General features: G+C 36.0%; 1 protein-coding gene across 8 annotated transcripts; it reads left to right on the forward strand.

Moving 5' to 3' along the window:
* The first annotated feature begins 681 nt into the window (after positions 1-681).
* ERBIN (erbb2 interacting protein) lies at positions 682-110,464 on the forward strand. 8 transcript variants are annotated; one of them, XM_082650641.1, is made up of 27 exons: positions 682-1,119; positions 34,791-34,838; positions 40,554-40,751; positions 43,812-43,929; positions 58,527-58,605; positions 60,081-60,170; positions 62,246-62,302; positions 66,211-66,274; positions 68,251-68,325; positions 70,588-70,732; positions 72,041-72,113; positions 72,415-72,544; positions 72,861-72,976; positions 74,473-74,542; positions 79,516-79,615; positions 82,871-82,992; positions 84,006-84,179; positions 85,004-85,189; positions 89,273-89,387; positions 91,092-91,275; positions 93,061-94,609; positions 98,611-98,754; positions 101,308-101,427; positions 103,793-104,002; positions 105,103-105,195; positions 105,683-105,757; positions 106,565-110,464. In XM_082650641.1, the coding sequence occupies exons 3-27, from the start codon at positions 40,563-40,565 to the stop codon at positions 106,670-106,672; spliced, it is 4,386 nt and encodes a 1,461-aa protein (XP_082506767.1). In that variant the 5' UTR covers positions 682-1,119; positions 34,791-34,838; positions 40,554-40,562; the 3' UTR covers positions 106,673-110,464. The 8 variants fall into 8 exon arrangements, with proteins under 8 accessions (XP_082506767.1, XP_082506769.1, XP_082506770.1 ...); XM_082650643.1 differs by having other exon boundaries at positions 103,874-104,002; XM_082650644.1 differs by having other exon boundaries at positions 85,004-85,102.
* The last annotated feature ends 33,648 nt before the right edge of the window (positions 110,465-144,112 follow it).

Raw genomic sequence — 144,112 nt, forward strand, 5'->3', positions numbered from 1 at the left:
CGAAGCCCGCGGGAGGCCGCCCCGCCCTCGCCCCCGCCCCCGCCGCGGAGCCGCCGCCGCGCGCAGTCTCTTCCCCCGTCGCCACCGGGGCGGTGTTGCTGTTGCCGCCGCGGCCTGTGAGGCAGTAACTCCCCTCCGCCCCAGCCCCCTTCCTCCTCCTTTCTCTCCTCTCCCTCCCTCCCCTCCCCGCCCCTCGCACTCTCTCGCTCGAGTGAATGTGGCGCGGTGGCGCGGGACGCAGCCTCGGCCCCTGCCGCGGCCCCGCGAGCTCGTGAGGAGACGAAGCTGCCGCCTGCCCCCACCCCCTGCGCTTCCCGGGGGAGCCGCCGCCGCCGGGGAAGAAGAACGAGGAGGGGAGCGAGGGGACGGCGGCGGGGAAACGGGAGAGGGAGGAGAAGAGGGCTCGAGGGCGAGAAGGGAAAGCGGGGAGGGACGGACGGAAGGACGGACGGCCCGACGGACGGCCCGGGGAGGGGGCCGCCATCGAGCCTGTCCGGCCCCTCGGCTGTAGCTCGGGGCGGCCGCGGCAGCGGCGCAGGCGAAGGGCGCGGCAGGCGCTATCGAGACAATAACCCCGCCGCCCGGCTCCGGGGGCGGCGGCGAGAAGGAGGTGGCGGCCTAGCGCGGCCGAGGCTCGCCCAGCGCACCGGCGGCGTCTTCGCCCCCCGCCGGCCAGGTTCTGCCGCCGTCGGGTGTCGGGGCGCGCGGGTCGCCCGGAGTCCCAGGTTCGCAGCTGACGTCCCCTGCCCTCCCCCTCCCCGGCGCGCGTGGAGCTGGTTTTCCGGGTTCCTCTGGACCGAGTTGGATCCTGCTGCTCGCCACGGCAGGAAGTGAGTTTCGCACGGTAATTCCGGGCGGTGTCACGAGTGAAAAGTTTTTGTTTTTCGGCGGAGATCCTAGTTGGGTCTGGGAAACTCCTGCAGAACTCGAGACCAGGAAACCAGTCCGCGTCCCAGCCCCCACCAAAGCCACCTACTCTTCCTACTGCGGGAGGCCACTTCACATCCGCTCTCACCAGAGAGAGAAATTCGGCTGGATCCGAAGTGACTAATGAAGGGAAGGAAATCATGTCAGGCGAAGCCTTGAAAAAGCGGCCCTGAGACACTGCCCGACCGAAAGGTAATTTTCACAAGTGTCTACGAGTCACAAAGCTCCCGGGCCAGGAAAGTGAGGGAACTTTAGCGTTTTTCACTTTTTCTGAAGTTCACCTAGATTCTCCCTTTCTGATGTCGAACTGGATAGTGTTTTGGGTGCTGAATAGTAGAACTGATTTTATTCCTTCTTCTACCATCTGGACTCTGGTTATTTTAGAAGAGGTTGTAAGAGTGCGGTGGGTCGAAAAGTTTTCAGCAATCCGAGGAAGGAGTGCCTTTGTTCGGCACAAGGTCCAGAAGTTTTAGTTTCCCGGAACATATACGATGTATATTTCTGATTTATTAAGTTGCTGAATCCGGCAACTTATTGTTTTGGAAGAAAGTTAGGTCACTGCGGGGAGGGATTTGCTGCTGCTGAGATGGCTGCCACATTTGTTTATACTGTTACCGATTACTTGGCTTTTGTGTTTAATTGTATATAGAGATTTTTTTAGTACCAACCTTTATGGGTATATTTCATTTGGATCTTATAAGCCAAAAACTTTGCCATTCTTAGTCGTTTTCCTAGGTAGGTAATACATTTCTTCAATAACTTGTTCCTTTCAGACATTTAGAACTTGATAATACTTGTTGGGTTAATTAATTGAAAGCAACTGTCGTCTAGGTTTTTCTTGTTACTGACTTAGTAGAAAGAAAAAGGAGGGAGTAAGTATTATGGACAAAGAGAGAGTTATAATTAAAAAACAAACGTGAACACCTGTAAGTGGTTTGGCTTGTTAGGACTTCTGTGCAGTTCAGAACAGAAGATACAGGAAGGCAAGTAAAACGCTTAAAACAATTTTCATGGGCATCATCACGTTGATTGTGATAAACAGCTGTGCTTTTTGAATAGTACAGTATTTACATTTTTGTGTTGGCCCAAGTGTTTTGGCCGGTTCTGCCGCCCAGAAAGTGATGAGTATCTGCCTTGGGGGCAGGGATTAGTGAAGCAGGGGGGACATTCCACCAGTCAGTTATAGATGTAAACACTTCTGAACCAGTCCGTAGTCTGTATAGATGAAACTAGTTTTGGTCGCAGCAAACACAAACGGTTTCTTCAGTGGTGTTTTAATGTGTGTCTTTTTAAGGTTGTTTTTTCCCCCAGTACTTTTGTGGTAAAGGGAGGTGAAAGATAGTACTGTGCTTTTAAATAAATATTAAATAAATATGGTATTTTGTTGGTAGGTGTATCTTAAATATAAACTGATGTTTATTTGCCCATGCTACCTCAAGGAAAAATAGGTGGCTTTCTTTAGTTCAAAGACGAGAAAAGGTAGGTCTTAAAGGACAGGATCAAATTATTTCACAAGTATATTTCAGAATGGGAATCTTTTAAGTCTTACCCTGTACTGTTTTGAATTTTTCCGTAGAGCTTAGTCTCTGGAGCTCCTTTTTAAAATTTTTTTAATTTTTTAAATTGTTGGTAAGATTTGTCACCCATCAGGTAATTCCTGTTAGGTCAAAGTGGCTTTATCCAGAAATTTAAAGCGTATAACTAATCTACTTTATGATTTTGGGACGTATCATTAGGCAACAAAAGAGGTTATTATTCTTGGGCATCTGAAAGAGGGGAACAAAATAAATGGCATTGAACTTTGGTTTCCTTATATGGTTTATACTTGGCTTCCGAGCAGCAAAACCTTAATAGAGCAAGTCTTTTATAGAGAATTATCACTTTGTGAAAATGTTTCTCTGCATTAGTGAATTTTACTTATAAAAAGTATTATAGCCCTCGAAAATACCTACTTAAATAAATCCCTGTTTTTAAATATAGCTCTTGATTTTTTTTTTTTCCTTGAGGGAGCAATAGTATGTTTAAATGCAGACAACACATTTTTAAAAGTGAGATGTTCACCTTTGTAGTTGCCTTTGAGTCCTTTTTTTCCCCTTAACAAGGCAAAATTTACTTTTAAGTTTACTTAGAATTTTATTAGGTTAGCACTGAATTAACGTAATGAATTTTAGGTTTTATACTATTGTCAAACTATAAATATTTTTCAAAGTCTCGTTTAAAATGTGACAGTGAAAAGAGGTTTAAAAAAGATGATAATTAAAATATTTTAAAATGGCTTCAAATTTTGGATACTGTTAACATTGTGTGGGTTTTCTTAGATTAAATTGGCAAATCTAGAGTATGTCCAAGGTGTTTGCGCAAAATGCTCTCTTAATGGCACTGTTTATTGAAGGTACTTAAGAGTATTCCATAGTGCTAAACTTAATCTTTCAACTAATTAATTCAAATATTATGTTATGAAGTCTGCCTGCTGTTTGAGAACAAACTATTACAAACTTCATGTATAAAAAGCTTACAGAGGTTCAAATATGGAAAGCAAATTTTTATTGCATTTTTTTATTAATGAAGTGATAATTATAGTTAGAGACATTTTGCATGTATCATTGGTAAATCTCTAAAATTCAGGTATTTTAGGAATATTGGTATTGAGCTCTTGGTAGTAAATGATACCTTTAAGAAACACATGAAAATTTCAGAAAATTAGGTGCATATTTGGGAATTTATTTTAAATAATTGCTTATAGATGACATGGTTTAGAGTGTAAGCTGTTTTTCGCTTAGAAATAGATTATGGCAGTGTTTACAAAGTATTTGGGATTATGCAGATTTTAGTGATGTTGGATAGGAAAGTAATCTTTTTTTGTAATTGCTGCTTACCTAGATTCTCTTTAAACAGACTTTGTTGCTTACGTTTTTTTCCGTTGCTCATCCATTTCTCTGTCACATGTCTTGTTTTTATTCTGGGAACACCTGTGTTATAAAGTCCTAAAGATGCCTTTCTGTTTTCCTTTTAACATATATTGTACCCGTGTTTAGCTGTTAATAATAGATTATTCAGTTTTTTTTTTTTAATTAATTAGTTTATTTTTTGGCTGCGGTAGGTCTTCGTTGCTGCACACGCGCTTTCTCTAGTTGCCGTGGCTTCTCTTGTTGCGGAGCACGGGCTCTGGGCGCGTGGGCTTCAGTAGTTGTGGCGCACAGGCTCAGTAGTTTTGGCTCGCGGGCTCTAGAGCGCAGGCTTAGTTGTGGCTCGTGGGCTTAGTTGCTGCACGGCATGTGGGATCTTCCTGGACCAGGGCTCGAACCCGTGTCCCATGCGGATTCTTTTTTTAAAATTATTTTATTTATTTTTTATTTTTGGCTGCGTTGGGTCTTTGTTGCTCTGCGCGAGCTTTCTCTGGTTGCGGCGAGCAGGAGCTACTCTTCATTGTGGTGCGCGGGCTTCTCATTGCAGGGGCTTCTCTTGTCGCGGAGCTTGGGCTCTAGGCGAACGGGCTCAGTAGTTGTGGCGCATGGGCTTGGTTGCTCTGTGGCATGTGGGATCTTCCCGGGCCAGGGCTCGAACCCGTGTCCCCTGCATTGGCAGGTGGATTCTTAACTACTGTGCCACCAGGGAAGTCCCGATTATTCAGTTTTTAAATGCACACTGTTTGCCATGAAAAATGTGTATGTGGATTATGCTCGATAATATCTACTTTTGAATTGTCTAAGGAAATAAGCTCAGCACTAATGCCTTCTACTTTTCTGTGATTTACTCCCTATTATTTTTTGTTTATTTCTTGGTGCCTATCATCACTTGAAATGTACTACATCATTTTTCATATTTAACTTTTTCTGTCTTTATAAAAAAAGAAATCTAGCTGTTATTCAGCTTTCTCTAATTCCTTTATCTTCCTATTTTTATAGTTAGCTTCATTTACTTCCCCTATTTTCTCCATGTTCAGTTCTTGCTTTTTAATTATATTTTGCCCTTCTCCTCTTTTTGAACTTTACTAGTCTATGCTTATCACTTAAAAAGTTGTTTAAAACAGTAGAAAATATTTATTTGCCCAGCTCCATTGAACTCTGAATATCCCTTTTCATTCCAACTCAGTTTACATGTCAGTATTAACCTAATACTCATCAGTGTATTTGTTTTTATTTATGTTTTGTTTCAATTCTTTTTTTTCTCTTTAATATCACCAGATTTACCTGTTAAGATAATATCATGGTGTTATATATTCTTATATTAATTAACCCTCCCCCCAATACCTCCTTGCTTTATTATGCTTTCAGCCTCTTAAAACACACAAGCTTATACCTCTATACCTCCCTTCTCTATTTGTTGCTTTCCTTCCTGTCCTACCTCTCAAATTAGGTGTCTTCTCTGTCAGTGTCCCTAAATTTTTGAAATTGCCTTCTTTTATCTGTTTTTATGAAAGAAACAGAGTGGAATTCTATCACTCACTTTATTCTTTTCACTTCAGATTTTGTTCCAGGTACCATTGGATTAAGGCCACGCCAGGCTTTATAATTGATAGTATGTGAGACAATAGGAAAGAATATCTAAAAATTAAGTTAATAAAAGAAGATTCTACTTATCTGGAGGTTATTTATCTACCTATGACTTTAGGTATATAGAGTGTGGTAGAAGAACTAGAAAATAATAAAAGAGACATTTAAGTAATCAAAATAGATGTAATAAAATCTGGGGACTTCATTCATAGGGACATCCTTATTCAGAGCCCATTTTTTTTGTTTTGTTTTTTTGGTTTTTTTGCGGTGCGCGGGCCTCTCACTGCCGCGGCCTCTCCCATTGCGGAGCACAGGCTCCGGACACACAGGCTCAGCGGCCATGGCTCACGGGCCCAGCCGTTCTGTGACATGTGGGATCTTACCGGACTGGGGCACGAACCCGTGTCCCCTGCATCGGCAGGCGGACTCGCAACCACTGCGCCACCAGAGAAGCCCGCCCATTTGTTTTTGATCATACTGAGCTGTTTCCTGCCTTTTTGATGTACTAGAAGAGGTGAGGAAGCACACTGACAGCATCATGAAGCTAGAGCCTATGATATTGGGTGGGCCAAAATGTTCATTCAGGTTTTTCATAAGATGTTGCAGAAAAACCCAAACAAACTTCTTGGCCAACCCAATACAATGAGGGAATAGAAGAGTGGAAAAGAAGACTGAGTAACTTAGAAAACAGAGTAGTCTCACAACACGGGAAATATAGCCCATATTTTGTAATAAGTATAAATGGAAAGTAACCTTTAAAAATTGTATACAAATAAAAAGTTAAAAAAAAATAGAGTAGTCTCAGACAACCTGCTTTGCGGATGAGTGCCTTATACATTTTATTTGTCCTTAGGAGGATTCACTCTATTATAGCATAGTATAATTACAAGTAATAGTAACTAGCCCTAAGGCAGCTGTTCTCAAACTTTTTGGTCTTAGGATCCCTTTACTCTCTTAAAATTTACTAAGAACCCCACAGAGCTTTAGTTTATGTGGGTTATATTTATTATATTTCCTGTATTACAAAATTTTAAAAATTAATTAAAAAATAATAAACCATTGCCTGTTAGTGTAACCCTCTTTTAATACAAATTTTTTTAAAAATTAAATTAGGTTTTTTTAAAAAAACCTGTTTTCCAAAACAAATCTTTAGCAAAGAGTGGCATTGTTATATGTATTTGGAAGTCTCTTGTGTTTGGTTGAATAGAGAACAGCTTGATTCTCATATCTGCTTCTGCATTCAATCTTGCAATATATTGTGTTGGTTGAAGTATATGAAGAAATCTTGTATTATACAGACACATGGTTGGAAAAGGAAGAGGTATTTTAGCCAACATTTGACAAGTGGTAGTTTTTTAAAGGAGAGCTGCAGTGTTGAATCTGAAACCATATCACTGAATTTTCCATTTCTTGTTATCTGAAAATCCGTGGTGTATCTTGCACTTTGAATGAATCTTTCACCTGTTTATGATTTCGTAACACCGTGTATTGGTTGTTTGGGAAATACAGGTTCATTGAGTTACACATTTTTTCTCCAAAGTTGACACATTTCATTATGCAGTAACAAAACCAAAAAAGTTGTTAATGTCACCAGTAATCTCATCAGAAGTCCTTAATACGAAGCTGTAAAGCTCAGGGTGGCAGATATAAGTTTTCCACAATTCTAAATTTTCACTTGGAAGCTCGAATATTAATCATTAGTAACAAATACTGTCAGTGTTTTTCCCTTGAAGTTACAGGCTTACTCGGTTTATTTTTGAGAAAATGTCTGCCGAATTCCTAAGTCTATATGACCATAATTTCTCATTCTCTCTTTAAGGTCAAAATGTTGTTCCATTAAAAAAAGGCTAATTTAGTTCACAACTCAAAGTAATTTACACAAGTGCTCTTCCTCAAGGTTGCTATTTCTCCACATAGAATATGAAGAAGACATGTATCGAAGAGTTGAGACTTAATAAAATTATTATTTTGGGAGGGGGATTCTCTGGCGGTCCAGTGGTTAGGACTCACTGCAGAGGGCCGGGGTTCGATCCCTGGTCAGGGAACTAGGATCTCGCAAGTCACGCGGCACGGCCAAATTAAAAAAAAAAATTTTTTTTTTTATTGCTTCATTAAAGATATACTTGCGCTTCCCTGGTGGCACAGTGGTTGAGAGTCCGCCTGCCGATGCAGGGGACATGGGTTTGTGCCCCGGTCTGGGAAGATCCCACATGCCGCGGAGCGGCTAGGCCCGTGAGCCATGGCTGCTGAGCCTGCGCATCCGGAGCCTGTGCTCCGCGATGGGAGAGGCCACAACAGTGAGAGGCCTGCGTACCGCAAAAAAAAAAAAAAAAGATATACTTAAGTGAAAGTGGCATTTGAAAAGAAATCTGGGAATATGTAATGGTGCTAGTCGAGCTTGATGTCACTGTGTGCTAAGATGCTAGTGATTTTACCCACCGTTGCTGTCAGTATAGTGGGAAAGGGCAAATGATGTTTTAATATTATGATGAAAATAGTATTGACCTTGAAAAGTCCTTGAAAGTCTCCCAGGACTTCCAGGGCCCATTGACCACACTTTGAGAACTTAGCTGGATATTGGTATTTGTGGAGCTTTTGTTACTTGCTTTGATTTTTTTTTTTTTCTTTTCATTCTGGGAGAATCCTGAGGCTTGATTGTTTAGCTCATTAATTTGGTCTTCATTTCTTTTCAATTATTTCATTACTTTTTTGGGAAGGAAAATAGAATTTCTAAGAACTCTTGCTTTGCATTTTCATAGGAGTTGATTTTTATTTTTTGGTTGTATTTTTGGTCCACACATAAGCTCTTGAATCTCTGAGATATATATTACTTTTACATTGACTTCTGTTTGCTCTGTTAAAAATACAGGAAGTTTGTTCTTGTGCTTGGTATGTCCATCATGCTTTTGGTTTTTCCTCAAATGTTAGATTTTTCATTGTAAAGTTTTATATGATGGTCCAGACTGTACTGTATTGGTCATTTAAGTGTATTTCCCCAGCCCAAGTGAATCCCAGTTTTTCTGTCTTTGGTATATTTAGCTAATGGGTTTCTCCTTAGGGTAGCTTGTCCTCTTACACATATTTCTTGTCCCTCAGGAGACAATATTCCCCTGTTTCACAGTTATACTGTCCAAATGTCAGATCTCCCACAGTATTGAGAGCTGTGCTGGAGGCCTTAGCCATGCAGCTGTTCTACTATGATTTTATTACCTGGCTGACTGCCCGGGACACATACTTCTTCCAATGGTTCTTGCTAAGAAAACTTATCCTTTTTGGAGATCCTACTTTATACTTGTCTTGTGTATCTGGTTCTTCAGATGTGTTTTGTTGTCATCTGCCCTCTCCACCACCACCCCCACCCCGCCCCAATCCACTTTTTATTCTCTACAAATTCCTTTCTGTTCTTATATGTAGATGTACCCCTCCTAGGTTTTTTAGTGCCACTATAGTTTTTTTTTTGTAATTTTTTTTTTCATATTTTAAAGTTTGGAACAATGACAGATACACAGGAAAGTTAGTAGCATAGTACAAAGAATTTTTTTTGTTCCTGAACCATTTGATAGTAAGCTGTCCACCTCTGATGCCTCATCACCCCCAGATACTTTAATGTTTATTTCCTACAAACAAGGGCATTCTCCTACATAATAACATCATAACTATTAAATTAGGAAGTTAACAAGAATACATTACTAACATCTGAATCTGACAAATCGTCCCAATGTCTTTTAGATTAAAAGTAGTTTAGAATCATGTATTGCATTTAGTCGTCATGTCTCTTTAGTCTTCTTTAATCTGGAACAGTTTTTATCTTTACTTTCAGGGGACTGACTTGATACTTTGAAGATTATAGCTCTAGCTATTTTGTAGAATAACCCTTAATTTGCATTTCTCTGACATTTTAATTAGATTTTCATTATTAGATCTTTGGCAGGATTATCATGGAAGTGGTGTTGCATTCTTCTCCTGTATCTTATCAGGTGCCAGGCAATTTCAGTTGTCCCATTATTGATAGGAATTGGTTATGTGATTAAGGTTGTAAGTGCCAGACATTACCTATGTCAAGGTACTCCTTTCTCATTTGTAATTAATATTTTTGGGGTAGGTGTTGAAACTATGTAAATATTTTGTTCCTCATCAGATTTTTAATGTATTCCTTTATTTACATCTCTGTCTATTCATGATTACCTATTATATTCACTGAGTTATAATCTACTATCATTTATTTTGGTACTCAAATTGTTGTTGATTAGGCTAGTGGGAACCCCTTCCATCTGGTTTATTTTCTTTTTGACATACCTCTTCCTTCTTTGAGCACTTTTTTGTATCTAGCACAATATGCTGTTCCAGACTTACCTACAAACTTGCGCCAGTTATTTTTAGTGGAAAATGGTACTTAGAAGCCGGGATCGGGGCACTTCTTGTGCTCATTGCTCTTGGAGCGTTGCTGCACCTGGCCTTCTTAGTATGTAGAGGTAGGGGATATTTTTATGTGTGCACACGTACACATTCACATTTACATCTATATTTCTATAAATATAGAATGATTTTGCAGTGGTACTTCTGGTTCTAATCCAGCACCACAGAGTTCATTCTAGTGTTTTCCCTTTCCATATTTGTAACTTTTTTCTGATAGTGAGAACTAGTTTTGTTTCTGTACTTTTTTTTTTTTTTTGGTGAGGGAGATGAGTTAAACATTTGATGAGACATTTTCAACCAGAAGTCCCTGTAGTCCAGTTAATTTTTGACGTATTTCTAAAGGGATAAAATTCTAAAATGTAGCACGTGGTAAAATATACTTAGGTGAAATATTTCATTCCTTAGTAATTCCAGGTTACTATATGAAAGGTGGATGGAATGAATCAGTACGTTTATGGTCTATGTTGGATAGGTTCCTTATGGAGATAATGTTGGGGCTCTATTTTAGTATGAATGCAGTGATTTTGGTGCAATTGTATTTTTCCATATGAAGGCTTTATTGTTTATATAATCCCAAAGTTTGGAGCATGTATCTTATTTTCTTGATAATTGTGTCCTTGGAATTTCAAACCTTAGACCAATTCTAGAATGCTGTGGGCTGGGGTAAGAGAAAGTTGTGTCATTTGTATTAGGGCCGACACAAGAAACGTGTAATCCAAAAATGAATCTCCTTGCCGAGGCTATCACCCAGTCTAGAATAAGTTGGTTTGACTTCCCCCATCCCTGGAGATTTTGGAAGTGATTTTAGAGGCATATTGGGATATCTTTTTGTGGCTAGAATAGATTTACTCTCAGTCTTTTAGGAAAAGATAAGGATCCTGGTGGCAACAAACGGATTCTTTGGGTGCCCTGTTAATCTCTGGGTACTTGAAAAGATTTAGTTAATTGTCCTGGGGCTAGCTGAAGAATATCAGAGACTTTGTATAGTAGATGCAGTTCGATGGGTCAGAGATACCTGATAGCAACATAATGTCCTGTATGCTCTTTCTTTTGAAAATTGTTCCCAAGCTAGAAACCCTGAGAGTCTATCTTCTTTATCTTTTTTGAACTTGGTTATTGAAATCAGTACCATTTCTATCAATTCTGTCTTTTAGGTATCTATAGAGTGACATACTTTAGGGTAGGCTTGGAGGGCTGGGCAAGGTACAAGCACTGAGAGGCTTTTTTTAGGCAAAGGGCTAAAACAATTACCTTAATTTTTTTTTTTTTACTCGTTGTACAAATTCAAATACAGAAATTTATAATATAGAAGATGAAAATTCCCTATAATTCCACTTCCCAGAGATCCTCAGTGTGTTTTTTATTCTTCTGAAGACTTCTGTATGTATTCAAACATGTAAGTGTGCATGTGTGTACATGTGTAAGTATCTTTAAACAAAAATGGAAGATATATTTCATTTATATTTAAGGGGATATAGTAGGTATGTATATGTGTTAATTAGCATTAGAATTGTTTCTAGGTTGTTATACATGTTGATGAAAAATTAATCAGTCCATCTAAGAATTGGAAAATTATATTTGAGCCAAATTTGAGGATTATAACCTGGGAAGAGCATCTCAGAAAGCTCTGAGAACTATTCCACCTATTAGAAGTCAACACATAGTATATAAGTTTTTTTTGAGACAGAGGGCTGTACGATAAATTATTGACAGTTTATATAATCCAGATATAAGTGCCATTGTGGTGGGTCATGTGACCCTTTACAGGGTCAAGAAGGAATGGTATCCTTTGAGTCGTCGTGTTGATGCTGGCAGAATGTTGCTGTTTATGGTTGAGCAGGTATTCCTGCTGGTGGGGGAGGTTTGGTCAATGCATAATGTGGATACACAATGTACAGTGTGAGGGGAAGGCAGAGAAAAATTTTACATTTAAATTTCTCTTGTCTTGCCATAAATATGAATTTTGTTTCATATACATGACAGTGCTGTACAGAATATAGGTTTATTCTTGTATTCTTTGCATGTAAATTTTTACACTTGTATGAATTTTTTCTGGTGGATAAATACCTAAAGTGCATTTGCTATGTGTGTAGTTGAAATTGATAGAATCAAATTCCCTCAGAAGAGTTTGTATCCATTTATACTTCCACCAATTATATATGAGAGTACCTCTTTATGAGCATTCTTGAACAAATTGGATATTAGCTAAAGTACTTGTGCAAATCTGAGACAGGCAGCATAGTAGTATATATATAACATAGGCTTTGGAGTCAGATTGCAACTTACTAACTGTGATGTTGGCAAGTTAAATGTAAAAATTCTTTTAGGAATATTACATATTTGTATGCCTTTTGTGTTCTACATGGATTTAGTTGACTTGTTACTTATATGCTTTGGTTATGGTGTTTGCCATTTAGAAGTTTAAATTTTAATGTAGTCATATTTGTCAGTCTGTGCATTTTTGGGCTTAAGGGTATTCTTAGAAAGGATTAATGCCAAGATTATAAAAATAATAACCTAAGTTTTCTTACTTTGGCTTAGGGAGTGAAATAATTATCTAGATTGATTCTCTCCAAATTTCTAACCAGTTGTTGTAACACCATTTATTGAATAAATCACCTTTTTTACTTCTAAAATTCTATCTTTATCAATAGAAAATTCCCAAATATACTTAATCTATATGAAAGTCTTCTTTTTTATTTATTGTGTTTTTGTTATGCTATCTTCATTTTCCCTCCTCTCCTCATTATAGTATGCTTAATATCTGGAAGTGTCACTTTATTACTCTACTTTTGAAAAAATTTTCCAGGTGGACTTGAATCATTAAGTTCTAAAAATACTACTTGTTGGTATGTTGATTGAGAGTGCTTGAATTTATAGATAGTTTAAGAAGTAATTGATACCTTTACAATAGCATATCTCTTTCTAGGAAAGTAAATTTTCCATTTATTTAATACTTTATGCCCTTCAGTGGATTTTATGATTTTCTTCTTGTCATATCCATGTTTCTTATTAGTATGCATATTTTTTGTTATTGTTAAGAATTATGTATATTTTTTCATTAAGCTTATTTCCAAAAAACTTAATGGAGGGAAGGTGAGAGCTGCTGCTGTTATGAATGGGGCTATTTCTTTCATTGTATTTTTATCTGGATACTTAAATGGAGGGAGGAGATTGATTTTTCATATTTATTACCTACTGCATTCTACTGAGGACTTTTTAAAAATTGCTAATAGATTTTTAGATGGTGTGGTATATCTTCTAGGTATATAATTATAGATGAACGAGTAACAGCACCTTTGTGAAAATTGAATTATAAATATACTAAATTGTATAGTCTCATGTATTATAATTTAATATGCATCCTGACAAGTACTTAGTAACCTATCTTTTCAACTGTAAAATTCTTCCCTCATATCCTTTTTCTTTTAATACAGCAGGTTCTTACTAGTTATCTATTTTACCCATATTAGTGTATATATGTCAATCCCAATCTCCCAATTCATCCCACCATCACCACCCCCTGCCCGCTTTTGCCCCTTGGTGTCCATACATTTGTTCTCTACATCTGTGTCTCTATTTCTGCATTGCAAACCGGTTCATCTGTACCATTTTTCTAGATTGTACATATATGCGTTAATATACAATATTTGTTTTTCTCTTTCTGATTTACTTCACTCTGTATGACAGTCTCTAGGTCCATCCACGTCTCTACAAATGACCCAATTTCATTCCTTTTCGTGGCTGAGTAATATTCCATTGTATGTATATGTACTGCATCCTCTTTATCCATTCATCTGTCGATGGGCATTTAGGTTGCTTCCATGACCTGGCTGTTGTAAATAGTGCTGCAGTGATCATGGGGGTTCATGTGTCTTTTTGAATTATGGTTTTCTCAGGGTATATGCCCAGTAGTGGGATTGCTGGGTCATACGGTAATTGTATTTTTAGTTTTTTAAGGAACCTCCATACTGTTCTCCATAGTGGCTGTATCAATTTACATTCCCACAAGCAGTGCAACAGGGTTCCCTTTTCTCCACACCCTCTCCAGCATTTGTTGTTTGTAGATTTTCTGATGATGGCCATTCTGACCGGTGTGAGGTGATACCTCATTGTCGTTTTGATTTGCATTTCTCTAATAATTAGTGATGTTGAGCAGCTTTTCATGTGCCTCTTGGTCATCTGTGTGTCTTCTTTGGAGAAATGTCTGTTTCCTCATTTCCTTTTGTTGCTTGAGATCATCCTCCGACATTAGGATAGCAGTCTGATTAATTTAGTCTTCAACGAGGGGATTTTTATTGTTGCCTAGGAGTTTTCATTTAATCATACTATCTTTCTCTAGCATTGTCTGGCTGGGGGAATTGGAAATGGAACAAGAAAACTTGCTAAATTCTGAGCTTGATTTAAGTAGAAGTTGGTTCCTTCTATCACTATTCTGCCCCGTAACTGTCTCTCGAAGGTGACTTCAGTGGTATGAGAATGGCTTCTTGAACCTTGTTCCTTCACTGCTTTTTGATTTATTTCTGAGAAAAATGCTACTACTTACAAACATTTTCCTTCAACTCTTAGTATTTAGTGTGACGCACAGTAGTATTATGTATATCTTTTTTTTTTTTTTTTGCGGTACGCGGGCCTCTCACTGTTGTGGCGTCTTCCGTTGCGGAGCACAGGCTCCGGATGCGCAGGCTCAGCGGCCATGGCTCACGGGCCCAGCCGCTCCGTGGCATGTGGAATCCTCCCGGACCGGGGCATGAACCCGTGTCCCCTGCATTGGCAGGCGGACTCTCAACCACTGCGCCACCAGCGAAGACCCAAACATATTTATTTTTTTATTTTTTTGCGGTACGCAGGCCTCTCACTGTTGTGGCCTCTGCCGTTGCAGAGCACAGGCTCCGGCCGCGCAGGCTCAGCGGCCATGGCTCACGGGCCCAGCCGCTCCGCGGCATGTGGGATCTTCCCGGACCGGGGCACGAACCCGTGTCCCCTGCATCGGCAGGCGGACTCTCAACCACTGTGCCACCAGGGAAGCCCCTGTATATCTTTTAATGATAGTTATTTTGGTCCTTTATTTGATCATAATAGTAAACTCTTCTAGCTATGTAGTTCATACACATAGTAAATATTTCCCAAGAGATCTTTGCCACTGCTTACACCCTAGTTTATTTTTGTCAATTTACATGTTTCACTGACCTTGATCATATCCTTCCTTTTAATATATTTAATAGATAATTTGGTATAAATGAAAGACGTTCCCCAGAACTGATATTTTCCTCATATTCAGTGGATTTTATCACTGAAAGCGACTTAGAAACAGTCTAGTCTAAGTAACCACTCTTTTCTTTTCAGTTAACAGAAGGGGAAACTTTTGGCCCAGAGGGAGAGGTGAAATCCTAGAGGTCACTTAGTTTATTAGTGACATAAGTGAGATTCAAAAAATAAATCCAGGGAGTTCCCTGGTGGTCCAGTGGTTAAGACTTGGCTCTTTCATTGCCATGGCCCTGGGTTTGATCCCTGGTTGAGGAACCAATATCCCACAAGCTGCGTGGCACGGCCAAAAAAAAAAAATCTCGGTTTCCTGACTCTGGCTTCTTTTTCCCTTATACCAGAATTTTACTTGGTATGTTCTGAAGTGGATAGTTTCTGTAGAATAGCACTATTTTTTTAAAAATTTGCTAAATGTTTATTTTGTGCCTCCTTTCAATTCTCATCTTCCCTACCCCTCCCCCAGCTTTATTGAGATACAGTTGACATGTAACATTGTGTAAGTTTAAGGTGTATAATGGGTTGATTTGATACACATGTATTGCCATATGATTACTACCTTTGGGGTAGCTAACACTTCCATCACCTCACATACCTTTTCCTTTTTGTGGTGAGAGCATTTAAGATCTACTCACTTAGCAACTTTCAAGTATATAATACTTGTTAACTATAGTCAATCATAATGCTGTGCATTAGATCCCTAAATCTAAATCCTTCTTTCCTTTGTTTCTCGTCACCCCCCTCCCCAGAACTATACTTCTAACTGTAGCTAGAACAGCACTATTTTCCAAATATTTTTAATAGGTGTTATAGAAAAAAAGTTCTGGGTTCATGTAAGTGAGGACACCTTGAGTTAATACACCTTTTCTTTTTCCTTTGGCACATTCTAGTTTGTCATAGATGATTGTTTTTAATTTTAGAAATAACTGGAATACAGCTCAGTTTACAAAAAAAAAAAGCATCAATATTTGAGCCAAGAAGTTTCATGGAAAGAGTTATACTAAAGCAGCATGCAATTTGTAATCTCACATTTTAAAAAATATACTTTTTTTTTTTGCCTCTTTCTACTCATCCATCCAGCCCAACCCCATTGTTTCCACTGAAGCTTCCCCAAATATTTGAGAAGTTTTCCCTTCTTTGGATTTATAACTTAAATTTTTTTTTAGATTATGATAAAAGTTCACATAACATAAAATTTACTGTCTTAACCATTTTTAAGTGTACAGTTTAGTGGTATTAAGTACATATTGTTGTGCATCAGTCACGACCATCCATCTCCAGAACTCTTCATCTTGCAAAATTGCAATTCTGCGCATTAAACGATAACTCCCTGTTCCATTCCTCCTCCTCCCCGCTGCTGGCAGCCACCATTCTACTTAATTTTCTCTATGATTTTCACTACTTTAAGTGCCTCATAAAAATAGAATCGTATAATATTTGTCCTTTTGCTTCCAGCATATTTCACTTAGCATAATGTCCTCAAAGTTCATTTGTGTTGTAGCATATGTCAGGATTTCCTTTTTAAGGCTGAATATTCCTTTGTATGTAACTGCATTTTGCTTCACTATTCATCTGTCATGGACATTTGGGTTGCTTCCATGTTTTAGCTATTGTGAATAATGCTGCCATAAATATGGGTGTACAGATACTACTCTTCAAGACCCTGCTTTCAATTCTTTTGGGTATATACGCAGAAATGGAATTGCTGGAACATATGATAATTTCATTTTTAGTTTTTTGATGAACTGCCATATTGTTTTCCACAGTTGCCTGTACTATTTTATTTTACATTTCCACCAACAGAGCCCAAGTGGTCTAATGAGAGGTCTAATTTCAGTACATCCTTGCCAACACTCCCTTTCTGTTTAGTTTTGTTTTTTGGATAGTAGCTATCCTGATGCCTGTGAAGGTGGTATCCCATCATTTTGATTTACATTTCTTAATGACGAGTGATTTTGAACATCTTTTTGTATGCTTGTTTATATGTTTTCTTTGGAGAGATGTCTTCGCCCATTTTTGAATCTGGTTGTTCTGTTGTTGTTGAGCTTTAGGAGTTCTCTGTATTCTGGATGTTAATCCCTTACCCAGATATATGATTTGCAAATATTTTCTCCCATTTTGTGGGTTACCTTTTTCTCTGTTGATAGTGGCTTGAGGCACAAAATTTTTTTAATGTTGATGAAATCCAGTTGTCTAATTTTTCTTTTGTTGCCTCTGCTTTTTGTGTCATAGCCAGGAACTCACTGCCAAATCCAGTGTCATGAAGTTTTTCCCTATGTTTTCTTCTAAGAGTTTAGTTTGGATTGTAACGTTTAAAAAGTGCTTAGCTATTTAATTTAAAACTTAAATATATAAACTCTTTTAATTATTTTTGGATATTTTGGTTAGCTTAACTAAATTTTTTCTTTTTTAAATAAAAGTAAAAATGCTAGCATTTTTCTCTCTTCCCCTAGTTTATTAATGTTGCATTTCGGGCTTCTCTTTGGAGCTAAGCCTTTTATTTTGAGATAATTGTAGATTCACATGCAGTTTTAAGAAATAATATAGTGAGATTTTTCCCCTTGAGGGAACATCTTGAAGAATTATAGTACAGTATCACAACCAGGATATTGAAATTGATAGTCAGGATACAAAATAGTTCCATCATCACAAGAATCCCTGTTGTTGCCCTTTTATTACTACAATAACATCTCCTTCCCATACTTCCCTCCCTCCCTTTTTGTCTTTTCAAAACTGTGTAAATGGAGTCATATAGTATATAACTTTTGGGATTGGCTAATTGCCTAATTCGCTGGAAATTCATCAAAGTTGTTGCTTATAGTAATAGCTCATTGACTTTTATTGCTGAGTGATATTCCACAGTATGGATGTACTACCAGTTTGTTTAACTCTTTCATGTTTAAGGACATCTAGGTTGTTTCCAGTTTTGGGCTATGAACATTCATGTACGGGTTTTTCTGTGGAGATAAGCTCTCATTTTTCTGGGATAAATGTCTGAGTGTAATGCTGTGTTGTGTAGTTTAATTTTATAAGAAGCTGTCAGAGTGCTTTCCAGAGTGGCCGTAGTAGTTTGCATTATTCTCACCAGCAGTGTATGAGAGATCCAGTTTTTCCACATCCTTGCCAGTATTTGATGGTGTTACTATTTCTTACTTTCTTACTACTTTTTATTTTAGCCGTTCTTTTTGGTACATAGTGGTATCTCATCATATTTTAATTTTCATTTCCCTGATGGTTAATGGTGGTGAATATCCTTTATATGATTATTCACCATCTGTATATCTCTTCACTGCAATGTCTGTTCTTGTTTTTCGTCCACTTTCTAGTTATATATATATATATGTATTTTACAGTTGCATTTTGAGAGTTCTTTATATATTCTAGATACTGATCCTTTCTTGATACGCGATTTGCAAATATTTTTTTAACAGGGTCTTTTGCAGAGCAAAAGTTTTTAGTTTCATGAGGTCCAATTTATCACTCTTTATGGTTGGTGCTTAATACTCTTTGCCTATCCCTGTATTCTGAAAATTTTCTGTGTGTTCTTCTGAAAGTTCTATCATTTTACATTTAAATCTGTAATCCATTTTGAGTCAGTTCTTGTATAAAGTGTGAGATTTAGGTCAAGGATATCTTTTTGGCCTCTGGGTATCCAGCTGCTCCAGCACCATTTCTTGAAAAGGCTGTATTCTTCCTCTATTGAATTGCTTTGCATCTTTGTTGAAAATCAGTTGGGAATATTTGTGTGTGTGGACATTTTTTTAACATAAGGAGAGGTTCAAAATAGAAAATAAAAATTACATGCAGTTCCACCTCTGAGATAATTACTATTATATTTTGTTGTGTTTCTAGTTTTTTCTTAAGCCTGTGTATATATGCATAAGATTACTTTTTGTTTAAAAAAATTGTTCTTTGTCCTCTTTTTAGTATGAGCAGTTATCCATTTCTGCATTAAAAGATAGCATTTTCATGGTTTTGTAATTTTATGTAGCTCTGCTGTAGTTTATTATTGATGGGATTTTATAGTGATTCCATCTGTTATTTTCATAGCATAGTACTTAACACATAATGAATAGATTCTCAGCATATACTTGACAAATTAATTTAGACCTACTCATCATACCTTAAAAAGACGAAACAAAGTTCTACTTTTAATCTACTATCTTCTGCCGTGCATTGGCGTATATACTAGTATTAGGCACTTTCTTCAGAGTAGAGTGTTTAGTTCTTTGAATTGTATACAAGGTGAAGAGGTTCCAGTGTATCAGTTTATGGAGTATAGTTTTTTCCTACACTACAGTGTCTCACCTATATAGTCTGCTTACCATGTAGGAGCAAGGATTTGAGGTAGATTTTTGGAGGATAATATAGAATCTAGATTCTGTTCTCTTCTAGCTTAGAAGTTAGATATAACAACGGCATTTAAGCACCTACCTTGTGCTAAGAACTGTTCTAGGCTCAAGTGAGGGCAAAGAATAAATATTTGAGGTCCTACTTTCCTAGTCTATAAGTAGCCCTACCTTTATTCTGATAAACGAATAAGCTGAGACACATAGGCATTCTTTTGCCAGGATCTATTGTGCCATTCAGCCTCTATACTTATGCAGTTAGTTTTCTGTGTAACTTTCTAGCACTTTGGGGGTCTATTTGGAGATATTTTCAAATGATAATTCAAGGGCAGCCTTAACAGTTTTTCTTTTATTTTTTTCACCATATGATAGAGTTATTTATTAAGATCCCTGTGTGTTCAGTTTGATTTTTTTTTTTAACTATTTCTTCTTAAAAATAAGATTCGAGGTGACTTTTAATAGGATGTGAATACTAGTTAATAGAAATACAAAATCAGATCCAAGGAAAGGAGTGAGGAAATGTATAACGTTAAAGTAATTTAGCTATGATAGAACATCAGATTTAGCTAAGCTTCCTGGGAGCCAAGGTTCTCATTACCCTGAATAAAGAAATACATATCAAGTTCTCCAAAGGATTCAAAGATTTTCCTTGCATTAATTTCTAAATGATTTCTAAAATGTAAATTCCCTTATATAAGAGCTGTTGAGTAATGAATGGACAGTATTGTTGACAATAATTTAACAACACATATTCCATGGCTCTCAGGCTCTTTTTTAATATATATGTATTTTAATAAAAATAGGATGATATAATATTCAAAAAACTCAGCAAAGATGGATCATACATGAGGGTAGGCTAATGTGTTTCAAAATATTATATATATTCATATATATCACACATATATGTATACACACACGCACACACACACACACACATATATATATATATATATTTTTTGGTACTCTTACTTGATCTAAGGGTAAAATAGACATGGATGGAGATAGTATTTTTTATTCTCCTCTAACCATCACTGTTCTAATTTGGAGTTTATCTAGCCGAGTAGCAGGCAGTTTCAGGATTTTGCTTTCTAATGAAAGAACGGCATATCAGAATTCTATTTTGCTTATTGATGCTCTGGAAATCAGTTGAGAGAATGGTATGTTTATTGTCACATTAAGAAAGTGATAAGTATTTATGTCTGACTAGCCAAGCATTCCTTCTCTGCAGGGGTACTTGCTATTATAAAGCTTGTAGTTTCCTCAGGAGGCAGGTTTAGAGCTGTTAATAGGCACCTAATGCAAATGCTTTACTGAGACCACTAAAATACCAAAGAATATGGTACAGATGATTCTGGCTTAACAGATTTTCAGGATTTCCAAGTGTATAACCAATCACATGTCTGCTATAAAAAAAATCCTCATAGTCCCAGGAAATGTCAAATTTTGGGCAGCATGGTGTCCCCAGTTTGCTTGATTGAGTTAGCTTAAAAAAATTTTTTTTTCAGATAGTTAAAAGAGGTGACTTTGAGGTATTATTTAAAACTAAGTGGTTGCATGTTGAAATATGAGTACCACTGACAGAGATTGTAAGTCTTCCAGTTCATATGCATCCATTCTTTTTTCATAATAAGTAAAATATCAGGACTAGTTCTTTTTTTAAAATATACTTTTTTTTTTTTTTTTCCAGAGCAGTTTTAGGTTCACAGCCAAATTGAGCCTAAGGTACAGAGATTTCTTATATACAACCTTGTTCCCACATATGCATAGCCTCTCCTATTATCATCATCCCCCACTAGAGTGGTACGTTTGTTGCAGTTAGTGAACCTACATTGACACATAACTATCACCCACAGTCCATAGTTTACATTTAGGTTCACTCTTGGTGTTGCACATTCTATGGATTTGGACAAATGTATAATGGCATGTATTCATCATTATAGTATCTTACAGAGTAGATTCACTGCCCTAAAAATCCTCCGTGTTCTGCCTGTTCATCCTCCTTCCACGCCCAACCCCTGGAAACCTCTGATCTATTCACTGTCTCCAGTTTTCCCTTTTCTGGAATATCATGTGGTTGGAATCACATATGTGTGTATGTTTTTTTCAGGCTTCTTCTTCTTTGCAGTATGCCTCTAAGGTTCCTCCATGGCTTGATAGCACATTTCTTCTTAATCTCTGAATATGTACCACAGTTTATTTATCCATTCACCTACTGAAGGACATCTTGATTGCTTTCAAGTAGTGGCAGTTATGAATAAAGCTGCTATAAGCATACCCCTGCAGGGTTTTTTTGTGGTCATAAGTTTCCAATTCCTTTGGATAAATACCAAAGAGCATGATTGCTGGATTGTATGGTAAGAGTACGTTAAGTTTTGTAAGAAACTGCCAAGCTGTCTTCCAAAATGGCTGTACCATTTTGCATTTCCACCAGCATTGAGTGAGAGTTTCACATCCTCACCAGCCTTTGGTGTTGTCAGTGTTCCAGATTTTGGCCATTCTAATAGGTTTACAGTGATATCTTGTTGTTTTAATTTGCATTTCCCTGATGACTTATGATGTGGAGCATCTTTTCATGTGCTTATTTGCCATCTGTATATCTTCTTTGGTGATGTGAGAGTGTTAGGATCTTTGCAATTTTTTAATTGGGTTGTTTGTTTTCTTGTTGGGTTTTCAGAGTTCTTTGTGTATTTTGGATAACAGTCCTTTATCAGATGTATCTTTTGCAAACACAGTGCTCCCACATATGGGGGAGGGGGCGGGATTGGTTCGAGGACCCTCCCTTGTCCCAGGATACCAAAACCTGATGATGCTCAAGTCCCTTATGTAAAATGGCATAGTATTTGCATGTAACCAAGGCATATCTTGCCTATATATTTTTTATTTTTTAAAATTTATTTAAAATTTTTGGCTGCGTTGGGTCTTCATTGCTGTGCGTAGGCTTCTCTCTAGTTGCAGCGAGCAGGGGCTACTCTTCGTTGCAGTGCCCGGGCTTCTCACTGCGGTGACTTGTCTTGTTGCAGAGCATGGGCACTAGGCATGCGGTCTTCAGTAGTTGTGGCATGCAGGCTCTAGAGCGCAGGCTCAGTAGTTGGTGGCGCACGGGCTTAGTTGCTCCATGGCATGTGGAATCTTCCCAGACCAGGGCTCGAACCCGTGTCCCCTGCATTGGCAGGTGGATTCTCAACCACTGCACCACCAGGGAAGCCTTCCCCATGTACTTTAAATCACCTTGGGTTACTTATAATACCTAATACAATGTAAATGCTTTGTAAATAGTTGTAAGTACGATGAAAATACTATGTAAATTGTTTCCAGCTTGTGGCAAATTCAAGTTTTGCTTTTTGAAACTTTCTGGGATTTTTTTCAAATATTTTTGATACGAGGTTGGTTGAATCTTAGGATGCAGAACCTGCAAATATGGAGGGCCGGTTATATTTTGTGCCAGTCTGTTGCCTGTCATTCTCTTTACATTGCAGAACAGGTTTATAGTTTTAACAAAGTCTAGTTTATTATCAATTATTTCTTTCATGGATTGTGCCTTGGGTGTTGTATCTAAAAAATCATCACCATACCCAAGGTCATCTAGGTTTTCTTCTATGTTGTCTTCTAGGAGTTTTATAGTTTCATGTTTTACATTTAGGCCTGTGATCAATTTTGAGTTAATTTTTGTGACAGGTATAAGTTCAGTGTCTAGCTTCATTCCTTTGAGTGTGATTGGTTGTTCTGGCACCATCTGTTGAAAAGACTGTGTTTAGTGCTGTTGTATTGCCTTAAGGGCTATATTTTTTAAAATTGCATTGACTGTAATATTTTTTGGATTTGCGGTCACCTTTTCTCAGAGAAAGGAAGGGTCATTGTGAACTGGGAAGTTATTCTAATGGTGTCTGTGTCATTTTTCCCTGTCATCCATTTTGGGATAGATAGAATATCTCTGTTGAAATTTTATAATTGTTTCCACCCATACGCCATGGGGTTTTATTGCGAGAGACTTCCAGATTCATACATATGCCTATAAATGTTTTCTCAACAGGAATATTGAAAGTGTAATTATTATCATGTTGGTTCTTGATGTTTTTGGACGTAAGGTGTCCTTTCATTCATTGAGAATCATTGATGATATGGAACACTATTATACTTGGAGCTTTAAGACTTGCCTCTTGTTTGTCCTGTGATCTTTGTTTATATTTAAATGTGTATATAATAGCTAATTTAGAGAGATGTCAGAGTTCAGTATGTGAATGAATTTGGCACAAAGCACCTGGCAGTTCTTAGCTGTTCTCACATTTTCCCACTTCCTTTTCTACAGAGAATTTTAAAGAAATTTGTTACTTAAAAAAAGTACTTTCAAAAGTAATGTTTGACAAATTAAGGCTAATTCCATACATTGTCTATTAGATAAGCACAAGAGGATTTAGGTATAGGTGGGACATTTAGAAGTAGAAGCAGCTTAAAATTTGGGTTTGCTTCTCTTCTCTACATATATGATGCTATTTTACTTAAAAAATAAATGTCTTCAGCCCTAAGGGATTTTTAGAATGAGTTAATAAAATTATAAATATACCTAAAATATTAATCTGAATCCTGGTAAAAGTGAAACTTTTTATACATAAGACTTTGATCAAGTGGTGGTATTTTTAAGCTTTTACTTATAAGTGTTAATTAAGCTTTTAAAATCCTTCTGTAACAAGGTGTTAAGATTGATCTGGTTTCCTTTGGAAGGTTTGTGGTGTTTATAATCATAATTAGGCTAAGTTAACCTCAAAACAAACACAGTAGCTGTACAGAAAAATGATGATTTCAAACCTGCCTCGTGTGTGTGTGTGTGTGTGTGTGTGTGTGTGTGTGCGTGCGTGCTCACATTTGCTGGTTTCTATCTTTTTCTGCTCTTTGCTCGTGGTTCCTTCTCTATAGCTCCTTTTCTCTTGAACTTAGGAAATACTGTAAGGAAATTTACCTTAAGAAATTAGGGCCTTGTCTTCACCAGGTGGATTTGCATTTTAATAGAGGTTGTTTGGAGAGTGTCCAAAATAAATAATGGTGGAATTTCAAGCACTAGGGCCCTTGTGTCCAGGATTTGCAAATCAGGTCATGCTCTTCAACAGGTTTGGCTCAGTTTCTAGGGCACTGTACATGCTGCATAAAAACATTTTATTGATAGACAGCTTCATTTAAAATGCCACTTAAAGAACAAAGAAGTAATTAGCATATTGAAGTGTTAGGTGGAAAGGAGGAGTCTGTGGTAAGGTAAAGGGCCTCACCTGAGCAAAGGATTTGGCTCAGTAAAGTTGTAAAACTTTAGTTGGGATTAGATTATGGGATTGGGTATAAGTAACTTATTTTAAGGTTTTAAAGGGAGAAGGAAGGTGGTAAAATAAATTGAAATGAAAAGTCAGGTGCTAACTGAATGGGATTAGGAAATCAGTTTGGAATCTTTTGTATTAATACATCATAGTGGCATTAACCAATGTCCTGATATTTTTTCTTTTTTTTAAGCTATTTTTCCATCGAGCTCTAATTCACATACAATAAATAAAGTTCACCTGTTTAAAGTGTACAATCCAGTAATTTTTAGTACATTTACAGGGCCCTGCAACCATCATCATCATCTGAGTCCAAAAAATCTCATCATTTCCCCAGACTCCATACCCATGAGCAGTCACTCCTGTTTCCCACTGCCCCATAACCCTGAACCACTAATCTTTCTGTTTCTATAAATTTGCCTGTTTGAGACATTTCATAAAAATGGAATCGTACAGTATATGGCCTTTCGTGTCTGGCTTCTTTACCATAGCATAAAGTTTCCAAGGTTCATCCATGTTATATCCTTTATCAGTAGTTCATCTCTTTATATAGCTGAATAATACGCATTTCATTGTATGGATATAAAACATCTTGTTTCTCCATTCATTAGTTGATAGATATTAGATTGTTTCTACTTTTTGGCCACTATGGATAATGCTGCTATGAACATTAGTTACAAGTTTTTCTGAAAGCAGGTGTTTTCAGTCCTCTTGGTTTTATACCTAGGAGTGGAATTGATGGGTCATATGGTAACTATGTTTAACTTTTTGGAGGAACTGCCAAATTGTTTTTCAGAAGTGACTACAACAATTTACATTTACATCAGCAATGTATGAGGGTTTCAATTTCTCCACATCTGTCTTGATACCTACCTTTTTTATTGTAGCCATCCCTAGTTGGTGTAAAGTTTTATCTCTTTGTGGTTTTCATTTATATTTCCCTAATGACTAATGATGTTGATCATCTTTTTATGTGCTTATTGGCCATTGGTATTTCTTTGGAGAAATGCCTCTTCAAATCCTTTGCCCATTGTTAAGTTTTGTTATTTGTCTTTTTAGTGAAAGTGAGCCCCAGTGATTTCTCTGCTGTGGGAGGCCATCTATACCAGAAAGCAAGCATGGGCTGGTGGTTTGGGAAAGTTAATGTCCATAGAAGCAGTCCTTAACTAGTGGGAGACAGGAGCAGATGGATAACAGCTTGCCTCTCATCCTATAGGCAGACAGTTCTGAGACCTCCTGTGCGCCTGTCTCAGGGAGTTTAAGTAGAATGAACCCCAGTTGTCTTTAGGGATGACTTTGATAATATACCATTTCTTATATTGGCTTTTCCTCCGTATCTCATTCTCTCACTGCTCCCTCAGGTCATTTCTTAGACAGACTATCTGCATTCAAGTCTTTACCTCAGCCTTTGTTTTTGAGAGAACCCAAACTAAGACAGGTGTCAGTAGAGTACTTAGTATTGAAAGAGTTGATAATATTTCAAGATTTGAAACTGGATGATCACCAAAGGTATGAGTATAGATAGAGAAGAGGGCCAACATCTGTATTCTCAGTCACTATAATGTGTTAAGAGGTTGACATAAAGTGGAGCAATTAGCAAAGGAGACTGAGGTCTGGCCAGTGGTGTAGGAACAAAATCAGGAGGATGTGGTGTCTTGGAAGCTAAGTGAAGAAAATGGGTAAAGTAGTGGGGAGTAATGCTACTACTAAGTCAAGTGAGAGATGAACTTAGAATTGTCTGTTGAATTGGGCAATAGGTAGGCCATTAATAATCTAGGAAGAACAGTTTCCATTGAAGTGATTGGGACAAAAGTGTGATTGGGGTGGGTTTGAGAACTGTTGATGAAAGAATTGAAGTCAGTGCATATAGACAACTTGTTTGGAATTTTGCTGTAAAAGGGAGCAGAGAAATGGGTTAGTAACTGGAGAGATATCCTCAGGAGAGGTCCTTTTTAAGGGAGGAAAAATAACACCTACTCCGTGTCTTGTATTTCTGCATATGATCAAAATCAGTTGTTCCTTAGAATATCTTAGAGAACTAGGGCTCTACTTGGTTTATTTGAGCATCTTGTTCTGTACCCATCAAGGCTTCCCAAATCATCTGTGATGAGTTCATGGAGGAAAAGAAGTTGTTATAAGTCATTAGCAGAAACTAAGAAGATTGGGATTTACTCTGGCATAGAGATGAATACTAGGAAGTAAAGAGAAATAAGGGAATACACACGAAGAAATTAGTCTTACTGCTGGATTGTGTTATGGGAATAGTTTAGAATCCGGGCAAGACTGTATGAGAAAGTATTTTTAAGTTTGAAATAATGCCAAGATTTAATTTCCTACCATGTTAAGCACAACATCATTGTGAATATATGTTTGTGATGCATATTGCCAACAAACGTCTCTTTGCACAGCTTTATTGACCTATTGTTGAAAATAACAGAAATAACTCTGTGTTAGAAGAAGTTGAAATTTACTCACAGACCTTCAGTATTCCTTTTTGGCACAGTTTCACCTTCTCTGAGTTTGGTTATGAGCCATACTGAGCTGCTTTCTTTCCTCATTCTCCCTCTGCTTCCTCCCTCTGATTATAGAATGATCTAATGTTAGGTTCTCAGAGTTAAATAAACCAATTCTAGCTTGGATGTTTGCATTTGTAGTCTTATTTCTAATTGTGGAATGAAAGATTTTTCTGTAAAAATAATTAGGCCCTCTTTTTGTCCCATAAATTGTCATTCCTTCTAAACGGAGATGGAGGAGAATTCTGAAGATTTGTCTTCTACCTTGACCAAGTTTGTTTCACAAAGGGGTGAGTCAGACTGGATATCTTCCATGGGAGTATCTTTTCTATATACAGAACTGTTTTATCTACACTGGCAATCTCCTAGTATTTCTTTTTGTTTGTTTGTTTGTTTTTTTCCCCAGAAATTTTATTGCCCTTTCTCCTAGTATTTCTGCTTCTAGTTAGCATATAGGAGGGCACAAAATTTTTTTGGTCCCCTGGTAAGAATAAGAAAAACCTGTAAAGAATAAAAATCACACTTAAAAAAAAAATAGAGCTAGCAAAAAATCAGTGGAATCAGGGAAGCCTTAGTGAACTGACTTCCGTAGATACATGAACCTCTCATAGGTGAGTCAAGAGTGTGGCAGTTTCGCAGCCAGATTTCAGTATAGGATGAAGCAGGACTTACCATAAATGGAAAGACTGAAGGGATGAATATAAATCATCCAGTCCTCAAGTGACAGTGTGGGCTTTTGCGAAGGGATTGGAATCTGACAGAGCCCCAAAGGCAAAATTAAATCATTAAACCTGATAATTTTATCCACCTTGAATTTTGCCGTAAAGAGGAGTAGAAGCTTAGTTGAAAAATACCTATAGAAATGTATAGTTCTGCAAATTCTAATGTTTCTTAAATTATGGGACACTGCTGGGATTGAATCTAAAGGTAAACCGAACCAAAAATATCTGGAATTGCAGCCCAAATTCTTCCTATCTCAGATTTTGACAAGATCAAAAAGATATGGCTGTGGTTGAAGATGGGAAGTTGGGGGTTGAATTGATCACAGAAGAATTCACTGTAATTAAAGCTGCAGCCAGTCCCAGCTCAAATTGGTTCTAATAGGAAACTGAATTATCAGTCACTCATCCTAACTGAGAGAAGAGCATAGACTCTCTGGGTAATAAGTGAAACTTAACAATATTACATTCAGTTCTCAACTGTTATTTTATAAAAAGCATCTAGAATACTGTGAAAAATTATGAAATATACAAAGAAAAAGGAAAATATGATTGTATAATTAAGAGAAAACAGTTAAGAAAACCAGACTTATTAGATGACCCAGAGTTAGAAGTCAATGAGTTAGGAGACAATGATTTTAAAACAATTTACAGGATAACATGTGAGGGGTTGAGTATTTCAGGAGAGTATTGGGAACTTTGTACCAACACCAGATGTTTTCTAGAACTGAAAAATGCAGTATCTTTTAAAAAAACTATTCAAATGGGCTTGATAGTAGTAAGAAATAGACTAAGAAATGGTGAATGTGTGAATAAATATGAAAGTCTTTTCTGGTTTTTAAATTTATATAAATGACAGTTGAATAGTGTAAAACAAAAAGAAATTGTGGGATTTATAATATGTAGAAGTAAAGTTTATGACAATAGCATGAAATATGAGCGAGAGTAGACGTAAATAAATTATGCTCTTACATTTGTTCATCATATATAAAATTACATAGTATAATTAGAATAGTACAATATTATTTAACGGTGGACTATGATGAATTAAGAATACATACTGTACATTCCTAGAGCAACCACAAAATATGTATAGCTTAAAGTCCATAAAATGAGATAATATAGGAAAAAATAACTATATTTGAAGGCAGGAAAAAAAGGAACAAAGAACAAATAAATAAATAGTAATGTAATAAACTTAAATTAAATCACACCAGTAATTATATTAAATATATATGGTCTACGCCTACCATCAAAACATAGAAATTGTCAGATTGGATAAAATAGTAAGACCCAACTATATGCTTCATATAAATAGGCAATTTAAAGACAAATTTGGTTAAAAGTAATAGTTGGAAAAATATACATTAACACTTACCAAAAGAAAGTTCCTATGGCTATAGTGATATCAGGCAAACTATACTTCAAGACAAGGATTATTAGCAGAGAGAAAGGACATTTTATATGATAAAAGGATCCATTCCTCAAGAAGGTACAAGAACCCTAAATGTGTATTTATTGATACTTTATAAGAGATTCAAAATACATGAAATAAAAATTGACAGAAATAAAACATATTTACACTTACGGTTAGAGATTGCAGTACTTTTCAGTAATTAGTAGAAAAAGAATCCCATAAATTAGTAAGGGTACAGAAGATTTGAACACCACTCTCAATCAGTTTAACCTGACATTTTTTGAACACTAAACCCAAGAGATGCAGAATGTGACATTTAAATATACATGAAACACTCACCTCAGTAGATCTCATGTGGGGCTGTCAAAACTTCAACATATTGTGAAGACTTGAAATCATAATATTATTTTTTCTGATTACAGTGGAATTAAATTAGAAATCAGTAACAAAATGAGGTTTAGTAGAGCCCTGAATTCTTTTTTTTTTGGCTGTACCACGCAGCTTGTGGGATCTTAGTTCTTCAACCAGGGATTGAACCCGGGGCCCTCGGCAGTGGGAGCTCCAAGTCCTAACAACTGGACTACCAGGGAATTCCCAATCCCTGAATGTTTTGAAATTAAGGTGATTCTGAATAACTCATGGGTAAAATAATAAATCAAATGGGAAATTAGCATTTTAAACAAATTCAGCAAAAAGACAACATACCAAATTTTATGAAGTGCATCTCAGAATTTATAGCTTTAAATCTTGAAGAATAAAGTATTAGAATCAATTACTTAATAAGCTTTACCCTAAGAGTCAGAAAAAGACAAATTCAAAATAAATAAAAGGCCGAAAAAATAGAGAAAAGTGAAATCAGGGAAATGGAAAATGTCCCATAAGTAAATGAACAAATTATGAAGTTTTCTCTTTGAAAAAATCAATACAGTTGGTAAACTTAAGCTTAAAACTACAGCAATTTATATAGCTCTTGAATTTGTGAATCAGCAAGTGGTCTTTTATCCTATAAAGAATTACAGCATCATGTCCTCAGGGCTGCATTCAAGGAAGGTAAAAGCAGAAGTTGTAAATCTTCTTGAGGCATAGGCACTGTTACTTGCCTAACTTCTGCCACATTGAGTTGGTATAAGTCACAGTTCAGCCCAAATTCAAAGAGTGGGGAAATAGACTCTGCATCTCTTGATCTCAGGTGGTATAAAACATTGTGGCCATGTTTCTTAATTTACTCTGGTTAAATCAGAAACAGTAAAGAGTCTGAGGTTTTACCCTACTTACAATCTAAAATGTTAACTTGCCAGAAAACACAAGACTTCTAGACCAGAAACAAAGGGTTTATTACTCCCTGAAAATCAGCAACCAGGGCAATATTTTGTGTCAGTTACCTGAGCCGAAATCTTCATAGGGCTTCACAGTGAGGGTCAGATGGTACCTGCACAGATAGTAGTGTGCATTACAGAAGGGGAACCCCAAATTAGAAAACTCTGATCTTTCATAGGACCACTTATGACCTGTCTGTCCTCTCCTCAGGAGAGTGGAAGATAGAAACCTTATTTTTACTCTGGAATTTAAACAAATTGTCTCTGGAGAGAGGACATTGAACTGTCTCAGTGTTGCTAAGTGTTATTATCTGGAATGTATCCTTGTATAAACATCTTAAATTGGCTGTAAATGACATTGCTCAGTGGACCCAGACCATGCAGAAATGTGAGATGTTCATGGAGAATTGTTTTCTAATATAGTATATCCTCTTGTACAATAATTCGCAATCCTCCCGTATACAAAATTTTGTCATTCTTTTCTACAAAAGTCTTTTCCCACTAGAGTGTCATGTAAGGCTTGAGTCCAGTATCTTATCATCTAACTGAGTTCCAAGTACAGATGAGGCTCTGCTATGCCATTTTGTAATTAGAGAAATGCAAAACACAAATACAGCGAGCTACTTGTCTGCACCTACTACATAGGTTAATGTTAAGAAAGATTGAGAATATCGAGTGTTGGTGAGGAATTGATTGGAACTCTGGGAGTGTTAAAACCACTTTGTAAAATGACTTGTTTGTTTATTCCTTTTTTTTAAAAAAATAAAATTAAACATGCTTATAGACTTTGATCTAGCAATTTCACTCCCATATTTACCCACAAGGACTGAAGCCTGCATTCTCCTAATACTTGTACACAAATGTCATAGCACTCTTATTTAGGATAGGTTGCCTTGGCCAGGGTGTTGACTGGAAATTAGCACATGGGAACTTTCTAGGGTGATAGAAAGATTTTATGTCTTGGTTGCTTTTGGTTATATGGATGTATGCATTTCCCAAACTTTACTCTAAAGGTCTTTTTTATTATGTTAAGTTATTTGTAAAAATATAAAGTGGAAGTTTCTGCAAATGTGGGAACTCCATATAACTTTAGTATGTATGTCAACTATTTTATTCCACATTAAGATTTTTTTTTTTGGCATATTTAGGCTAACCATGTTTTGATGTGAAAGTTTGATTAACAGTGCTGACATTGAAGAAGCTCTCAGCTTTCTGCTGAATTAGAATTAGACTAGCAGGGGTCAGACAGCAACATTGACCTTGTAAGTGTGAAATTTAGCTATTTCACCAGCCTCCTTTCCTCATTTCTTGCTGTATATGTTGTAGGCATAGCACATTTTATACATTCAGTTATTTTTGTCCTTCACAATCAAATGCTCTTATACAGTATTTGTTTTTTTCATTACATAGCTTTTTTTACGTTTTTATTTTTGCTCTTTTGCACATAACTATTTTCATTGTTTACTATTCATGTACTTACCGGTAATGGGTTAATAATGTCCATAAAATGCCTTAGAATTAAGCACAGGTTGTACCAAATACAGATTAACAAATACTGTGATAGCCATGATTAAACTAAAATGATCGTACACAACCACTAAATACCATCTAATGGCTATGGGCATGCCTGAGGAGCCTTTGTTGTGCATTTCAACTTCTGAACTCATTTAAAAAGATGGTTCCAACATAAGATTTCTCTTAAATCTAGCCAAGTATAACTTGTGATCTCTTCAGATCCATAGGGAAGTATAACATACTATATTTTAGAAAACCTTTATAGTGATTTCACTTTTCAGTTGGTACAGTAATCCGCCAAATGAGAGTTTATCAAAAAAGGATGGAAAGGGGAAAAGATGGTGGTTTGAGTATAGATGAAATAATATTGACTATGGATTGATTATTGTTGAAACTGTTAGAAAAAAGTATCACATCAGCATTTTGTGTATGATAAAGAATCTTGAGTTTTATATCTCATCTCCTAAATCAGAATCTCTAGGGAGAAGCTACGGTAATCTAGTAGTAATTTTAAAAATACCCTAAGTGAATATCGTTTAGCTAGTTGTACCATGGCACCCGAGGTTTCTTTTGTTTTGTTCTCCTCCTCATGAGCAGCTTTTTTTTTTGAAACTGATGGGAAACTTTGTTAGGATGGTCTATGAATGGTTTTCCAAATCTCTTTATAAAAATATACCTCTCTCTCTTGCTAGATTATTCGCATCTGCCTACAAATCCACTGCTGTGACTCTTGATTCACATTCTGCTCTCTCTACTGCTCTATTTTTCCAGTGTCTTTTTTAGCGAAACTACCTGAGTTGCCTGTATTTGCTATGTCAGATTATCCTCTTCCTATTTCTTGAATCCCCTCCAAACAGTGTTTTGTCTTACCACTGCCCAGTAAGATAATCAATGACCTTTACATTATTACACAGTGACAGTTAAAGTTCTTACTAAGATAGTTGATAACTTCCTCCTTGAAACATTTTTTTCCATTTAGCTTTTAGGATATCACACTTTGGGTGGGTGGTTGGGGGGTAGTTTCTCTTGACTCACTGACTGCTTCTCTTCAATGTTCTATTTCTGGTTCTATTTCTTCTTTATGACCTATTTTTATAATATCTCAGGGCTCAGTCATTGAATCTGTTTTCTTCCCTCCCTTCCTTCCTTCCCTTCTTCTTTTCTTTCTTTTTTGAACCTGTACTCTTCTGTCCACATTCATGCCCTTGATTCTTTCATCTAATTTCATTACTTTAAATATCATCTCTAAACAGATAACTTACAAATTTATATCCTCAGTTTGGATTTCTCCCCACATCTCTGAATACCCATATCCAACTGCCTATGTAGGATCGCAGTAGGAAAGCTTTCAGGTATTTCAAGCTAAAGTCTTGAAACACAAACTTCCTTCTCTCTTCTCTCTAACCTGCTCCTTCTGTAGCCTTATTCCATCTCAGTTCATTGGCAATGCCATTTTACCAGACAACTATGTATGTGGAAGTACCTTGAGTGACAGATTAAGTGGCCATCTTTGCTTGATATATGCAAAGGTATTTTTTGTGGCATGTACTATGGGTGGAATTTGTGGAGAAGGTTAAACAACTCAGCAGTCCTAAACAATTTAACATAGAGGCATATAGCCCAATATATTTAAAGTGACCCTGTAAATTCTGAAACACACTTATTAATATCTTTAAAAAAAGATTATTTATGATGTATATACATTAATGCTGTTATTTTGGGTTTTGGGCTGTCTTATTTTGGAATGGTTACAGGTACAGAAAACCTAGCAATGGTTTAAGCAAATAGGGGTTTAGTTTTCTTATAAACCAAGAAATCCAGATATTTCTGTAGTTCAGCTACTCAACTGTGCTATTAGAGACCCCCAGCTTGTTTTGTCTTTCTACTCTGTCAGCCTTTTTGGTAGGTTTTTAATCCTCATGCTTGTTGACTCATAGTCATAGGATAGAAGTAGACATGTTCACATCTGTCCCTGGATAAGGAAAGCAAATGTTTTTCCAGGGCCAACCCCCATCGCACCCCCAAATTAGACTTCTAAGTATATGTTGTTGATGTTAACTGTGTCATCCATTACCTGTTCACCCTTCTTGGAAAGCTCAAAAGTGGGTTTTTAGCTGGGTCTATTACCACCCTGAATAAGGAAAATTCTGGAAAGGGGGAAAAGACTGGTAAGCAATTAACAGTGTCTGCTGCATAGAACCATCAAAAATTACTAAATTTAAATTGGTGATTAGAGTTTATTTGCTTGGGAAAACTTTCTTATTTTTCAGTAAGGGCAAATAAATGGGGTTTTAATGGTAGATAGAGAGGTATTTATTATTTGATATAGATGAGGGCTCTCAATAGTTCACAAATGTGTGATGAACAGTAAATCCAGTGACTGGTTGAGAAGGTAGCCATGTATTTAGAAGTTAGCAAATTTGTGTGTGTCAGTTTATGGGGCTGAATTATTGAGAATTTTAATTTACATTTTGAGGTAAATAAGAAATTAGAAGAGATATTCCTTAAAGTCATAAAGATCTATTTTTATTGTTAATTTTGTTTCTTTTTATGGTTTCCATAGAATGTTGGCTCAATTAAGAAACATCAGGGAGATAAATTCAACCCAGTGGTAAGTAGTTTTAATTTCTTTTGTTAGAAAATGTTTGGGTTATTATGCCTTTTTTTTTGGTTGGCCTCTCTTCCTCCATTTGGTTAGAATGTTTTTGTGTCTGCCGTTTTAAGTCTGATTTCTAAGTGGCTCTTATATCACAACACTAAAATTCTAATTAGCGGTCCCCTGTTGATCACTTCCTGTTCCGATCAGGCCAGTCTTTCTCCCTTTGGTTTATTACTTCTTTGCAGTATTGTGTAAGGGAGGATCTCTTTGGGTCTTGTTATTCATTCCCTTTCATATGGTGCTTTCCTCTTGTGACCTCAATAATTAAGGTCCCCCTCCTTTCTTATCAATCAGAAGTTTTTAGTCTAAATTGGGATCCATTTTTGTATTGGTTCAGGCCCACTGAATTCTGAGGTCTAAGTTGCTCTTTCCACTGTCTCTGTCCACAGGAAGTTTTGTTTTCTTTTGTTTTTTGGGGGGGAAGTTTTCTTTTGTTTTTGTTTTTTTGAGGAAGTTTTCACTTGAGATGTAAACTCTTTGCAGTTTCCTAGAGCTGAGTGTCTAATCTTTTTCTGAATTCATGGTCTCTTCTGAGAAGTTCTGCAGTATGATTACCACTACAGAAAAGTCTTGGAAGTCTTTTTACCTTTATTAACAATTCTGCCTTGTAACTTGCCTCCTACCTCAAGTGCCCTGCACAGATGACTTAAATATAGTAAAATAAATACACTTTTTTTTTTTTGGCCACACTGTGCCGCATGCAAGATCTTAGTTCCCCGACCAGGGATTGAACCCGTGCCCCCTGCATTGGGAGTGCAGAGTCTTAACCACTGGACCACCAGGGAAGTCCCTACACTCTTAAACCATGTACATTTGGTAATAACATTTCATGTCCCTTATTCTCAGCTGGGAGTTATACTTCCAAATCCATTATGATTTCTGGAAAATGGATTTTTTAGGCCATATCTTACAAGTTATTGCATACTATCATATAAATATAAGCATACAGTAGTTATAATATGAACCAGAATAATAGTTTGAAATATTGTATTAGTGCTGCCTCCTAGAACTTTCTGCAGTGATAGAAATGTTCTGTATCTTCTGTTATTTAGTATGGTATCCATTAGCCACCTGTGGCTATTGAGCATTTAAAATATGGTCAGTGTGACTGAAACCAGATTTAAAATTTTGTCTGATTTAACTTGAATTTTCAGGTTAGTGGCTACCAGATTGGACAGAGCAGATAGAGTTTTTTTCCCGTTTTTCTTAAGTGTCCCCCTAACTCATTATCAGTTGAAGTCTTAGAATCTCTTGAAAAAGAAAGTGTATATTCATTTTTAGAATATTTTTTTATTATCTCATTAAACACAAGTATAAGCTAAATTCCCCTTTAGGGATTAAATTCTTATTATTAGATCAATAAGACTGCTTATTCTTATCAGTAAAATACACCTTCATATAAACATAGATTAAGCATATTCAGTAAACTTTATTGACAAAGTAATTTTTTGTTTTTCTTGAGGTAATAATTGACATATAACATTGTATTAGTTTCAAGTAATACAACGTAGCGATTCAGTATTTGTATATGTTGCAAAATGATCCTCACAATATGTCTAGTTAACATCCGTCACCATACATAGTAACAATTTTTTTTCTTGTGATGAGAGCTTTGGATCTACTCTCTTAGCAACTTTCAAATATACAGTACAGTATTATTAAGTATAGTCACCTTGCTGTACATTACATCCCCATGAGACAAAAATTTTAGATAGAGTCATTTGATGTTTGACATCATAGTGTAAAGGAGGAAAAATTTTTCCTTCACCCTCTTAGGGTTCCTGGCTGGGTGTGAAAATTAAACTGACAAAGACAGATTAAAAGGAGAAAAATATATACATTTATTTAATGTAAGTTTTAAGTGACACAGGGAGCCTTTGTAAGGAAAGGAAGACCCAAAGAAACAGTTAAACCTGAGTATTTTTATGCCGTGTTTGATGAAGTGGACAGTTGTGTAGAAATACTTTAGATCAAAGAGTATGAAGTAAGTGTAGTAAACTGGGGGAGATTTAACAAGTCCTGTTCATTAGAATTCTTCTTCCTTTGTCTTCAGAGATACCTCCTGGTATAGGGAGGGCACCTTTCACAGGAGGATTTTATTACCTGTTTCAGGGGAGAACGGCGTGGAAGGTCAGAGTGACCTTCCTGCTTCTGCTATTTTATCAAACTCCTTTAGCTTAAAATATTCAGTATGCCATATTTTGGGGTGCCATATTTTGGGGTGGTTTGTCCTGAACCCCATCGGTAGCTTGTTTTTGTAAACCCTAAAGGAGAAGTATGTAGTAAAGACTTACTGATGTTTGAATTATTTCACGAATCTGAGTTCAAGTATATCATTATATATTGAGAAGCAGTATAGTGCACTACAAGCACAGAATCAGTTTCTTTTTGGAAAAATAGGGATAATAATAATACATGCCTTAGAAAGATACACGAGGATGAAATGAGAATAAGCATATAGGTTTTTTTGTGTGTGTGTGTGGTACGCCGGCCTCTCACTGTTGTGGCCTCTCCCGTTGTGGAGCACAGGGTCCGGACACGCAGGCTCAGCGGCCATGGCTCATGGGCCCAGCCACTCTGTGGCATGTGGGATCTTCCCAGACCGGGGCACGAACCCGTGTCCCCTGCATCAGCAGGCGGACTCTCAACCACTGCACCACCAGGGAAGCCCATAGTTTTTTTTAAATATTTTATTTTATTTTATGTTTTGTTGAGGCACGAGGGCTCTCTAGTTGTGGCATGCGGGTTCAGTAGTTGCAGTGCGCAGGCTTATTTACCCCACGGCATGTGGGATCTTAATTTTCCCGACCAGGGATCAATCCATGTCTCCTGCATTGGAAGGCAGATTCTTAACCACTGGACCACCAGGAAAGTCCTGAAACATACAGTTTATATAAAGAATTTAGCACAGTGCCTGGCACACATGGTAAGAATAGTCAGATTTTTTTTTTTAATTGCAAGGGAAATACTTATCCTATTGTCAAACTCTTTAAGAATATGATATAATTAGAAGAGTTAGAAGCAGTGCCTTGCAGAGCCACATTGGAGCCTGAGGCAAAAGAAAAAAAATTAGTCATACTGATTCTGTCTTTATTTTTAAATTTACCATTTTGGTCATTAATGGATTATTTTTCAGTGATTTGGATTTTTTTAAAAGATATTGCATTAAAATATTGAATTTGATTACTGAGTTTGTGTGTGTGTGTGTGTGTGTGCGCGTGCCTGAGGCATTTGCTGCACTGGCTTCAACCTAGCCTTGGCTCTGGGTAGAAGTAATCTAATACTCTCATAGAGTCTTCTGCTTAGGGCAAGAATTTATTATTCTTTTACAAAGAATTGATAACATTAATTAGCAATCATTTATTGATGTAGGCGTTTCTTTGGTAGTATAATGTTAGCCTCCTAGTTGGAATTAATCTCTGTATGAACGTTGTGTTCTTAATAAAATTAGCCTTGAGAATTTTCACTAATTCAGAATTGAGCCTTTCCCCCCAATTAGATCGAAATAATGAAGTCTGCACTTTACTGGAGCAAATTTCTTCTCTATTGTGTAAACTTATACACATATAAGACCTATAAACTTTAGAAAAATTAAAAGAACAATATTAATTGAAACAAAATATACTTGGCTTAGATTGGAATTTTGATGTGGGAGAGTTACAGGAAAGTTAATGGCTGGTTAGAAGACCTGAAAATATCTTTGCACTCCCACTTTCTACTCAGAACTACATAGAGTCAAGTTCTTAATTGAGAAACAGCTCTTAGTCAGAAATTAAAGAAATATCTTTGTTGTATTAGGGTTTTTCTTGTTGAGGATGAGCAGACTAATAAAGCATGTTTCTTTTAAAAAAATTGTTTTTAAATTAGCTTATAATTGCTTTACAGTGTTGTGTTATTTTCTGCTGTACAACGAAGTGAATTAGCTATATGTATATGTATATCCCCTCCGTCCTGGACCTCCCTCCCACCACCCCCCATCCCACCTATCTAAGGACATCACAGAACACTGAGCTGAGCTTCCTGTGCTTTATAGCGTGTTCCCACTAGCTGTCTGTTTTACGCATGGTAGTGTATATATGTCAATCCTAATCTCCCAATTCATCCCACCCTCCCTTTCCCACCCCCATGTCCACATGTCCATTCTCTACGTCTTTGTCTCATTCCTGCCCTGTTAATAGGTTCATCTGTACCATTTTCTAGATTCCACATATATGTGTTAATGTACGATATTTGTTTTTCTCTTTCTGGCTTACTGCACTCTGTAAGACAGACTCTAGGTCCATCCACATCTCTACAAATGACCTAATTTCATTCTTTTTTATGGCTGAGTAATATTACATTGTATACATGTACCACATCTTCTTTATCCGTTCATCTGTCATTGGACATTTAGGTTGTTTCCATGTCCTGGCTATTGTAAATGGTGCTGCAGTGAACATTGGGGTACATGTGTCCTTTTGAATTATGGTTTTCTCAGGGTATATGCCTAGTAGTGGCATTGCTGGGTCATATGGTAGTTCTATTTTTAGTTTTTTAAGGAACCTCTATAGTGTTCTCCACAGTGGGGTTCCCTTTTCTCCACACCCTCTCCAGCATTTGTTGTTTATAGATTTTCTGATGATGGCCATTCTGACCAGTGTGAGGTGATAACCTCATTGTAGTTTTTTTTTTTTAAAATTAATTAATTAATTTTTGGCTACATTGGGTCTTTGTTGCTACACACAGGCTTTTTCTAGTTGTGGCAAGCGGGGGCTACTCTTTGTTGTGGTGCCCAGGCTTCTCATTGTGGTGGCTTCTCTTGTTGCGGAGTACAGACTCTAGGCCCGTGGGCTTCAGTAGTTGTGGCATGCGGGCTTCAGTAGTTGTGGCTCGCAGGCTGTAGAGCGCAGGCTCAGTAGTTATGGTGCACGGGCTTAGTTGCTCCACGGCATGTGGGATCTTCCCGCACCAGGGCTCGAACCTGTGTCCCCTGCATTGGCAGGCATATTCTTAACCACTGTGCCACCAGGGAAGTCCCACCTCATTGTAGTTTTGATTTGCATTTCTCTAATAATTAGTGATGTTGAGCATCCTTCACGTGCCCCTAGGCCATCTGTATGTCCTCCTTGGAGAGATGTTTATTTAGGTCTTCTGCCCATTTTTTGATTAGTTTGTGTTTTTGATATTGAGCTCCATGAGCTGTTTTGTATATTTTGGAGATTAATCCTTTGTCTTTTGCTTCGTTTGCAAATATTTTCTCCCATTCTGAGGGTTGTCTTTTCGATATGGTTTCCTTTGTTCTGCAAAAGCTTTTAAGTTTCATTAGGTCCCATTTGTTTATTTTTGTTTTTACTTTCATTACTCTGGGAGGTGGGCCTATATGCTTATAGAAGCATATAATTGGTTACTTAATGGATCATTTTGTGAAGTACAGAAGTGCTTGAGTTTAATTTGAACTTCACTAGATATAAAATTTGATAATAAAGCAATGTTAAATGCATTCTATTTAATGTGTTGGGGAGGAGATATCTGTGATATCTGTGATATGTAATATGTGATATGTAAATGTAAATATGTGATATGTAATATGGGATATGTAAACTGTGAGAATTGAATTGGAATAATTTGTTTTGAAAAATTGTTATAATACATGTTTTCACTAAATTTAATTTTGTTTGTATATTGCAGTGTCTAAAAATGACTACAAAACGAAGTTTGTTTGTGCGGTTGGTACCATGTCGTTGTCTACGAGGAGAAGAGGAGACCGTCACTACTCTTGATTATTCTCATTGCAGTTTGGAACAGGTTCCCAAAGAGATTTTTACTTTTGAAAAAACTCTGGAGGAGCTCTACTTAGATGCTAATCAGATTGAAGAGCTTCCAAAGGTATGTTAATCCAGTCTTTCAAGAATTGCCTTTGGGGCTTCCCTGGTGGCGCAGTGGTTGAGATCCCGCCTGCCGATGCAGGGGACACAGGTTCGTGCCCCGGTCCGGGAAGATCCCACATGCCGCAGAGCAGCTGGGCCCATGAGCCATGGCCGCTGGGCCTGCGTGTCCGGAGCCTGTGTTCCGCAACGGGAGAGGCCACAACAGTGAGAGGCCCATGTACCAAAAAAAAAAAAAAAAGAATTGCCTTTGCTTATTTTTATGCCTAGAAATATGATATTCCCAATGTTGCCATAATGCTGTATGTGTATATATATATATATGTGCATTGTTTCCCGTTTTTTTGGTTTAATTTCACCTTAGCGTGTGCAACATGACTCAAATTTTTTTAGATAGAATTTTTAACCTTTATCTCTTCAAGTTAATTGCTTAAATACTTGTGCAGATAATTTAAAATTTTGTATTTAATTCCAGTACCTTAGGCACTAAGGTAGACAATAAGACTGCACAATTTCTGCAGCCAATAGATTTAACTAGACAAAGAATTGAAATTAATGTTTTTCTGGTTTTCCTGAGACATTGATCTACATTATAGTTATTGAGGATAAATTGTCTTTTCGGTTATCACATCAGAATTTTGCTTTTTAACAGCTTTGTAGAGGTAGTATTCTGTTTTCCCCATTTTTGGAAAAGTTTTGGAGGACTTAACATTTCTGAAATGTAGGAGCAACTAGCAGGAGAAAATAGGTTTGTTGCCATGAAACATCATCTCACATTAACAACTTCTTTGCTAAAATTTTTTAGTGGTGGCTACTTTTTTTTCCTTAAATTCTAACCTGTCTTCATCCTCTACTCAGTTTCTTTTTTTTTTTTTTTTTGCGGTACGCGGGCCTCTCACTGTTGTGGCCTCTCCCGTTGCGGAGCGCAGGCCCAGTGGCCATGGCTCACGGGCCCAGCCGGTCCGCAGCATGTGGGATCTTCCCGGACCAGGGCACGAAACCGCGTCCCCTGCATTGGCAGGCGGACCCTCAACCACTGCGCCACCAGGGAAGCCCCTCAGTTTCTTATTGTTGCGCGGAAAGCTACCATAGTTTTGTCAGAGAGCTTTACCACCCACACAGCAGTGGTTTTCAAGCTGTGGGTGAAGACTCATTAGTGGCTCATAAAAATCAATTTAATATATGGGGCATTTCCAAATAATGAACTATTATTTGGACTGGAAGATTTAGAAAATAAAAAATACAGGATACCCAATTAAATTACACTTTTCAGATAAACAGTGAATAATTTCTTAGTATAAGTGTATCTCATGCAGTATATAGGACATACTTTCACTAAAAAATTATTGTTTATCTGAAATCCAAGTTTAATCAGGCATCTTGTATTTTATCTGGCAACCTTAACTGTCATAGAGTAGAAAATAAAGAGGGTTGCATGTATCTATTGTAACTTAAAGCATTTGTTTTAGATTTGTGTGTGTGTATATATACATACCGGATGGCAGCAGGTTTTTTTTGTTTTTTGGGGTTTTTTTTTTTTTTGCGGTATGCAGGCCTCTCACTGTTGTGGCCTCTCCCGTTGCGGAGCACAGGCTCCGGACGCGCAGGCTTAGCGGCCATGGCTCACGGGCCCAGCCGCTCCGCGGCATGTGGGATCTTCCCGGACCGGGGCACGAACCCGTGTCCCCTGCATCGGCAGGCAGACTCTCAACCACTGCGCCACCAGGGAAGCCCGGCAGCAGTGTTTTGAAAAAGGTTTTCTTTGGGTGGCCAGTAGTAAAATCATTTTGAAAGTAGTGCTATCCAAGATTGTCTTATAAAAAAAAATCTGTGTATAGATGTGGATAAAATATTAAAGGTTGTGGGTTGCATGTTCATGAATTTCTCCCCTAAGTTGTAATAGGGTGCTTTGTAATTGACTGTTCCCTTGTATATTGTTTTTCAGCAAGTAATTTATCTTCCTTAGCTAGTTCTCCTAGAGTAAATGGAAGACTAAAATTAGTCCCTTTTTCTAATCACCACCAGCAAGGTCTCAGTCTGGGGACTGTGTTGAAAAGAGAGGCTTGCTATGATAGTGAAAATAACTGAATCACTTATCATGCCTAGCAATTTTCCATTTTTGGAAGAATGCTCTTCTTAAATAGGACTTATTCAGTGCCATCCTGTGCATAGTTCTGTTTTTTTCTAAAGACTCTTCTTTTTTGGAATAATTCTAAATTCACAGCAAAATTAAGAGGAAGGTACAGAGATTTCCCAAATACATAGCCTGTCCCCACACATGGATGGCCTCCACCCTTATCAGCATCCCCCACCAGAGTGGTTAAACCACCAGAGTAGTGAAAACCGATGAACCTATGTTGAAAAATCATAATCACCCAAAGTTCATAGTTTACATTATGATTTGCTCTTGGTGTTGTGCATTCTGTGGGTTTGGACAAATATATAACGACATGTATTCATCATTATGCTGTCAAACAGAGTATTTTCAGTGCCCTAAAAATCCTCTATGCTCTGTACAGTTTTTTGGTATGGGGCTTAGAAGTAGCCCATTTACTTACTGCTTTTGGTTAAATATATTTTGATCACGTTTCATTATTGTGATTTTAGCATAACAGTATATTTACTCCCTTATTTATTTTGTGCTCCCAAATCAGAATTCTATATTTTAAGTCATTTAAAATCAGTTGTACATATTTGAATTTAATTTATATAAACTTTCATTTTGGAATAAGGATGCTTGGAATACAAGATCCAAAGTTTACCATATTTAACAGCCACTTATTTTTTATGACCTTAGCAGAAAATACACCATATGCTTATTTTCACTAAGTGCATTTCACCCAGGGCAGAAGTGTGAGGATATAAATCATTCTGAGTAGTCCAATTGTGTTCAGATCCATAATAGCATAAAATAATAAGAGATCTTCCCTGGTATTTGTGTAGGTATAACTCATTCAGTTTTAATGATATTAATAATATTTGTTTGTGTAAAGGTTAATAAATGAAATATTTAAGGAAACTTAAGGAATAATCAAAATACTTCTCTACCTTGTTTCAACAGCAACTTTTTAACTGTCAATCTCTACATAAACTGAGTTTACCAGATAATGATTTAACAACATTACCAGCATCTATTGCAAATCTCATTAATCTCAGGGAACTGGATGTCAGCAAGAATGGTAAGATTTTTTTTCCCCCTAACTTTTTGTACTTGGGAACATGTTATATTATTAAAATTTCTATTGTGTTTTAGCAAATAAAAAGAATTAAAAAGTCAGATTGTAATGTACTACCATAATTAACTTTCATATATATATAAATGATCTATGAGAATTTAAAGGCAGAGAGTAAGTATAAACAATTTTAAATGACTGTTTAATTAAAATGCTGTGGGTAAATGCATGTACATATTTATATATCCTTATATCTATTTTTTTATATATATTTACAGCCCTGTTTGTGATGGTGAGAAACTAGTAACAACTAACTCTAATGTCTGTTGTTGATTACATAATTTGATGCATCCATAAGAGTGGAGTGTAATGTAGCTCCATCAATACTGACATAAAATACAGTGTAGTGGTAAAGGTTAAAAAAAAAAGTTGTGCAACATAAACGAATTGAACATCAACAAATATTTATTGAGAGACCACTCTGTGCCAAATATTTTATTAGGAGTTGGATTACAATTAACGATGAAAAGTAAAAGGACATGGTCACTGTTCTCCTGGGCACACAGTCTTGGTTTTGTTTGTTTAGTTTGATAAACGTTGAAGAAAGTATGGAAGATATATTCCAAAATGTTAAGTGCTTACCTTGGAGAGAGAGAGAAGTAGACACTTGAAAATTTTAGAATGAGCATATATTCCAATATATTGGAATAATATTGGAATAAGCATTTCCCAAGAGCAAGGAAATCCTTATACATAACCACAATATCATTATCACGCTCAAGAAATTTGACATCACATTTTCCCTTTTTAGCTATTTGCTCACCTAATAATGCCCTTTTTAGCTATTTGCTCACCCTACCCCCACCTTCAAGTTAAAGATCACATATAGCATTCAGTTGTGTCTCTTTGATCTTTCAAAACCAAGAATACTTTGCCCATGTTTTTGTGACATTGTCATTTTTGTGGAGTTTGGGTCATTTGGTTTTTAATTTGTGTGAGTTTTCTTCTCATGATTTTATTTTAGGTTAAATAAATTTCCTCAGCTTGAAACTTCTCTTTAAGGGCAGTTTGAAATTTGTTTCCATTCCTTGTGCTTAATAGATTGGCAAGTATTGCTTGATAAATTCCAAAGTAAATGAACTTGATCCATTACATTGTGCTCTGCATATGCTGACAGTTAAGTAGCGTTATAGAACTTCGGAACTGTTGTGACATTAGAAGTCATCAAGTGTAACCTTCCACTCCAAAGGGGTATCTTTTCTACTTTTTGGTCTTTTAGAATGAGAGATGTTAAGGTGTAAGGAAAGAGACCTGAAATAATCTGGGTGTTATTGATAAAACTCTATGCACCTGGGAAAGGCTAGTAACCCACGTAACTAGTCTTCATGATATAAAACTATTACTTGGCTCAATAATGAACACGCTTACATATATCCTCCTGAAAATGCACTCATTCCAGACTTATTACTCTAAATTGAGAATGGTGCAGTTATGGCCCTGCAGCATCATTAAATTAATATCTTAGACTTCCATGCAACTTCTTGAAGAATAATGTGTTGGAGTTAAGACAACCTATTGAACTGTAGTGTTTCTTTTTTTCATTCTAGTTTCAGCAGTTCCTTCTTGCTTATATTGAAAACCTGCTTTGTACAACTGTGTCAGCTTGTGTTTTTGAGGAGTTGGAGATAATTTCTATGTGACCAAAAGATTTAGGATAAGCACTTAAATATTCTGCCCTGAAAGAGAATGGCTTTAATAATTGTTGCCAACAAAACCTTACAAGTTATTTTCATTGAAAATTAAGTTGATTTATCTGTTCTTCTCTTTCTGTGTGATCTCATCTGTTTTTTAAACGGCAGAATCAGTCCCTTGCCTTTTACTTGTTTCCTTGTTTTTTTTTTTTCTCTTTTTAGTCTTAAACTGATGTCTAAATGCAACGGCATTTCATTGATGGTGAAAAAAGCTAGTGAGGAGAGACAAGAAACTATGATAATGTCAGAACCATTACCTTGACTGATAAAAATTCTTGTATTCCTAATTCTTAATCTGATAGTCATCATTACAACTGATGTAATTAACCCACTTTACTTTTAGAGAGTTGAGATTATTTTAATTAACTTGTAATATGTAACCCTAAAGTGTATGTTTATACAAGTCTATGTTATTTATTTATTTATTGGCTGTGCCTTGTGGCTTGTGGGGTCTCAGTTCCCCGACCAGAGATTCAACCTGGGCCACAGCAGTGAAAGCCTAGAATTCTAACCTCTAGGCAACCAGGGAACTCCAGCTACGTTGCTGAAAACAAGAAAATAGCATGCATAGTATAGTTGATGTGGTTGGTTATGAGAAATTTGAGTTTTGCTAGTTGATTAACAACTTGCTTAAAAGAAAGGATAGCACACTAACTGAAAGTAGTGTTTATCAGATTTTGGAAGTATTAAAATTACATTTAGTATTAAGATGACCACTGTATTAGAGAAGGATGGGAGTTTCATCTTATATTCTGAATGAGAAAATTGAACTGTCCCTAAATTTTTTCTCTGTTACTACATCTCATCATGTTAAATCTTGCATAAGATGCTTTAATCTTGTATCCAAGCTCTACTATTTTTTCCTTTTAGGTGTTTTTATCAGTTCAATCTAATAATATTCTAGTTTATCTTAATATACCAGATGCTGTTTTCATATTTATTATCTACATGCCCTGCTTGGAAGGAGGCAGGAAACATTGTGGCATACTTTATTAGTGTTTCAGCAAGCTGTATTTATTTAAAAGCACTTGTTCTAGGATTTTTACTTTCACATTTTCTTAGTTTCTGATCTTTCACATATTTCTTCCAGTGTTTTTCAACTGGCAAGTAACATGGTTTAGTGATTAAAACATTTATTTAGGAAAAAGAAGAATTGTACTCTAATCGATGCTTCTCTGTTTATTTGCCCTGTTGTTATATTGGGGAATTAATCTCATTCTCGGTTAGACTATACATAATATTATCAATATTACCACTTCCTGTCTTGCCTCATGAGACTGGTGACCAAATTGTGGACTAGTCTATGTATAGGATGTATATAAATTTGAGGTATTAATATTTGTCTTCATTTTGTATGGAATTCTTTTTTTATCATTTATATTCTATGATAAAACTAGAGTGTTAATTTATGAGTCTTAATTTGCTCTTTCCTTTCATGTCTAAAGTTTTGATTTGTTGTTAGCTTTTTTTTTTTTTTTTTTTTTTTGCGTTATGTGGGCCTCTCACTGTCGTGGCCTCTCTCGTTGCGGAGCACAGGCTCCGGACGTGCTGGCCCAGCGGCCATGGCTCACGGGCCCAGCCGCTCCGCGGCATGTGGGATCTTCCCGGACCGGGGCACGAACCCGTGTCCCCTGCATCGGCAGGTGGACTCTCAACCACTGCGCCACCAGGGAAGCCCTTGTTAGCTTTTTAAAGAAATGAAAAGCTCACCAAGCTGCTATTCCAAGCCATTGCAGATAGCAACTGGTGTTAGAGAAATTATCATCCGTGGTGTTCAAATGGCCTGTCTTCTTGAGAAGACCAGTAGGGGATGATGATTAAAACAATTTGCCAAAGGGGTTGATAGAGAAAGCTGATGGAGAGGAGAGAAAAAAGAAATGAAGGCTATCTAGTTGTTAATTCTCTATATAAGCACACTGATTAAAAGTTAGGAATTGTAAGGCAAAGAAACCAGAAAGAGTAGCTCAGATCTTTCTGTCTGATATGGGAATGCTAGAGAGGTTAATTAGGCCTTTTTTAAAAATCGAGTCCAAAAGTCCAGAAAAAATGGGTTGAAAGTTTGTGGGTCAGTACAGAAAGCAGTTCCTTGAACCTGAGAAAATCTGATGATTGGGGACAAAATGTTGGAAAAGCCTCTTCACTTTAAGTTCAAAGAAGTTATATTGATTACAAGGGAAATTATAGATTGCTGGGGAAGTCACTATTTTTCTCTGTGTTTTAAAATTTCTAAAATTGCTAATTTGCTTAATAGTTAATGTTTAAGTTCAGCTGTTTTAATAAATCAGCTTATTTAAGATAATGAAAGAAGAAAAACCGTGTGTTAAACTGACATGGAACTTAAAAAATGTAGGCTGGTGATCACTGGTCACTGCTAAGTGTGTTGTTAATGAAGACTATAAGTGGGGTGTGCAGTCACTGTGCCTTGCCATAGGCCTTACCATTCACTGTGTTATAACTGATCCAAACCATACACCTGTTATCCCCTAGCCAATATAATCATCTCAGTTTGCAGTTCCTCCTTTAGCCTGTTTTGACTGGAACTCAGTGTTACATTCTGTACTATTTAATTACCTTAGCCTTTAAAATACATAAACCACTAAGTAAGGAGCCACTATTAACTTATATTGTACATTTAGGGCATTGGAGGAGTGTTGATGCCCTCCAAACAGAGATCACCAGGATTACATGTGATTGAGCCATGGGGGTGGAAGGGGAGTCTCAGGGGGTGCTAAAAGACTTATAGGATTTGGGCTTGTACTTGGTGATTGGAAGAAGGTTTAAGAATATGAGGGTTTGCTATGGATGGAATGCCATCAAGAAGTAGGAGTAATTCTGTGATTGAGAATATTAATAAATCTCATCTATAGGGAGGGCAGATTAGAGCAAGGCTAAAACTATAATCAGTAAAAAAGCAGCTGTCACTCATTAGGATAAGGGGTGGCTTGGACAAGGTTCATACTTTATCTTTGTCAAGACATGATTACAAATTTGCTTTTGTCTTGATCTGTCATGGTTAAAGAATGGCCTTGTCTAATATTGGTATTCAGTGAAATTGCTTAGTTCAACAGGAAAATGCCAAGGCCTCCCTTTGAATGCAGCTTGTTCATAGTAAGACAAGGACTAGCTGATAGTACAAGACCAGTTCCTAGATTTCAGGAGGTATTTTCTCTTTCTCAGCAGTATAGGGAGAATTCTTCTGTAACCAAAATAGATTAATATGAGAAGGATAGCCATGTTTTATAGTATCTTCATTTTACTGAGTTTTAGCAAGAGTCAAATTCTTATAAAAAGAGTATATGACAAAGAAGGAACACTACTGAAGTTAAGGGAGAATGAAAAAGGAACAGGTAGCTGAAATTGTCAGAGAATTAAGAAGTAACTCATGATAAAATTCAGGTTCTGCATACTTTATGTACAAGGATAAAAAGAGTTCTCTTTGGAGACAAGCCTACAAGCATTGAGGGTAGGCCTCATTGAGAAAGTGGCTTGAGCAAGGACTTGAGGAAGTGAGGAAGTTAGCCATGTAGATTTCTAAGGTAAGAATGTACCAGAAAGAAGAAACAGCCAGTGTAAAGTTTATAAGGTGTGAGTATCCATAGCATGTATGAGAAACAGAAGGCTATGGTAGCTAAAATATAGTGAGCAAGATGGGAGAGTGATAGGAGTAGAGGTCAGAAAGGTAGGGATATGGAGCAGCAGATAATGTAGATCCTGGTAGGCATTTGTACGTACTTTGACATTTATTCTCAGTGAAATGGAATCATTTGGAAGAGTTTCAGTCAGGTCATTCAGAGCATGAAATGACTTGCATTTTAAAGGTTTACTCTGGTTATGTGTAGAAACAGTATGGTACAAGGGTGAAAAGTAACCAGTTTAGGTGCTATTTCAGTCGCCTCTAGTGTTAGTGGTGGAAGTAGTGAGATGAAGACAGACTCTAGATACATTTGAAGGTTGAGTCAACAAGATTTCATGATGGTTTGGATGTGGGATGTGAGATAAGAGTCAAGAATGATCTCAGTGGTATTGGTCTGTGCATGTGGAAGGATAGAGTGCTGCCAGCTGAGATGGGGACATCTCTGGGACTCGTAATTTTTAGTGGAAAAAAATCAGGGGCTCATTTTTGGACATGTTACATTTAAAATAAGATATACAGATGTTCATAGGGGTTTGGAGTTCAGTCGAAAGGGAAATGTGCTAGCTATACATATTTGAGAATTGCCAGCATGTAGATGGTATATAGAGCCTGAGATTAGATACAGTCAACAAGGCCATGAATATGAAAGAGGACTAAAGAGTGAGCCCTGGTGGCAACCCAACATTAAGAGATCTGGAGGAAGGAGAGAAAGGTACAAAAGATACTGAGAAGGAACACTACTGAGGAAGGAAGGAAGCCAATAGAATGAAAATATTTGTTTTTCTTGCTACATTTTAGCTTTCAAGAAAAGGAACTATGTCTCAGTATCTGCAGTCCATAGCATGGGTACATATTTGCTGAATAATATAGAGAATAAATAATTTCAGTTCGAGACATGTTTTATTTAAGGTACCTAACCAGTACCTAAAGGGCATTTGAAAATTCTTATTTGGAGTTAAGGAGAGAGGGGGGAACTGGAGATACAGATTTGGAACCTGAACATATATATGGTAAGAATTGAAATCACAGTGAATACATTGCTAGCAATTTGTAAAAGCAGGAAACCAGTGAGTACTTCAAAACTACTTGCTTAGGAAAAAATTACTACGATGTATCTGAAATTAGAGTTACTATTTCATAGATACTGGTTGGTTAATTTTTATAAACCACATGCTATGAAATAAAGTACTTTAAAATTTGAAAAATATGAAGTATATGTATTTGTGGAAGATGTTATAACCATTACTGTCCATTAAAAATTTAAATTGCAGAAGTCTAACATAGAACTCTTTTTTTTTTTTAAATAAATTTATTTATTTATTTATTTTTGGCTGTGTTGGGTCTTCGTTGCTGCGCGTGGGCTTTTCTCTGGTTGTGGCGAGCGGGGGCTACTCTTCGTTGCGGTGCCCAGGCTTCTCACCTGCGGTGGCTTCTCTTGTTGCAGAACACGGGCTCCAGGCGCGCAGGCTTCAGTAGTTGTGGCACACGGGCTCAGTAATTGTGGCTCTCAGGCTCTAGAGCTCAGGCTCAGTAGTTGTGGTGCACAGGCTTAGTTGCTGCGCGGCATGTGGGATCTTCCCAGACCAGGGCTCGAACCCGTGTCCCCTGCATTGGCAGGCAGATTCTTAACCACTGTGCTACCAGGGAAGTCCTAGAACTCTTAAAATTATCTTTCTCCATATAAAATTTTAGGTCAGTAGAACATACTGTAGTCTTTGGTCTTTTTCTCCTTAGATAGACTTTATCATGTACTAAAAATATTATAGTTCTTGGAATAATGTCATTTACGTAGACTATTTCAAGATACATTATAGACTTTAATAAAAACCAATGAAATGATATGTAAAGCTGAGTATGAAAATGAAGTCAGGCTCTAATGAGGACAGTGTAGAATGTCCTCCCACCTTTCCTCTAGATGCGGATTTTTTTTTTTTTTTTAAGTATATGATAAGAATTATTCACCACAACCAAGTGGGACTCATTCTGGGCATTCAAGTTTGATATTTGAAAATAAATCAGTGTTATTCAGCACATCAGTAGACATATAATGAACTTGGTAATTCCATTCCTTGTTGTTTACTCAAAAGAAATGAAATACATGTCATTTGAAATTAAATATAGTGTGTTTTTTTTAAGTTCATTACACCTTTTTCATAATTATTGAAACCTCCTTCCTTTTTTTGCCCTATTCGTCAGTGTCTCCCACATCTACCATGGGCGCCGTGCTGCTACCAGATATTCCTTAGGGCCTGCCACCTAGGAGAGTTATTTTAATGTATCCTCAGTAGAATTATCACTTGAGGCAAATTATTTGTTAGTTGAAGAACTGATAAGAATTTAACTCCTAAATTTATAGGATTCAGTAACACTAAATATTTTGTGTGTAAATAAATGAGAGAAAAGAAAGAAGAAAAATTAGTGTAAAAAAATCAATGTTATTATTAGTGGGTAAGTCAAATTTAACGAGTTGTACAAAAGTACAGTATACTAAGTAGTTACATGTGTTTAGAATAGAGAATTGAGTCAGCGTAAATAAGACCTATTAGCAGTAATATAAGAAGCATACAGATACTATTAAGTAATTCATTGTATAAATGCCCTAAAATATATATTTGAAGTATTAAATGTGCAGGTAAAGGAATGCTTTGTAGATCAGTTGTTCCATTTTGGGGACTTGTAACAGGGTTGTCAAGTTTTTATTTCAGCATTAAGAAAATTCTTATCCCTCATTCCCTCCAAAAAGCAACATCTCTCACATTCCTATTACCATAATTTTATTTAAAACTGACTTGTCACTCAAAAGAAAATGAATGCTATAAAGCCACTGAAGTTTAAAACTTACATGAAATGAAAAATTTCCAAAATCAACTTAAGAAGAAATAGAAAACTGAAAATACTAAATCAAATTAGTGGTCAGAAAAACTGTTAGACCTAATTTTAGGGAAAAGTTGGACCAAACCTTCATGGAATGGGATAATCCTTAATTTATAAAATCTATTCTAGAGATTAGAAAGGGAGGAAAGTACTTGACTCAACTTATAAGGGTAATAAAACTTTAATAAAAGAAATAGATAAAGACTGTCTAAATTAAAATGTTGGAAATTCTCTGCTGGGATGACAGGAGTAGCTGTGCTGTAGATCTCATCCTATCTCAGGCTAGCCCAGGCATCCCAGGCATGTCCTCATAGGACAGTTAGGGGAACCTGAGATCTAGTGGAAATTAGGCAGGGCTTTTTTAAACCCTTGATTTCATCAATTGTGTTAACAGTTTAGTGGCCAAACCAAAACAGATGGCTGAGCCCAGAATCAGGATTAGGGAAATTATACTTCGCATTTTGTTGGGAGGAGCTGGTACATCACATTCAGAGAGTGGTAATAGGGAGTAGTGAGTGGTCATTAATGTAATCCATCTATCACGTATACCTAGAAATAAACTTAACAGAAAATGTGCAGTATGGGCTTCCCTGGTGGTGCAGTGGTTGAGAGTCTGCCTGCCGATGCAGGGGACATGGGTTCGTGCCCTGGTCCGGGAAGATCCCACATGCCGCGGAGCGGCTGGGCCCGTGAGCCATGGCCGCTGAGCCTGCGCGTCTGGAACCTGTGCTCCACAATGGGAGAGACCACAACAGTGAGAGGCCCGTGTACCGCAAAAAAAAAAAAAAAGTGCAGTATGATCTAAACAGGAAGACATAAAACTATGGAATAGATCAGTAGAAGAGGGTAACAGAAAAGACTGTCCAGAAGCATAACCATGGAATATGACACACAAAAATTCCTCTACAAATGGAATATGACACACAGAAATGCCTCTACAAATCAGTGGAATAAGGAAAACATATTTCATAAGTGTTGGCACAGTGTTTTTATATGGGAAATAGTAAAAACAAAGAGAGCCTTACTTCACAGTATATACTAAAATAAATTGCAGATTAAGTAATATGAAAAACAAAAATTACTATTATTAGAAAATGTAGAAAACTATTTTTACGACTTTGGAGTAGAAAAGATGCCTTATTCAAATATTAAAAGCACAGCAGTAAAGGAATGAAATTTCTACATGACAAAATATAAAGTAAAAATTCATGACAGACTGTGAGAAAACATTTGATATACTAGTATTTCTAAAGAATGCTTACAATCAGTAATTTAAAAAATCCAATAAAAAATGTGCAGTGAACAGAGAATTCAAAGAAGAAGAAATAAAAATGATCAGTAGGAAGCAATGCGAGCGTCTATCAGCAGATGGATAGAGAAGACATGTTTTATACGTGTGTGTGTGTGTGTGTGTGTGTGTGCATGATGAAATATTAATCAGCCGTAAAAAGGAATGACATTCTGACATTTGCAGCAATGTGGATGGAGCTAGAGTTTTTTGTTTTTTGTTTTTTGTTTTCTGTGACATGCGGCATGCAGGATCTTAGCTCAATCTTAGTTCTCTGACCAGGGATCAAACCCATGCCCCCTGCGGTGGAAGCGCAGAGTCTTAACCACTGGACCACCAGGGAAGTCCCTTTTTTAAAAGATTTTTTAAGTTCAAGTATAGTTGATTTACAGTGTTGTGTTAGTTTTCAGTTGTACAGCAAAGTGATTCAGTTATGCATATACATTTGTGTATGTGTTTATGTGTAAGTGTGTGTGTGTGTGTATATACATATTCTTTTTCAGATTTTTTCCCTTGTAGCTTTACAAAACTATTTCTGTTTTGTATATAAGTTCATTTGTATCTTTTTTCTTTTTCTTAAAGATTCCACATATAAGCGATATCATATATTTGTCTCTTTCTATCTGTCTTCATTTAGTATGATAATCTCTAGGTCCATCCATGTTGCTGCAAATGGCCTTATTTCATTCTTTTCTATGGCTGAGTAATATTCTATTGTATATATATACCACATTGTTATCCATTCCTCTGTCGATGGACATTTAGGTTGCTTCCATGTCTTGGCTATTGCAAATAGTGCTGCAGTGAACACTGGGGTGCATGTATCCTTTTGAATTATAGTTTTCTCTGGATATATGCCCAGGAGTGGGATTGCAGGATCATATGGTAGCTCCATTTTTAGTTTTTTAAGGAACCTCTGTGCTGCTCTCCATAGTAGCTGTACCAATTTACATTCCCACCAACAGTGGAGTAGGGTTCCTTTTTCTCCACACCCTCTCCAGCATTTTTATGTAGACTTTTTCATGATGGCCATTCTGACCCATGTGAGGTGATACCTCATTGTAGTTTTGATTTGCATTTCTCTAATAATTAGCGATGTTGAGTCTTTTCATGTGCCTTTTGGCCATCTGTATGTCTTCTTTGGAGAAATGTCTGTTTAAATCTTCTGCCCATTTTTTGATTGGATTGTTTGTTGTTTTTTTAATATTGAGCTGTATGAGCTGTTTATATATTTTGGAGATTAATCCCACGTCGGTCGTATTGTTTGCAAATATTTTCTCCCATTCTGTGGGTTGTCTTTTTTGTTTTGTTTATGGTTTCCTTTGCTGTGCAAAAGCTTTTTAAGTTTAATTAGGTCCCATTTGTTCATTTTTGGTTTTAGTTCCATTACTCTAGGAGATGGTTTCAAAAAGATATTACTGTGATTTATGTCAAAGAGTCTTCTGCCTAAGTCTTCCTCTAGGATTGTTATACCATCTGGTCTTACATTTAGGTCTTTAATTCATTTGGATTTTGTTTTTGTGTATGGTGTTAGAGAATGTTCTAATTTTATTCTTTTACATGTAGCTGTCTAGTTTTCCCAGCACCACTTATTGAAGAGACTGTCTTTTCTCCATTGTATATTCTTGCCTCTTTTGTTGTAGATTGATTGATCACAGGTGTGTGGGTTTATTTCTGGGCTTTCTCCCCTGTTCCTTTGATCTATATTTCTGTTTTTGTGCCAGTACCATACTGTTTTGATTACTGTAGCTTTGTAGTATGGTGTGAAGTCAGGGAGCTTGATTCCTCCAGGAAGGGGAGAGGGACTAGATAGGGGCATGAGATTAGGAAATATGATCTACTATGTATAAAATAGATAAGCATCAAAGATATATTGTAGGGCTTCCCTGGTGGCGCAGTGGTTGAGAGTCCGCCTGCCGAGGCAGGGGACATGGGTTCGTGCCCCGGTCCGGGAAGATCTCACATGCTGCGGAGCGGCTGGGCCTGTGAGCCATGGCCGCTGAGCCTGCGTGTTCAGAGCCTGTGCTCCGCAGTGGGAGAGGCCACAGTGGTGAGAGGCCCGCGTACTGCAAAAAAAAAAAAAAAAGATACATTGTACAGCACAGGGAATTATAACCATTGCCTTGTAATAACTTTTAATGGAGTATAATCTGTAAAAAAATACGGAATCACTATACTGTACACCTAAAACTTGCATAATGTTGTGAATCAGCTGTACTTCAATTTAAATAGATCATTAAACACGTGAAAATGTGTTCAGCATCTCTAGGAAATATCAGGAAAATATCTAGTTTTAATTAATATTTCTATTATTTCTGGTGAGGTTCAACCCCTTATACTAGCAAAAAGTAAAGACATTATCAAATGTCAACAAGAATATAAATAGGTACTGTAGTATGAAAATTGATATTACCACCCTGGAAAAGAATTTAGACGTTATCTAGTGATACTGATAACTATGTGCCATGTCCTATTCCAGTAGTGAACAAGAGAGGCAAAGATTCTCCCCTCACAGAGCATGTACTCTTAGTGGTGCCTGATAAGCAAACTTCTAAAGATAGGTAAATATATGTTAATCTGCTTTACATTGTCCCATGTATCCCTGGGTTTTCATATATTTTTTTCCCCTCTATGTTTCAGAATGGCTGTTTTCTGTTGCCATGTCTTCCTGTCTCTCTGACATGTTCTCCTACAGTGACTAATCTTTTAATCCTGTCCTTTGGATTTTTCATTCACATATTGTATTTATCATTTGTAAAGTTTCTATTTCTTACATTTAATCTTTTCCTCTCCATTTTGTTCATTTTTTTCCTTTAAGTACAATAGCTGTTTTAAAGTCCTTTTTTTGTTAATCTTGTTATCTAAGTAGAGAGAATAATACAATAAACCTGATGTGCCTACCAACCAGCTTCAAAATTTATCAGTATGTTATAGTTTCATTTATACCTCCTATTTTGCCACCTCTGATTGTTTTAAGGCAAATAAGACAACCTCTTTCATGTATAAATATGTTAAGATGAAACTCTCTATTATCTCACTTAAAAAAGAGAACCAGCTGACAGTAATTCCTTAATATCATTAGATATCCATCAATGTTAACATTTTCTGATTTGAAGCTTTACATGAACTCTGTAAGTTCCAGCAAAAGTTCCTTAAACTAAAATTGAAAAAAAAAAAAAAGAATCATCTTGAAACTGTTAGGGAAATTGAATTTTAATAAAACAACAATGATAAAACCTTTCCTTAAGGATCATTAAGCCCAGATTTTTTAAATTGAAATTTTTATTGAGATAATTGTAGATTCACATGCAGTTTTAAGAAACATTACAGAGTGGTACTCTTGTATTTGTCACCTAGTTTCCCCCAGTGGTAATGTTTGCAGTTATTATAGAACAGTAATAATATTGACATTAATACAGCCCCCCAGTCTTACTCAGATTTTTCGCGCGTGTGTGTGTGTGTGTGTGTGTGTGTGTGTGTGTGTGTGTGTGAAGTAGATTTGAATATTTACCACGGTCAGTTCTCTTTGATCTCCTCTTACCTGGGTAGTTGTTCAGTTTTTCTTTGTCTTTATCTTTTTAGACGCGGAGAGTTTTGAAGATTACTGGCCAGGTGTATAGGATTTCCCTTAATTTGGATTTGTTTGATGTTTGCTTATGATTCAATTCAGGTTGGGTGTTTGGGGCAGGAACACAACAGTAGATGCTGCACCCCTTGTCAGTGTGTGTCTTAAGATTAGTTGCCCCATGATGATGCTGTTAACTGCTGATGCTAACTTTGAAACAGTTTAAGTGGTGCGTATGAGATTTCTTCACTTTTTCCCCCTCTTAAAATTAATAAGTATTTTGGGGAGAGAAACTTTGAGACTATATAAATGTATACTGTTTTTCTTCATTCTTTAACCCACTAATTTTAGCATCCATTGATGAGTTTTGACTGATCAGTTATTACTGTAATATTTGCCAGTTGATGATTTTGTATCATTCATTTTTCATGATCTGAAATTCTGTACTTGGGCACTGTAGTAAACTTGCTTAGAATCATACATCAGTGAAGTTGAAAGAGCCTTAAATGATCCTTTAGTGTCAGCCCCTTTGATATACATGTTATGTTAGTGGAGGAATGAGTCTTATAACACAGAATTTTTTGAATATTTTTAAAAGTTACTAATTCGCACTCCTAGTCTAGATTAGAACAGTACTACTTAAAGTTTCTCTATGGATTATTGCTAGTTCACAAATTATTGTTGCTATATTTTTGCTAAGATAAGTTGAAGAGATAAGATTAAGTGCTAAGAAACTTCTACCATAATTTGACTTGTCACATTTGTGTTGTATTTTACAGAAGTATTGGTGTACAACTGCGTCAGGCATATCCACTGGCATATCTGATACATATTTTCTACCTCTTCTATCTTCAGCTTTGCTTTCAGCTTTGTTGTCCTGTATGTATTAGGGACCAGCTCAATCTGGAGCCCAGCAATTAAGAAGTAATGCCTCTTTTATACACACTACTATATAAAAAATAGATAACCAATAAGAACCTACTGTATAGCACAGGGAACTCTTCTTAATACTCTGTAATGACCTATATGGGAAAAGAATCTAAAAAAGAGTAGATATATGTATAACTGACTTATTTTACTGTACAGCAGAAACTGACACAACATGTAAATCAACTATACTCCAATAAAAAATTTTAAAAAATTAATGCATCTTTTTATGTGAAAAAACAAAGAATGCTTAATTGTTTTGAATTTTGTGTCCTTAATACCACATAGAGAAGGCACTGATTTTCAGAAGAGCTGGGAGAAGGAAAGGAAGGCAGAACTAAACAAGATAATTAGCAGTAGTCATAAAGAGGCAAAAGAGCGAAGAGAAATTGTTGTGCAGATGGTTCTGTTCGTTTGACGTTGGTGTTGTCAATTTATCAAGAATCTGCTCAGTTGGTAAATTTTGAATCTGAAAAGTGTACATTAATTATTAATATTATTATGATTTTTTCCTTTGTAATAGATTCTTTTCACTTGATCATTGATTATTTGTTCATTTTCTAGGAATACAGGAGTTTCCAGAAAATATAAAAAATTGTAAAGTTTTGACAATTGTGGAGGCCAGTGTAAATCCTATTTCCAAGTGAGTTCTTCTCTGTTGACTTAAAAGTTACCTTTGTGAATAAAGCAAGTATGATATAGTAGAATATTACTTTCTACATTTTAATGAACAGTTAATACCAATCTGAAATCTGCACAAAATTTTAGTTAGATTAAAAAGGAGCCTTTTAATTACTCTTTCTAACTCCATATATTACAGAGGTAAATTTGACGTCCATACAGATAAGGCAAGTGCTTTTCCCCAAGTCTCACAGATAGTGAATGTCAGAAATGAGACTAGAATCCAGGTCTCCTAGCTCAATGTTACTTGAACAATATAAAAATGTCTTCACCTGCAAATCCAATGTATGTGGCACACTCAAACTTTTGAAAAGAAAGAAACCGAAGGGTCAAAAAGGTAAAAACAACAAAAAAAGGGAAAAGCCATGTGATTGGTTGTACTATATACCAGAGGTCACATATATTCTTTTATGATGGTAATGGCTTTAAGCAGAATGCTTTCTTAGCACCAAAGCTGTTAAATTTTGCAAAAATGGAATGATGAAGCAAAAGGTGAATAGTGTGAAGCATAGCTTAGTATAGCTAAGTTGAAAGTTGAAACCAGCTTTCACATATTACAGTATTGTATTTAACGAGTTTTTCCAAACATAGGCAAACATGTAAAGGAAAACATGTAAAGATGATGTTTTACCTTCATCTGAAAATTTTGCTGTAGCATCAAGTTCTAGATTTGTAATTTCTTTTGTAAGCCAGAGGAAATAAAAGTAAAGCTACTTACAGGCTCTTATATGATCTTAAATGTCATTCAGCTTTTAATGTTATTTCTTTCCATTTGGTCATTATAAAATTATACAATCTTTCTTTGATTTTTTAGGGACCAAATATTGAAATTGAAAATAATCTAAACCAGTGTTTCTCAAATAGGGACTGTTTTGCTCTTATGGCTATTTGGTAAATTCTAGAGACATTTTTTGGTTTTCACAACTTGTGGTGGTGGACAGTGCTGCTGGCTTCTAGTGGGTCAGAGGCTAGGGTTGCTGTTAAACATTCTACAATGCAGAAGACAGCCTCCTGACAACACAGAATTATCCAGCCCCAAAAGTCAATACTGTCAAAGTTTAGAATTCTTTGTCTAGTCCTTTGGATTGGTGTTAGATAAGGTGAATTTCAAGAGTGTCTGCTGATATATCATAGTCATGGCCTGAATACATTTCTGTGTGTTGTGGCTCATTCATAGTTGACTGTTATGTGCAGATTTTATCTTATTGAGACAAATATTGCCTCACTTCCTTTTAAAAAATGATGAAGGTGTAAACATTGAAACAGGTAAGTTATTATAAAAAGCAAATCTCAATTTGAGGATCACTCATAAAAGTGAAGAGGTGACTGTTATCTGTTAAGAACATGTGTTGGTTAGACAGTTTTTTAGACAGATTTTAATAAGAAACTAAAATTCTGTATATGAATTAAATTTAAATTCTGGTTTATTTTACATAGGCTTCCTGATGGATTTTCTCAGCTGTTAAACCTAACCCAGTTATATCTGAATGACGCTTTCCTTGAGTTCTTGCCAGCTAATTTTGGCAGGTAAGTTACAGTTTCTTCTAAAACCTTCTCTTGTTAGCTCTTGTAAAGTTTACAAAACTACAGGTTGCTTTAGTAATACTATTAATTACAGTTTCATAGGCTCTTCTTTTGTAATTATTTCCAAGCATTGTAGTTTTTATAGTTTCTTTAGAACTTGTTATTTTGTCTTGGAATTTATTTTCCCAAGTAGAAATAAGCAGTGAAAATTTAAAAGAAAAATGTAATTTAACACTTGGTTTTAAAGTATGTAAAAATAGGGAGTTTATTTAAATCGGGATAATTTTTGCATATTTGAGATAGAATGCACTTAGCACTTACACATTTTTTAAAATGATCTAATTATTGGTTTATCTGTCTTCACTGGAATCAAAGTTCTGGAGAAAAGAAAAATGTGTTTCTGGGGTCCACCCCATTGCTCCCTGCTTGAACTTAGACCGATTCTTGTCATACTGTAGTCCCTGAGTAATTTTTCTAGTGGAAAAATGAATCAGTAAGTGAACAATAGGTATCAAATTATTATTGTGTTTAGATTAATTGCTAGAGAAAATGCTATCCAAATACATGTTAATATGGTAGTCATCTTTTTGTCTTGAAGACAAATACCATATGATCTCACTTGTATGTGAAATCTTAAAAAAAACCACCAAAACCCCAAGCTCATAGATACCAGAGAAAAGATTGGTGGTTGCCAGAGGTGAGGGGGCGGGGGTGGGCAAAATGGGTGAAGGTGGTCAAAAGGTACAAACTTCCAGTTATAAAATAAATAAATCATGGGGATGTAATGTATAGCATGGTGACTGTAGTTAACCATATTGTATTGTGTGGTATTTGAAAGTTTCTAAGAGAATAGATCTTAAAAGTTCTCATCTCAAGAAAAAAAAAATTTTGTAACTGTGTATAGTGACAGATGTTAACTAGACTTTTTGTGGTGACCATTTCACAATACAGTTGACCCTGGAACAATGCATGGATTAGGGGTGCTGATCTTCCACACAGTCAAAAATCCACATATAACTTATAGTTGGCCCTCCATATCTGTAGTTCCTTAGTATCCAAGGTTCCAAATCCACAGATTGAACCAACCACAGATCGTGTGGTACCATAGTATTTACTGTTGAAAAAAATCTGTGTATAAGTGGATTCGCACAGTTCAAACCCATGTTCTTCAAGGGTCAGCTATGGGCTGGCTTTAGCTCAAGCGGTTACTCTGTCCCATTGGACTTCTGATGCCTATGTTGTTCAAGGGTCAACTGTACATACAAATATCGAATCATTATGTTGTACACCTGAAACTAACAATGTTGTTTGTCAATTGTATTTCAAAAAAGAAAAAAGAATTCTGTCCTATGGGAACCACATTATAGTGCTTTATATATTTACATACATACACATATGTATGTATGTATGTACACACATATATGTATATACACAAATGTATATGTATGTGTATACATATATGCATGTCGTGTACTTGTCAGATTTCTGTATCTGGATCACTTTTTAAAATTGAAATGTATTTGACATGTAACACTGTGTAAGTTTAAAGTGTACAGCCTGCTGACTTCATACGTTGTATGTTGTAATATGATTGCTGTTGTAGCATTAGTGAGCACCTCTGGACCAGTTCATCTGCTCATTTATCCTCTAATTTTATTGGAATGTGCGTCACTGAAGTGCCAGAGGATTTTCTCCTTTTCCATGTCCCCTTGTGTTTCTTTATTTTTCTCTCTCAGAGCTCAACCCTAGAGTTAAATTATTGTTCTCTAATCTACTAATGACTAATAATCTGGGGAGGTTTTTTCAGAAAAATGCATGAAATTCGTTAGGATGGATATTGGGGCAGTTATTTTGTGCTTTGGATATGTCAAGAAGTGTTTATCCCCCCCACCATTAATTCTGAGGAGCAAAAATAGTCTTTTCTTCCTTTATATTTCTGTGTAATTTTTAATACAATATTCTGCACGTTGTAATTACACAATAAATATTGGTTGCTTTAAAATTTTAGAGGATTGCATTAATTTGTTAAATTCTTTATCTTTGTTATACATGCTTGATTTATTTTATTTGTTTTGCAGATTAACTAAACTTCAGATATTAGAACTTAGAGAAAACCAGTTGAAAATGTTGCCAAAGTAAGTAAACGTGCTATCCTTTGTGAAATTTAGTTTAGAATTTTAAATTCTTAAATCCTTAGAGAAATATTAACTTTTTAATATCTAGCATGTGAGTGCAAATTATTTTAAAAGACTGACATTTGTGGTCTTTGTATATTAATTAGTGGTGTTCAATATAAAAATCTGTATATCTGTTGGTATTTAGTAGTGATTTCATAGCTCTCTGGAACTCAGTCTTGTGTGACAAAAGTCAGAATAATAAGTATGTAAAGCCCACCTGAGTCCCAAATTAAGATCCCCGTTTCTATACTAGAGCTCTTACATAGTACTCATTAGAGAGACTCATAAGGTCTTCATGTAAAGTCTGGTAACTCTTTTTAAGTTTTCAGAACTTGTTTGGTTTTAGTCTGTTGTAAATTGGAAATGGGATGGAGGGCCCCCTACTGGTAAGCTAACATCAAGAGGAGATGGCAGTCCAAGAGCAAATAAGATAAAACTAAAACAGATATACAAACTCAAAATGCACTGGTCTATGTCCATTTATTGAAGAAACGTCTTAAAACACCCTGATTCACTGGTCCATTTTTACAGTTTAAGTAATGGCAAACTACAGACTGGTTAAATCTGTCCCAGAGACTACTTTTTGTAAATAATTTCACCAGAACCACATTCATTCATTTACATATTGTCTGTGGCTGCTTTTGCTCTACAGTGGTAGAGTCAAGTAGTTGTGACAGAGACTTTATGCAAAGCCTAAAATATCTGACCCTTACAGAAAACTTCTCAGACTCCTGTTGTAGTTTATTTGTCAAGAGTTGTCACCTCTTAATAGAAGCATCTTCAGTTCTCCAGGAGTTAGTTGTTCTGTTTACTCAACTTCTGTAGCATCTTACTTATATCTGTTATGACATTTACTACATTAGCCTAATTTTTAAAATACATTTTACTCTTATCTTACCTGGCCAGCATATTCCCACTGGCACATGTACTTGGTCCTTCCTCCTCCCCACCCCCACCCCCACCCCCCATGAATGTAAGGCTTTGAGGGCAAGGAGCATATCTGGTTTTGATTCCCAAAAGACTGGATTGCTTAGAATTTATGGTAATGGTTGTGAGTATAAAGTGGGAATTATCCATATTGAAATTCAAAAAGGTTTAAATTTTTACAGATTTGGTATTGGCATTGATGACTCCTTAGCTCAGAACTTGACTGCTAAGAGATTTGAATAAACAAGGTGTAAATTGTTTACTGAAACATCTAAGCCTACAATTAATATGGTGTCTCTGATATCATAGGTAATTCACTTATTTTAACTCCTTCTATTTTAAGTCTTTATTTAACTTCAGATTGGGCTCTCTCAGTGTATTTGCAAATATAATTCTTTACTGCTTTCTTTTTAAGACATGATTAAAATATTTGAGGCCTCACAAACTGTAAAGAGGCCACAGTTTTACGTGTTAGGAAAGTCATGTGCATTCAGGTTATATGAGTGGACCTTTTTATGATCCAAGATTAGAACAGTGGGAAAGCTGTTTTAAATACGCAGTTAAATGAAATTTAATACCGTCTTAATACTGGAGAGCACAGTACAAAGAACACAAAGAATGTATATTTTTCCTCTGAGACAGAAGAGAAGGTAAAAATGAGTTAAATACAAAGGAATTTTAGAGACAAACAGTATGAAATTTGAGGGATATTGTTTTTACTTTCTCCATGAAGTAGGAAGCTGGATCTTAAATGAATAGATGTAAAAATGAAATGAAAAGGTGAAATTTTGTGTCTTAGATTTTTCAGGTGTATGAGTAGGACCAGAGTTGCCAGTGTTAGCTACAGCAAGTTGTGATGGAGATGCTTTTAGAATTTAACAATGTATTTCCTCTTTTTTATTACATATCTGTGTCATTCACATTTTCCTAAATCAGTTTTAAAACTTAAATTTCTAACGATATTGTTTGTAATTGAATTTTCTAGTGCACTGCTTTTCTTTTTTTTTTTTTTTTTTTTTTGCGGTACACAGGCCTCTCAGTGTTGTGGCCTCTCCCGTTGCGGAGCACAGGCTCCGGACGCGCAGACTCAGCGGCCATGGCTCACGGGCCTAGCCGCTCCGCGGCATGTGGGATCTTCCCGGACCGGGGTACGAACCCGTGTCCCCTGCATCAGCAGGCGGACTCTCAACCACTGTGCCACCAGGGAAGCCTTGCACTGCTTTTCTTTTTGTACCCTTTTTAAAAAATAAGTTACCCTTGTTGATATAAAGTGTTTAATTGCTGCATGTGAATTTTCTGTTATCTTGTCATTATAAGAATACTGAATTAAGAAAAATAAGACCATGTTTTCGTCTTTCAATCTTACCCCCTCCTCACAGCCCTCTTTACCTTTCTCAAACGTCGACCTGGTATAGTATTATGGACATAGAAGTTAGTATCTAATCTTTCTTGAGAAAGATCCTGGAAACACCTTTTTGCTTTGTTACAAAGCAAATTGGAACTAATTTACAGGTTTTCAGGACAAAGACAGATGTGAGTAAGGGAGGTAGAATTATAGTACCTCGTAGAACCTGAGAATAGGCACTCAGTAAATCAGAGTTAAATAAAGCAGCTTTGAGAAAAATTGGTGTTGGGAGATGAATTAAATTAGTGTTGATAGAATGGCATATTTTAAATGGAAGGGTTAGGGAAAATTAGCTTTCTCTAATGGTAGGTCAGTAACATAATTACATTACAATTATGATATGTATTCTTATTTTTTTTCACTAAAAAGCCAGATAAATTTAATCAAGTTTTATTTTACTTATTATTACTAATTTGTTGAATTTCAAGAGAAGATAAAAATAATCTGTGTTCTTGTGTCATAATTTAAGGAGTCTGTTGGTTTTTAATGGTGTTAATTTCCTAATTAACATACTGATATATTGATAATATGATGATTGTATTTTGCCATACTTTTGCCATATCCTAAAAAAAATTTAATGTGTTCCTATGGAGTTCCCTGGTGGTCTAGTGGTTAGGATTCAGTGCTTTCACTGCTGTGGCCCAGGTTCAATCCCTGGTTGGGGAACTCCTGCAAGCCATGCGGCACTGCCAAAAAAAATTTAAAAATTAAAAATGAGAAAAAAAAAATTAATGTAGTTCCTTATCTGGGTAGCTGGTAGCACCTCAACCTATTAAATAATAGGTTTTTCTAAAAATAATATGTGTTTGAATTAATTAGAAATTAGTTTAGTTTAAAAAGTGCCTTCATTGAAGGAGCTATAAAAATACAACTTAGTTTATTTCATCATGAAATCAGTTTGTACATTCTTCAAGTTTCTGTAGTTGCAGAGATATGTTGGTATTAAGTTGGAAGTTAAAAATGGTATATTGTAGTTTAATTTAAAATAAATGCAGTCTACGAATTATATTTGTGATTCATGTAAAACTTTATTTTGATTTGTATTGAATTTAATTTGAAAATATGGGGAACAATGTAATATTTACTGTTCTTGGAATTTTGAATGTTAATTTTCAGTTAATTATCTTAAAGTTTTACAAATATATCACCAGTCTTGAAAAATGGTAATTCATATGAAGCTGCCAAACAATCTAATCATTAGTTAATTTATACTATCTGAAAATTTATTTTGTGGAAAAAATGGAAAATCAGTTACTCATATTCTGGACTGGGGGTTTAAATTTACTGCAATTACTTCTTAAGAATAGAAATAACCTGATGAGAAGGCAAAATTAGAGAATAATTGATAACTTATTTCATTTTATTTAGAAATTAAATATGACTTTTTTTCTTAGAAAATTTTTATTTTATCAACATTTGAAAGCTTGTATGTTATTAGATAATACATAAGAATATTTTACACTATAAATTTTAAAAGATTCCATGTAATTGATATTTTTGTGTACTTAATTCTTTATTAATCCATTGTGCATAGAACCATGAATAGACTGACCCAGCTGGAAAGACTGGATTTGGGAAGTAATGAATTCACAGAAGTGGTAAGTTCTCACCAACCTCACTATCCATAAGTCTTCATTTGATCAAGAGCAAAATATGAAAATTAATGTGTTTATTTCTCTGCATTTGTAAAGTATAAAATTGGGTAAAGATACACACATATTTTAGGGAGACAAGATATGAAAATTTTTAACAGGGAAAATTAAACAGATAACATCTGAAAGGAGTGAGGGTAAAAATGTAAAATTAATGAGAAACCCATAGAAAAGGTATTGAAAAGTTTTTAGGCACAAGAAGTAGAAACTTTGAAAGATTATAAGGGAAAAAGTTTCATCAGACTAGAATGCATCAGGAAAAGTACTTGTGAGTCAAAAATAACTCCATGGGAGTATTGCTTAGGAATTTACTCAGTGATAAAGTACTTCTCTATAATTTTACTTAATAGCTAAAAGGAAAACATTGAGTGAAACAACTATTATTTTTGAGTTGATAATGAGACCTCAGGATCGTGTTTTTGCTTTGTATGCAAAGGAGTATGATGCTAAATCAAAAAGGAAAGAAGTATGTAAGCAGTTTTTTGTCTTCAGTCATTGCTCCAAGAGAACTCAGAAAAATAAGCTAGATATTCTTTTGAAGAGGAATTCATTAACAATATCATCATCATTAAAATTTTTACGTTATGTTTACAAGCTTGTTTTTTTAAATTGCTGTTAAGTTACAAATGATAGTCTTAAGAACAAGAATTTCTCAGCACCACCAGCTGCATGATTGCCCTTTGGATACTGTATTGTACATTTGCTCACTAAATAGACAGCTTTTCAGCTGAAGTCACTGGAGGAGCATGGTGGTTTTGGGTATCACATGTTTTTTTCTAAAATATGCTATTTTATATTCTTTATTATATTTTAATTGAAGCTGGTATATGATGACTTTTACTCTGTGTTGTAGAAGTTTTTACTCCTTGTGAAAAAATGAATATTCTTTGCTTCCTAAATTATCTAACTGTTGTACATTTTCTCAATATTTGTCTTATATGTGTTAATCTATTTCCATATTAACTATTTGAAAATTCTAAATTATTGTTTATTTTATGAATCAGAGCATCATACAGAATCATTAATTTTTGTACCATTTCCATCTTCCAACATTACACATTTAAAAAAAAATTACTGTTAGAATTGTAACAGGTAAAGCACAGAAAGAGATTTCTTTTAATACAATTTAAACCTAGAATTCTTACCTATACTTAATGTTAACAGTAAATCTGAATGACATGCCTTTTATGTATTACTCATGTTATTATGGTGATTAGATATGATGACACTCCATGCCATCATACTGTCAATGATTGGACACAGGTTTGTGGGATGACAGAAATATCTTCAAATGATGCATTCAGAAGAGCCTCCAAGGGTGAATACCTAAGAGCAAATTTTGCCTGAATGCCAGAGTCTACTACATCTTTTTAATTTTTTGGTCCTCAACGTCATGTTATGAACAGTATTCTACCATGTAATTGCAGGAAGCTGAAAATAACACAATACACTTATCATATGATTATGCCTTGGTTTACTTACCTTTCGCTTATTATTGGACTTTTAGGATATATATTGCCTTATTTTTTCCTCCCTCTAGGTCATCAGAGAATATCTTTTTTTTTTTTTTTAAGAGTCCCTAAAAGTCTACATCTTTTTACAGATAATGATTTAGAGTATCTTTTTATTGTATTCTTGAAAGTAATGGGTCTTGTTTTATTTATTAATTGTATAAATACTTGAGCCTGTTATGTAATCAAAAGCTTAAAGGAGTTTTCTGTAATCTGTTATGGAATATCTATTGAGTAATATTTGTGTAATAGCTATAATGTAGTGGAAAGACTTGAGTCTTGGCTCTGCTTTTTTTTCCCCTCATTTTTTAAAGTGAAACTTATCATTAGAAATTCCCAGGGGAGCTTCTTTTGCCAAATAAATATATTCAAGTAAATTAATATATTTCCCCCTCCCCCCAATCTAAATAGCCTGAAGTACTTGAGCAGCTAAGTGGATTGAAAGAATTTTGGATGGATGGTAATAGACTGACTTTTATTCCAGGGGTACGTATATCAAATTTTAAAGACTTTCCTTATTGCTGTCTATCCTTTGCATTTTTATGAATTATACATTTTCAAATAAGTTTTAATTAGTTTAAAAATGATTACTTAATTCTCAATACTGTTAGATAGAAACAAATTACATTTTTTAAAATTGTCAACACGTTCCTTTTTTTTTTTTTTTTACAATGTTGTATTAGTTTCAGGTGTATAGTAAAGTGAGTCAGTTAGACCTATATGTATATCCACTCTTTTTTAGATTCTTTTCCCATATAGGTCATTACAGAGCATTGAATAGAGTTCCCGGTGCTAATCAGTAGGTCCTTATATGATATTTGTCTTTCTCTGTCTGACTTAGTTCACTGAGTGTGACAATCTCTAGGTCCATCCATGTTGCTGCAAATGCCATTGTTTCATTCTTTTTTATGGCTGAGTAATATTCCATTGTATGTATGTACCACATTTTCTTTATCCATTCCTCTGTTGATGGACATTTAGGTTGCTTCCATGTCTTGGCTATTGTAAATAGTGCCGCAGTGAACATTGGGGTACACGTATCTTTTTTTCTATAAATTTATTTATTTGGCTGCGTTGGGTCTTTGCTGCTGCACGCATGCTTTCTCTAGCTGTGGCAAGTGGAGGCGACTCTTTGTTGTGGTGTGTGGGCTTCTCATTGCAGTGACTTCTCTTGTTGCAGAGCACAGGCTCTAGGCACGCGGGCTCCAGTACTTGTGGCACGTGGGCTCTAGAGCACAGGCTCAGTAGTTGCGGCGCATGGGCTTAGTTACTGTGCGGCATGTGGGATCTTCCCGGACCAGGGCTCAAACCCATGTCCCCTGCATTGGCAGGCGGGTTCTTAACCACTGCGCCACCAGGGAAATCCCCATGTATCTTTTTGAATTATGGTTTTCTCTGGATATATGCCCAGGAGTGGGATTGCTGGACCTATACCATATTTATAGAGCTAAATATGGTAGTTCTATATTTAGTTTTTTAAGCAACCTCCATACTGTTCTCCATAATGGTTGTACCAATTTACATTCCCACCAACAGTGTAGGAGGGTTCCCTTTTCTCCACACCCTCTCCAGCATATATTGTTTATAGATATTTTGATGATGGCCATTCTGACCGGTTTTGTAGAATCAAAACCGGTTTTGTAGAAATGGCTTTGTACAATCAAAATTGTAGTTTTGATTTGCATTTCTCTAATAATTAGTGATGTTGAGCATCTTTTCATGTGCTTTTTGGTCATTTGTATGTCTTTTTTGGAGAAATGTCCATTTAGATCTTCCGCCCTTTTTTTGATTGGGTTTGTCAAACACATTCTTGATTAAAATTTTAAAATTTCTGTAATAATTTTTGTAAAACACAGTTGACCCATGAACAACTCAGGGGTTGGGGGCACTGACCCTCTGTGCAGTCAAAAATCTGTGTATAGGGCTTCCCTGGTGGCACAGTGGTTGAGGGTCCGCCTGCCGATGCAGGGGACACGGGTTCGTGCCCCGGTCTGGGAAGATCCCACATGCCGCGGAGTGGCTGGGCCCGTGCGCCATGGCCGCTGAGCCTGCGCGTCCGGAGCCTGTGCTCCGCAATGGGAGAGGCCACGGCAGTGAGAGGCCCGCGTACCGCAAAAAAAAAATCCGTGTATAACTTATAGTCAGCCCTCCCTATCCAAGATTCCTTCATTGTTATGGGGTTCCTCTTCTGGATCTGCGGTTGTACATCCACAGATTGAACCAACCACAAATAGTATGGTACTGTAGTATTTACTGTTGAAAAACATCCATGTGTAAATAGATTTGTGAAGTTCAAACCTGTGTTGTTAAGGGTCAACTGTCACTCTCTTTTAATGCCATGGAGTGTGTCCTTCCTAGCGGTTGCAGTTGACTTTATATCTTATTTCATTTTGCCCAGGGAATTGTTGAAGTAAGCTATTTTCCATGTAGTTTCTTAGCAGCTGACATTGTGTTCATTCTCAGAACTAAAGCCATACGAATCCCCATATTTGCTCTTCCCCTTTCAAATGATGGGCAGCTAAGTTCCCAAAGAAAAGTATATGTCTGTTGTCACTCTGCTGGGCTAACATTAGTAGGAGCTCTTAGCTTTATTACTGAATACTTTACTAATAGCATTAAAAAAAATTATGAATCCTTTCATATAAATACTTAATTTTAAATTATAACTTGGCATTAGATTTATTATCTAAACTTTTCACCACTTACTGTTGATGGAGTCATTAGATTTCCTTTTTTTTTTACTTACAGTTTATCGGTAGCTTGAAACAGCTCACATATTTGGATGTTTCTAAAAATAATATTGAAATGGTTGAAGAAGGAATTTCAGCATGTGAAAACCTTCAAGACCTCCTATTATCAAGCAATTCACTTCAACAACTGCCTGAGACTGTTGGTTTGTATTGCTCTCTAAATCATGTAATTAATGTTTGCTAATATAAAATATGAGAAACTTAATGCCATTGTTTGATTCAGACCTTCCATATATCAAATTTTATTTGTTATGAGATAGTTTTACTGTTCTCTGAAGTCATAGATCTTATTTGAATTTTTTTCTGATGCGATCAGTTATACAGTTTACTCTTTCGTTGACATTACTGTTTTTCTTTACTTTAAGGAAATGTCATTTTTATCACTGCAATAAAGTTTAAATTCTTTAAAAGAGTTTAATTTACCCAAATTTGGTTTAACTCTTGATCGTGGCCATTATCTAGTAACTTTTTTCAATCTTAACTACATTTTAGACTCACAAGAAGACAGCCAGATAAGCAAAATCCTACGAAAATCTATGCAGTTAACCCTTGAACAACGATGGTTAGGGGGCCAACCCTCTGCGCAGTGGGAAAATCTCATATAATGTATAGTTGCACCTTTGTATCTGCATTCATTTCCTCCCTATCCATGGTTCTGCATCCATGTGTTCAACCAACTGTGGGTCATGTAGTACTGTAGTATTTACTATTGAAAAAAATCTGCATGTAAGTGGATCCGTGCACTTTAAACCTGTGTTGTTCAAGGGTCAACTGTGTTTGTGTAATTGTGTGTCTGATGATGCATCAAGGAAATTGAATTATCTTAAAGAACCAAAAACTTAAATCTTGGCATCTTCATGTTGTTTAAATATAAAAATCAGAATTATTTTAACATATTTTTCAATTGAATTACATAACTGTTTTAGCTCAGGTTTCATTTTGCAAGCTCTACCATAATTTATTCAACACTTTTAATTTTAAATTAAACTCCGTTTTTATTGTTTTAGTATTTAGTATATGTACAATATGTAAAATAGTTTGTTATACACTTAAGAAAACTATGGTCATAGTACCACTTCTTTAATCCATTGATACCATAAGTTTGTATTGTGTATCTTCACTGTGCCATCACGGCATTGTTTTAAGGAGCATGGCTACCACAGTTAGCAAAGGGAGACAAAAAGTACATACTTTTATGAAGCTTACATTTTAGTGAGGGTTAAATCGATAAATACACACTACTGTTAAGAGGTAGTATGTATGTGAAAATTGTAAATACAGGGTGAGGGAATAGAGAATTGGTGGGGTTGGGGTGGTATCTTTTTTAGATATGTTGGTTTTTAAAAGTTCTTTATGATTCATGTCAAATGTAATATGTGCTCACATTGACTGTTGGTTGACTTGATTCTAGTTCAAGATGGAAAATTGTATATTATTTCTTCCCTCAATAGGTTCATTGAAGAATGTAACAACTCTTAAAATAGATGAAAATCAGTTAATGTATCTGCCAGACTCTATAGGAGGGTAAGATTTTTGTGTATTAATAGAACTAGAAGATTTTTCTTTCGGTTCAGCATGCCATATATTGTTTTCAGATAATTGTTAACACCTAAAGGAGATTCCAAAAACATTTAAATAAGCAGTTGGTGGCAGGTTGGGTTTATTTATAATGAAGACAGGCTGATTTTTTTATAGGTGAACTGTAGTGGAAGTAGATTTTCTCTACGTTTGTTAAAGTCAAGTTCAAATAGTCATATGTTCTTAAGTTTTGAATGATATACAGGAAATCTTTTGTTAAAATATGTGCTTTCTCTTTTAATTAAAGGTTAGTGTCAATAGAAGAACTGGATTGTAGCTTCAATGAACTTGAAGCTTTGCCTTCATCTATTGGGCAGCTTACTAATATAAGAACGTTTGCTGCAGATCATAATTACTTACAACAGTTACCCCCAGAGGTACTGTATTTAAAATTTATTTTGAATTTTTGTATTTCTAATTATTAATTATAGCTATCCAGTGTGGTTTTCTTTATTTTCAGAAATAATTTTGTAACTAAGTTATTTATTTTCTGAATAATAATTAGCTATATTGATTTTCAAGAGATACCTAAATACTTTTCTTCATACATGGAAGTTAATAATTGAAAAGGAAAAATATAATTTCTTTTATAAATGAGAAGAGTATTTTTTATAACTTTTGAAAATGATACTTTACTTAATGTCTGTTAAGCAGTAGGCGAAGTTTTGATCCACAAGTCTGTTTCTCTTTCAGATTGGAAGCTGGAAAAATATAACTGTGCTGTTTCTCCATTCCAATAAACTTGAGACACTTCCAGAGGAAATGGGTGATATGCAAAAATTAAAAGTCATTAATTTGAGTGACAATAGGTTTGTAACAATGTAATTCATCATTTGGTTTGTAGAAGACATCTATTGGATGAAATTAAAATTTCATTATATGTGTTAGAAAATCTAATGCATGTTTTTCTTTTCATATATATTTTTGGTTTTTTGTGTAGAATTTTCATTTGAAAGAATGATTTAATTTTACCTGATGTTAATTATCGTACTGTGGTTATTTGTCACAGTTCATTTTATGTTGACCTTAGCTATATAGTCTTAATTATCTCCTTATAGTAGCCATTTTTATTTCTAAAGTCAGATCTTCACTTAATACTGCTGTTGAACAAAGCAGCTTTTACTCTAATCTGCTCCTTGTATTAATCTGGGCAAAGGTGTGATTAGACACCCACTCAAATAATTTTGGACAACACAGCCAAGGTATAGAGCAAAATAGATCACAAACTGGAACAGTGTTTAAGTTAACAGATTGTCCATAATTTTTTCTGATGTAAAGATACTAATAGTGATAAAAGAACATTGTAACGGCATTTTTACATTTTGCTTTTGTAGTATCTTACAAAGTATTCAGAACAGCCCTATAAAATAATAAATGGGTATTCCCATTTTATGGAGGAGAAAATTAAGACTCAGATTTAAGGTGATTCACATAGCTTGTAAGATAGAGCTTTAATGTAAACTCAGTTTTCTGACTAGTTAGGGTATTTAGACTGTTCCATTTTATTTAAGAAGAACTACTGTCCCTGCCCCTCCTTTTAAATTATTAATTATAGCTATCCAGTGTGGTTGAAAATTAAATCATTAAAATTAAATCCCTTTTAAAATTAAATCCTTGTTTCAGCCCATACTTTGTCCCCTAAAACTAGATCCCTAAGTTCCAGCACCCTAGGTTTCTAGAGACCTAGATGCCCTAGGTTCCTTGAAAGTTAGGCATAGAATAGATAGGCATAAGACAGAAGGTTTAAGTAGGGTGCTGTTCCAATTTAGCATTCTACTGAGTATTGCTATTACTTTGTTTTTACTCATTATAGTGTTAAAATAGTCTTCTTGAGTATGAAAGTGCTGGGTCACAATGAAATAAAAAGAGTGCAGTATTTATAACAAGCTCTTACTCAGAGTGGTTCCTATAACAGTTTGTTCTCTGTAAAGGCAAGTAAAACATCCAAAGCAATTTTATGAGATATTGTTTAATTTGTCCTTGCCTTTGCAGTAAGGTAGGGATAGTTGCTAGTTTTTCTTGGCAGATAATTTTTTTTGAGGTTATTAGATTATCCATTTCTTCCCCCAGTAAAATTGATTCAATTGAAGAATTATATTTTTAAAATTAATTCTTATAAAACTGAATAGTATTTTGTCTTATATCCTGTTCAAAGACCTATACTGGGTTTTCTTCTGAATTAAATGTTTTTCTCCTATTTTCATATGCAATAATATAACATTGTTTAGAAGACCATTAGATCTAGCTCTCATTTTAACATTTCTCATTTTTAAAGTTTAATTTTTGTTTGTATTTTTTCCCACAGATTAAAAAATTTGCCCTTTAGCTTTACAAAGCTACAGCAATTGACTGCTATGTGGCTCTCAGATAATCAGGTAGACATTCTGATTTTGTAAATTGATAGAATTCCAGTTATTCTATATGATTATGCATTCTAATTTACTTAGGATTATTTAACAGCAGTTCTAATCTGGTACACATGTAAAGACACATGTATAAGGAAAATACTGGAAAATACTTAGATACAGATAATTTTTTGTGAAATATGTGTAGATTCATGAACGGTAAGTCCTTTGGGGCTTATCTAACTTCTGTATCTGTAAAAAGATAGATTAGGACAGACTTCTCCCTAACTTTTTAACATTTTTATAGAGACTCTCTGTGGCTTATATCTGTATAAATTTGATTGTTATGCTTCTAATCAAGCACTTTGACAAACCTTGAAGAAGTATTTCTAAGGAATTTAGACTTGTTCCTTGGACTTCCCTTTGACAAATTTATTGAAAGCTTACAGCTCTGGGAGCTGGAGTTATACTGATGAAGCAAATAGAATCTTCTTACATTCTCATTGAGTTTACATTCTCATGGGAGACAAATAAGTAACTACATAATAATGTTTCAGAACTACAGAGAAAAATAAAGTTTGATAGGCATTGGAACAACCCTGCTATTGGAACCCTGATAGCAGGGTTGGAGTAAACATCCTATTTTAGATAGAGTGATTTAGGAAGTATCTGTCTGAAGAAGGGAACAGTAAAGCAGATTCTCAAATGAAATTAAGAGTGAGCCATGCTGGGACTTCCCTCATGGCGCTGAGGTTAAGAATCTGCCTGCCAATGCAGGGGGACACGGGTTTGAGCCCTGATCCAGGAAGATCCCACATGCTGTGGAGCAACTAAGCCCGTGCACCACAACTACTGAGCAACTAAGCCCATGCGCTCTAGAGCCCGTGAGCCACAACTACTGAGCCCACGTGCCTAGAGCCCGTGCTCTGCAACAAAGAGAAGCCACCGCAATGAGAAGCCTGCACACCGCAACGAAGAGTAGTCCCCGCTCATCACAGCTAGAGAAAGCCCACGTGCAGCAACGAAGACCCAACGCAGCCAAAAATAAATAAATAAATTTATTTAAAAAATAAAATAACTTACAGCTCCTTTCAAAAAAAAAAAGAGTAATAGGATTAAAGAAAGGGGAAGAGTGTTCTGGTTAGAAGGAATATCATGAGCCTAAGCACTTATTAGTGAAGCAGTGTAGTATATTCAGTACCTCTACAAGTGGTTTTATAACTAGAACATAACTTGTGAGATGGAAGAGTGGGATGTGAGGCCACAGAGGTGGACACAGATCAGGTCATGGAGGATCACATATGCCATACAAAGGAACTCACATTATATTTCAAGGATGGCAAATAGATTTTTTTAATCTTGCATGTCAACTTTGATAAATTATGATTTTTTTAATGGATTCTAAGGTCATATTCAGGCTCAGTGGAAAATTGTTGTGATTAGGGTGACTAATTTATTGTCTATTTTAGGATACTTGTTAGTGAAAGGGGCCTCTTTGATAAGTGTCAGAATAGCAGGTGTAAAATGGGAATGTCCCAGGCAACCTGGATGTTTGGTCATTATTGTCATGGTCAATTATTCATATATGTTATCAGTTTAAGAGAAGTGGTCCTGGGATTACATGTCAACCCTACTACAGGAGATAAGAAAGCTGTGTAACATATGAGCAGGCAAGTGGCATGATCAGACTGATACATTAGAAAGGCTTTGCAGGCTGCATCATGAAAGATGGATTTAGCAGGAGGTGGTGCCAAGCGGGAAGGCCAGAGAAGACCTATTGGAGGGCATTGCCATACTCAAGGCAACAGAAAGTGTTGGCTGAAGTAGAGTAATGATAACAGGGCCCAGGAAAATACTGTCTATTTAGGGCATAACTTAAAAGGTCACATCAGTGGAACATGTGAGGAATGCATGTATGTGAGAAGAAAGTAAAAGCAAAGATGAGCCTCAGAGATGTGGCTTGAGTGACTAGGTGGATATTGTTACCATAACCAAGATAGAGAACCACAAGAGAATGAAATCTGTTTATGGGAAGATGTGAAGTTCTGGTTAGGTTTATTGAGTTTGAAGTACCTTTGGTGTATCCAGGTAGGCACGCATAGAACAGTTCAGGTGGCCTTGGACCACCCCCATCCCCACCCGCACCCACACCCATCGCCTTGTTTTAGGCTGTGGTTTCTGTGCTCTTGGTTTTTCCACTTTTTAAATTTTTAACCTCCAGGGGTTCTCAAAATTGCTCCTGAAGGCATGATTTTTCCCCAGTACTATTATAGATATATTCCTTTCATTTGTAAAATGTATTTAAAAGACTTGTAGCATGAGATGTGTGTTCAGTCCATCATCTTAATCACTTTTTCTTGAAAGTGGTTTCATAGCTTTTTATTATTTTGTCATAAGGGGTTATTGTCAGATTATATTTTTATATGTTAGGGATGGATTAATCCTGAGGAATACTAACATTTAAGTGGCAGGCGGGTTAATAGGCTTAGAAAGAGTGGCCATACCTCTATGGCTGCTCTTTACAAGGAAAACTATATGATGGTGTTTTTACGTTAAGGGTGAAGCAGCTGGCCTAAAGGAAGGAGTTGCAACAGGATAAATGCCAATGAGAAGTTCATTCAAATGAAGTCTGAAAAATATCCATTATATTTTGGCAAGTTATACCTATCTTGCCAACTTATCTTGACTATAGCTAATGCAGTTTTAGAAGTATATGTCAAATACCAGATTGAAGTAGTTTAAGGAATAAATAAATGAGAGAATGGAGACATATGAATGTTGATTAGTCTTTTAAGAAGATTGGATAAGAAAGAACAGGAGTGGAACATAAATTGGTAGCTAGGCACAAGATAAGAGCATGTTTATAGGTTGTTGGAAGGAGGCTCTATGGAGAATGAGATTAAGGATATTAGAGAGTGATGGATAACTGGAATGGAAGCTGATGGAATCAAAAGCTCTGGCAGGGATTCTTAACGTTCTTGAAGGGATCCTGGGTATGAAGTTTGTGAGAGGGAGGGCTAATAATCTACATGGTAAAACTCTTAGAATGTCGCAGTTTCCAAACTCTTAGCAGTTCTTTTTTTTTTGCAGTACGCGGGCCTCTCACTGTTGTGGCCTCTCCCGTTGCGGAGCACAGGCTCCGGACGCGCAGGCTCTGCGGCCATGGCTCACGGGCCCAGCCGCTCCGCGGCATGTGGGTTCTTCCCAGACCGGGGCACAAACCCGTGTCCCCTGCATCAGCAGGCGGACTCTCAACCACTGCGCCACCAGGGAAGCCCCATTCTTTTTTTTTTTTTTTTTTTTAAAAACATAGAATTTACCATTCTTTTTTTAATTAATTAATTTATTTATTTATTTAATTTTTTAAAAATTTATTTATTTATTTTGGCCGTGCCGCATGGCATGCAGGATCATAGTTCCCCAACTATCCCTGGATCCAGGTTCCAGGGATCGAACCTGGAGCCCTAACCACTGGACTGCCAGGGAATTCCCCTTCCCAGATAATTTTTGTTTTTTTTAACTTTTATATTTACCTATGTAGTTATATTTAGTGATGTTCTTTTTTTTTTCTTTTTTTTTTTTGGCTATGCCGCGTGACTTGCAGGATCTCAGTTCCCCGACTAGAGATTGAACCCAGGCCATGGCAGTGAAAGCCCGGCATCCTAACCACTAGGCCACCAGGGAACTCCCTCCCAGATTATTGTGTCTATCTAAGTAGACTTCTTTCCTCGTTCCAACCCACTCTTCATCTACTGAGAAATCACTGGGCTAAAAGTATGGCTATGTCATCTACATTTTATATCTGTGGAATCACCCATTACTGTGGAAAGATTTGGCATAAAAGAGTCAGAAATAGTTGGATACTATCAGGAGGTCAGTGGATATTAGGAAAGGAGCTAGAATGGTTGGGGCAGGGTTTGATCTCCCTCAAAAGAAGAGGTGTTTATAATTGAGAGAGGAGTAATGATCTCATAGCATTTGTAAACACTAACTCTACCACCTGAACTAGAGTTTAATGAGGTGTGGGAGAAGAAGCAACCTGTATCTGAGAAGGCTTCAGGGAAGTGCTGTCCTTGGGAAAGGAGTAGATCTACCATTTTCATTATCTGAGGAGGTCAAGGAAAGTTTTCAGTGAAGATGTTTGAGATGCAGGGCAGTATCTCTACTGTAGAAGAAGGATAGGGGCACAGAGAAAATGTTTGAATGGGAGTAAGATTATAGGATGGCATTAACTAGCTGCACGGTTTTCACAAGAGTAAGTCCAAAGAATTAATTGATAGGTTGGCAGGTGAGGGGAGGATTTGGTAGGTCCTGCTTGTCTGGAGTTAGCCGAGGCTTGGATTGGTAGCATGTTAGGTCAGTAGGCTGGCAAAAAAGTATGAGTTATATTAAGAAGTAAATTGAAAACAATAACCAGTTAGGAAAAGAGTCGTAAGGAAAAATGAGGTCCAAAATAATTGGGTTTTCTAGTTCTGCCACTTAGTAACTTGTATCTTTAATGGAGAAAGGAGACACAGGGCAGAAAAGAGGTTACAACTTAGTGTTTAAGTACTCTGTTTTCAGCTAAAATAAACCTGCAGATAACTAGACTAAACCTTCTAAATCATTTCTACAAAAGCATCTTCCCAAAGGGGAATACTAGAAGGGGCAAAATAATATAAAATGGAAAGGCTTAGTTTTTGGCGTTATTAAAATCACTATGATAAGTAATTATTGGACTCTGGATGTACTTAATATATGAGAACTTTTAAAACTGTATTGGTGATCAGTGATAATTGCAATACAGTATGAGTTTGCTTTGTATTAAAAGCTAAATTTTATTTTTTAGATTTGTATATTGTTTCAAATCTTAAAGTTTTATTATGTATGTTAAAAACATTTTTGGGGGTAACCTACACATTGATACTTTATAGAAAAAATGGTGAGTACTTATTCAGAGGTATTGCTGGATATGTATTTGCGTTAGGATTATTGAAAACTAAACATTTATTTTCTTTCCCTAGTCCAAACCCCTGATACCTCTTCAAAAAGAGACTGATTCAGAGACCCAGAAAATGGTGCTTACTAACTACATGTTCCCTCAGCAGCCAAGGACTGAGGATGGTAGGAATTTAAGAATCTCTTTTCTTTTAAAAAATAAATACAAATTACAGCAAAGGTGTAAAGTGAATTTTAAGTCTCAAAGACTTTTACTAATTTGAAGAAAATTTGGAGAATTGGTTAATGAAGTTCTCTGAAAATGGGAAAAAGAGGCAATATCTCAGCATTATAGATAGTTGAATTTAGAAGTATGTGTATACCATATGTTTCCTTAAATGACTCCTTTGATTTTGTTAGATGCATTTTAGTGTGGGAGAGGCTTCAACAGGAAAGTATAAGTTTATAATATTCTGAGTCCTTTTAGAGTTCATGTGTTTTTTAAAGTATTTCACTATGGGTATTATAAGGAGAGCACTGTAAGTAGTATACTTATAATACTGAATCAGAAACTACATTTGGTATGGTCAGGCAGGTGAATTTCCTTTCAACTGCAAGAAAAGCTTTTTCCTTTATCACAGTGTCTCTAAGAAATAGATGAGTCAGAAAACAATGTCCTTGAGGCGGAATTTTTTAATACTTCGAGAGTAGATGCTTCACATTTAGTTCATTCCATTTTTATTACCACCTATGTGCTAGGCATTGTGTTAGATCTAAGTTTTTGGTCTTTGTTGTTGTTCTTAGCCGTGCCACATGGCATGTGGGATCTTAGCTCCCCGACCAGGGATCAAACCTGCGCCCCCTGCATTGGGAGCGTGGAGTCTTAACCACTGGACTGCCAGGGAAGTCTCAGATCTGAGTATTTAAGATCTTAAATCCTTGCTTTCAAGAAGCTTATGATGTAAGAAGGGGATAATGATGAATAAATTTGAAAGAAAGGCATGGTATCTTGAGCCTAGTTAGAAGAATCAGTCTTAAACAGGAAAAAGGCGAAGTATGGATCCACCTAACAATAAATTTATAACTGAGGGAAACAAGGTATCAGGGAGCAATATCAGTCTGAGAGTTTTCATTGCATTTATTTTCTCAGTGAAGTCAAAGAGAAAATTGCCTCTAAAGACTGGGGGAAGGGCATTTGAGGGAAGTGGTAGTGATTTGGAGTGGCAGAGCAGACTGACTTAGAATAAATAGAATTCCTGAGCAGCATTGAAGATGGAGCAAGGAAGAGGGAATACCATAAATTTGCAGTGGTTCTAAGCAACAAGGTTATGTCATTTTTCTCTGGTTAAATTCCAGGGCAAAGAAGGTAGGTGATTGAAGTACCACGTTACAGACTTATTGCATAGGTATGAAAAGGGGGCAAGAAAGGTGAGAATGGTGCAAATAATATATCATGAAATCTAAGGTGAATAGAGAAGGAAATAAAACCTAGAGTGCTTTTACAGGAAGAAAAAGAAATGAGGTTAAGGAACTTGATGTTTACCAGCAATAATAAGGAAGTGAATGATTTAGAAGGACAAGTGTAGTGGTCAGGGAGGTGGAAAAGTATTACAGAAGCTAAGGTCTTGAGTATTACCGTGATTGTGAATCACATGGGTGAAATGCAGATGGACATTGGAATTGAGGGCATCGAGGAATTTTGAAATTATAGGGTTGAGGTGGGTTCATCGCACATTTTCATCATTCAGGATTTTGGCAGGTCGTAGGTAGAGAGAAACACTTTAGGCAAATACTAGAGTCCTCAATGAATATGCCAGTGTGATCAGATCTAGTGGCATCTGAAATGCAGAAAAAGTGATGTTACTACCTGATGCCCTGAATCGCAAAAGATGTGAGATTTACACTAAAGGGTAGAAAGTGTAGGTGATCAGAAGTTGACAGGAGTGAGAGGCATGGTAAAAGTTTCCTTTGGGGTTCTGAAAAAATTCTGGTGTAAAATTGCTTTGATGTAATCTAAAACTCAGAGATTTCTGGGCTAGGCTGGTGGAGTCTTAACCCCCATCCCCACCCCCAGTACATAATGAACAGTATTGGTATTTGGAAGATTATTTCCGAATGCCAAACCTTGAATGAAATAATTTATATATTACCATGTTACTTTTTGTAGGGAACTGAGGGAACTGCACAAAATCACATATCTATAGTGTTTTAATTGTTAGATTCTCTTCAGGAATCCTTCTGGTAACAAAAAAGCCTGAGGTGGGAGGAGAAATCTTCTCGATCCTGGAAATAGACTTTGTTGGAAACTGTTGACTCTGCTTGCCTTTCCAAGTATACCACAAAAAGTATGTCAATAGGGTTTCCCAGGAGTTTGAACCACGTTGGACAAACAAACAAGAGCAAACACTCTAATTCATTTAATATTAAGCAACAACACAAAGCAATTAAAGTTTTGAGTCAAGTAATGAAAACAAAGAAAAAGGTGCATCTCAAAGCTTTATTCCTGTTGTTAGTATTTGGTTTCATGGCATTCTTACTTTGGATATGAGATTAAAGAAGGTTAAGAAGCCCAAAATAAGGGCTAAAAATAAATGATAATTATGGCTAGTTTTGCATAAATAATCAAACTGACCATATTTGGGTATTCCAGGAATTTCAGTTTTTATATTAACTAATTTTAGGTGCTTTTAATCCCTTTTGTTGTTTTCTTCTAATGGGCAGAAAATAAGTTGTGGTTTTATTTTGTACTACACAAACTTCTATAAGGTGATATATAATAGGTGGATTAATTTTTAAGCTTTTTTTAGTTGCCTAATAAGCAAAAAGATGTGACAGTTGTCACATCTTTAATATTAATATCAGATAGCAAGATATGTAAGTATTGAGTTTATGTTAAATTTTCAATTTTCCTTAGTTTTGATAGAGAATATCTTGTAATTACTTTATTTACGTAGTAAAGCTATATATAATGTTTCATGCAAAGATGTACTTACATGCCATCGGGGTAGTCATTTTTTACCAAAATATTTCCCTCTTTCTGACTTAACACCCCTCCCCCAGTACATAATGAACAATGTTGGAATTAGGAAGGTTTCTGAATGCCAGAACCTGGATGAAATAATTTATATATTACCATGTTACTTTTTGTAGGGAACTGCACACAATCACATATCTATAGTGTCTTAATTGTTATATTCTCTTCAGGAATCCTTCTGGTAACAAAACAAGACAAATCAGCTTTAAGGAAGAAAAGATATGTCATTGATATTGTGAAGAAATGTTGGAAACACAGCCTAGTTGTTAGTGTAGCATTTATAGCTGCTGACATTGACTGGTCTTGATTTATCTTAATGAACATACCTCATAAAGAAAATTATGAGCAAGTAATAGTTTTTCATAATTATAGTAAAATACAGTGGGGTTTTGTTTGTTTTTCTCTAGTTATGTTCATATCAGATAATGAAAGTTTTAATCCTTCATTGTGGGAGGAACAGAGAAAACAGCGGGCTCAAGTGGCATTTGAATGTGATGAAGACAAAGATGAAAGGGAAGCACCTCCTAGAGTGAGTCTATTCTTTTTTCCTTCAAATTTTGAACAGGTCTGCTGATATTTATTGGGTACTATATAGCTAATCTGTGCTATTTTACCCTCAAGGCACTTGAAATTTTATTAATCCAATACATTTATCATGTGAAAGTATTCGAGAACAATATAAAATTATGCAATTAAAAGCCAAATTTCATAGTGTGTATAAATATAAGAGAAAAACAGGTTATTATTTCCCCCTTTCCTTTCTTTAGTGATTTATTTATATATATTATAGGGATAAAGAACTCTTTGATATGAACATTTTGTTTCTTTGTTAGACTGTGTTGCAGTGATAGAAGTAGCAAATACACATTTCCTAGTTACTTATGGATGTAATTTTTTCCCCTTATATAATAAAACTAACTGAATCCCAGAAAATGATAATTAGATTAACCTTAGAAGTGTGTGGTTCCCAGCACATAAGTCATAATAATCTAGGAATTTTATGTATGTTTGCATAAACATCTAGCTGGAAAACGTATATCTGTTTCAAAGCCAAGAGGTGGTGTTGGCAATATCCACACCATATATCTCCAAATGGAATATATTTAAGTCTACTAAAAAAAAAGCTTTTAAAACATTGAAATCTGTAACTGTGAAGTTTTCGATTATCGATAAAACCATACTTTTATTGAGTCTAAAATGCTTTCAAAGGCCTATCATCTGTCTTCACAGTTACCCCTATGAGCAATGTAATTAAGATGTATTATAGATTAAATTTTGAGATTGACATTAGAAATATTTATCTGTAGATAACTAATAAGGACTTACTGTATAGCACAGGAAACTCTAGTCAGTACTCTGTAATGGCCTATATGGGAAAAGAGGAATCTAAAAAAGAGTGGGTATATGTGTATGTATAACTGATTCACTTTGCTGTACACCTGAAACTAACACAACATTGTAAATCAACTCTACTCCAATAAAAATGTTTAAAAAAAGAAATATTTATCTGTATTTTAAATTGTGCTTATTTTATTTCTCTAGGAGGGAAATTTAAAGAGATATCCAACACCATACCCAGATGAGCTTAAGAATATGGTTAAAACTGTTCAAACCATTGTACATAGATTAAAAGATGAAGAGACTAATGAAGACTCTGGAAAAGATTTGAAACCACATGAAGATCAGCAAGTTATAAATAATGATGTGGGTGTAAAGGTTAGAAAATTCAAAAGCATTGACCAAAACCTGTTTCAGGTTCTTTAAAATTTTTAAATGATAAATGATATAATGATCCTTTTTGTTTTCAAGAAAATGTACTTCCAAACTTAGGGCAGTGTTCTCAAATATCTGAACTAAAAGCTTTAATAGTGAGCAAACTCCCTAATTGCTATTATTACCACTTCAGTGTGGTTACAGACTGTCCATATGGGCAGGGGAGTGTCAGCATAGCCTTTGAAAAATCATTGCCTGAACAAAGAATAAGATAACAAATGTCAGAAAATTCATTCTTATAGAAATACTTTTTCCCCTGGTAATATTGATTCACTCTACCCAGTTTTAATTTTAAATGTAATTGCTATGACAGACCATTGGCATTTCCTCGGGATGTTCCTGAAACCTACACTAATCCCTAAATTGTGTGTTCTTTAATTGACACCCCCCCTCCCCCCTGCCATTGTATCACAGAAACAGAAGTCACTAGAGTTACTATATATTCCACAATGAGCAGGAAAATATCTAGCCATCCTGATTTTGAGCATGCTGAGCTAAGTGACTCACTCATAAATACCAGCGTTGCAACTTCTAGGATGAAATGTAGCCTCAGCTAAATTGTAAAGTTTAATGTGGCTCGTGGACCTTTGGGACCACCTGTTCCCCAAATGAGCATTTTATCTGTGAGTCCTACAGATTTCCATGTTTAAAGTTTCTTCAGTTTATCCAGAATAGGAAGATACTAAATTACTGTTAAAATTTCATCTGAACTTTAATACAAGAATAGATATAAAGAATGTGAATTCTTTATCTTTTCTTTTACTTAGACTTCAGAAAGTATTACTCCAGTAAGAAGCAAAGCTGATGAAAGAGAAAAGTATATGATAGGAAACTCTATACCGAAGACCAGTGAACCTGAAGCTGAGGTCAGTCCTGGGAATCCGCCAGTGACTGCAAATATGAAAGCCTCTGAGAACTTGAAGCATATTGTTAATCATGATGATGTTTTTGAGGTATGGCTTTATGATTATTCTGGAGTAGTGATAAATGGTAAGAATTTAATATTGTTGCTAACTAAAGATAGGAGAAACCTGATACTGGTAGCAGAAAATATGCTAATGGATTTGCCATTGAGAAATCTCATAATATTTTCTATACCATTAATTTATCACTTTAAAAATTGGAGTACAGTGGATATAAATTTTTTACTATGTAAATTATGTCTTTTTAAAAAATATTTATTTATTTTGGTTGTGCCAGGTCTTAGTTGTGGCATGCAAGATCTTTAGTTTTGGCATGCGGACTCCTTCTTAGTTGCGGCATGCAGGTGGGATCTAGTTCCCTGAGGAAGGATTGAACCTGGGCCTCCTGCATTGGGAGTGCGGAGTCTAACCCACTGGACCACCAGGGAAGTCCCTACTATGTAAATCAGATTGTGGCAGTGTTGTTCTAATTCTGTAAAATTCATAACGGCAATTGCTTTTATTTCTGTAACTTAAAAATGAAAAGGTTACATATATACAATGGAATATTACTCAGCCATAAAAAGAAACAAAACTGAGTTATTTGTAGTGAGGTGGATGGACCTAGAGTCTGTCATACAGAGTGAAGTAAGTCAGAAAGAGAAAAACAAATATCATATGCTAACACATATATATGGAATCTAAAAAAAAAAAAAAATTGCTTCTGAAGAAGCTAGGGGCAGGACAGGAATAAAGACACAGACAGAGAGAATGGACTTGAGGACACGGGGAGGGGGAAGGATAAGCTGTGACAAAGTGAGAGAGTGGCATGGACATATATACACTACCAAACATAAAATAGATAGCTAGTGGGAAGTAGCCGCATAGCACAGGGAGATCAGCTCGCTGCTTTGTGACCACGTAGAGGGGTGGGATAGGGAGGGTGCGAGGAAGGGAGATGCAAGAGGGAAGAAATATGGGGACATATGTATATGTATAACTGATTCACTTTGTTATACAGCAGAAACTAACACACCATTGTTAATTATACTCCAATAAAGATGTTAAAAAAAAATGAAAAGTTGCTGTAGGTGTACTTCAATTATTTGACTTCTTTAGGCATGTATCATTGCTTATGAAGTAATTTTTTTCTTGAATATCTGAGACTTTTTTTTTTTTTTTTTTGCGGTACGCAGGCCTCTCACTGTTGTGGCCTCTCCCGTTGCGGAGCACAGGCTCCGGACGCACAGGCTCAGCGGCCATGGCTCACGGGCCTAGCCGCTCCGCGGCATGTGGGATCTTCCCGGACCGGGGCACGAACCCGTGTCCCCTGCATCGGCAGGCGGACTCTCAACCACTGTGCCACCAGGGAAGCCCCTGAGACTTTTTTTAAAGAGATTCTTCCCGTGGATCAATAAAAACTGTAACTTTTTTTTTAAAAAACAGCTTTATTGAGATATGACTCATATATTATACAATTCACTCATTTAAATAAAGGGTGCAGTTCAGTGGTTTTTCAGTTTACTAAAAGTTGTGCAGCCCTCACCACAGTCACTTTTAGAACATTGTCATTACCCCAAGAGAAAGCCGGTACTTCTTAGTTGTCTCCCTATAACTTCTCCATCCCCCCAAGTTTTAGACAACTAGTAATATACTTTATCTGCATCTCTAGATTTGGCTGTCCTTGGCGTTTCATATAACTGTAATCATCTGATATGTGGTCTTTGTAACTGTTTCTTTCACTTAACATAATGTCAAGACTATTCATGTTGTAGCATGAATCAGTACTTCATGCATTTTTTAATATCTGAATAATATTTCATTGTAATCATCCATTGTGAACATTTGGGTTATTTCCACGTTTTGGCTATAATGAATAAGGCTTCTTTGAATCTTTGTATACAAGTTTTTGTGTGGATATATATTTTCTTTTCTCTTGGGTATATACCTCAGAGTAGAATTGCTAGATTGTATGGTAACTTTATGTTTACCTGCCAGACAGTTTTCCAAAAGTGATTACACCATTTTATATTCCCTTCATACACTGCTGGAGATATTAAGTGCTACAGAAATTTAGAAAGGAGATATTTTCTGGCTACGAAGAACCGTGGATGCTTTAAGTGAAGGAAGCATTTAACCTGTATTTTGAAGTGTTTCAATTAGCAGAAATAGGAGAATTGAATGAAATGGAAGGAATAATGAGAGCAAAAGCATGGTATTTAGAAAATGTAGAAAAGAGCATGTTCCATCTGACTGAATATGTCAGGGGTTATAGTATATGAATAAAATTAGTAAGGTAGGTTGGATCCTGATTCTGAAGCCCTTAATACCTCTGCTAAGAAGTTTGGACTCGATGATCTACACTGTAGTCTTCAGGGAGCCACTGAAGACTTATTAGCAGAATTATCTACATTAAACATAATCATTGGAGAAAATGCAATATCCAGGGAGAAAGAGTAAGAAAGGAAAGAATATGAGCTAACTGCAGGAAGATTAATTGAGATGAGCAAAGGAAACAGCAAGGTGGGAGGAGATTTAGGAGACTACAGTTCCCAGAAGCCCAGGTGTAATATAATTTCATGAAGGAGAAGGCCTGGTCAGCAGTTTGAATGCTGCAGATGTCAAAGATTGAGACAGACCTCCTTGTCCTTTTATCTCATTCTTCGCATTCATTCTATCAATCAAGTCCTGTTAATTGCAAAATTTCTGTCAAATTCTTTTTTTCTTTACTATCCATCACTGCCATTGCAGGACAGATGTAGTCTTTTTTTCTTCAGGACTATCAGTATAGCTAGTTTCCTTTCTGCCAGTCTCTTTTTCTTTTCATACATCTTTAATACCAGAGTTACTATTTTAAAAGAATCTGATCTTGTGAGTTCCTGGCTTGTCAACTTTCAGTAATGACCAATACATACTTAATTGAGTTCATACTCAGAGCATAACCTTTTACTATCCGTTCCAGTCTGCCTTTTCTGTCTCCTGCCACTTATCTTAAGTTCCAGCTGCATGGAGCTGACTTGGCATACCTTTTCTTACTTCCATGCTTTCCCCTACTCAGAATGTCATTTCCCTCTTAACTCACCCTTCAAGACTAAATCCAATTTACATTCTCTCCCTAATCTACTTAGCAGTCTAAATCTGTTGTAGTGCAGTTTGCAACAGGGTTGGCAAACTATGGCCTATGGCCCAAATCCAGCCCACTGCCTCTTTTTGTGTGGCTTGCAAGCTAAGAACAGCTTTTACATTATTGAATGGTTGAATAAAATTCAAAAGAGAAAGTATTTTGTGAAATGTGAAAAATTAGATAAAATTTAGTTTTCCTGGCACACAGCCATGGTAGTTTGTTTACATATTGCCTGTGGCTACTCTTGTGCCACAGCAGCAGAATTGGTTGGTTGAAACAAGAGACTGTATGGCTTTCAAAGTGTAAAATATTTACTCTCTGGCCTTCTTACTGAAACAGTTTTCTGACTCCAGTCCATGTCTTATTATGGCACTCTTAAAGCACCTAGAAATCTTAGTATTTTTAATAGAACACCCTTTTAAGAGCTTTTATTTATTTTTATCATATTAACTAGGAATAATTTAACCTGTAGTAGATCTGATTTTATATACACTATATACAGTGTTAAAATTTTTCTATTAATATTTGTTGATGACAAGGTCTTTTTTGTGTGCTAACAGCACTCAATGGTAGATAGTCTGGGACAGTCTACCATTGGAACCCAGTGATACTTGAGGGAATAAATTTGAGGGTTAGGAATAGACTTTTTATTAGAGTACCTTCACTAAACTTGAGTTTTTCGATGGCAGGGATTGTGTTTTATTTACTCATTTTTGTTTCTCTGGCACTTGACATATTACCAGGTACATACCAATCATTAATACAGTTGGATTAAGGACTGCACAGAAAATTATACCTTAGGCACTTTGGTGTACTGTTAATAATTTCCATAGGTTTACAGCCATGTCTTGAAAAATTTAAGTCATATACTAGTTTTATTCACTATTACCTTACAAAGGTTTTTTTTACCTGTTCTAAGTATTCGTTTCTCTGAAGTTCTTATGACTTAATATTTAAAGAAACCAAAATTGATTTTTGTAAATATTTTCTCTCTTTTTTCTTTAAATTAGGAATCTGAAGAACTTTCTTCTGATGAAGAGATGAAAATGGCAGAGATGCGACCACCATTAATTGAAACCTCTATTAACCAGCCCAAAGTGGTAGCACTTAGTAATAACAAAAAAGGTTAGGTGTTAAAGGAAAGCACTAAGAATAGAAATGGGCTGAATAAGTTTATACATTTTTTCAAATAAATTTCACTAAATGTCATTATGTTATTTAAAACACTTCTTAGAAACAATTTTTAAAACATGCCTTTCTAAAAGGTCTATTCCTTACCTCTCGTTTTTAAAGAAAAATCTTGATGGATCTTTTCTCTTCCCTCATTTGTGCAAGTTTACTTACATGTCATAGATTTTATAGGCAAATAAGCCTAGATTATGATTCCATCTCTACCACTTATTTGCTGTATGATCTTTGCGCTCCTTAGTTTTGTGTGTGTATATATTAGACATACAATAAGGCTAATGAAGGGTTTTGTGACTCTGAAATATATCGGATTAGTGCCCTCAGACCTAGCATAGTACCTGATGTATAACAGATGCTGCTTGTTACTTTATCTCTCCCAGTACTTCTTTTTAACATCCCCACCCCCACCCCCACCTGACATGGAATCTCAGACTCTTGGAAAGGAAAGAGAACTTGAAGAGTCTCTATCCTTTTATCCTTCCCTCACTCCTCTCCACCAAATGTCTGAACATCTTTACATTATCTCCACTAGAGGTTTATCCAGCCTTTACCTTTATGGCATTAATGAAACTTACTATCAGGGTGGCCCTTTGGAGGATAGCTTGGGGTTTCATAATAATAATGGTACTGATATTTGTTACTAATTGTTAATTACTGTGCTAAATAGTATACATGTTATTATCTAATTGTCACAATTGCCCCATGATAAGGAGGTAGAAGAAGAAGAATATGTCTAGGAGAGAACTTAAGTGCCATATAGTTTAACAGTATTTTAAAAATTCAGAATCCAAAACCCAAATACCTTAAAGTTGAAGTTACAGAGCCCCATGTGCTACTGTTTTCAACTGTAAACACAATCCAGACTACTTGAACTGAGATATTTGGAACAGCAAAAAATTCATATAATCACCTATGACTACATGTCTGTATGTACTATTTCTATGATTTGGCTAGAATTGAGTTAGTTAAAAACAGCCTTTAGGGTTGTAAAGATATTTACAACAATCTATTTCTGTTTATATAGTTGTTACAAATCCATCTCACATATTGAGAGTTCACTATTCATATACAATTCTTCGAAATGATTTTAAAAAGTGGAAAACTGACCTTGTGAAAATTTCTGAATTTATTTGGTGTTTGTTTTTTGGTTGATTGTGCTGCTCATTTTTATTATCAGAATAGATGAAAACAATTCCATACATGTATGAAATAATTTCTACCCCAGAAAAGTTTACCAAGGTTATGAACTGTACTATGTATTTCTTACTATTATGACTGTTTAAAACTAAAGATGTGTGGAAAAGCATATTCACTAAAACTAATTGATGGCCTTAAACATTGTGTGATATCATCTTGTCAGTAGTTTAAACTAAATCAAATTCTGGGTAACTAACATTGGTCATATTTTTTTAAAAAACTACAGGTATTACTAAAAACAAACTAATTGAAGGTATCACTATTTCTAAATTCTTTAATCTTTTTATGTATTAGGACTGAGTTTTCAGAGGTGAGCCTCTGGTTATCTTCTTAACCATATAATTCTTTACCTTATATATTGAACCAGGACAATATAAATGCCATATGTCATCACTGGAAATTCTTCTTGGCTTTATCAATAGCTTAAGGTTTTTTTTGTTTCAGATGATACAAAGGATACAGATTCTTTATCAGATGAAGTTACACACAATAGCAATCAGAATAACAGCAACTGTTCTTCTCCATCTCGGATGTCTGATTCAGTTTCTCTTAATACTGATAGTAGTCAAGATACCTCACTCTGCTCTCCGGTGAAACAAACTCATATTGGTATTAATTCCAAAATCAGGTTTGTGAACATCTTAACAAAATAATTTATTTGTACAATAAATAGAAGTGGTAAGGCAAAGAAATATATATTATTAAAACATAAATGATTTTACAAATTAATATTATAGAAATGGTTCAGGCAGTGTATATGGTTTCTTCCCCACTTTACTACTAATTATTTAGCTTTTATACATTTCCATTTTAAATCAGTCTTTTAAATGGGGGAGAAAAGATTTAAAATATATTCTAATTCTCTTCATTAAAAGGTTGAACAGTTTTATAATATTTCTAGGTATTACAACATAAAGAGCCTGTTCGGAATAATTCAAATTAAAAGGGGTATTTTTAGAGTTAGAAATGCAGAGTCACTTTGGGGGTTATCATTAAAGGGGTCAATCAGATATTTCTGATTAGTGCTGTATTTTTGGTTTAGAGTTAAATTTGTAGGTCAAACTCACTGAAACAAGATTTACTTCCTACAGGCTTGAATTTGGGTGAATCTTAAAACAAATTTACTACTAGGGTTCTCAAGAAGTTTTGTTATCAAAGTGAGACTATATCATTTTACTTTCATGTTATCGTATCAGCTAGAGTGCTTAATAGAAAGATTTGGGTTACTACTGAATCTAAAGCTTATTGTATGGATATTGTTAACTAATTTTTAGAGTTAAATAGTTCTTAAATTCCAGGCATATTTAAGTCAAATTTTTCTATGCATTGATTTGCATTGCTTTAAAAGAAAGATGAATTTTATGTCTCAAATTGAGCTTAACTATTATGTAGTTGTAGTTATGATTAATCATTTATATCTATCCTCTGAATTTGAGGCTAAGATCAGTATGGTAAAATATTAATTTTAAAACCTCTTAGAGGTTAAGATAATGATTAATTTGTCAAATAGTAAAATTTTACTGATATTGTTGGGAAGTAGTTTAGTCTAAGTCATGTTTTTTGTAATGAAATAAAGGCTAAGAAAGGGATATAGCCACACCTTTTTTGTTGTATTTCTAGTAATATTTTTTGTTACCTAATGGGAAGATCAGTATTAAAGAATTTGTTGAAACGTAACTTGAATATTTACAAAGAGGACACAGATATGTTTTCATATCACCAAATAGAAATAAAATATCTTCTATAATTTTGGAATGGTACATTTTATAAATATTTGCCAAATACAGTGTAGTCACAGAAAAATGATTAGATTTAGTTTCTCTTTTGATCTTTCTTCATATTTTGTAGATCTTTGAGTGATTGTTTAGTTTTTTGTATAATTTCCTTATATATATTTGAATCTAATAATACCTACTTAGTTAATATGATTAACTGATCAATAATGTGAGGTTTCAGAACCATTTGTATAAATATTGTGTGCTTTTTACTTAACTATTCAACTTGCCTTTCCTCCATGTATGTGCCCATCTTTCAAGCATTTCATGTTTTAACACAGTCATGAAAAGATGCAGAAGTAGAAGAGAATTATTTCATTACATAATCACATTTTTCTTCATTGTTTAGCTCTATTAAACTATTGTGATAGAGTGATGATATTGATGAAAATTAATCTTATCTATGAATTTTAATTAGTATGCTTTACCTTGTCTCCATTTAATATAAATCTATATTATTTGACTGTTACAATAATATTTTTAAATTACATGCTTGATGATAAAGGCCTTTTATCTGTAACTCCCATCAATGCTCTTATCTTTATGTACCTACACATTAATTAATTAGTTGTTAATGTTCCCCATTACTAAGAAAACTGGGCTTTATGATGTTTGTGATAAAATTTTCTTTGTTTTAGGCAAGAAGATGAAAATTTTAACAGCCTTTTACAAAATGGAGATATTTTAAATCATTCAACAGAGGAAAAAACCGAGGTTCCTGATAAAAAAGATTTTAACTTACCTGAATATGATTTGAATATTGAAGAGCAATTAGTTCTTATTGAAAAAGGTGTTGACTCAACAGCCACATCTAATGAATCTCACAAATTAGACCATATCAATATGAATCTTAATAAACTTGTAACTAATGATACATTTCAACCAGAGATAGTGGAAAGATCAAAGACGGAGGACACAGTGCTTGAAACAGGCTTTTTAAGCAATAATGCTAAAGGAGAGGCTGAGCACTTGGATAATGGAAACAAGTATCCTACTCTTGAATGCATAAATAAGGTAAATGGACGTTCTGAGGGAACTCCACAGTCTCCTAGGAGGACTGAACCACATGACACCAGTTCTTCTGTTGATGCAGGTCTTTCCAAAAGCACTGAAGATCTCTCCCCTCAGAGAAGTGGGCCAATTGGATCTGTTGTGAAATCTCATAGCATAACTAATATGGAGACTGGCGGGCTAAAAATCTATGACATACTTAGTGATAATGGACCTCAGCAGCCAAGTGCAACAGTTAAAGTAACATCTACTATTGATGGAAAAAACATAGTCAGGAGCAAGTCAGCTACGCTTTTGTATGATCAACCATTGCAAGTATTTACTGGTTCTTCTTCATCTTCTGATTTAATAGCAGGTACAAAGGCAGTTTTCAAGTTTGATTCAAATTATAATCCTGAAGAACCAAATATAATAAGAGGCCCCACAACAAGTGGCCCACAGTCCACGCCTCAAATATATGGTCCTCCACAGTATAATATCCAGTACAGTAGCAGTGCTACAGTCAAGGACACTTTGTGGCACTCCAAACAAAATCCCCAAGTAGACCATGTCAATTTTCCTCTGCAGCGCTTTCCTAGATCAGAGAGTACAGAAAATCACAGTTATGCTAAACATTCTGCCAATATGAATTTCTCTAATCATAACAATGTTCGAACTAATACTGGATACCATTTACATCAGAGACTTGGTCCAGGAAGACATGGGGAAATGTGGGCCATCTCACCAAATGACCGACTCATTCCTGGAGCATCGCGAACTACGATTCAGCGACAGAGTAGTGTGTCCTCTACAGCCTCTGTAAATCTTGGTGAGCCAGGTCCCACGAGGCGGGCCCAAGTTCCTGAAGGAGATTATTTATCATACAGAGAGTTACATTCAGTGGGAAGAACTCCTCCAATAATGTCAGGATCACAGAGACCTCTTTCTGCACGAACGTACAGCATTGATGGTCCAAATGCATCAAGGCCTCAGAGTGCTCGACCCTCTGTTAGTGAAATACCAGAGAGAACTATGTCAGTTAGTGATTTCAATTATTCACGGACTAGTCCTTCAAAAAGACCAAATGCAAGGGTTGGTTCTGAACATTCATTATTAGATCCTCCAGGAAAAAGTAAAGTTCCTCACGATTGGCGAGAACAAGTACTACGACACATTGAGGCCAAAAAGTTAGAAAAGGTAATTAAACATGAATTTTTCAATCTCCTATTTATGAATTTACTAATTTTCCTTTAAAATATTTGGCAGTCTTTGTTGATGAACCAAGATACTCTGAATTATTGAATATATACCTATATTCTAGAAGTTTTTCTTTGGTAGTGAGATTAGAGGTCCAAGTTTAGACTTAGCCAGTCTCAAAACAGTTGGGATGTCAACATAAACTTCTTTCCCTTCTCTTACTCCTTAGTGTTTTCTAATGGGCTTACCTTCATTTTATATATTTAGCTGTGTATCTTGTTTAGATTGTGTCATACTACAAATAATACACATATATACATGTTTACCTCTTATTTTCTGGCTTCCTGCTCTCTATTAATAATTAATTATGTAAATATGTTTACAGAAATATCAATTTACCATATAGTTAACAGAATAACAAGAAATGTATTGTAAATGTATATCTTTCACCTAAGATTTTTTTCCCCAGTTCATGTTGTATGACTAACACTGTCACTGACTCAGATGGCTTCTGGCATGGCATTTACTCTTGACTTTCCTGAATTGCATTTCTGACCTATTTGAACTCAGGTGTCTGTGGCTCTAGTGTAGTGTAATGTAGTTTGGAAATAAGCTCATGTTCAGTTTATAACCTTATGTATAGATATTCCTTTTTTGACAGGAGATAAAATTTTTTTTAATTATGCTTAAGACTGATACTTTGGGGCAGTTCCATGGCCCAAGTATATAAGGCATATTCGTTCTTCAAGATTTAGCTTCATATCTCTCAGTGGATTTTACCCAAGGATTGTTTTAACTTTGTTTATTGATATAAGATATTTTTAAAAACAGCTGAGCGTATACAACCTCAATCATTATTTTTAAAAATTCTTTAAGTTTTTCAGAAATCAGTGTCTAAAATGTGATTAATACCTTATGTCAATTCACATTGAACCTGTGTCTGTAATTGTTAGCTCTTTTTAATTCTGTTCTTAGCTTTAAATAGCTGAGCATCTATAGCATTAGGCGACTTTGTTGTCAGCTCTCCATTTTGTTTCGGCTGTAATTCTCTACATACTGTTGAGGCTCTTTAAATTTGTGTGCCTTATCTATGGAATTTGGAAAATTCTTAAGCAAAGGGTAACATAACTTTTATAAATAAATTTCTGGTGATAGTGTGGAACTGGATTTGAGGAAGAAGAGGCTGTAGTCAAATTGATTGAGTTATGAGGCTGTCTAATGGTCCAGAAAATAAATGGAATGAAAAATATATCAGTGGAATTGAGGCAAAGGAACAAATTCAAGAGGCAATTCTGAAATAGATTATAAGAGTTTACTTCTGATGGGAATATTCCTGTAATCATTCATTGAGGAAAAGGGATTAAGCTTGAGATTGGTACCTTGAATAACTGTTTTTTGGGACTGCTGTTAACTGGATATTGAAGAGGAATAGCAGGTTTGGAGGAAGAGATGAGTTTGGTTATCATTATATTTTTAGTTGGCATCTCAGATGGCTATTCTCCACTACTTTCCTGTCTGACACAGACACACCTGGACTTTAGTAAATAGGAAGCAAGTAGCAGCCATCTCATTGTTCACTGTATCTCTCTAAATTCTAAACCTCATGTTTAGAATTTACCGTATGATTGCTTAGAGAATGCATGACAGTAGTTTCCCTGTTGTGCTTACTGGTAATTTATAGGTGAGAATCAATTCAGTGAAATTAGGAAAAGCCGTTTGAGGGCACAGGGCAACAAGATTTAGACTGTGATGGAAGATCTCTATTTGCTCCTCTGCATCTCCTCCTCTCTCCCTTAAACATAATTCTAATGGTGTGGTAGACATTTGAAAATTTTCCTCAGGGGATTTCACAATGCCTGCCGTACCTCTAGAGGAAGAGTTGCTACTTTGCCCAGCTGAGGAGTTTAGTAGTAACACACAAAGAAATAAGTTATTGAAGCTTACTTGGTTTTTTTTAACCTTGTAGTAGTAACCCCTCCTTCCCAACCGCTGCAGCAAACTGTACCTGGAACACAAATGTATAAAATAAATCCCACCTCAGAAATCTCAAGACTTATTTAATTAAACTAATCAACAGAGATTGAAAAGGAATAAAAATTTATTTCAAAATTAAAATTATTTCTAATATATCAGCATTTGCCAATATTCCTTATTATATTAAAAACTGATAAGCACTCAACCAGAATATGATTAACAAAGCATGATGATTTCCATGTTCACTTGCTATTATACAGCTATTAGCATGTAGTGAAAAACAGTGCCCAGGACGTTTGCCCAGCACTTAATTGAGCTTTGCACAATGTGTTGATGTGTTGTGACAGAGTGCAGTTTTATGTGGCTGTCTCTGTACAAGCCTGAATTCAAAGTCAGACCTATTCCAAACTTTAGCCTTTTTAATCAGTGAAATATTTACAAAAACCTCATGTATGTTCAAAGATGACAGCAAAGGCTTTGTTCCAAGATCAACATATTATTAAAAAGGGTCAATCAGACCACTCTAGTTGACACGTTAAAACTGTGTGTAACACGTGAGGGTGTGTTGCTGAAATGTTTCTCTGTGTATGTGGTTATGTGTATAATTTATTTTTACATTCTAATGAGGTGTTTGGGGAACCTCTGAACTGCCTCTGCCAAATTCTTATTCTTTGTGAGATGGTTTGGGAAAGTACAGGCCTGGTCTGTTAAATTCAGCTTTTTCTTTAGTCTTTACTTCAGAATCCACAAAATAACTAAATGTGTACATTGTAATTTTACAGATTCTTTTCATTCTGGAATGTCATGTTAATGTTTCTTGGTATTAGAGATCAACTTCATAATCTGGAGAAAATCTGTATTTTCTAAGAGTAATACAGAAATGCTTATTATATATGTCATAACATATATATAAATGCTTGTAAATGTCATAACAAGTATTTGTGGATTTGTGCATTTCTTACTAATAAGTCATGCCCAAAATATGGTTTCTCTCGGTTTGACCATCAGACCGTTAAAGTTTAGGGACATGACTAAAAGCATCCACGTATGAAAGAACAGTAGTTAACTCTGGGAATAAGCAAGCAGGAACAATGAGAATCAGGCAGTGCTTTTATTGAAGTACATTTCTCAGGCAGCTCTGGGATTGGCAGTTAGGCATTTATAGTAAACTCAATCGTGGAAGGATTCCATCAGTGAAACTTGAAGGGTTCTTCAAGTTTAAGCAGCAAAGTCACTACTAACTACTAAAATATAATAATCTTTAATACCTATCTATTTGAATGGGAAAAAAAGTTTTACATGTGCATTTTCTAGATTTATTGAAATTTTTTTCCTGGTAATTGTAAAGCAGTAGGAGCCTTTTAAATGTTATATCCTAAAACTCTGTGTGTATGCTAAACTTTTCTCTGATGTTAAGACATTTTCCTAAATGTGGAAGAAAATTTTTGTTAGAAATTGCAATAGCCAAGAGCCAGGTATATTTTTTTGCAAATATATTTTGTGCTGTATTATGTATGTCTAAACTCTCCATTTACTTAATAAGACAGAATTAATTTCTATAAAATGAAGCAGACTCTCTAAAAACCCATTTTGACTTAGAAATAACTGAATGTTGGTAAAGTTTATCTTTATAAAGAAACTAGTTTGTGTTCTGTGTGTAACTATATACATACAGGTATATCTGGGTATAACATCAATTCCTATCTTCCGACAACCTTCTAGTAAAATATGTTAGGAGTAAAAGAAATAATCGCATTATAAAAGCAGCTGTATGTTTGCACTTTCTTTTTTGGTGTTTAAACATGTGAATGGTTGGGTTTACATATAATTATGTGTGTACATGTATGTTTTCATGTAAATATATGGTAAATAGTGCCAATTTCTTTCAGTGGCACTGAAAATTCAGTGTTGCCTGATATTTCTGCGTGGTATTGGGGTTACTTGTATATATGTCTATGTACATAACATGTCTTGTGAATTTTGCATGCTACACTAATCTCTGTTAAATCTATCCCCTCTTTATTCAGAGCATGCTGTCAAGGTCCTTTAATTCCAATTTTACTGCTGTAAGCCACTGTCACTATGGCAGCTCTAGGGATCTGCATGGCAGCCAAGGCAGTCTTGCCTTGAGTATTGCAGACGGAAGAGATTCTGGTGGGCACATTTTTCGAGTGAGTACCTGTAGTAGATCAGTACCTTTAGTACATAGAAGAGGAAGAAACCCCACATTTTGATGTTTTAACAATTCTAGAAAATAAATTTGTGCTGTGGGTTAAATATCTTGTTTACCTCCCAGTTCTTCCATGGCTTAGTTCTAAAACTCTGCAAAGCTGATTTAGTTTTTATCTCTTACGTTTCTGTGGTCATAACTAAGGATGTAGTCAGCTCTTATATAAAAAGGGGTGAGCGATAGGAATCTAAGAGGTTTTTTAAAAAATTATTTTTCTTCGCAGTGCTTTCTCTTAAAATTAGCTTCCTTTCCCTAACTCAAGGTTTTAAGGCTATGCCATGTGTAATACAAAGAGGGGTTGTGGGAAAGAATAATTTTCACTTTAGTGATTGAGGATTGGCAAATAAATACTTGGAACTAAGTTTAATCATAATTTGCAGAATATGATTAAATGTGAGCCTGGAGAAATTGCATTAAGTACCAGTGAAAAGGCAAAACCCAAATCCGTTATTACCCACGTAATCGTTAGTGGGGAAGAAGAAAGGTTTATTCTTTTAATGAAAGTTAAGGGTAGGGGATAAGAATGACAGAAACGGAGAAAGAACAGAAAAACTCTGTGTGGCTGTTTTAAGATTTTTCTTTCCGTGACAACTTGAGGTGGTAGCATGGCCTCTAAGTAAATGTTTCCTCTGCCCCTCTTCCTCCATCCTGAAAAGACCTTTCTCCCGTTGTAAAGCTGCATTCTCTCCCCCATAATTTTATTTCCATAGTGACCCTGCTTCTGGGTCCTTTGCTTTTTCCTGAGTGTCTCCTTCCCCACCACCCCCAATCTCCTACTACTTTTTAATATACTCCTGGCTTAACTCTGTTCTAGGATAGGAGCAGTATCCTCGATTCCCTTTGTTCTGGCTGGGCCTTACCCATCTTGCTTTGCCTTCTGTCACCTGCCACCACCTGGTTTCTGTGTTACATAATAGTGGCAACAATCGTTTTGTAACTTAGCAGTTTGAAACAGAGAGGAGATGATGGCAAGTAAGCCCTGCATTTCTGGCACTCATTCCAGCTGAAGCCATGGGGTAAAGACCAGGGGCTTTTATTAACTCAGGGATAATCTTTATAGTCATGTGGAACAATTGTTCTTTACAAATTCTTGAACAGTAATATCTTTTGCTTGTTTTTATTCAAGTCAGAGTCTTTGAGTCTGTTGCGTTTATTAACTTTTTCATCCATAATGCACTTGTTCATTTAAAGACATAGTCGTACATTCACGCTTGAGTTTAAACTTCAAGCTGTGAGCTGAGTTGATTATTATGCATTCTGAAAGCACATCTCAAAAACGGAAAAGGAAAATAAAGTAATAAAGTATTCATTGTATAAATAAACAAAATTAGATCAAACTACATCTAAAAATGCTAAGCCATGGTTTGAACTAGCAACAAACTGCACATGATAGCTTTGTTGCAGATATGGTTCCTAAGACTAAATTATAAACCCTTAGATTTACATGTATCCTATGGCATATCATAATGAACTGGATTTCAGATTATTTTTCAACATGATGATATAGTTTGCGTATATGTGTTGCCAGCCATACACTGTTTTGAAGGTAACAGTACTGCTATTTATCACAGTCTCTGTAGTTTTCTAAAATATAGCTAGGTGTGTTTAGAACTAAATTAAGATGAAAAATAAGCATCTTGCCTCCCAGCATATTTATAAGAAATATTCAGAGATAATGAGATATTGAGTCTGTTTTTTCTCTAAAGGTATCAGTGAAATAAACTATAATGTAAGGATGTTATTTGATATATAAAAATATGAACTCTAATAAAATTTAAAAGCATTTCATCAGAGCAGTGCTTTTGAAAATACTGAGCTAATATTAGTATGATACAATTAGGCTAAAGCAAGTTTTATAAGACTGTATGTTTATTGATATTGCTCATCATTAATAAGGAAATCCTGGGTGATACTGTGCTGTTAAAAAAAACAGCAGTTAATTTTTTTACCAAAAAACTTTTTGCTGTGCTCAACAGGAGTGCATATATTTTAGTTTCTCTTAAAATTTGGGTAATAACTTGGATTAATAACTAAATTTATTGCTCAAAGTGTTAAAAGCTAGGTATTACTGTAAATAAAACTAAAAGTATTATAAAGGAATATCTTAACAGTATATGTTCGTATGTACTTTCCACACATTATAAGAACAAACATTTTGCCATGTAACTTTGAAAGACTGTTAAAGGTACTAATATTTTTTCTAGTTTTATTGCGATATAACTGATATATAACATTATATTAGTTCAAGGTATACGTAATGATGGTTTGATATATGTATGTATTACAAAGTGATTACCACAATAATAAATAAATAAATATAGTTAACACCCATTATAAAGGTGCTAATATCGATGGTAGTTATGATGGTAATGTTTGATTTGGTTCTTCATCTTTCCATTGTCTAGCAGTATCTCCTCTCAAGTGTCATCATCATTTTGGTTTCACATCTTAAAGATCATTATTTGTTTATTTTTTATTTCCCCCTCATTTGAAGCATCCCCAGACATCCTGTGCAGGAGATCCTTGTCAAGATGATATATTCATTTCAGGACAGCAGAACTACCCGTCAGCTACACTTAGTCACAAAGATGTTCTTCCAGACAGCTTGATGAAAGTAGGTGCTCAGGGAATGAAGTAGTATCTGTGAGCTTATTGTGTTTTACAGCTTTTGAACTAAGAAATATCATAATGCTTTAACGCTGAAAATGCTCTTTTGAGGGCCTTCACCTCTTGATTAGTAAGGGTTTTTTTTTAATAATTGAGAAATATGAAATGAAATTTCACTCTGCTGTTTCTTAGTTTATTCCATGATTTCTTCCACACTGAAGAATCATTTTGTTATTTTTGGATTTCTGTAGTATCTCCTACTTTTTGGCATTCCTGATAGTAAAACTGTTTGGAGAGTTAAATATGAACCCGTCTTAAATTCTTCATTGGAGGATGAAGGCATTTTAACATACTTCAAATGTAATTAGAAATCACCTTGAAAGACTTTTGTATATGGTAGAATAGATGATGGTTGTATTCTTACTACTTTTATAACTAAAGCATCACTCATTTAGAGAGTTTACTTTTTTGTCACCAATGCTGGATAGATAATTCTTTTCTTTAGTATTTTCCTCAGCTGTTCTTCATCTTAACTAAGCCCATATCCCTAGTATAACCAGTTATAATTGTGAAGCATAGTTATGTATTATATAAACTTCTGCATTGTTCTTGAGAGTAGGAATCCAGCCATGTAAGTTTGTACGTATTTATTTATTTTACCCTTTTTTGTTGTTTTTCTTTTAATTGCTGTCGAGTTTCTTTTTCTGCTATCCAATTTCTTTTTTCTTTTTAATATCCATTTTCTGGTTTGGGTTACTGAGTTTGTTTTATGCTTTTTATTCTCCTGAGTTATCTGCTAATCATAGCTTAGTATATTCCATGGCTATGTTTAACACTGATGTAGAATGTGTTCTACACATTCAGGTATGTCTAATTTCTAGGTGTCAGGGAGTCTTAAGAATGGGTCAGAAGTAGTTATTGTCTGGAGTATTCTCCCCAGGAGAAAGGTATTAAATCTGCATGTAGGAATAAATTGTGCTAACATAAGTGCTGTCTACAGAGTTATGCAAAAATAATAAAATAATTGCACAACTATTTAAGTACTCCTAGGAGGATTAATTGCTTCAAATCTACAGTGATCAAGTGGGAAACAACCACAATATTTTTAAAAAAGAGATAATATAGCACCTCTTCTCTCCAACCAACATAAAATTTGTGAGAGAATAATATCTTTGTGCCCTGTCATGAAACACTCATGTATATTCCCAGGCCTCAGAATTAACTAAGTTCTCAAGTATAATACAGTCAAAAAGAGAACTTTTTTTTAAAGTAAAAATATTATTCACCAAAACCAAACTTTGTATTCCTCAGCAAGATGAACATAAGAAGATAATACATAGTTCTGAAACTATTGCCATAATGTTTTCCCAAACTTTTCTACTTTGGATAATTTTAGGGAAATGGGACGCAAATCATCACAGTTTTTCTCTAATTTCCTTGTGGGTTAATAGTTAACAATGAAGTTTTAAATGACTGAATCGCTTAAATGTACTTATTTCTTCTTCTACACAAAAATTTCTTTATATGCAAATATTTGTAATGTAAATATAACCTCTTATTTTTCAGATAGATTCCTCACATTAACAGAAGTAAGCTATTATCACATTTCCATAAAGGTTATTTTTAAATCTAAAAAACAAGAGACTTTAAGACAAAGATATTTCTTTAACAGCAACAGAATAATATGGAGTTTTTGTTTAGCTTGTGAAAAAAGCCAAATAAAATGTCATGGTTTAATTTTTGTGGTTAACATTCTATGGAATTAATACTTAGAGAGTTTAAAAATTCCTAACTTGATACACACACACACACACACACACACACACGGAATAAATCAATTTTCTACTGCATAGCTAGATTGGCTTTTTAATTCTGGAGAGGAAAGAATAGAGGTAGAAGAATATACTCAGATTATGAAAAACTTCTACCACAAAACTACTTACACTTTCATTCTAAAGAAAAGCATCAGCAAATGCATATTTTGAGTGTATGTGAGAGATTTAGTATGGGAAGAGATGCCCTTTTAATGGGCTTACTTAAATGTTAAAATTTGACATACTGTTTACCATTTTAACATTGGGTTAAGCTTACAGAAAAGCAAATAATTTTAAATGTAGATATGATGTACTTTAATTTGAAACTTTTGAAGAGTGAATCTATCAGCGAGCACTCAGACAAGCTTAGAATTAAGACATTAACAGTTTTTTTTCTTTTAAAAGTGTAAAATTAGAAAAAATGGCACACATGGCGTGATACTGTGTGATTTAGAATGTTAAACTCTAGTGCTTTTGTATTGCTCCAAGAAGAACATCCAAATATTTGTAACAAGGCATTATTATTGGTCATTTTAAGAGACTTCATGTTTTTCTTAGATGCCTTTGAGTAATGGACAGATGGGCCAGCCTCTCAGGCCTCAGGCAAATTATAGTCAAATACATCACCCCCTTCCTCAGGCATCTGTGGCAAGGCATCCCTCTAGAGAACAACTAATTGATTACTTGATGCTGAAAGTGGCCCACCAGCCTCCATACACACAGCCCCATTGTTCTCCTAGACAAGGCCATGAACTGGCAAGGCAAGAGGTAAGAATGATCAAGAATATTTGGAATATGAGACTAAGCTTTTAATGTATTTTATAGGTTATTTAATTATAGCAATAAATCCATACAGAATTTTAACATAGTTTTTACTGTTTTGTTTAATGGCTTGGTTTCATGTTAAGTTTATAAGGTATTAAACTTTGTGGTTTAACTTGACAGTATGATCCCCCCTGTTCTGATAAATTGATATAGGATAGTATTGAGGGCATGATTTTTTTTTTTCCTAAGGTGGTTGTATTTCCAAAACTGGTTGATGATGATACTCCAGTAATCGGACCCTCTTCAGGAATAAAAATAGTAGACCGTTAAACTTGAATGGCATATTATAGTTTGCTAATTGTTATTTGATAGTTAGCTTTTGAAACTGGCCTATAGTCTCCAGACTACTTTGAGAATTAAATCTTACAAAGTACTTAAAAAGTCAACAGTTATATATTCATATATTTTGATAGTTTATTAATAAAATATTATTATTAGAAACTTAGAGAACAAATGCTTCATTCATTTTGTTTTGGTCTCTGGGGAAAGGGAGTGTTTTATAACAAAAGTTTAGTTCTTGCATCTTTTTCTATAGCTTGGTTGTAAAAAATAGTATTGATTGATCATCAATCCCAACTCCTTTGAAGCATATAAACAGATTTAGGAAATGAGTTAATATCCAACAACCACCCAGGGATCTTTTAGATGTCTTATGAAACATCCAGTAGTCAGAAATACTATGTAATTTAGATGTTCTACAAATGGAAACTGATAATAAAATACATGTTTTGTGTGTATGCTCTATGTCATTAAAGTCCGTGCTGTCCAAAATATATAAAGTCAACATTAATTTGTTGCATATCCTCATAAGATAGCAATAGGTTAATTTAGGAGCTATGCTTTATAATCCCAGCTGTGCCTTTAACTCACTAACTCATTAACATAATATTTCACATTGTAGTTTCATTTCATCTGCCCAAATATTTATTTTAGTTGAATTCTTACATATTTATGTTTTCTTGAACTTAATTTACCAGTGTGGTTATTATTGTATTATAGCTTTTTCTGATATTAGTAATAAGTTTATTTCCATATTAACTCAGATTCGAGTGAGAGTTGACAAGGATCCAGAACTTGGATTTAGCATATCAGGTGGGGTTGGGGGAAGAGGAAACCCATTCAGACCTGATGACGATGTGAGTTTTGTTTATATATCCTTGAAATGCTCATTAATTTTTATTCACTAAATTAGTACCTTTTATGTATAAGTAAAAATCTAACATATTTATATAAATATAGACAGACATCACCTTGTGATTTCCCTCTGTATTGTTCAGCTTTTTGTTTTGAAATGTGATCAGCTCAAATTGTTTAAGGGCTACAAATTTAACCAAAAATTTTTAATGTTCATTATATTGTGAAGTGATTTTTTAATTGTTAATACTTTTCTTCACATCTATAGAAGTAACTTTTTTATCACTTTAATAAAAATCACTAAAGTAAGAATTACCAGAAGCACAAATAACATAGCGTGGTCACAATATTATTCAGAGGAGACAGGGAGAAAACTTGCACCACAATTCAAATATTTGCATACTATTAAAAAAAAGATTGCTCCTTGGTACTGTTTTATTTATGCATCAAATAATTATCAAATCATTATCTTTTTTGTTGTTATTAAAGGGTATATTTGTAACAAGGGTACAGCCTGAAGGGCCAGCATCAAAATTACTGCAACCAGGTGATAAAATTATTCAGGTAACTAAGATACATTTTTTTATTACTTTTTGTTTTATAACATCTGCCTTCCTCATCAAGGGCTTATTAAATGCCAGATTTGAAAGTAAGCATTTTATGAAGATATCTTTAAATACTTGTGGATGAAAACAGTGGCGTTTCTTATAGGCTACTCTCCAGTGCTTTCATAGCTTAAAATATTTCCACCTTGTACCTTGGAAGATCATACTGATATTTTTAAATAAACCTTAGCATTTTTTGGAATATATCTTAGCCTTTTGTTTAAGTTTACGAATGTTAACTTCTTCTAAAATAAGATGATGAAAGAATCTCCTCTGTGTGTTACGAGAATTAAAGGATTTAATTCACAAGAAGCACTTAGAACTGTGTGTCTGATGTATAGTAAAACATCATTAGATGTTTAGCTTAAATTATAAGAAGTGTAGTGTCCTTGATCTGGTGGCTCCTAGGCAATGGAAAGACTAGGCCTTGACCTCTTTTACCCTTGCAGCTTGGTGACCTCAGTTGTACCTTAGCGTATACACACAACACCATGTCTGACACTGTCTTAGACAAGTGCTTCCTAATGTCAGGTTGCTATGTAAGAATCATCTGAAAATGTGGGCAAGATACAGGTCCTGGGTCCCACCTTCAGAGATTTTATTTCCATAGAGATGGGTTAGGGCCCAGGAGTCTAGATGTTGTTTTAAATTGCCAAAATGATGGCTTATTTTCTGCCAGGTTTGTGAGCTGGCAGAAATTCAAATGCACAAATGCAAATAAATGACTATGAAATTTTTTTTTAAGCTTTTTTCTTCTTTCTTCTAGGCTAATGGCTACAGTTTTATCAATATTGAACATGGACAAGCAGTGTCCTTGCTAAAAACTTTCCAGAACACAGTAGAACTCATCATTGTACGAGAGGTTTCCTCATAAGAGCTGTGGACTAAAAAATGGAGAGACAGCAAGATTTATTGGAAGATACTTGCAGGGGAAATTAATATTTTGACTATTTTTATATATAAAGAACTCAAATATGTTCAAATTTGTACATTAATGAAATAATGGAATTTGTGGTTAGAGGGAAAGAACCACTGTACAGTATATAGGGGAGACTGTTGAATTCATACCATATAAAACTTTTAGGTTTTTAAACATAGCAGTCAAGGCTACAAAAACAAATGTATGTTGTTTTTGTATAGAGTGTAGGTTTATTTTTGGATTTCATACACATGATTGAACTCTGTGCAAGGCTCTAGTTAGCCTTGATTGTAGCCCAGAGACAGATGGCAGAGCTATCTATCTCATAGCTTTTATGCCCTTATTTTTATTCAACTGGTATTAATGTTTTTCTGCTGAAACTTTTTTTTTTTATGTGGGCAAGAGATTCAAAGTGTTGGCTTTTGCTATGTGCATATTGAATTGAAGAATGAGTAGGTGAAGGTGGTGCTGGTGGGTTCACTTTCCAAGGCCAGATTAAAACAGTTATTTCCTATAAAAATCTGGAAGCAAAGAATGAAAAAAAAACAGCTGTTAATGTGTTTTTATTAATAGAATAATGCAATAAAAAATGTGATGTCTTTTTAAAGAAATAAAAAAGACAATAATTGCATTTTATGAGCTCTTCAGGATCTGTTCTTGTCATAGCCATTACTCTACATCTGCTACTAGTGAATCAAGTTTCAATTTTTTAGTCACAGGAAATTTTTAACTCTTCTGTAGATGCATGTCCATGCATTTTCTTTCCTTTTTGTTTTTTTTTTTTTTTTTGGTCCATGCATTTTCCGTGATGCAGAAATTCCTTGATTTTTTGCAAATGGTGGTACTTGCAATTTGTTTTATAATTAGTACTCCATTTTAATCTTAATTTATAATTTTTATTTTAAGCAACAAATGAAACTGAAATGGCCAGTTTTAAGATTGTGTTGCTGTAACACAAAATGTAAGAAGATTTAGGAAAGCCTCTTGATTTTGTTTGGCCTCAACATTGCCTTGGTAAAGTAAAAGGAAACAGTACGCATGGAGCTAGGAAACCAAAGCAAGTTTGTGAAACTGGCACAGTGATAGAGAATTGCTGTGGAGAGTTGTAGAGCAAAGGGATGGGTCCTTGAGGCCTACCAGTGTGTAATGGTGTTCAGATAAAGGGCTGTTCCTACAGGTAACATTAAATGTGAACTCGACACTTCAGAGTCTTTAAAGGGTTTCTAAGTGTATCAGTGTAATAGTGTTTTACCACCAACTGCCTTTGTTCCTCGTTAGTGTAACAATTATTTGATAGAGGTTTATTAATTTTGTTCAAACCATTAATTTTATTTGTTTTTGTTCTGTCTATGTAATCAAATAAAATTTGAGTGACATGCAATGGTAAGAATTAATGCATGGTTATTTGGACCAGAAAAAAGTGCCATAGAAGACCAATAACTGTTTTTAGTCGAGGCTAGTCTGAGCGTTTCATTAGAGCAATATTCAGTTATTGCAATTCATTTTTAATTACTAAGAAATATAATTTTGGAATTTTGAATCTGTTACGCTTTGTTCTTCAACCTTGTTTTAAGGTTAAGTCTTCTATAAGACTAGCGAAAACAGCAATCTGCATTATTTTTGCAAAAGTGAGTTGGACTCGTTTGTTTCTTGCTAGTCAGAGTAAATAGGCAGTACTTTTAAAAAGATGTGAACTCCAATACTGCACTTCTTTCAAGATGTTATCAATTGGTTATTGTACTGTATAGTTTTAATAATATTGATTGAAGCCCTTTAACAACTCTTTGTAAATTTTAACTCATTTTAGTTGATTTTCAGTACTATTTACATAGGAATTGATTTTTATGGATATAGTAGACAAAAATGTGCTGTATTTTGATAAAATTCATTTATTGTATGTGTGTTGTAATCTCTAAAAAATGACAAACAGCTTCTTTAAGACAAGCGTTGGTGTTCCCTTTATTCATAGTTTATTTTAAAATATTAATTTTGGCATTCTAAAATTACTCCCATCATTTTTTATTGGTTTCAGTCAACTTCTCACAGTCACATTCTGCTTTTAATAAGGAATACAAAAAATAGGTATAATTCTGACATTTTCAACTTCTTTACCTTGAATTAGATACACAGACTGTGATTTTGGAAAAGGAAATAAGCCACAAAGAACAATTGATTCATCAATGATCTAACCTTAAATTAGTTGTCTGCACATTATATTGAAATATTACAAGTACAACAAATGTTATATACACTAGTATTTTCTTCTATTCTAGTTAATTTAAAAAAATTTTAATGTTCTCGTAACACACAAAGTCAAGTAAGAAAGTTTGTTACAAGATGAGTAACATGACACATAACTTAAAAAACTAATAGCAAAATAGTTTTGCACTTAAATAGCCAAAGTTTTCTCCTAAAATGCTGGAAAATTAAAATTAAATAACAAGAATTCTTCATTAGAATTTTTGTTTTGGTAATGATAAAATTTCAAAATTTGAATAAAAGAGTAATAATTTAAATCTTTTGAGGAAATAGAAAAGACATTTTTAGTTTATATATTATTGAGTAATCTGTAGTTAAGGCCCATGCCCATAATTGATATACTTATTTTTAATAAGTATTATGTAGCAAACCATCAAAACCAAAACTGTCTTATTTTTAGTAACAGCATTTAAAATTGACCACCCTAAAATTTTAAACCATTAAAAATTATACGTCCAGCACAAAACTGTTTACACAAACTAAAGTTTTATGCTGATTCATTAAGGAATCATTGGTTCCTCTGAGTCCATGAAATTCTAAAACTCCCTACACATTTATTTTGTAAATATTTTTCTGACCTCTTTGGACTTGAAGCTGTGTATATACTTGAAAAATTCTTTAAGAACATTTAATCCCTCGTATTTCTGGGTATGGAAGAAGTGTAGGTTTACCTTATTTTTTACTTCTGAAGGAAGCCTTTGGGATGGAAATGCTTTTCAGTTCATGATTGGTGATCAGTCACATCTACTTGAAAAGGTATTTTTTTCATTCTTTGTTGAAGTTCTTATTAGCTTATACTTTTGGTTTAATGTATAGTAAATAGATTTCTTATGAACGATATATTGAAATCAAAATTAGAATAATTTTGTTTCATTAAAAGAGTTAATGAATACACATAATTGATGATGAACAAGGGAACAAGCAATTACTTTTAAAAGGTAGTCTAGATTATATAAGTAGCCAGCTCAAACCTTTAGGTAATCCTTTTGTTTCTAATAATAGAATTCAGAAAAGGTTGACTATCTTATATCTAAAGCTGCTGTTTCTTTACCTCTGCAGAATTTTAAGCCCAGCAGGGTAGCAAACACAGTCATTTATAGTTTTGGAAAAATCTTAAGAGAATGCCATTTTCTTTTTAGGACTTTGCATACTCTTTGTGAAGCAATTTGCGGAATTAAAATTTACGGTCTCCAAAAATGTACAGTCCTAAAATCCAAGCAGCATTCTAAACTGAGAAGGTTTATTTGGGGAAAATACCTCAGTAGAATTTTTAAGAAAGAGACTGAAAAATGATGCTACTGTTATAATTCCCTTTTTCAAATATAACAACTAGGGACAGTTACAAACTTTCATGGGATTTCATCTGGCCAACCTAGCTTCTCAGTCAGCCCTCAATCTGATTTCAGGATGAAATATGAAAAGCTCATGTATGCTTTCCTGCCCCCAACCCTGTGATTCAATAAAGCTATTTTTGTTTTGTATGAAGAACATTGTCGATAAATATTTTTCCTCAACTGACCTTGCTTTAATCTAATCAAACCAGTTTTGTTCCTCCAAGGCAGAGCTTTAGAAGGATCTTTTTTTTATATGTTCTTCCCAACTAATTTCCTTGTCAGGAAACTTAAAGAAAAATAAGCTAAAAATGAAGAAATAAAATTGAAGAAAAATTAGAATGTGGAGCATGAGTTCTTAGGGTAGATGATTGTAGGACTCCCCATCTTCATGAAGGGCCAAACCTAATACTCAGAACTAATGCCATCCCAGAATGGATATTAAAACATTTCCTTCACATTTGGATCATCCTTCAAAGGAGTATTTGTTTTCCCGAGAACCATGTGCAGGCTTATCTCCCAAAGTAAATTGTTCAAGGTTGTACACTGGCTCATCCTTCATGCTCCCCTTCCCATCCATATCCCTAGAAGTGACAAAAGATGATTTAATACTATGATAGGTAAAAGTAATTTCCAAAGTTTTGGAAAATAAAGGTGTACACTGGATAAACTTCAAGGAATTGTTGGAAGACCTAGGGCAGTTAGGGCCAGAAGATTCTACTGCAAAAGGTGAATTTGGCTTCAGGGATACCTCAAAAGTAGAGACTGGACAGTGGATCAAGCAGGAGTTCTAGTGATGGTTGGGTGCTGCATCATGAGAAACTGGTTAGGACAACCACCTTTTTTATGCCAAGCAATGTGCAGGAGATGTCTGGCCCAAGGCAGGAGCAATGCGTATGGATGCTTAGATTAGAAAAAAATAGTGTGGCCATTTTGAAGTGGCGTGGCCTACCCAGTGTAATATCGCCTTCACTCACCATCAGTGCAGGTAGTTTGAGAAGGTTATTCGCTTACTGCAGTTCAAGCTCATACTACGATGATAACAAGAGTTACTGAACAATTGAAGAAAAGCATCACCATGAATGTCACCAAAGAAATCACTATTTAAAAGCAATATCTTCTGAAACTTATGAAAGTATTTAAATATCTTTATAATGTAAAGTAGAATTTGTCACAAATTCAACAACTGTGCTAAGTAGGAAGTATACACCTAAAGAGCAAATCAACTCTCTCTCTTAGATTTGGATTCCATAGAATGTAATGCAAAAGAACTAAGAAATAGTGTGAAGTGAGACAGGAATAGTCTTCATGTTCCAACTTGGATCCAATGGGAGTTCAAAGGGAGAAGGCAGGAGATAGATACAGAATGAGAAAAAATGCTCAAGAAAATGTCCTAGATCTGAAGAACAGCATAGGTCCTCAGATCAATGGGTCCATTCATAACAAAAACTGTAACATGAACACACTTATAAATAGATCTTCATGAAATTTCAGATCAGGACACCATGCAAAGTTCCAAAATGTGAAGGAAATTACTTGCAAAGTGAACAAAATCAGATTGACTAACAATTTTCATCAGCATCATTGGATGCAAGGATACAGTAAAGCAATATATCCAAAACTTTAAGGTTATTTAAGTCTGAAAGCAAAATACAGTTTCAGGAATTCAAGGTTTCAAAATTTACCTCCCATATAGCCTTTCCAGAAGAGGTATCAGGGGATATATTGGAATAAAATGAAAATTTAATCTCAAAAGTAAATTTGGGATCCAAGAAATAATGTGACCAAAACCACTTGTAGGGCAGAAATAAATGTCCTTAGTATTGATAAATAATGTGGATGTAAAATATTAGAAGAACCTTAAGTTGGAATTCATGTGGTGAATAATGATTATACAAAGAATAGACATTCAGTATTATGTGTTTTTTATTTATACAGGTAAATGCAACAGGCTCTAGGGTTTTTTTTTTTTTTTTTGGTCACACAATGATGTGTATACATATAGTTGACTCCACTGCATTTGACTTATCCATTTTTATAGTGATGAACACTTTTGATGCCTCCACTTCACCCCGTGTTGCCATAAACACCACAGTGGTGAGTATCCTTATTTCATTTTTTTGAACCTGTGTGAAAATTTGTCTAGAATATGTACCTAGGAGTACAATTGCTAGGTCATAGATACTATTAATTTCACAAAATACCAGTAAAAATACTTTTCCACAGTCTGCACCAGTTTATGCTCTCACTAGCTAAACATGGATCTCATTTCTCCACATTTGCAAATAGTACTATGTGACTTTCTAACTTTTGCATGTTTGATGAATATAACATTGTATTTTGACATTGGTTTAAATTTCATTCCTTTAATTACCCGTGGTTTGACAAGTACATATACTTGTTAGCCATTAAGGTTTACCATTCTGTAATTGTCCTATTCCCTTTTCCCATTTTTCTGATGTTTTCAAGGCTGATTTGTAGTAGTTCCTTGTCCATTCTTGATACTACTCTCCTTTCCTTTTGGACATTTGCAAATATGTGTTCCCGGTCCAGTCTGTTTAACTTTGTTTATGGTGTATTTTGTTTACAAAAAAGTTTAACGTAGATGAAGACGAATCTATCAACTTGTCAACAATAAGGTATATCATTATGCTTTATTGTTCTTAAGTCTTCCCTATTGCTGAGTCAAAAAGCTATTTTCTCACATTTACTTCTACTAGATATATATATTATTTAGATTTTAATCCATTTAGAGTCCACCATGGTTTATGGCCTAATGTTGGGATCAATTCCTTGTTTTCTTTACATCATTTACTAAACAGGCCTACTTCTTTCTGTTGATCTGTGATGCAATCTTTATTGTATATCAAATACCTCTGTATACACAGACTTTCTGAGTTCTCTATAGTGTTCTTTTGGTCTGTTTTTCTGTTCTTATACCTATACCTTTTTTTTCAGCAAATTTGAAAGCTTTATAAGGAACGTCTATATTCTAGAGTCTTCCATTAATATTTTTCTATATTTGCTTTTATGTACTATGTTTCTTTTTTAACTAAAACTTCATATATATATATGTATATATCAGTGATTGTCAAGCTTTGCCACATCAGTCACCTGGAGGGCTTGTTCGGCCTCACCTAAGGGCTTTTGATTAAGTAGGTTTGGGTTGATGCCCACAAATTTTCATTTCTAGCAAGTTCCTAGGTGATGCTGATGCTTATGGTATGGAGAGAACACTCAGAGAATCATCTTCCCTTTTTGCTCCTATTTTCAAAACTGGCTCAGGTATATGTACATTTTTATTTTTCCATGTATGTTTCAGAGTAAGTTTGTTCGTACTGATTATTCTGGCCATGATGGATTTATTCTCTCTCCTAAAAATACCCAAAACAGATAAAATATAAGAAATCATGATCTTCAAATACTGGACATCAGGCAGTGAAGGACAGTGATCCCTGAGGGACAAGGGGGAAAAAAGAGATGAAGTCTACAATTGTCTCTAGCTTACTACTACCTTGAGAGTATTTCCAGGCCATGGATCATGGAAGGGGAGCCCAGGCAAGCCTGGCAGACTCCCTAAATTGAGGAGGTGGAGCTCAGAGTCCAGGACAGCAAGGGAGGTGTAGTTCACAGGGCAGAATAATGAAGTGGAGAGAGCTGCACAGAAAGAACTCCAGAGATCTGTGTAGGGTCCCCGTTTTCAATTCAGCTGAGTACTGATCAGCACATGTGTGTGGAAAGTCCTCAGGGCAGGATAAAAAATTGCCTGAAAGGATTTGAGGTAACAGTGCCCTGTGCTCACAAAAAATGAATAAAAATGCCCATTTCCATCAGCAAATGTGGAAAACCTCATGAGTCACAGGCATCAGGTAGAGTACATAGAATAGTCTTGCCTCAGTAATGGGGAACAATTAGCCGTAGATTAAAGACTGCTGTAGTACCACTGGAATTCATTGTTTTTCCTAGTGGTATGCTTTGATTTCCTTTATCTTTTATGAATCTACTGTATATTTTTGTTTTGTGCTTACCATGAAGCTCTCATAAAACATCTTATAGATATAAAGTCTATCTTAAGCTGATAACACCTTTACTGGAAAATTCACAAATGTGTGGACATTAAACAACATAATCTTGAACAACTAATGGGTCAGGAGGTAAATCAAAAAGACATCCTGGTGAAATTGTAGAAGCATTCCCACTAAACACAGGGAAAATGAAGATACCCATCATTACCACCACTACTCAGTACTGTAGTGGGATTGTAGCTAACCTAACATGATATAAAGTATTAGAAAAATAAGTAAATAAATGTAATATAGATATTTGAAAAATAGAGAACAAATTTATTTTTCCACACATCATAATGTAGAAAATTATTTATTTATGTATTTAACAAAACTTTTACAGAACTAATAAGAGGCTTTAGCTGAAATCAAGAGGCTTTAGCTAAATCAAATTGGACTAATTAGATTCTCTTTCTCAAGAATTTGGAATCGGGGTAGTGATTCTAGACAAGAGCAGGTACTAGACTTGTATAAACATGGTAAGTAGGTACTAAAATTTCTATTGTAACAAAGCCATTTTCTACTGTATGCTTTGAGAAGCTGAAAAAGTAGAAAGAATGAAGTAGCTCCAGAAGGTAACATTACACAGAGATTGAGAGATTTCCAGTTATTGGTTTCAGTTCCTGATAAAGCCCAATTAATATTCTTGGATTCTGGGCGATTCCTCTAGATCCACACTAAAAATCCTCTCATTTTTTTCTGAAGCTCAGTTGAGTGGGTTTCTGTTTTGTACAACTCAGTGATACCTAAGACTTCCCAAACAAAGGCTCAGAAGATGTGGAACAATCAGGGAACAATGGAGTGAAGCTCTTGGGTTGTGAAGCACCAGGAAATTTAAATGTAGTCATTTACTGGAAAATAAAATCTTTGATAAGAGCCTACCTCATGTACCTTTAGCCTTTGTCAGGTCCTTAGCTAATGAGAGAAGAGGCTGGCATCAGAACAAGAGTCCCATTTTTACCAGTAAGTGGAGTCAAAACACTTCTATGCCAAGATTTAATATAGGTCCTGGAAGCACTTGAGGTTAGGCTCTAGCCTCTCTGTAAGTACCCATACCACCAACTAAGATAGGACTAGTATGGTAGGCAGAATTCTCACATAGTCTCCATGATTCCTGACCCTTGATGTGTAATCCCTTCCCCTTGAATATGGGTAGAACCTGTGACTTGCTTCCAACCAATAGAATATGGCAAAATTGTAAGGATTTTGTGGATGAAGTTAAGATACCTAACCAGGTGACTTTGAATGAATCAAAAGGGGGACTATCCTGTATGGACCAGATCTAATCAGATAAGACCTTTAAAAGAGGGTCAAGCACAGAATGATATCAGCAAAGTGGTGGAACAGGAAGCCCTAGACCCTCATGCCTCTGTGGAGACACAGATTTAACAACAGTTCTTGGGTCAAATACTTAATGTGAGAGAGAAAGAAACCAGTTAAAAGATTCCTGCACCTCAGGCAAGTGCAAAAGCAACCATATCAAATCCTGGTAGGAAAATTTGGGACACTTTATTTTGCCAGAGTCCTTCATGCTGTGCAGTGTGATTGGGAGGAAACCCCCAACTCCCATCTACTCTCTGGGGAGAGAAAGAGGTAGGACATACATCTAACATTCTTTTTTTTAACAAATTTATTTATTTATTTTTGGCTGTGTTGGGTCTTTGTTGCTGCGCGCAGGCTTTTCTCTAGTTGCGGCGAGTGGGAGCTACTCTTCAATGTGGTGCGTGGGCTTTTCATTGCCGTGGCTTCTCTTCTTGTGGAGCACAGGCTCTAGGTGCGTGGGCTTCAGTACTTGTGGCTCGCAGGTTCTAGAGCACAGGCTCAGTAATTGTGGCACATGGGCTTAGTTGCTTCGCGGGACGTGGGATCTTCCCGGACTAGGGCTCGAACCCATGTCCCCTGCATTGGCAGGTGGATTCTCAACCACTGTGTCACCAGGGAAGCCCACACATCTAAAATTCTGACTTTTAGTGGGTGCTGTATGAAGGACTGGTTTCTGTCTTGCCTGAATCCAAGCACAGGCAGGAACAAGGTGCATACTTGCAGGTCTCTAAGAACAAAGACAATTATCATACACCAGAGTGCAGTACCACAGATAGACATGTGGAGCTCCAGTAAACAGTGGTGTGACTGCTTACTGTAGCACCAGAGAGTCCCAGTAGTGCAGACAGACAAGAGGAAGAACTCTTGAGTAGAAACCAGCTAAACTCTTCATTTAGGAGGTTACAAACACACGCCCAGAGAGAATGCATCCACAGAGAATGCTTGAGAGGTCTCCAGAATCTCTAACCAGGTTGAATGGAGAAAGCCCTTCCTATACAGAACCAAACTGCAAGTCTGAAAGAGGTGACAGATTTGTCAAATGCCAAAATCCCAACAAGAAACATGCAGAGAAACAAGGAAACATGGCACATTTAATGGAACAAATGAAATCTTCACAAAGTGACCCTAAAGAAATGGAGATATATGAATTACCAGATAAATAATTCAAAACTATCATTATAGGGGTGCTCAGTGAATTAAAAGAGAGCACAGGTAGGCAACTAAATAAAATCAGAAAAATGATGCATGAACAAAATGAGAATATCAACAAAGAGAAACAATGAAGAAGAATCAAACGAAAATTCTGAAACGTAGCATACAATAACTGAAAGAAAATTTACTAGAGGGACTCAACAGCAGCCTTGACCAGGCAAAAGAAAGAATCAGCAAATTCATAGACAGGATTTTGAAATTACTGAGGCAGAACAGAAAAAAAGAAACAATAATGAAGAAAAATGAAGAGAGCCTGAGGGACTTATGGGATACCATCAAGCAGAAAAACATATGCGTTATTGGAGTGCCAGAAGGAGAAGAAAGGGGAAGCAGCAGAGAATCTATTTTAAGAAATAATGGCCCCCAAATTCCCAAATCTGACACAGGAATGGACACACAAATTCAAGAAGCTCAAAGGACTCCAACTAGGATAAATCTAAAGACTTACCAAGACACATCAAACTGTCATAAGACACAAAGAATCTTGAAAGCAGCCCAAGAATAATGATTCATCATATACAAGGGAGATTCCTTTAGATTATAAGCAGATTTCCCAGTAGAAATCTTGCAGGCTAGAAGGGAGTGGGATAATATATTCAAAAGTACTAAAATAAAAAACCTGCCAGCCAAGTACTGTCCTTCAAAACCAAAGGAGAAATTAAGACTTTCCCAGATAAACTAAAGATTAGGGAGTTCATGACTACTAGACCTGCCATACAGAAAATGCTTAAGGGAGTCCTTGAAGTGAAAGGATGTTAAACAGCAACACAAAACCATGTGAAAATATAAAGCTCCTGGTAAAGGAAAATATATAGACAAATATAGAATCTTGTATTATTTAATGTAGGTGTGTAAATCATTTAATATCTGGTAAATAATTTTTAAAACAAAAGCAATTATAAATCTCTGTTAATGGATACACAATATAAAAAGAGCTAATTTTTGTCATAAATAAGGGGTGGCAGAGCTATAACAGGAGTAGAGTTTTTATATACAATTAAAGGTGTTATCAGTATAAAATAGATCGTTAAAACTTTTATAGTTTATTTAATTACAATGATGACCACAAAGAAAATATCTAAATAATATACATAAAGAGAAATGAGACGGGAAGCAAAACATGTCACTATAAAAAGTTAAAATCAATGAAACATGGGGCTTCCCTCATGGCGCAGTGGTTAGGAATCGCCCTGCCAGTGCGGGGGACACGGGTTCAAGCCCTGGTCCGGGAAGATCCCACATGCCACGGAGCAACTGGGCTTGTGCGCCACAACTACTGAGCCTGCGCTCTAGAGCCCGTGAGCCACAACTACTGAGCCTGCATGCCACAACTACTGAAGCGCACAGGACTGGAGCCCGTGCTCCTCAACAAGAGAAGCCACTGCAATGAGAAGCCCGCGCACCGTAACTAGAGAAAGCCTGCACACAGCAAAGGCCCAATGCAGCCAAAAATAAATAAATAAATTTATTTAAAAAATAAAATCAATGAAACACAAAAGTAGGTAGCAAGGGAAGAAAGGAGGGATAAAAAAGCCATAGGATATATGGGAAGCCATTAATAAAATAGCAATAGTAAGTCCTCTACTAGTAGTTACTTTAAATGTAAATGGATTAAATGTACCAATTAGAAGATATAGGCTGGCTGAATGGATAAAAAAGATCCAACTATATGCTGTTTACACTTTTGTATCTAAGAGCATGCATAGGCTGGAAGTGAAAAGGTACAAAAATATATTCCATGCAAACAGGAACCTAAGGAACAGGAGTGGCTATACCTCTATCAGACAAAATAGACTTTAAGACAAAAAGAGTCATGAGAGACAACGAAGGGCTTTATATAAAGATAAAAGGGTCAATTCACTAGGAAGATATAACAGTCATAAATAGATATGCCCCTATCATTCGAGCTCCCAAATATATGATGCAAACATTGCAAGAACTGAAGGGAGAAACAGCAAAACAACAACAGGAGTAGACTTCAATACCCTGCTTTCAGTTATAGATAGAACAACCAGAGAGAAGATCAGTAGGGAAACAGAGGACTTGAAAAACACTATGAAACAATCAGACCTAATAAACATAGAACACTCCACCTAACAACAGCAAAATACACATTCTTCTCAAGTGCACATGGAACATTCTTCAAAATAGACCCACATGTTAAGCAACAAAATAAATCTTAAATTTGAGAAGAAATTTTTTTAAAAAATCATATAAGTACCTTCTCTGATCACAGTGGAATCAAGCTAGAAATCAATAGCAGAAGAAAAACAGGAAAATCCACAAAAATACGGATATTAAACAATACATCCTTAAACAACCAATGGGGTATGAAAACTTATGGATGGAGCAAAATCATTACTAAAAGGGAAGTTCATAATGGTAAATGCTTACATTCAAAAAGATGAATGCTCTCAAATCAACAACCTCAAGGGACTAGAAAAAGAACAAACTAAACTCAAAGTTAGCAGAAGGGGGCTTCCCTGGTGGCACAGTGGTTGAGTGCCGATGCAGGGGACACGGGTTCGTGCCCCGGTCCGGGAAGATCCCACATGCCGCGGAGCGGCTGGGCCCGTGAGCCATGGCCGCTGAGCCTGTGCGTCCGGAGCCTGTGCTCCACAATGGGAGAGGCCACAACAGTGAGAGGCCTGGGTACCGCAAAAAAAAAAAAAAAAAAGCAGAAGGAAGCAAATAGTAAAGATTAGAGCAGAGATAAATGAAATATAGAAACACAATAGGAAAGGGGACTTCCCTGGTCGTCCAGTGGTTAAGACTCCATGCTCCCAATGAAGGGGGCCCAGTTTCAATCTCTGGTCAGGGAACTAAGATCCCACACACCACAACTAAGCCCATGCGCCGCAACTACTGAGCCTGCGCGCTCTAGAGCCCACACATCACAACTAGAGAAGCCCACGCACCACAACTAAAGAAGCCCATGTGCTGCAACTAGAGAACCCCACATGCCACAACGAAGAGCCCGTGTGCCACAACAAAGACCCAATGCAGCCAAAATAAATAAATACATTTATATTTTAAAAAAAGAAACACAGTAGGAAAAAAGTCAATGAAACCATGAGTTTTTTTTTTTAAAGATCAATGAAATTGACAAACCTTAGCTACACTAAGGAAAAAAAAAGATCCAAATGGCTAAAATTAGAAATGTAAGAGGAGACATTACAACTAATGCCATAGAAATAAAAAGGATCATAAGATAACTATGAACAAATATACACCAATAAATTCAATAACCTAGAAGAAATAGATAAATTCCTAGAGACATACAATTTACCAAGACTGAATCATGAAGAAAGAAAATCTGAACAGAACTATAACTAGTTAAGAGATTGAGATTGAATTAGTCATCAAAAACCTCCCAGTAAAGTAAAGCCCAGGACCAGATGGTTTCACTGGAGAATTCTACCAAACATTTAAAGAATTAATACCAGTTCTTCTCAAATGCTGCCAAAGAATTGAAGAGGAGAGCACACACTCAAACTCATTCTATGAGGCCAGCATTATCTTTATACAAAAACCAAAGATAACAGAAGAAAAGTATGGACCAATCTCCCTGGTGAATATTGACACAAAAATCCTAAACAAAATACTAGCAAACAAAATTCAACAACATATATGAGGTTTATATACCCTGACCAAGTGGGAATTATACCTAGAATGAAGGATAGTTGAACATATGAAAATAATCACTGTAATACACCACATTTAATAAAATGGACCAAAACCACATGATCATCACAATAAAAGCAGAAAAAGCATTTGACAAAATTCAATACACTTTCATGATAAAAATATTCAACAAACTAAGAATAAAGGAAACTACCTCAATATAATAAAAGCCATCTATGAAGAGCCCACAGCTAACATCATACTCAATGGTGAAACTCTCAAAGCTTTTCATCTAAGATCAGGAATAAGACATGGATGCCCATTCTCACTACTAGTAATCAGCATAGTACTAGAAGTTCTAGCCAGAGCAATTAGACAAGAAAAAGACATAAAAGTCATCCAAATTAGAAAAGAGAATTACCTCTGTTTGCAGATGACATAATCTTACATACCCAAATCTCTAAAGATTATACACACACACACAAAGTATTACAACTAACAATTTCAGTAAAGTTGCAGGATCCAAAAATCAATCACATTTACTAAAGCATCAAGAAGGATAAAATACTTAGGAATAAACTTAAGGAAGTGAAAGACTTGTACACTGAAAAGTATAAAATATTGTTGAAAGTAATCAAAGAAGATAAAAATTAATGGAAAGACACCTTGTACTTGTGTCTTGGAAAATATAATATTGTTAAAATGTTCATACTACCCAAGACAATCTACAGACTCAGTGCAGTCCCTATCAAAATCCCAGTGGCATTTTTCACAGAAATAGGAAAAACCATTCTAAAATTCATATGCAATCTCAAGGGACCTGAATAGTCAAAAACTATCTTGAAAACGGAGAACCAAAGTTGGAGGCCTCAGATGTTCTGATTCCAAAACATATTACAAAGCATCAGTAATAAAAAGACTGTGGGACTTTCCTGGTGGCACAGTGGTTGGGAATCCGCCTGCCAATGCAGGGGATATGGGTTCGAGCCCTGGTCTGGGAAGATCCCACATGCCGCGGAGCAACTAAGCCCGTGCACCACAACTACTGAGCCCGCACTCTAGAGCCCACGAGCCACAACTACTGAAGCCCGCGCACCTAGAGCCCGTGCTCCACGACAAGAGAAGCCACCATAATGAGAAGGCCGTGCACCACAATGAAGTGTAGCCCCCGCTCACCGCAACTAGAGAAAGCTTGCGTGCAGCAACAAAGACCCAACGCAGCCAAAAACAAATAAATAACTTAAAGAAAAAAAAACTGTGGACTGGCATAAAGATAGATGTAAAAACCAACGGAGCAGAATAGAGAGCCCAGAAATAAATTCTTGCATATACGGCTAAATAATTTTTTACAAGGATGCCAAGACTACACATGGGGAAAGGACAAACAGTTAAGGAAAAACTGGATATCCACATGCAAAAGAAATAAAGTTAGGCTGTTTACCTTATACCATATAAAAATTAACTTAAAATTAAGTAAAGACCTAAATGTAAGGCCTTAAAACTATAAAACTCCTAGAAGCAAACGGGGGAAAGCTTCATAGCATTCGATTTGGCAATGATTTCTTGGATATGACAGCAAAAGTACGGGCAACAAAATAAAAAACAGACGAACAGGACTGCATCAAACATAAAAACTTCTCCACATTAGAGAAAACAATCAACAGAATGAAAAGGCATCATGCTGAAGGGGAGAAAATAATTGCAAATCACGTATCTGACAAGAGGTTAATATCCAGCTTATATAAGGAGCTTCTACAACTCAACAACAACAAAAACAAATAACCCAATTAAAAAGTGGGCAAAGGACTTTATTTAATAGACATTTCTCCCAAGAATGGCTACTGAGTGTTTAGCTAAGCTACTCCGTGGTATTGCTGCTTCAGCATCCATTTTGTTTGGTCAAGTGGGCTGCAGGGACCATAAACTCTGCCTGCTTCCCCATGCAAGCCCATGGCCTAGATTGCAGCCACAAAGTCACAAGCAAATACAAGTCCTGATATGATTTCCCCAACAGCCTATGATCAATTCTTCCCTGCCTCCCAATGCCTGTATGCCTTATGTGCCCTTTAGATACAACCACTGTGGGGCTTATAGAAACCCCACTCCTTTGCTCTGAATTGACTGATCCAGCCCTAGGCCAGGAAACCCAAAGCACTCCACCCACAGACCTTAATAAAGGCATGTGCCCCAAGTTCTGCCTCTCTGTTTGCACTCTGCCTTGACCTCCCTCTGTGACCCCTGGAGGCATGCAGTGTACTTCCTCCAAAACCTGTAATAAACTTTTCTATTTCAATTTCTCTTGTGATCCTTGTTGAACCTTGGCTCACCATTCTGTGATCCACTTTAAAAATGTTAATTAAACAAAGTCATAACAATGGCAAATGAGAACATGAAAAAATGCTCAACATTACTAATCGTTAGGGAAATGCAAATCAAAACCACAATGAAATGCCACCTCATGTCCACCGAGTGGCCGCTATCAAAAGAACAGAAAATAACAGGTGTTGAAGAGGATGTGGAGAAGTTGGAACTATGTTTTTCTGTTAGTGGTAATGTAAAATCACATGGCTATTATGGAAAACAGTATGGAAGTTTCTGAAAAATTAAAAATAGAATTATCATATGATCCTGCAATCTGGGGATATGTATATATATATTTGTCTATCCCTTTCTGGGTATATATCCAAAGGAATTCAAAGCAGGATTTCAAAGAGATATTTGCACACCCATGTTCATCACAGCATTATTCACAGTAGCTGTGATGGAATGGAAGCAAATGTGGAAGCAACCAAATGTTTATAGACAGATGAATGGATAAAGAAATGTGGTATATGCAAACAATGGAATACTATGGCTGCCTTTAAAAGAAAGGAAATCCTGTTATATTCAATACCATGGATGAACCTTGAGGACATAATGCTAAGAGAAATAAGCCAGTCACAAAAGGACAAATACTGTATGATTCCACTCATATGAAGTATCTAAAGTAGTCAAATCATAGAAACAGAAAATATAGTTACCAAGGGCAAAGGAAGGGAGGGAGGGGTAATTTAGTGTTGACTGAGTATAGCGTCTCAATGTTGCGAGTGAAAAAGTTCTAGAAATCTGTTGTACAACGTAAGTTTAACACTACCAAAATGTACACTTAAAAATGGTTATGTGATTTAATTTTTCCACAATTTAAAAGAAAGAGGTCAAGTCCAAAGTCAGAACCCTATGTTTATTACTATTAAATTTCTCTTTGTGAGCTGAAGTTTATCATTTGTACCTACTGAGGTCTTTCTGAATCCTTCTTCTGCAAGCTAATAAGTTGCTATTGCTACCAAACTAGGTCCAGCACCTCAGTGCTAGAAAATCAATACACAAGAGAGAGAAAAATGTTAGTAGAAATGAAAGTTGATTTTAATTAGAATGCCAGCAATCCTGGGAGATGATGGACTTGGTGTCCCCCAGAAATCAACTCTGCTCGGCTATGAAAATTTTTAAAAGGAAAAAGGGAAGTAATCTCAGTTAATTATTGGGATAAGGGGGCAGAGTCGTCACCATCCCCCACTGTGGGCAGGCTTGTTGACCTCTTGTGATTTTTCTTTAGGTGCTAACTTTTCACACAGTTTGCTCATGAGATTACTGAAGGGAAATCTAGGGAAGCGATCTGGTCATCTGTCAATTACTTATTCTTCATTTCTACTTCTTTGATCTACAGAAAGAACCAACAGATTGGGCAAGGTATTGTGTGATCAAAAGATTTGAAAGGTGTGCTAGGACTGGAGATGAGTAGAGCATAGGGGTGCCAGGTTTAAGGTTAGTGACAAGACAAAAGAGTGCCTCCTGCAGGGAGCTCTTTCCTACAAAGAGCTCTTTCCTGCCAAAAGCTGCTTACACTATGCCTTCTAACAATGCACTCCACAAGTATGATATGCATGCCCCCTTTTTTTTTTTCTATCTAGATCATGTTAAAAATGCACTGTTTTGTCCTTCATAATCTCTCTTTCATTTCAAAGGGTGGCATTCATAGATCTTCCATGTAACAAGAGCCTCACACTGGATGTGATCTCAATGTCTCTGTCATGTAGATACTGTTTGAATGGCAAGCACCAGTGAGATTTAGTCACATTTCAGAGGAAACCCCAGGTTGACATCATTACTGTCAATACCGTCTCTCTTGACACCCACATGTCCACCTCTACAGAGAAACTCAACTTCTGTCTCCAACTGCTCCTTCCCATGCATTCTTTCAGGGTCACTGTGACTAGGACATAGGTTATCCAATTTTCTCTTCCCCAGCTGTCTTGAATTCCAGAGCTACCATTTGGCCAGCCCTGGCTGTGTGAACCTAGGGAAATTCTTTAACATTCCTGTGCATCATTTCCCAATCTGTGAAATAGGAGTAGTAATAGTTAATGGATGACATGTTATCCATTCAACATGTTATCAAGAAAGAAAGGAAAGAAAAAATGTTTTTTCATAATGTATTTTTATAGCTAGTATGAGAGAGGAAGGGATAATAAAATGGAGCTACAGAATTAAAGAGATACGTTAGAGTCAGGAGCCAGACAGACTGACAGGCAGGTGGACACAAGGCCTTCTCTAAAAGAAAGACTTGAAGCAAGAGAGATGCTCTCCTATTGACCCTGAAAAAGTGGCCATATTGTGAACTGCCTATGGAGAGGGGCAACCTCTAGGAGCTGATGGCCTTAGTTCTACAACTGCAAAGAACTACATTCTACTAACAACCTTAATGAGCTTGGAAGAGGACACCAAGCTCCAGATGGGAATGCAGCCCAGCCGTATTGACTACAACCTGTGGGACCCTGAGCAGAGGTCCCAGCCAAGCTGTGCCTGGACTTCCGACCCACAGAAACTGTGAGATAATACGTGTGTGGTGTTTTAAATTGATAAGTTTGTAGTCACAGCAATAGACACCTAATACATCTGGCCATAGTTCAGTTTCTATTTCTGCTCCCATTACCCCTTTAACACTACACAGCAGTGCTGGAGTGGAGCCTGTTTGAGAGCCTAAACCCTGGTCTTGGCTTTGTGCCTAGAACCACATTTCCAAAGTCTCTCCCCCCGACCCCACTCCACTCCCTTGGATCAGACCCACTTGATTAATACTGGCCCTAGTGGGCCTTGTTAGATTTGGTGATAGGAAGAGCACCCACTGTCTTCCATCAGACCTGAGAGCATCCAGAATATCACCTGGAAAAGATGTGTAACAAACAGGACCATTGATGCCATGCAAAGGATTTTATTCTGAGAACAATAGTGAGTGAAATAAATCATTTGATTTGAACTTTAGAAAGATCACTTTGCTGTATATAAAACGGATGGGGTAGCAGTAGCTGGGGTAAACAGCTTAGAGTTAGTGACATGGTTAGATGGTTGTTGTAAAACCCAAAACAGAGATGACATTGGCACCAGCCAAGGTACTGGAAATGGAAGTTTAGAGAAGGGGATCTATATATAGAACATACTTAGGAAGGGCCAGGTTAACAAGATGCAGACTGGGGTGAGGAGGCAGTTAAAAGGCAAAATTAAGGGTGACTTCCAAGTTCTGGCTGGGGTTGGAGAATAGGTGGAAAAGCCACTAACTGAAATCAGGAATAATAAATTGTCTTGCACTTGCTTACTTTGGAGCATTTAGAAATGCTCACCTGGTACTCAAGAAAAGTAGTGGGAGAGAGAAAGAGTTAGAGGCCTTCAGTTTGTTATTGTCATCATGGTAATTGGACACAAGGAGACAGTCCTCATCATGCCTTATCTGAACTCTGAACTTTCCTAGAATTTAGTATTTAAAATTTATACCACAAAATTTAGTAACAACTTATTTATTCACATATTGTCATGTGTATTATTTAGTCTTGTTTCCGAAACTATTGGAAATTCCTTGATGGAAGAATCTTTTTTATCCACTCTGGTATACTGGTCTTGCAGTAGGTACTCAGCACAGTAGAAAGGACCGTTTGTTGCCCTACACTGGAATTTTACACTTCATCCACGCATGAAGGGAATCAGAGAGAGAAATAGGTCATGAGGTCAGATATATATGGGACATTTGTGTAGGGCCTATTAGGCCATTGTAAAGATGACTTTGGTTTTTACTGAGGGAGAGAGTATGAAAAGAAAGTGGTAAATGCCGTGAAGAGAGCTGCAGGAGGAATAGCTATGGACCTTCACAAGAAGCCCCATGCTAACTTGCAGCATAATCAGCTTTGAAAACAAAAGATTTGTTATGTACATATTAAAGCACTCAGCATTTGAGTTCCATAGATATTTGTAGATGATGAATAAATTATGTGGGTGCTGTTCAGATGGAGACTCAGTATCATACAAATTACACCATTTCACATTAGCAACATTTCCAAGCATGAACATACATTCTTCAAAAAACTGACATCAGCCAACTGTCAAAAGTGAATCGTAAATTGGCTGCTTGGCCACATAGTGGGTTATAATGAAGCTGCTCTTGGCTTTAAGAAAAAGTAGTTAAGAAGAGATTGGTTCAAGATGGCAGAGTAGAAGGACTCACTTCCTCTTGCAAGAGCACCAGAATCACAACTAACTGCTGAATAATCATCGAGAGGAGGACACTGGAACTCACCAAAAAAGATACCGCACATCCAAAGACAAAGGAGAAGCCACAATGAGATGGTAGGAGGGGCTCAATCACAGTAAAATCAAATCCCATAACTGCTAGGTGGGTGACTCACAAACTGGAGAACACTTATACCACAAAAGTCCACCCACTGGAGTGACAGTTCTGAGGCCCACATCAGGCTTCCAAACCTGGGGGTCTGGCAACGGGAGGAGGAATTCCTAGAGAATCAGACTTTGAAGGCTAGCAGTATTTGATTGCAGGACTTTGAAAGGACTGGGGAAAGCAGAGGCTCCACTCTTGGAGGGCACACACAAAGAAGTGCGCACATCGGGACCCAGGGGAAGGAGCAGTGACCCCATAGGAGACTGAACCAGACCTACCTGCTAGTGTTGGAGGGTCTCCTGCAGAGGTGGGGGTGGCGTTGGCTCACCATGAGGACAAGGGACACAGGCAGCAGAAGTTCTGGGAAGTACTCCTTGGCGTGAGCCCTCCCAGAGTCCATTAGCTCCACCAAAGAGCTGGGTAGCCTCCAGTGTTTGGTCGCCTCTGGCCAAACAACCAACAGGGAAGGAACCCAGCCCCACCCATCAGCAGACAAGTGGATTAAAGTTTTACTGAGCTCTGCCCACCAGAGCAACACTCAGGTCTACCCACCCCCAGACCCTCCCATCAGGAAACTTGCACAAGCCTCTTAGATAGCCTCATCCACCAGAGGGCAGGCAGCAGAAGCAAGAAGAACTACAATCCTTCAGCCTGTGGAACAAAAACCACATTCACAGAAAGATAGACAAGATGAAAAGGCAGAGGGCTATGTACCAGGTGAAGGGACAAGATAAAACCCCAGAAAAACAACTAAATGAAGTGGAGATAGGCAACCTTCCAGAAAAAGAATTCAGAATAATGATAGTGAAGATGATCCAGGACCTCAGAAAAAGAATGGAAGCAAAGATCAAGAAGATGCAAGAAATGTTTAACAAAGACCTAGAAGAATTAAAGAACAGAGATGAACAATACAATAGCTGAAGTGAAAAATACACTAGAATATACAGTAGAAGGAATCAGTAGCAGAATAACTGAGGCAGAAGAACAGATAAGTGACCTGGAAGACAGAATAGTGGAATTCACTGCCATGGAACAGAATAAAGGAAAAAGAATGAAAAGAAATGAAGACAGCCTAAGAGACCTCTGGGACAACATTAAACGAAGCAACATTTGCATTATAGGGGTCCCAGAAGGAGAAGAGAGAGAGAAAGGACCCAAGAAAATATTTGAAGTGATTATAGTCGAAAACTTCCCTAACATGGGAAAGGAAATAGCTACCCAAGTCCAGGAAGCACAGAGAGTCCTATGCAGGATAAGCCCAAGGAGAAACAAGTCGAGACACTTAGTAATCAAATTGAAAAAAAGTAAAAACAAAGAAAAATTACTGAAAGCAAGAAGGGAAAAATGACAACATACAAGGGAACTCCCATGAGGTTAACAGCTCATTTCTCAGCAGAAACTCTACAAGCCAGAAGGCAGTGGCATGATATATTTAAAGTGATGAAAGGGAAGAACCTACAACCAAAATTACCTGGCAAGGATCTCATTCAGATTTGATGGAGAAATCAAAAGCTTTACAGACAAGCAAAAGCTAAGAGAATTCAGCATCACCAAACCAGCTCTACAACAAATGCTAAAGGAACTTCTCTAAGTTGGAAACGTAAGAGAAGAAAAGGACCTACAAAAACAAACCCATAGCAATTAAGAAAATGGTCATAGGAACATACATATCAATAATTACCTTAAATGTGAATGGATTAAATGCTCCAACCAAAAGACACAGGCTCACTGAATGCATACAAAAACAAGACCCATATATATACTGCCTACAAGAGACCCACTTCAGACCTAGGGACACATACAGACTGAAAGTGAGGGGATAGAAAAAGATATTCCATGCAAATGGAAATCAAAAGAAAGCTGGAGTAGCAATACTCACATCAAATAAAATAGACTTTAAAATAAAGAACGTTACAAGAGACAAGGAAGGTTACTACACAATGATCAAGGCATCAATCCAAGAAGAAGATATAACAATTATATATGCACCCAACATAGGAGCACCTCAATACATAAGGAAACTGCTAACAGCTATAAAGGAGGAAATTGACAGTAACACAATAATCGTGGGGGACTTAAACACCTCACTTACACCAATGGACAGATCATCCAAACAGAAAATTAATAAGGAAACACAAGCTTTAAATGACACAATAGACCAGATAGTTTTAATTGATATTTATAGGACATTCCATCCAAAAACAGCAGATTACACTTTCTTCTCAACTGCACATGGAACATTCTCCAGGATAGATCACATCTTGGGTCACAAATCAAGCCTCAGTAAATTTAAGAAAATTGAAATCATATCAAGCATCTTTTCTGACCACAGTGCTATGAGATTAGAATCATTTACAGGGAAAAAAAACATTAAAAACACAAACACGTGGAGGGTAAACAATACGTTACTAAATAACCAAGAGATCACTGAAGAAATCAAAGGGGAAATAAAAAATTCATAGAGACAAATTACAACACGATGAAAACATGATGATCCAAAACCTATGGGATGCAGCAAAAGCAGTTCTAAGAGGGAAGTTTATAGCAATACAAGCCTACCTCAAGAAACAAGAAAAATCTCAAATAAACAATCTAACCTGACACCTAAAGGCACTAGAGAAAGAAGAACAAACAAAACCCAAAGTTAGTAGAAGGAAAGAAATCATAAAGATCAGAGCAGAAATAAATGAAATGGAAACAAAGAAAACAATAGCAAAGATCAATAAAACTAAAAGCTGGTTTTTAAGAATATAAACAAAATTGATAAACCATTAGCAAGACTCATCAAGAAAAAAAGGGAGAAGACTCAAATCAACAGAATTAGAAATGAAAAAGAAATAACAACTGACACTGCAGAAATACAAAGGATCATGAGAGATTACTACAAGCAGCTATATGCCAATAAAATGGACAACCTGGAAGAAATGGACATATTCTTAGAAAAACACAACCTTCCAAGACTGAACCAGGAAGAAATAGAAAATATAAACAGACTAATCACAAGCACTGAAATTGAAACTGTGATTAAAAATCTTCCAAGAAACAAAAGCCCAGGACCAGATGGCTTCACAGGTGAATTCTATGAAACATTTAGAGAAGAGCTAACACCCATCCTTCTCAAACTGTTCCAAAAAATTTCAGATGAAGGAACACTCCCAAACTCATTCTATGAGGCCACCATCATCCTGATACCAAAACCAGATAAAGATACTACAAAAAAAGAAAATTACAGACCAATATCACTGATGAATATAAATGCAAATATCCTCAACAAAATACTAGCAAACAGAATCCAACAACACATTAAAAGAATCATACACCATGATCAAGTGGGATTTATCCCAGGGATGCAAGGATTCTTCAGTATATGCAAATCAATCAATGTGATACACCATATTAACAAACTGAAGAATAAAAAGCCTATGGTCATCTCAATAGATGCAGAAAAAGCTTTTGACAAATTTCAACACCATTTATGCTAAAAACTCTCCAGAAAGTAGGCATAGAGGGCACCTACCTCAACATAATAAAGGCCATATAGGACAAACCCACAGCAAACATCATTCTCAATGGTGAAAAACTGAAAGCATTTCCTCTAAGATCAGGAACAAGACAAGGATGTCCACTCTTGCCACTATTATTCAACAGAGTTTTGGAAGTCATAGCCACGACAATCAGAGAAGAAAAAGAAATAAAAGGAATACAAGTTGGAAAAGAAGAAGTAAAACTGTCACTGTTTGCAGATTACATGATACTCTACGTAGAGAATCCTAAAGATGCTACCAGAAAACTACTAGAGCTAATCAATGAATTTGGTAAAGTTGCAGGATACAAAATGCACAGAAATCTCTTGCATTCCTTTACACTAATGATGAAAAATCTGAAAGAGAAATTAAGGAAACCCATGTACCATTGCAACAAAAAGAATAAAATACCTAGGAATAAACCTACCTAGGGAGATAAAAGAACTGTATGCAGAAAACTATAAGACACTGATGAAAGAAATTAAAGATGATACGAACAGATGGAGAGATATACCATGTTCTGGGATTGGAAGAATCAATATTGTGAAAATTACTATACTACCCAAAGCAATCTACAGATTCAATGCAATCCCTATCTAATTACCAATGGCATTTTGTACAGAACTAGAACAAAAAAAATCTTAAAATTTGTATGGAGACACGAAAGACACCAAATAGCCAAAGCAATCTTGAGGGAAAAAAACGGAGCTGGAGAAATCAGACTCCGTGACTTCAGACTCTACTACAAAGCTACAGTAATCAAGACAGTATGGTACTGGCACAAAAACAGAAATATAGATCAATGGAACAGGATAGAAAGCCCAGAGATAAACCCTCGCACCTGTGGTCAACTAATCTATGACAAAGGAGGCAAGGATATACGATGGAGAAAAGACAGTGTCTTCAATGAGTGGTGCTGGGAAAACTGGACAGCTACATGTAAAAGAATGAAATTAGAACACTCCCTAGCACCATACACAAAAATAAACTCAAAATGGATTAGAGACCTAAATGTAAGGCCAGACACTATAAAACTCTTAGAGGAAAACATAGGAAGAACACTCCTTGACATAAATCACAGCAAGATCATTTTTGATCCACCTCCTAGAGTCATGGAAATAAAAACAAAAATAAACAAATGGAACCTAATGAAGCTTAAAAGCTTTTGCAAAGCAAAGGAAACTACAAACAAGATGAAAGACAATCCTCAGAATAGGAGAAAATATTGGCAAATGAATCAACGGACAAAGGATTAATTTCCAAAATATATAAACAGCTCATGCAGCTCAATATTAAACAAACAACCCAAACCAAAAATGGGCAGAAGACCTAAATAGACATTTCTTCAAAGAAGACATACAGATGGCCAAGAAGCACATGAAAAGCTGCTCAACATAACTAATTATTAGAGAAATCAAAACTACAATGAGGTATCACCTCACACCAGTTAGAATGCACATCATCAGAAAATATACAAACAACATATGCTGGAGAGGGTGTGGAGAAAAGGGAACGCTTTTGCACTGTTGGTGGGAACATAAATTGATACAGCCACTATGGAGAACAGTATGGAGGTTCCTTAAAAAACTTAAAACAGAATTACCATATGACCCAACAATCCCACTACTGGTCATATACCCAGAGAAAACCATAATTCAAAAAGACACATGCACCCCAATGTTCATTACAGCACTATTTACAATAGCTAGGTCATGGAAGCAACCTAAATGCCCATCAATAGATGAATGGATAAAGAAGAAGTGGTACATATATACAATGGAATATTACTTAGCCATAAAAAGGGATGAAATTGGGTCATTTGTAGAGACATGGATAGATCTAGAGACTGTCATACAGAGTGAAGTAAGTCAGAAAGAAAAAAACAAATATCGTATATTATTGCATATATGTGGAACCTAGAAAAATGGTATAGATGAACCCGTTTGCAGGGCAGAAATAGAGACACAGATGTAGAGAACAAACGTATGGACACCAAGGGGGGAAGTGGCAGGGGTTGTGGTGGTGTGATGAATTCGGAGATTGGGATTGACATGTATACACTAATATGCATAAAATGGATAACTAATAAGAACCTACTGTATAAAAAATAAATTTAATTTAATTTAAAAATTTAAAAAAATAAAGTAGTTAAGATGTCTTCTGACTGGCAAATGCTGGATGGCACTTCTTTAATTGATTGAGGTATTATCAGCACCACATGCTAGAGCATTAGCCAGCTCCTGCTGCCGACACTCAGACTTGCCTGCCCTTTGCCAGAAATCCCATCTGTTCTCTATCCTCAGTTTCTTTACAGCCCAGTAGAATGTTTCATTATCTTTAGGAACAAAGGCAAACAATCTCTACTTTAATCACTGTGTTTATGGTTTAAAAATGAATTGGATTTAACTGGTTAAGTTTTTCAAGTATTACTTAGACCACCATACAGATGTCAGGGTACAGAACATCAGCTTTTCTACCTCAATAGTTTTGAAAACTTTCTTGCTACTGTGTTAAGAAAACGTTATACAGCAGTACCTAATCTTCCGTTTTTAAATATCATTATTTGTGCTACCGTTTTGAAGAGACTAATACTAATAAGCTAAGAATTTCATTTATCAAGCATTTATTATAAAATACATTGGCAAAAGCTAATGTGTATTGAAACACTTAAAAAGAGGGAAAGATTCCACTGGATTAGTACTTTAGAAGAATAAAATGTTCATTTATTTGTATTTAATATTCCCTAGGCAACTTTTATTTTGGTCAGTAACAAAAAAAAGTCTACTAAGTTTTTCCATCCTTCTGAAAATCCAGAAAAAGAAGCCTTTTATAATAATAAATAATGTGGATATTATTTAATTCTAGACAATTTTGAAAAACCTGTATTGTCTAATTTGCTTTAAACTCTGCTAAATATAAAAGAGGATACAAATTAGAATATTGGCTTTTGAATTGGTCATTGTCAGACAAAAGTGAGGACCCTTATGTCACTGAACCTTATGAAGTTCTTTTGGTGTTCATGGCAGTACTACATGTAAAGCAAAATGTAGCAGCCCAAATGGGCAATAATATGAGAATAATTAATTAAATAAACCAATTACTTGGTTTACCATATAAATCATTAAAATGATAATTAGGAAGATTAGAAAGCGACATAGAAAAATAGGAAGGCAACATAGATAAATATCACGTTAAGTGGAAAAGGCAATTTATAAAATTATATGTACCCCATGATTGCCACTACAGAAATGTTATATAAAGACTGGAATGTGGCTCTGTAGAAAGTCCTTGACCTATTACCAAAATTTCTGTAATTGTTATGTGGTCTTTCTAAATGTTAAGGGGGAAAGGTGATCTCGGGTCAGTCATTATCAAACATGATAGCAAATGTTGGACCAACAACAATTAGCAGAGAAGTTGAAAGCAGGAATTGTAGGCCCAAATGGTGATGTAGGAGACCCCATCCACGGGCTCACCTGACAAACCCCCACAAAGAGCTAGCTATCCATGAACAAGAAGAGCCCTGGAGTTCAGTTAAGAAATTTTAGCAACACAGTGGAATGAAAGACCTGAGAATAGCCCCATAAGGGGAGAGGAAAGACAGCTTCATTTTGCCTGCATCACCCCATTCCCCAAGCCAGCGCAGCTCAGCACCAAGAGGGAATTTGCCAGGTAGGAAGAGTTGCTCTCACCAGGCCAGGAAAAAAAGAATGGGGTGAGCCACTAGCTTCCCCAGCCTTTTCTGGGCACTGCAGTTACCTCTTCTAGATTCTATGAACTGACTTGGGAAAGAGAAGAATAATCGTATGCCAGCAGATTGGATAACCTAAATGAAGTAAACTTCTAGAAAACATAGGTACTCCCATGACTGAATCATGAAGAAACAGAAAATCTGAACAGACCTATATATAACTAGTAAGGTGATTGACTTAGTAATCTGAAACCTCCCAATACTTAAAGCCCAGACCATATGGTTTCACTGGAGAATTCTACCAAACATTTAAAGAAGAATTAACACCAATCCTTCTCAATCTCTTCCAAAAAACTGAAGTGGAGGAAACATTCCTAAATTCATTTTATGAGGCCAGCAATATGCTGATACCAGAACCAGACAAGGACAGTACAAGAAAAGAAAACTATAGGCCAATATCCCTGATGAACATAGATGCAAAAATTCTCAACAAAATATCAGTAAAACAAATTCAAACCAAATGCAGCACATTAAGAGGCTCCTACACCATTATCAAGTGGGGTTATTCCTGGGGTGCAAGGATGATTCAAAATACACAAATCAAAAACACCACATTATAGAATGAAAGATAAAAATCATATGACCATCTCCATAGATGTAGAAAAAGCATATGACAAAATGCAACATCCTTTTATGATAAAAACAGTCAACAAATTGGGTATAGAAGAAACATACCTTAACATAATCAAGACCATATATGACAAACCCACAGCCAACATTATACTCAATGGTGAAAGGCTGAAAGCTTTTCCTCTAAGATTAGAAACAAGACATGGGTGCCCACTCTCACCACACCTATTAAGCATAGGCCTGGAAGTCCTAGCCAGCACAATCAGGCAAGAAAAAGAAATAAAAGGTATTCACACCAGAAAGGGAGAAGTGAAATTATCTTTGTAGATGATATAATCTTAAATATGGTAAAGACTCCACCAAAAAACTGTTAGAACTACTCAGTGAATTTAGTATAGTTGCAGCATACAAAATCTACATACAGAAACTAGTTGCATTTCTATACACCAATAACAATACATCTTAAAAAGAAACAAAGAGACCAAGCCCATTCACAATATCATCAAAAGCAATAAAATACTTAGGGATAATTTTAACCAAGGAGATGAAAGATCTATACACTGAAAAGTACAAGACTTTGATGAAAAAAATGGAAGACACACAAAAAATGGAAAGATATGAGTGTTCATGTATTAGAAAAATTAATATTGTTAAAATGTTCATACCAGTCAGAGCCATCTATTGACTTAATGTAATCCCTATCAAATTTTTAATGAATTTTTTTTCACAGAGATAGGATAATCCTAGAACTTGTATTGAACCACAAAAGACTCCAAAAAGCCAAAGCAATCCTGAGAAAGAAGAACAAAGCTGGAGCCGTCACACTTTCTGATTTCAAACTATACTACAAAGCTATTGTAATAAAATAGTATGATATTGGTATAAAAACAGATACCTAGACCAATGGAACAGAATCAAGAGCCCAGAAACAAACGCTCGCATATTCAGTCAACTAATATTTGACAAGGGAGCCAAGAATACCCAGTAGGGAAAGGAAACTCTGTTCAATAAATTGTGTTGGGAAAACCAGATAACCACATGCAGAAGAATGAAATTAGACCCTTATCTTACACCACTCACAAAAATTAATTCAAAGTAGATTAAAGACTTAAACATAAGACCTGAAACCATAAAACTGCTAGAGGAAAACATAGTGAAAAACCTTTTTGACATGGGTCATGGCAATGATTTTTAAAATATGAAACCTAAAGCATAAGCAACGCAATAAAAAGTAAACATATGGGACTACATCAAACTAAAAAGTTTTTGCAAGACAAAAGAAATGATCAACAAAGTGAAAAGACAACCTACAGAATGGGGGAAATTATTTTCAAATCATGTATCTGATAGGGGTTAAAGTCCAAATTATATAAGGAATTCATACAACCCAATAGCAAAAGATACATAGGATTAAAAAATGGTCAGAGGAATGGAATACACATTTTTCCCAAGAAGACATACAAGTGACCAACAGGTACATAAAAAGATGCTCGACCATAGTAATCATCAGGGAAATGCAAATCAAAATCACAATAGAATATGACCTCGCACCTGTTAGAATGGCAGTCATCAAAAGGGTAAGAGATAACTAGTTTTGGCGAGGATGTGGAGAAAAGGGTATCCTTATGCACTGTTGGTGGGAATGTAAATTGGTACAGCCACTAGGGAGAACAGTATGGAGCCTCCTTAAGAAATTATTGGCAATCTCTCTTCAGGGTATATACCCAAGGGAAATGAAATCAGGATCTTGAAAAATATCTGCACTCCCTCGTTCATGGCAGCTTTACTCACAATAGCCAAGATACGGAAATAACCTCAGTGTCTGTTAATGGATGAATGGATAAAGATGTGAGATACATGTTATGTGTATGTGTGTGTAGAAGAAGCCAGTAGGAAGAAGAAAATCTTGCCATTGGTGACTATGTGGATGGACCTTGAGGGCATTGTGCTAAGTGAAATAAGTCAGACAAACACAAATACTGTATGATATCACTTATACATGTAATCTTATACATGTAATCTAAAAAAGTTATACATAGAAACAGAAAGCATTGATAAAATGGTGATTACCAGGGGCTGAGGGGGTGGGGAAAATGGGGAGATATTTGTGAAAGGGTACAGACTTCCAGTTATAAGACAAATAAGTTTTGGGGATCTAATGTACAGCACGGTGACTGTAATTAATAAAACTCTTTTATATACTTGAAAGTTTGCCAAGTTTTTTTTATGCTAAATTCAAACGTGTTTTTTTTTTTTTTTTTTTTTTTTTGTGGTACACGGGCCTCTCACTGTTGTGGCCTCTCCCATTGTGGAGCACAGGCTCCGGACGCACAGGCTCAGCGGCCATGGCTCACGGGCCCAGCCGCTCCGCGGCATGTGGGATCTTCCCGGACCGGGGCACGAACCCGTGTCTCCTGCATCGGCAGGCAGACTCTCAACCACTGCGCCACCAGGGAAACCCCAAATGTGTTTTTTGATAATACAAAAAGGTAATCCTTGAAAATCAGAATACTTATCAAGAAAGTACACAATAACTTAAGTATTAAATATCTGTATGAAATAACTGTTGCAAAGTTTGACAAAAAATGTACACTTAGAACATGTGGTTATTTAAAAAAAAAAAAACAAAAACAGGAAAAAAGTGTAATAAAGAAAGTAGATCTTAAATGTTCTTACCACACAAAAAAAATGGTAATTAGGTGATGTTACGGAGGCGTTAGCTGACGCTATGGGAGATAAATCATTTCACAATATATGTGTATCAAATCAATACTTTGTACACTTTAAATGTACACAATGTTTTATGTCAATTATAACTCAATAAAGCTGGGAAAAATGAAAGCAGGCATTGTATATAATTCAAAACCAAATATGATATTTAAGGTGGGTCTTTTGAAAAGGATTGAAATATTTCTATAAGTATGGTTTCAAATTTACTATGCAAGAAACATACTTATTTTCCATACAAAATGGTGTCTCTTAATTTCCCCAATGTTTTTAACTTTATCTGTAAGGTAATAAATATATCCATTTTCGAATTCAGTGTGATCATCTTGAATGTTTGCACAAACACCCTCTGTGACACATAAAGTGACCTTCGGTTTTATTATGGTCTAATTATAAGCCTGAGGGGGCTCTGCCATATGTCATAGGAAAACTGTTTTTCCCTAGATTTTCACTAGATCCCAGCTCCCATCTGACCTGATGGTTCGTAGTAAAGGTGTTCCTGAGGTTGTTTCTGAACTAAAAAAAAAAAATGTAATTTAGTTTGACTTAATTGTGGTTCATAAGATTCTAGAACACAGCTAAATACTAAATGTGTGGGGGTTTTTTGGGTTTTTTTTTAGCCGCACCCCACGGCTACAGTGAAAGCACGGAGTCTTAACCTCTGGACCGCTAGGAAATTCCCTAAATGTGTATTTAAATTCTTCTTAAACACTTTTTAAGAAGTCTCAGTTTGGACACATGTATGTTAAATCAAAATGTAGCCCTATTCCACCTCTGACACAGTGATCAGCATGTGTGCATGATAGCCATGACCTTTACAGGTATCTAAGTTGTCAATTTAATAATCCAATAGTGAGTAAAAAAGCATTTCATTGTTAAAACATTTCTTGATCTTTCCTTACTTTTGTTTGCTTTGGTAGATGATTTTTCAAATGTAACAAATTTCTCCTTAGTAAAACATTTTTAAACAAATTCACTGAACTAACAAATGGTGAGTCCCTTAAGATCACAGTAATCGTATTCATTTTCTGTATCTTGCTGACACCAAACATGATACTGTCTTACAGGAAAAGATGAATTAATACTGTTAAATTGAGTTGTGTCTTTGAGAAGGACTGTCTCCTTAAGAGTATTTTATTTTCTAGACCAGCACCGTCCTATAGGACTTACTGAAATTATGGACACGTTTTATATCTGTGCTGTGTAATATGATAACCAATAGCCACAAGTGGCTATTGAACATTAAAATATGGCTAGTGTGGGGCTTCCCTGGTGGTACAGTGGTTAAGAATCCGCCTGCCAATGCAGGGGACACAGATTCGAGCCCTGGTCTGGGAAGATCCCACATGCCGCGGAGCAACTAAAGCCATGCACCACAACTATTGAGCCTGTGCTCTAGAGCCCACCTGCCACAACTACTGAAGCCCACGCGCCTAGAGCCCGTGCTCTGCGACAAGAGAAGCCACCTCAATGAGAAGCCCACGCACCACAGCAAAGAGTAGCTCCCGCTCGCTGCAACTAGAGAAAGCTCATGCACAGCAATGAAGACCCAACACAGCCAAAAATAAATAAATAAAATAAATAAATTTATTTAAAAAATATGGCTAGTGTGGCTGAATTTTTTATTGTATTTAATTTTAATTTATTTAAATTTAAACAGCTATATGTGGCTAGTGGTAACTATATTGGATAGGTCTAGATCCACGAGAATTTACGTTGAGGAACAGCACAAGTTTCTCTCAAATGCAGAGCCCGGTTGGACAAGTCTTCTGTGTTCATCTCTTTTTTTGAAACAGATTCTGGGGATTTAGTTTGTTTTTATTTCCTATTTAAGTTGGCCTATACCCTATTTATCCACTCATCCATTCAATCAGCAAATATTTACTTAGCATTAATTATGTGCTATGCACTCTGCTAGAAGCTAAGGAGTGAAAAATGAGCAAGACAGGTCCCTGCCCACAAGCAACTTACAGTCTAGTAGGGGAAGAAAGGTTAGAAAATAAATAAATGTGATAGAAGTAGCACAGGGCCCAGTGTGGCCACAAAGGAAGGGATTGTTGATAGTCCCCGGAGGAGATAGGAAAGGCTTCACAGAAGATGCTGTGAGCCATGAAAAATGAGCAGGCATTTCCAGGTGAACAAATGAGGGAAGGCATTTATGTGTTGGACCACGTGCCCGCTAAATTCATATGTTGAAGTCCTATCCCCTAGTACCTCAAAATGTGACCTTATTTGGAAATAGGGTCACTGTCAATGTAATTAAAATGAGGTTTAATACTCGAGGATGAACCCCTAATCCAATATGACTGGTATTCTTATAAAAAGGAAAAACTTGGACACACAGACACACACAAGGAGAATACCATGTAGATATTGGAGTTAACGCTGCCAAAAGCCAAGGAACTACCAGAATCTAAAAGTGAGGCGTGGAACAGGTCCTTTCCTATTGCCTTCAGAGGGAGCTTAGGCCTTCTGACACATTAATCTCAGACTTCTAGCTTCCAGAACTGTGAGATTATACATTTCTATTGTTTAAGCCACTTAGTTTGTGGTATGGTAGTCCCCCCTCATCCATGGGGGATACAGTCCATCCCCAGGGGATGCCTGAAACTGAGGACAGTGCTGAACCTTACAATGTACTGTGTTTTTCCTCTACATACACACCTATTATAAAGTTTAATTTATAATTAAGCACAGTAAGAGAATATGCAAATTGCCAGCATCACTACTCTTGCACTTTGGGGCCATTATTAAATAAAATAAGTGTTACTTGCACACAGGCACTGCAACACTGTGATTGTTGATCTGATAACCAAGATGGTTACTAAGTGACTATTTGAGTGAGATATGCTGGACAAAGGGATGATTCACATCCTGGGAGGGATGGAACAGGATGGTGTGAGACGCCATCATGCTACTCAGAACGGCATGCAATTTAAAAATTATGAATTGTTTATTTCTGGAATTTTCCATTAAATAATTTTAGACTGCAGTGACCGTGGATAACTGAAATCACAGATAAGGGGGGAGCCACTGTACTTTGTTGTAGCAGCCCCATCAAACTGATGCAGCATTCCTGATCAAGGAAGCAGTATTGTGAAAGCAAGGCAAATAGTCTTTGGAAGATATTTATTAAAGTTCTGTTTTGTGGTTACCTAACTCAGCATTTTAGAAGGAAAATAATAAAGCAAGCATCAGCCTGAGTATGAATATTTCTTTTATAAATGTTTTTCTACTCTCAGAAAAACAAAAGCTAAGGCTGTAATAATGTTTGGAGCAAAACTGGGAGTGTGTTTCTGCTAAAATGTATCATGAATCAAAAAATAAATGTTTACTGGCCCTCATAAGTCAGAAGAAAGTTTTTGTTTATTGAACTTGTCTCCCTACATAAAGTAGTTATACCATTGCTAATGAGACCCCTCCCCCCAATTTCCTGTATATATCATATGAGGAAATATATGAGAGCTATTTTTTTCTATTTCTGTTGTATCAACTTTGGGGAGAGGGTTCATAAGCAGGAGCTGGGTGGCTACAGTTAGAACAGTATTCATCCTGGTAGGATGGTGCCCTAAGGGCCAACCTCACTCCTCCAATTTTCACAGGGATGAGTGAGATTGGGATCTGAGAGGGCAGAGTCCAGAGGCACAGGTAAGATTTTAACTCTGGAAAGCGGCATCCCTTGCAAAGGAAGAATTGTCAGAACCCAGATAGCCTTCTAGCCAGGATTCCGGAGTGAGAGAATGGGGGATTGAGCGTTTAGGACATCAGTCTTTTCCTTTGTGTCCATGCAGCAGTAAGTGCCAAGCATTAATTAACTCACAGGAATGGGTTAGGGACAATGAACTGTGAATTGCATTAAGTCACTTATGTGGTGCAAAAGTCATTCTGCAACAAATGTGAATAACAGTAGGGTACCTTGTAGGAAGTAGACATAGCCTAACAAAGCTAAAGTATAAGGTGCATGGCGGGTAAGGGTTGGAAGGGATATGGACAAGTTGAGAGGTTGACAAGTGCAAAAGAGCAGCAAGTTTGATATGGGCATCAGGAAATAAAAATAGATCACTTTTGGACATTTTGAATTTGAACAGCTTTTTGGACGTTCAAGGGGAGATCACCAGGAGGCAGTTAGATATACAAATCTCTTGTTAGGGTAGGTGTGATACTGCGATTTATAATAGAAACATTTATTTGTTTTCTGGCACAGAGCTCCAAAACCATTGGAATTTCTTAAGAGAGGAGAGCTATAAAGGTATCTTTTGTTATGTTAATGAGGCAACTTTGGGGAAAACATCTAGGTAACCTAAGGATGGGGGCTGGTTGCCAGGCAACCCAGCCATGAGATTAGAGAATTGGAACTTTCAGTGCCCCGCCACCCACTCACCCACCTCTGGGGAGGAGAGAGGGGCTGGAGGTTGAATCAATGCCAATGACCAATGAGTCAATCAATCATGACTATGTAATGAAGCCTCCATAAAAACCCAAAAGGATGGGGTTCAAAGAGTTTCTGGGTTGTGAACATGTGGAGATTTGGGGAGCATGACAAGCTGTGAACACAAGTAGACCATTGCCAAAGAAGGACGTTTTGACTCTTCTGCTTATTGCACTAAAAATTTCATTGCTCAACATGTTGCATTCCTTAACATGCTGCATTCCATGTTGCATTCCATGTTGCATCTCTAGCAACACTTTCCTGACAGCAGAGTGAAGAGCCTTGAGCATTTCATAGTGGAAAATTCTGTTTCAGTTTTTATTATTCTGTTAAGTTTTCAAGAAGGACAGCTAGGTCTAAATAGTCAACTAGGGTAAGAATATAAAATTTCTGCTCTTAAAATTTACAAATATTCCTATGAATCTCTGTGGGAATAAATTATATAAGAATGTTTATTCCTTAGACGTTTTAATAAATATTTCTTTGATGTTTCCTTCAAAGCTTATTGAAATAGGTCAGGAAAATATTTTCCTTTAATTTGTTTCAGTTCATTAGAAGACCACATTCTATACTAAAGGCTAAGAAATCGTCCCTCTCCTATCTTGCATGTCAGATTATATTCATATACATTGGGGACTACAATGAGCAGAATTCCCTGGCACATTGGATGGATAACATGACTGAGAAATAAACATGTATTGTTTTAATTTTAAAAAACCCAACTCTCTTTATATTGGTCTTAACACTGTACTATGTGTATGTGGTTACTTTGAGTTACTTTTGTTAGGACCTATTAGGCACCTAGTTGAGTGTCTGGAAAAGAGGGATGTTAAACAAGCAATGCAATTTATTCTCCCAAGCAATGCAATTTATTCTCCCACGGAAGGAAAACTAGGTGGCTGAGAAACAGAGGTTGGGAGAGACTTTTAAACTATGTCTTCCCTTTTTGAGTACCTACTTCAGTAACTGAATTATATACCCTTTTGTAGATTTTGAATTTTGAGTTATATTCATGTATTACCTATTCAAAACTTTTTTCATCAAATAAGGTTTTTGCTCTAAAAATTATGTTTTAATGACTAAGGGAAATAATTAGGTATTAGAAAGCCTGTGTTTAAGTCTTGGGTATGCTTTTCTTTTTAAATACTTCTTTTATGCTTCCGTTTAACCTTCATTAACATTTCTACATCACAGGTTTCCCTTGACGATCTAACAAGGTAAAATCGTTGAAAGTTCACTTTATGCTGAAAAGCATTATTCACACCTAAGTTATTGCTGAGGAGTGTTAAGGACTGAATGTTTGTATCCCCCAAAATTCATACATTGAAATCCTAACTCTCAGTGTGATGGTATTAGGGGGTGGAGCATTTGGGATGTGATTAGGTCATGAAGGTGGAGCCCTCATGAATGGGATTTGTGCCCTTATAAAAGTGAACCTAGAGAGCTCCCATGTCTCTTCCACTGTGTGAGGACACAGTGAGAAGATGGTCATGTGTGAACCAGGAAGGAAGTCTTCATCATGACACTGAATCTGCTGGTACCTTGATCTTGGACTTCCCAGCCTCCAGAGCTATAAGAAATAATTTCCTTTTTTTTTTTTTTTTGCGGTACGCAGGCCTCTCACTGTTGTGGCCTCTCCCGTTGCAGAACACAGGCTCCAGACGTGCAGGCTCAGTGTCCATGGCTCAGGGACCCAGCCGCTCCGCGGCTTGTGGGATCTTCCCGGATTGGGGCACAAACCCGTGTCCCCTGCATCGGCAGGCGGACTCTCAACCACTGTGCCACCAGGGAAGCCCAATAATTTTCTTTTTTAAGCCATTCAGTCAATTGTACTTTGTTATAGCAACCCAACAGACTTAGACAAGGGACATTGTGGAGAAG

This window comes from Grampus griseus, assembly GCF_964374135.1.
Source record: "Grampus griseus genome assembly, chromosome: 3".
NCBI lineage: Eukaryota > Metazoa > Chordata > Mammalia > Artiodactyla > Delphinidae > Grampus > Grampus griseus.

Bases quoted from the DNA above. Each gene is read 5' to 3' on its own strand.
- ERBIN (XM_082650641.1), top strand. From the start codon at position 40,563: ATGACTACAAAACGAAGTTTGTTTGTGCGGTTGGTACCATGTCGTTGT. The intron at 79,616-82,870 runs GTAGGAATTTAA...GTTTTTCTCTAG, and splicing joins GCAGCCAAGGACTGAGGATG to TTATGTTCATATCAGATAAT. The intron at 85,190-89,272 runs GTATGGCTTTAT...TCTTTAAATTAG, and splicing joins ATCATGATGATGTTTTTGAG to GAATCTGAAGAACTTTCTTC.